Source organism: Phyllobates terribilis, unplaced genomic scaffold (assembly GCF_046119375.1).
Source record: "Phyllobates terribilis strain yellow unplaced genomic scaffold, ASM4611937v1 Scaffold_2__4_contigs__length_985480577, whole genome shotgun sequence".
NCBI classification, from domain to species: domain Eukaryota; kingdom Metazoa; phylum Chordata; class Amphibia; order Anura; family Dendrobatidae; genus Phyllobates; species Phyllobates terribilis.
In genome coordinates this window covers 41,764,936-41,909,114 of record NW_027362762.1, presented here as the reverse complement: position 1 = coordinate 41,909,114, position 144,179 = coordinate 41,764,936, and the positions used below count along the sequence as shown (strand labels likewise).

At 44.7% G+C, this 144,179-nt stretch overlaps 1 protein-coding gene across 3 annotated transcripts; it reads left to right on the top strand.

The window, feature by feature from the left end:
• Positions 1-28,335: 28,335 nt before the first annotated feature.
• On the top strand, positions 28,336-141,304 carry PLEKHB1 (pleckstrin homology domain containing B1). Of its 3 annotated transcripts, XM_073661274.1 has the most exons (8): positions 28,336-28,472; positions 40,544-40,665; positions 67,506-67,560; positions 67,642-67,794; positions 70,324-70,426; positions 131,540-131,579; positions 131,954-132,053; positions 133,966-141,304. In XM_073661274.1, the coding sequence occupies exons 2-8, from the start codon at positions 40,612-40,614 to the stop codon at positions 134,097-134,099; spliced, it is 639 nt and encodes a 212-aa protein (XP_073517375.1). In that variant the 5' UTR covers positions 28,336-28,472; positions 40,544-40,611; the 3' UTR covers positions 134,100-141,304. The 3 variants fall into 3 exon arrangements, with proteins under 3 accessions (XP_073517375.1, XP_073517378.1, XP_073517376.1); XM_073661277.1 differs by lacking the exon at positions 40,544-40,665; XM_073661275.1 differs by lacking the exons at positions 28,336-28,472; positions 40,544-40,665 and adding an exon at positions 61,808-62,003.
• Positions 141,305-144,179: the final 2,875 nt, after the last annotated feature.

Sequence of the window (144,179 nt, the reverse complement as noted above, 5' to 3'; positions counted from 1 at the left end):
TACTATAATACTGCTCCTATGTACAAGAATATAACTACTATAATACTGCTCCTATGTACAAGAATATAACTACTATAATACTGCCCCTATGTACAAGAATATAACTACTATAATACTGCCCCTATGTACAAGAATATAACTACTATAATACTGCCCCTATGTACAAGAATATAACTACTATAATACTGCCCCTATGTACAAGGATATAACTACTATAATACTGCCTCTATGTACAAGAATATAACTACTATAATACTGCCCCTATATAAAAGAATATAACTACTATAATACTGCTCCCTATGTACAAGAATATAACTACTATAATACTGCCCCCTATGTACAAGAATATAACTACTATAATACTGCTCCTATGTACAAGAATATAACTGCTATAATACTGCTCCCATGTACAAGAATATAACTGCTATGATACCGCCCCCTATGTACAAGAATATAACTACTATAACACTGCCACTATGTACAAGAATATAACTACTATAATACTGCCCCCTATGTACAAGAATATAACTACTATAATACTGCCCCCCTATGTACAAGAATATAACTACTATAATACTGCCCCTATGTACAAGAATATAACTACTATAATACTGCCCCAATATACAAGAATATAACTACTATAATACTGCCCCCTATGTACAAGAATATAACTACTATAATACTGCTCCTATGTACAAGAATATAACTACTATAATACTGCCACTATGTACAAGAATATAACTACTATAATACTGCCACTATGTACAAGAATATAACTACTATAATACTGCCCCTATATACAAGAATATAACTACTATAATACTGCCCCCCTATGTACAAGAATATAACTACTATAATACTGCCCCTATGTACAAGAAAATAACTAATATAATTCTGCTCCTATGTACAAGAATATAACTACTATAATACTGCTCCTATGTACAAGAAAATAACTAATATAATTCTGCCCCCTATGTACAAGAATATAACTACTATAATACTGCTCCTATGTACAAGAATATAACTACTATAATACTGCCACTATGTACAAGAATATAACTACTATAATACTGCTCCTATGTACAAGAATATAAATACTATAATACTGCTCCTATGTACAAGAATATAACTACTATAATGCTGCTCCTATGTACAAGAATATAACTACTATAATACTGCTCCTATGTACAAGAATATAATTACTATAATACTGCCCCTATGTACAAGAATATAACTACTATAATACTGCCACTATGTACAAGAATATAACTACTATAATACTGCCCCCTATGTACAAGAATATAACTACTATAATACTGCCCCCCTATGTACAAGAATATAACTACTATAATACTGCTCCTATGTACAAGAAATTAACTAATATAATTCTGCCCCCTATGTACAAGAATATAACTACTATAATACTGCTCCTATGTACAAGAATATAACTACTATAATACTGCCCCTATGTACAAGAATATAACTACTATAATACTGCTCCTATGTACAAGAATATAACTACTATAATACTGCTCCTATGTACAAGAATATAACTACTATAATACTGCCCCTATGTACAAGAATATAACTACTATAATACTGCCCCTATGTACAAGAATATAACTGCTATAATACTGCCACTATGTACAAGAATATAACTACTATAATACTGCTCATATGTACAAGAATATAACTACTATAATACTGCTCCCTATGTACAAGAATATAACTACTATAATACTGCTCCTATATACAAGAATATAACTACTATAATACTGCTCCTATATACAAGAATATAACTACTATAATACTGCCCCTATGTACAAGAATATAAGTACTATAATACTGCCCCCTATGTACAAGAATATAACTACTATAATACTGCTCCTATGTACAAGAATATAACTACTATAATACTGCTCCTATGTACAAGAATATAACTACTATAATACTGCCCTTATGTACAAGAATATAACTACTATAATACTGCTCCCTATGTACAAGAATATAACTACTATAATACTGCCCCCTATGTACAAGGATATAACTACTATAATACTGCTCCTATATACAAGAATATAACTACTATAATACTGCTCCTATGTACTAGAATATAACTACTATAATACTGCCCCTATGTACAAGAATATAACTACTATAATACTGCCCCCTATGTACAAGGATATAACTACTATAATACTGCCTCTATGTACAAGAATATAACTACTATAATACTGCCCCTATATACAAGAATATAACTACTATAATACTGCCCCCCTATGTGCAAGAATATAACTACTATAATACTGCCCCTATGTACAAGAATATAAGTACTATAATACTGCTCCTATGTACAAGAATATAACTACTATAATACTGCCCTTATGTACAAGAATATAACTACTATAATACTGCCCCCTATGTCCAAGAATATAACTACTATAATACTGATCCTATGTACAAGAATATAAGTACTATAATATTGCTCCTATGTACAAGAATATAAGTACTATAATACTGATCCTATGTACAAGAATATAACTACTATAATACTGCCCCTATGTACAAGAATATAAGTACTATAATACTGCTCCTATGTACAAGAATATAACTACTATAATACTGCCCCTATGTACAAGAATATAACTACTATAATACTGCCCCTATGTACAAGAATATAACTGCTATAATACTGCCACTATGTACAAGAATATAACTACTATAATACTGCTCATATGTACAAGAATATAACTACTATAATACTACTCCCTATGTACAAGAATATAACTACTATAATACTGCTCCTATATACAAGAATATAACTACTATAATACTGCTCCTATATACAAGAATATAACTACTATAATACTGCCCCTATGTACAAGAATATAAGTACTATAATACTGCCCCTATGTACAAGAATATAACTACTATAATACTGCTCCTATGTACAAGAATATAAATACTATAATACTGCTCCTATGTACAAGAATATAACTACTATAATGCTGCTCCTATGTACAAGAATATAACTACTATAATACTGCTCCTATGTACAAGAATATAAATACTATAATACTGCCCCTATGTACAAGAATATAACTACTATAATACTGCCACTATGTACAAGAATATAACTACTATAATACTACCCCTATGTACAAGAATATAACTACTATAATACTGCTCCTATGTACAAGAATATAACTACTATAATACTGCCCCTATGTACAAGAATATAACTACTATAATACTGCCCCTATGTACAAGAAAATAACTAATATAATTCTGCTCCTATGTACAAGAATATAACTACTATAATACTGCCCCCTAAGTACAAGAATATAACTACTATAATACTGCCCCAATATACAAGAATATAACTACTATAATACTGCCCCTATGTACAAGAATATAACTACTATAATACTGCTCCTATGTACAAGAATATAACTACTATAATACTGCTCCTATGTACAAGAATATAACTACTATAATACTGCCCCTATGTACAAGAATATAACTACTATAATACTGCCCCCTATGTACAAGGATATAACTACTATAATACTGCCTCTATGTACAAGAATATAACAACTATAATACTGCCCCTATATACAAGAATATAACTACTATAATACTGCCCCCCTATGTACAAGAATATAACTACTATAATACTGCCCCTATGTACAAGAATATAAGTACTATAATACTGCTCCTATGTACAAGAATATAACTAGTATAATACTGCCCCTATGTACAAGAATATAACTACTATAATACTGCTCCTATGTACAAGAATATAACTACTATAATACTGCCCCTATGTACAAGAATATAACTACTATAATACTGCCCCTATGTACAAGAAAATAACTAATATAATTCTGCTCCTATGTACAAGAATATAACTACTATAATACTGCCCCTATGTACAAGAATATAACTACTATAATACTGCCCCCTATGTACAAGATTATAACTAATATAATACTGCCCCCTATGTACAAGAATATAACTAATATAATACTGCCCCCTAAGTACAAGAATATAACTACTATAATACTGCCCCAATATACAAGAATATAACTACTATAATACTGCCCCTATGTACAAGAATATAACTACTATAATACTGCTCCTATGTACAAGAATATAACTACTATAATACTGCTCCTATGTACAAGAATATAACTACTATAATACTGCCCCTATGTACAAGAATATAACAACTATAATACTGCCCCTATGTACAAGAATATAACTACTATAATACTGCCCCTATGTACAAGAATATAACTACTATAATACTGCCCCTATGTACAAGGATATAACTACTATAATACTGCCTCTATGTACAAGAATATAACTACTATAATACTGCCCCTATATAAAAGAATATAACTACTATAATACTGCTCCCTATGTACAAGAATATAACTACTATAATACTGCCCCCTATGTACAAGAATATAACTACTATAATACTGCTTCTATGTACAAGAATATAACTGCTATAATACTGCTCCCATGTACAAGAATATAACTGCTATGATACCGCCCCCTATGTACAAGAATATAACTACTATAACACTGCCACTATGTACAAGAATATAACTACTATAATACTGCCCCCTATGTACAAGAATATAACTACTATAATACTGCCCCCCTATGTACAAGAATATAACTACTATAATACTGCCCCTATGTACAAGAATATAACTACTATAATACTGCCCCAATATACAAGAATATAACTACTATAATACTGCCCCCTATGTACAAGAATATAACTACTATAATACTGCTCCTATGTACAAGAATATAACTACTATAATACTGCCCCTATGTACAAGAATATAACTACTATAATACTGCCACTATGTACAAGAATATAACTACTATAATACTGCCCCTATATACAAGAATATAACTACTATAATACTGCCCCCCTATGTACAAGAATATAACTACTATAATACTGCCCCTATGTACAAGAAAATAACTAATATAATTCTGCTCCTATGTACAAGAATATAACTACTATAATACTGCTCCTATGTACAAGAAAATAACTAATATAATTCTGCCCCCTATGTACAAGAATATAACTACTATAATACTGCTCCTATGTACAAGAATATAACTACTATAATACTGCCACTATGTACAAGAATATAACTACTATAATACTGCTCCTATGTACAAGAATATAAATACTATAATACTGCTCCTATGTACAAGAATATAACTACTATAATGCTGCTCCTATGTACAAGAATATAACTACTATAATACTGCTCCTATGTACAAGAATATAATTACTATAATACTGCCCCTATGTACAAGAATATAACTACTATAATACTGCCACTATGTACAAGAATATAACTACTATAATACTGCCCCCTATGTAGAAGAATATAACTACTATAATACTGCCCCCCTATGTACAAGAATATAACTACTATAATACTGCTCCTATGTACAAGAAAATAACTAATATAATTCTGCCCCCTATGTACAAGAATATAACTACTATAATACTGCTCCTATGTACAAGAATATAACTACTATAATACTGTCCCTATGTACAAGAATATAACTACTATAATACTGCTCCTATGTACAAGAATATAACTACTATAATACTGCTCCTATGTACAAGAATATAACTACTATAATACTGCCCCTATGTACAAGAATATAACTACTATAATACTGCCCCTATGTACAAGAATATAACTGCTATAATACTGCCACTATGTACAAGAATATAACTACTATAATACTGCTCATATGTACAAGAATATAACTACTATAATACTGCTCCCTATGTACAAGAATATAACTACTATAATACTGCTCCTATATACAAGAATATAACTACTATAATACTGCTCCTATATACAAGAATATAACTACTATAATACTGCCCCTATGTACAAGAATATAAGTACTATAATACTGCCCCCTATGTACAAGAATATAACTACTATAATACTGCTCCTATGTACAAGAATATAACTACTATAATACTGCTCCTATGTACAAGAATATAACTACTATAATACTGCCCTTATGTACAAGAATATAACTACTATAATACTGCTCCCTATGTACAAGAATATAACTACTATAATACTGCCCCCTATGTACAAGGATATAACTACTATAATACTGCTCCTATATACAAGAATATAACTACTATAATACTGCTCCTATGTACTAGAATATAACTACTATAATACTGCCCCTATGTACAAGAATATAACTACTATAATACTGCCCCCTATGTACAAGGATATAACCACTATAATACTGAATCTATGTACAAGAATATAACTACTATAATACTGCCCCTATATACAAGAATATAACTACTATAATACTGCCCCCCTATGTGCAAGAATATAACTACTATAATACTGCCCCTATGTACAAGAATATAAGTACTATAATACTGCTCCTATGTACAAGAATATAACTACTATAATACTGCCCTTATGTACAAGAATATAACTACTATAATACTGCCCCCTATGTCCAAGAATATAACTACTATAATACTGATCCTATGTACAAGAATATAAGTACTATAATATTGCTCCTATGTACAAGAATATAAGTACTATAATACTGATCCTATGTACAAGAATATAACTACTATAATACTGCCCCTATGTACAAGAATATAAGTACTATAATACTGCTCCTATGTACAAGAATATAACTACTATAATACTGCCCCTATGTACAAGAATATAACTACTATAATACTGCCCCTATGTACAAGAATATAACTGCTATAATACTGCCACTATGTACAAGAATATAACTACTATAATACTGCTCATATGTACAAGAATATAACTACTATAATACTGCTCCCTATGTACAAGAATATAACTACTATAATACTGCTCCTATATACAAGAATATAACTACTATAATACTGCTCCTATATACAAGAATATAACTACTATAATACTGCCCCTATGTACAAGAATATAAGTACTATAATACTGCCCCTATGTACAAGAATATAACTACTATAATACTGCTCCTATGTACAAGAATATAAATACTATAATACTGCTCCTATGTACAAGAATATAACTACTATAATGCTGCTCCTATGTACAAGAATATAACTACTATAATACTGCTCCTATGTACAAGAATATAATTACTATAATACTGCCCCTATGTACAAGAATATAACTACTATAATACTGCCACTATGTACAAGAATATAACTACTATAATACTGCCCCCTATGTACAAGAATATAACTACTATAATACTGCCCCCCTATGTACAAGAATATAACTACTATAATACTGCTCCTATGTACAAGAAAATAACTAATATAATTCTGCCCCCTATGTACAAGAATATAACTACTATAATACTGCTCCTATGTACAAGAATATAACTACTATAATACTGCCCCTATGTACAAGAATATAACTACTATAATACTGCCACTATGTACAAGAATATAACTACTATAATACTGCTCCTATGTACAAGAATATAAATACTATAATACTGCTCCTATGTACAAGAATATAACTACTATAATGCTGCTCCTATGTACAAGAATATAACTACTATAATACTGCTCCTATGTACAAGAATATAATTACTATAATACTGCCCCTATGTACAAGAATATAACTACTATAATACTGCCACTATGTACAAGAATATAACTACTATAATACTGCCCCCTATGTACAAGAATATAACTACTATAATACTGCCCCCCTATGTACAAGAATATAACTACTATAATACTGCTCCTATGTACAAGAAAATAACTAATATAATTCTGCCCCCTATGTACAAGAATATAACTACTATAATACTGCTCCTATGTACAAGAATATAACTACTATAATACTGCCCCTATGTACAAGAATATAACTACTATAATACTGCTCCTATGTACAAGAATATAACTACTATAATACTGCTCCTATGTACAAGAATATAACTACTATAATACTGCCCCTATGTACAAGAATATAACTACTATAATACTGCCCCTATGTACAAGAATATAACTGCTATAATACTGCCACTATGTACAAGAATATAACTACTATAATACTGCTCATATGTACAAGAATATAACTACTATAATACTGCTCCCTATGTACAAGAATATAACTACTATAATACTGCTCCTATATACAAGAATATAACTACTATAATACTGCTCCTATATACAAGAATATAACTACTATAATACTGCCCCTATGTACAAGAATATAAGTACTATAATACTGCCCCCTATGTACAAGAATATAACTACTATAATACTGCTCCTATGTACAAGAATATAACTACTATAATACTGCTCCTATGTACAAGAATATAACTACTATAATACTGCCCTTATGTACAAGAATATAACTACTATAATACTGCTCCCTATGTACAAGAATATAACTACTATAATACTGCCCCCTATGTACAAGGATATAACTACTATAATACTGCTCCTATATACAAGAATATAACTACTATAATACTGCTCCTATGTACTAGAATATAACTACTATAATACTGCCCCTATGTACAAGAATATAACTACTATAATACTGCCCCCTATGTACAAGGATATAACTACTATAATACTGCCTCTATGTACAAGAATATAACTACTATAATACTGCCCCTATATACAAGAATATAACTACTATAATACTGCCCCCCTATGTGCAAGAATATAACTACTATAATACTGCCCCTATGTACAAGAATATAAGTACTATAATACTGCTCCTATGTACAAGAATATAACTACTATAATACTGCCCTTATGTACAAGAATATAACTACTATAATACTGCCCCCTATGTCCAAGAATAAAACTACTATAATACTGATCCTATGTACAAGAATATAAGTACTATAATATTGCTCCTATGTACAAGAATATAAGTACTATAATACTGATCCTATGTACAAGAATATAACTACTATAATACTGCCCCTATGTACAAGAATATAAGTACTATATTACTGCTCCTATGTACAAGAATATAACTACTATAATACTGCCCCTATGTACAAGAATATAACTACTATAATACTGCCCCTATGTACAAGAATATAACTGCTATAATACTGCCACTATGTACAAGAATATAACTACTATAATACTGCTCATATGTACAAGAATATAACTACTATAATACTGCTCCCTATGTACAAGAATATAACTACTATAATACTGCTCCTATATACAAGAATATAACTACTATAATACTGCTCCTATATACAAGAATATAACTACTATAATACTGCCCCTATGTACAAGAATATAAGTACTATAATACTGCCCCTATGTACAAGAATATAACTACTATAATACTGCTCCTATGTACAAGAATATAAATACTATAATACTGCTCCTATGTACAAGAATATAACTACTATAATGCTGCTCCTATGTACAAGAATATAACTACTATAATACTGCTCCTATGTACAAGAATATAATTACTATAATACTGCCCCTATGTACAAGAATATAACTACTATAATACTGCCACTATGTACAAGAATATAACTACTATAATACTGCCCCCTATGTACAAGAATATAACTACTATAATACTGCCCCCCTATGTACAAGAATATAACTACTATAATACTGCTCCTATGTACAAGAAAATAACTAATATAATTCTGCCCCCTATGTACAAGAATATAACTACTATAATACTGCTCCTATGTACAAGAATATAACTACTATAATACTGCCCCTATGTACAAGAATATAACTACTATAATACTGCTCCTATGTACAAGAATATAACTACTATAATACTGCTCCTATGTACAAGAATATAACTACTATAATACTGCCCCTATGTACAAGAATATAACTACTATAATACTGCCCCTATGTACAAGAATATAACTGCTATAATACTGCCACTATGTACAAGAATATAACTACTATAATACTGCTCATATGTACAAGAATATAACTACTATAATACTGCTCCCTATGTACAAGAATATAACTACTATAATACTGCTCCTATATACAAGAATATAACTACTATAATACTGCTCCTATATACAAGAATATAACTACTATAATACTGCCCCTATGTACAAGAATATAAGTACTATAATACTGCCCCCTATGTACAAGAATATAACTACTATAATACTGCTCCTATGTACAAGAATATAACTACTATAATACTGCTCCTATGTACAAGAATATAACTACTATAATACTGCCCTTATGTACAAGAATATAACTACTATAATACTGCTCCCTATGTACAAGAATATAACTACTATAATACTGCCCCCTATGTACAAGGATATAACTACTATAATACTGCTCCTATATACAAGAATATAACTACTATAATACTGCTCCTATGTACTAGAATATAACTACTATAATACTGCCCCTATGTACAAGAATATAACTACTATAATACTGCCCCCTATGTACAAGGATATAACTACTATAATACTGCCTCTATGTACAAGAATATAACTACTATAATACTGCCCCTATATACAAGAATATAACTACTATAATACTGCCCCCCTATGTGCAAGAATATAACTACTATAATACTGCCCCTATGTACAAGAATATAAGTACTATAATACTGCTCCTATGTACAAGAATATAACTACTATAATACTGCCCTTATGTACAAGAATATAACTACTATAATACTGCCCCCTATGTCCAAGAATATAACTACTATAATACTGATCCTATGTACAAGAATATAAGTACTATAATATTGCTCCTATGTACAAGAATATAAGTACTATAATACTGATCCTATGTACAAGAATATAACTACTATAATACTGCCCCTATGTACAAGAATATAAGTACTATAATACTGCTCCTATGTACAAGAATATAACTACTATAATACTGCCCCTATGTACAAGAATATAACTACTATAATACTGCCCCTATGTACAAGAATATAACTGCTATAATACTGCCACTATGTACAAGAATATAACTACTATAATACTGCTCATATGTACAAGAATATAACTACTATAATACTGCTCCCTATGTACAAGAATATAACTACTATAATACTGCTCCTATATACAAGAATATAACTACTATAATACTGCTCCTATATACAAGAATATAACTACTATAATACTGCCCCTATGTACAAGAATATAAGTACTATAATACTGCCCCTATGTACAAGAAAATAAGTACTATAATACTGCCCCCTATGTACAAGAATATAACTACTATAATACTGCTCCTATGTACAAGAATATAACTACTATAATACTGCTCCTATGTACAAGAATATAACTACTATAATACTGCCCCCTATGTACAAGGATATAACTACTATAATACTGCCTCTATGTACAAGAATATAACTACTATAATACTGCCCCTATATACAAGAATATAACTACTATAATACTGCCCCCTATGTACAAGAATATAACTACTATAATACTGCCCCTATGTACAAGAATATAAGTACTATAATACTGCTCCTATGTACAAGAATATAACTACTATAATACTGCCCCTATGTACAAGAATATAACTACTATAATACTGCTCCTATGTACAAGAATATAATTACTATAATACTGCCCCTATGTAGAAGAATATAACTACTATAATACTGCCCCTATGTACAAGAAAATAACTAATATAATTCTGCTCCTATGTACAAGAATATAACTACTATAATACTGTCCCCTAAGTACAAGAATATAACTACTATAATACTGCCCCAATATACAAGAATATAACTACTATAATACTGCCCCTATGTACAAGAATATAACTACTATAATACTGCTCCTATGTACAAGAATATAACTACTATAATACTGCTCCTATGTACAGGAATATAACTACTATAATACTGCCCCTATGTACAAGAATATAACTACTATAATACTGCCCCCTATGTACAAGGATATAACTACAATAATACTGCCTCTATGTACAAGAATATAACAACTATAATACTGCCCCTATATACAAGAATATAACTACTATAATACTGCCCCCCTATGTACAAGAATATAACTACTATAATACTGCCCCTATGTACAAGAATATAAGTACTATAATACTGCTCCTATGTACAAGAATATAACTAGTATAATACTGCCCCTATGTACAAGAATATAACTACTATAATACTGCTCCTATGTACAAGAATATAACTACTATAATACTGCCCCTATGTACAAGAATATAACTACTATAATACTGCCCCTATGTACAAGAAAATAACTAATATAATTCTGCTCCTATGTACAAGAATATAACTACTATGATACTGCCCCTATGTACAAGAATATAACTACTATAATACTTCCCCCTATGTACAAGAATATAACTAATATAATACTGCCCCCTATGTACAAGAATATAACTAATATAATACTGCCCCCTAAGTACAAGAATATAACTACTATAATACTGCCCCAATATACAAGAATATAACTACTATAATACTGCCCCTATGTACAAGAATATAACTACTATAATACTGCTCCTATGTACAAGAATATAACTACTATAATACTGCTCCTATGTACAAGAATATAACTACTATAATACTGCCCCTATGTACAAGAATATAACTACTATAATACTGCCCCTATGTACAAGAATATAACTACTATAATACTGCCCTTATGTACAAGAATATAACTACTATAATACTGCCCCCTATGTACAAGGATATAACTACTATAATACTGCCTCTATGTACAAGAATATAACTACTATAATACTGCCCCTATATACAAGAATATAACTACTATAATACTGCTCCCTATGTACAAGAATATAACTACTATAATACTGCCCCCTATGTACAAGAATATAACTACTATAATACTGCTCCTATGTACAAGAATATAACTGCTATAATACTGCTCCCATGTACAAGAATATAACTACTATAATACCGCCCCCTATGTACAAGAATATAACTACTATAACACTTCCACTATGTACAAGAATATAACTACTATAATACTGCCCCCTATGTACAAGAATATAACTACTATAACACTGCCCCCCTATGTACAAGAATATAACTACTATAATACTGCCCCTATGTACAAGAATATAACTACTATAATACTGCCCCAATAAACAAGAATATAACTACTATAATACTGCCCCCTATGTACAAGAATATAACTACTATAATACTGCTCCTATGTACAAGAATATAACTACTATAATACTGCCCCTATGTACAAGAATATAACTACTATAATACTGCCACTATGTACAAGAATATAACTACTATAATACTGCCCCCTATATACAAGAATATAACTACTATAATACTGCCCCCCTATGTACAAGAATATAACTACTATAATACTGCCCCTATGTACAAGAAAATAACTAATATAATTCTGCTCCTATGTACAAGAATATAACTACTATAATACTGCTCCTATGTACAAGAAAATAACTAATATAATTCTGCCCCCTATGTACAAGAATATAACTACTATAATACTGCTCCTATGTACAAGAATATAACTACTATAATACTGCCCCTATGTACAAGAATATAACTACTATAATACTGCTCCTATGTACAAGAATATAACTACTTTAATACTGCTCCTATGTACAAGAATATAACTACTATAATACTGCTCCTATGTACAAGAATATAACTACTATAATACTGCTCCTATGTACAAGAATATAATTACTATAATACTGCCCCTATGTACAAGAATATAACTACTATAGTACTGCCCCTATGTACAAGAAAATAACTAATATAATTCTGCTCCTATGTACAAGAATATAACTACTATAATACTGCCACTATGTACAAGAATATAACTACTATAATACTGCCCCCTATGTACAAGAATATAACTACTATAATACTGCCCCCCTATGTACAAGAATATAACTACTATAATACTGCTCCTATGTACAAGAATATAACTACTATAATACTGCCCCTATGTACAAGAATATAACTACTATAATACTGCCCCAATATACAAGAATATAACTACTATAATACTGCCCCCTATGTACGAGAATATAACTACTATAATACTGCCCCTATGTACAAGAATATAACTACTATAATACTGCCCCTATGTACAAGAATATAACTACTATAATACTGCCACTATGTGCAAGAATATAACTACTATAATACTGCCCCCTATGTACAAGAATATAACTACTATAATACTGCCCCCCTATGTACAAGAATATAACTACTATAATACTGCCCCTATGTACAAGAAAATAACTAATATAATTCTGCTCCTATGTACAAGAATATAACTACTATAATACTGCTCCTATGTACAAGAAAATAACTAATATAATTCTGCCCCCTATGTACAAGAATATAACTACTATAATACTGCTCCTATGTACAAGAATATAACTACTATAATACTGCCCCTATGTACAAGAATATAACTACTATAATACTGCTCCTATGTACAAGAATATAACTACTATAATACTGCTCCTATGTACAAGAATATAACTACTATAATACTGCTCCTATGTACAAGAATATAACTACTATAATACTGCTCCTATGTACAAGAATATAATTACTATAATACTGCCCCTATGTACAAGAATATAACTACTATAATACTGCCACTATGTACAAGAATATAACTACTATAATACTGCCCCCTATGTACAAGAATATAACTACTATAATACTGCCCCCCTATGTACAAGAATATAACTACTATAATACTGCCCCTATGTACAAGAAAATAACTAATATAATTCTGCTCCTATGTACAAGAATATAACTACTATAATACTGCCACTATGTACAAGAATATAACTACTATAATACTGCCTCCTATGTACAAGAAAATAACTAATATAATTCTGCTCCTATGTACAAGAATATAACTACTATAATACTGCCCCTATGTACAAGAATATAACTACTATAATACTGCCCCTATGTTCAAGAATATAACTAATATAATACTGCTCCTATGTACAAGAATATAACTACTATAATACTGCTCCTATGTACAAGAATATAATTACTATAATACTGCCCCTATGTACAAGAATATAACTACTATAATACTGCCACTATGTACAAGAATATAACTACTATAATACTGCCCCCTATGTACAAGAATATAACTACTATAATACTGCCCCCCTATGTACAAGAATATAACTACTATAATACTGCCCCTATGTACAAGAAAATAACTAATATAATTCTGCTCCTATGTACAAGAATATAACTACTATAATACTGCCACTATGTACAAGAATATAACTATTATAATACTGCCCCCTATGTACAAGAATATAACTACTATAATACTGCCCCCCTATGTACAAGAATATAACTACTATAATACTGCCCCTATGTACAAGAAAATAACTAATATAATTCTGCTCCTATGTACAAGAATATAACTACTATAATACTGCTCCTATGTACAAGAATATAACTACTATAATACTGCCCCTATGTACAAGAATATAACTACTATAATACTGCTCCTATGTACAAGAATATAACTACTATAATACTGCTCCTATGTACAAGAATATAACTACTATAATACTGCTCCTATGTACAAGAATATAACTACTATAATACTGCTCCTATGTACAAGAATATAATTACTATAATACTGCCCCTATGTACAAGAATATAACTACTATAATACTGCCACTATGTACAAGAATATAACTACTATAATACTGCCCCCTATGTACAAGAATATAACTACTATAATACTGCCCCCCTATGTACAGGAATATAACTACTATAATACTGCCCCTATGTACAAGAAAATAACTAATATAATTCTGCTCCTATGTACAAGAATATAACTACTATAATACTGCCACTATGTACAAGAATATAACTACTATAATACTGCCCCCTATGTACAAGAATATAACTACTATAATACTGCCCCCCTATGTACAAGAATATAACTGCTATAATACTGCCTCCTATGTACAAGAAAATAACTAATATAATTCTGCTCCTATGTACAAGAATATAACTACTATAATACTGCCCCCTAAGTACAAGAATATAACTACTATAATACTGCCCCAATATACAAGAATATAACTACTATAATACTGCTCCTATGTACAAGAATATAACTACTATAATACTGCACCTATGTACAAGAATATAACTACTATAATACTGCTCCTATGTACAAGAATATAACTGCTATAATACTGCCCTCTAGTTACAATAGTGTAAATACTCTATAGTAGCACATGCAGTTTGTACAGGTTTTTTTACTTTATAGAAACCTTTGTTGCTAACAAACCTTATTTGGAACAGTATGGAAAGATTCCTGTCCGCTCAGTCATGAAATGCACACATCCTTTTTTTTTTTTATAAAGAAGGTCTACAGCAGCTGAGATGTGCAATAGGATGTTCAGCAGCAGCTTAGGTCTGTATAATGTACTATGAGGTTCTGCAGCAGCTGAGGCATGCATTATGTTATACTTCTTATCTCTGTTTATTTCCGTGGCACAGACGTCAGAATGAAATCTTTATTAACCTCTTTATTACAGACTTTTGAACAGGACTTGATGCAATGTGTGAATGCTGCCTGTTAGAAATGTTGCGGCAGACATAATTCCCGGCCATTGTTCAGCCCTCGCTCGATGATCACACAGTTAATTGCACCTGGTTATCGGCTCCAGCATTTGAATTATCTTTTTGATTTACAGATGAAATAAAAGCACAGGCAGCGTCTCCTCGGGGACCAAGATGCCGTTAGTATTAAGCATCTGTTTTTTTAATGCCCTTTGCTTAGAGATGCAGAATGAGGCCCGCGTGTCCTGTAGCCGAGCGGATCTCATAATTCAGATGATCAGTCCAGCAGCCATTTAAGTGTCCCAGTGACTCCATTCATATGTAGGAAATTATCCAGTTACACATGTCCCTGACCGATGCCACACTTCTGTAACTAAGTATAAATTTATGTAGCATTTGCTTGTTATCAGTTAACGGAAACATTTTTATTTCCATCTTGACACTGCACCGCTCCTTTATTGCTACACAGTTTGCAAGGTGCACAAGCTCTAATACAAGGCAAGAGGGTCTCTATTTCACAAAAGCAAACAGAGATCTTAAAAATGGTGCAAAATTATAATACAGTATATGACGCGCCCCCTGGGCCTGTGCTGTGCAGGGGGATACCCAGAGCCGGATCGCTGGGGGTTGTAGTTCTCCGTGGCGGTGACCCGGTCCGTGCCCAGGGCGGTCAAACCAGTGGCAGTCTTAATGTAATAGCAAATGTCCGACTACGCCACCCATGGATTGCGGTCAGTGGGGACCGCCGCTGCGCTGCCGACCGCTGAGGCTGATGTTGTTTGCGCAGCCGAGTATGGGATAATTCCCCACGGGAGAAGTATTGCCTCAGGGCAGCTAATGGGGATGATGGGAGTGATGGTGTGAGTGTCCCAGTAGTAATGGTGCTGGTGCGGCGATGAAACACAGAGACGTGCGGTTGCAGTTTCCAAAGCTTTACTCACGGTTGTTATTCTGGTCACTTGTGCACATGAGGGACCGCCTGAGCCGTGCTGCGTTCACCAGGCAAGGGACTCGACCAACTCCCAGGCAATTCCAGAGCATGGCACAGGGCTCCCTTCCTTTCCTTTCTCTGGCCGTCCCCACCAGTGACCCACCTTTGTCCAGCTCCCTCGGGCCTTCTCTGGGCACGCTGATCTCTGCGTCCCTGACCCTATATGGTATGCCTTCCTGGTGGATGTAGTGAGGGGTCGCACCAAGATGTGGTAACAACCTCCGGTCTTTGGCTGAGGAATCTGTTGCCTCCACCAATTTGGGTTCCGGTACCCTGTTCTGCCAACCCTTCACCCTGTATCTCCTGGGTTCTTAGGGTTCCTTCTTCACTCGTGTCTCTGGGCCTTTCTCTGTGTTCCTGTTCCTTGCTTCCTTTCTTACTGTCCTTTCTGTTCCTCCTCCTTTCTCTCTCTCCCAGGCTCCAGCCTCCTGACAAGGCCTGCCTGCGGAGCAGAGCCCATGCAGAGGCTCTGCTTCCTGTCTTCTCCTCTCACTGCACTGAACACTGATCTAAGATGGTGCCCACCTTATATACCTCCTTCTGACACCCGAGCCCAGGTGACTAGCAACCAATGGGCTCCTACCTATGCCCAGAGACCCACCCCTATCTGCTCCTACACCACTGGGTTTTCCTCCCCCTCCCCACTCCAGCCAGGAACAGATGCTGTCGTGCCTGCACTTCTGTCTAGTGGGAGCACCGTTGAGCTGTCCCTCGGAAATGGGGTGTGTGTGGTGCATGCAGCCTACCGAGTCCTGGTCCACACTCCATCCTTACCCGGGAGTGGAATATCACACCTCTGGTCTGAGGTGCAATACCCCTGTAGCAGCCGAGCCCTCGGGGTGCTACATTCTCCCCTGGTAAATCACAGCACGTCCTCGGGCTGGAAAAGAGTAAAACAATTTAGAAACATACAAATTTTTAAAGTGCACTCGCATATAAGACATTAACTGAAAACTCATCCCTTTATGGGAGGTACTCTTTTCTTTTTAACGTTACTGGTACTCTTTTTCTTTTCTTTAACATTCTTCTGTCACTAGCTATGGTCAAAACTACCGGAACTCTTTTAGCATATAGAACATCACATAAAACATTTGTATTATTATTCTAGCAGCATATAAAACTTTTTCATTATAGAACACTCGCAAGGAAAACATTCTCAAAACACATTCTTGAATCCTGGCCGCGGTGCAACTTGCGACCAGGTAAAGGTGCAACAGTCCAGTTAATCCGTCTCGAGGTAGACGTTGCAGTTTTTATATAAAACAAGTAGGGGGCGCTTTAAGAAGCGCAACTATTTACAGGAGTGACCGCTCTCAGTCCTCGGCGAGTGGGGATAGGGGAATGGCTGCTCACAGTCCTCAGCCTGGTTAGGGATTAGGTGCACACAGGTAACAGTCCTTTAACTATTCCACACTAGTCCCAACGGGGACCACACTTCACTCAGCAACAGTTTCAGCAACAGTTCTCATACCCTGACGGGTAACTATATACAGTTCATTTTACCGTTTATTCAATAACGGTGTCCTCCTGATGCTCTTTCCTCGTACTCTGCAGACCCGTCCGGGCCCTCTTGGCACTCGGCCTTGCGACCAGGCTGGTGGTCGCTTGTTGGTCGCGCCCGGGGGTGGCACCGCCAAGGCAGGGGGCGCTGGTGAGGCAGCGGCGCCCGGGTGTGTTAGGCCTTGCGTCCCAGCCTGTGACGTCTCCTGCTTTACGGCACCTGGGTTCAGAGGGCACAGCGTGGGGCGGGGCATGACGGCACTGCTTGCAGCCTGAGGCCTAGCTGGCGGCGGTGGAGGCGTGGTCTCAGGTACGGTCCCCGGGGCCTCGGGTCCCGCAATGGAGGGTGGGGGCAGGCTGGTGGTCTCGGGGTGTGGGGTAGTGGCGTCCCCGTTACTTGCCTTGGCCTCCATGGCCTCCTCCGCGGCGTCGTCCGCAGCTGCTGGCCCCTCTTCTCCGCGCCCAGCGGCAAGCGCGCTGCCTGGTCCCTGCGGGGTCCTCTGCTGGCTGTCTTCGTGCTGCCGGGCCAACTCCTCTCTCCACCCGGCAAACACATCCCGCTGCGCCCGGACCATCCTCCTGTTCAGGTCTTCCAGCGCCGCACGCGCGCAGTCCGGGTCTCTAGGCAGCTGGGCCAGCAACTCTGTCAGGCTGCAGGGTGGCTCAGCTTGCAGCAGGCTGCGGGCCAGGGTGCTGGTGGAATTCTCTGCTCCCTCCATCTCCGGGTGCAGCAGGTCCAGACTGATCCAGGCCGCACCCAGCCCCTCAGTTTTCTTTCCTATCCGCCCCCATGGGGGTTGGTCTTGGGGGCATCTGCTGACAATCACCTTCAGGGGCAGCCCCCCCACGTTGATGGACATCCCCACTGCTGCATTCATGGCTGGTGGGGACGGGCTCCTTCTTTGGCGCCATTCTGGGACCAGGCCCACGATGGGAGGTGGCTTCCTGCTGTCCTTTGGTGCGCACATAATGGCGTCCGCTCTGCCAGGGCGGGAAAAACTGATGAAGATGGCGGGAAACGGTCCAAAATGGCGTCTGATGGCGGGAATCGGCTCCAGATGGCGGGAAACGACTCCGGACGGCGGGAAACTTCTGGAAATGGCGGGAGACTTCTTTTCAAGGTACATGCACAATCTTCTTCAGGCACGCAATACCCGTTTGTGGCGGGTTGGTCTCGATCCTGCCGACTACACCAAAGTTGACGCGCCCCCTGGGCCTGTGCTGTGCAGGGGGATACCCGGAGCCGGATCGCTGGGGGTTGTAGTTCTCCGTGGCGGTGACCCGGTCCGTGCCCAGGGCGGTCAAACCAGTGGCAGTCTTAATGTAATAGCAAATGTCCGACTACGCCACCCGTGGATTGCGGTCAGTGGGGACCGCCGCTGCGCTGCCGACCGCTGAGGCTGATGTTGTTTCCGCAGCCGAGTATGGGATAACTCCCCACGGGAGAAGTATTGCCTCAGGGCAGCTAATGGGGATGATGGGAGTGATGGTGTGAGTGTCCCAGTAGTAATGGTGCTGGTGCGGCGATGAAACACAGAGACATGCGGTTGCAGTTTCCAAAGCTTTACTCACGGTTGTTATTCTGGTCACTTGTGCACATGAGGGACCGCCTGAGCCGTGCTGCGTTCACCAGGCAAGGGACTCGACCAACTCCCAGGCAATTCCAGAGCGTGGCACAGGGCTCCCTTCCTTTCCTTTCTCTGGCCGTCCCCACCAGTGACCCACCTTTGTCCAGCTCCCTCGGGCCTTCTCTGGGCACGCTGATCTCTGCGTCCCTGACCCTATATGGTATGCCTTCCTGGTGGATGTAGTGAGGGGTCGCACCAAGATGTGGTAACAACCTCCGGTCTTTGGCTGAGGAATCTGTTGCCTCCACCAATTTGTGTTCCGGTACCCTGTTCTGCCAACCCTTCACCCTGTATCTCCTGGGTTCTTAGGGTTCCTTCTTCACTCGTGTCTCTGGGCCTTTCTCTGTGTTCCTGTTCCTTGCTTCCTTTCTTACTGTCCTTTCTGTTCCTCCTCCTTTCTCTCTCTCCCAGGCTCCAGCCTCCTGACAAGGCCTGCCTGCGGAGCAGAGCCCATGCAGAGGCTCTGCTTCCTGTCTTCTCCTCTCACTGCACTGAACACTGATCTAAGATGGTGCCCACCTTATATACCTCCTTCTGACACCCGAGCCCAGGTGACTAGCAACCAATGGGCTCCTACCTATGCCTAGAGACCCACCCCTATCTGCTCCTACACCACTGGGTTTTCCTCCCCCTCCCCACTCCAGCCAGGAACAGATGCTGTCGTGCCTGCACTTCTGTCTAGTGGGAGCACCGTTGAGCTGTCCCTCGGAAATGGGGTGTGTGTGGTGCATGCAGCCTACCGAGTCCTGGTCCACACTCCATCCTTACCCGGGAGTGGAATATCACACCTCTGGACTGAGGTGCAATACCCCTGTAGCAGCCGGGCCCTCGGGGTGCTACATATATAAAGCTCTTTATGCATGCTTATGCATACAGGTCAAGAGTTCATGCAATGGTTTTCCATGTTCTTATTGGAATGTGCACATTGTAAATTCAGACTAAAGGCAGCAAAAACCATGAAGGAATGAATATGGAAACAAGGAGTAAAGAAACACCTGTGAAACAAACCAGATAAGGATTACACCTTAGATTTCTTAGAGTACCCCACTTTTTCTCTGAGGACAGCTTTACATCTCCCGGCAGCTTCATCAAGTCATCACCAGAAATGGTACCTAACGAACAGGTCTCCTCATGAGAAGAGATAATTTGCGGAATCAATGGCCTTCAGGATGATTTAGTGACCATCAGGTGTTTTGTAGAGGCAGAGTTGGTACACAGCTATATACAGCACTAATCCACAACTGTTTTAAGCCAGAATTTGGTGAGAACCACTCAACTAAGTAAAGAGAAATGACAGTGCATCATTAGTTTAAGACATGAAGGTCAGCCAATCGGGAAAATTGCTAGAACCTTGCAGGTATCCTCAAGAGCAGTCATAAAAAATATCAATCACTATGATAAAACTGATTTTTAGGAAAGAAAAGAAGACAAAGAATTCCCTCTTCTGCAGAGGATAAGTTCATCAGAGTTACCAGCCTCAGAAACCGCAAATTGACTTAGTCTCAGATAGCTGTCTTCATAAATGATGCACAGGCTGCAAGAAGCAGGGCTTTATGGATGAATTGCTGCAAAGAAGCAACAAATGAAGATCGCAAGCAAGAAGAGATTTGTATTGGCCGAGTAACACAAGGACTGGACATTAGATCAGTGGAGATCTGTTCTATGGTCTGATGAGGCAAAATTAGAGATTTTTGGTAACTTCGCCCATGTCTTTGTGAGATGCAGAAAAGGTGAGCAGATGGTTTCTACATGTGTGGTGCCCACTGTGGAGCATGGAGGGGGAAGTGTGATGGTGCTTTACTGGTGAAAGATGAACTCCATTGCTGTGAGGATCGCTGTTTTTGGCCACCTAGTAATACTATTCTCTACTATGGTATCTCAGAAGATAGTTTAAATCAGACCTTCACCATACTGAAGTGGTCTTCAACCTATTGTTAAACTACAATTCCCAGTATGCTTTGACAGTTGTATAGTTTCAGAAGAGCCAAAAACTCACACTGATATCTAAAGTGTAGAAATTCCCACTGCAGTACAGAGTGTTTTGCTTTTTTGTTGAGTAAACATATTGCACTGATTCATAGTAATTACTGGTAGATACAAGGCTGCAGCCCCTGACACCTTGAGCGAGTGCCTTGCCTTAGGCATCATTTCACAACAAGCTGCCTAAAGTTCATGCAGAATTCATGATTTCCCTTAATGACACATGTCTGCCGCTATGATCAAACGCTATAGTGGAAGGCTGGGTATACGGAGGATTGTCTCTGTGGTACATGATGGGAATAGAAGGGAACGCGTCAATGTAATTGTTTAAGACACCAGCAACATAAGTGAATCAGAAAAAACAAGGTTTCAAAAACAAACTAGATACAGGGAGAAGAATCCGGACACAGGGAAAAGAATCCGGACACTGGGAGAAGGGACCAGAAACTGGGAGAAGAGTCCAGGCACAGGAAAGAGTCAGGACACAGGGAGAAGAGTCCGGGCACAGGAAAGAGTCCAGACACAGGGAGGAGAGTGCGATCTCCGGAAAGAGTTCAGACATTGGAAAGAGTATGGATATATGGAGAAGAGTCCAGAGACACAGCCACAAGAGTCCAGTCACAGGGAGAAGAGTCCGTGCACAGGAAAGAGTCCAGACACAGGGAGGAGAGTGCGAGCTCCGGAAATAGTTCAGACATTGGAAAGAGTATGGAAATATGGAGAAGAGTCCAGAGACACAACCACAAGAGTCCAGTCACAGGGAGAAGAGTCCGGGCACTGGAAAGAGTTCAGACACTGGGAGAAGAGTTGGAAATAGGGAGCAGACTCCAGAGGCACAGCCGCGAGAGTTCGGTCACAGGGAGAAGAGTCTGTGCACTGGAAAAAGTCTGGACACTGGCAGAAGAGTTTGAGCAGTGGAAAGAGTCGAGACACTGGAATGAGTATTGGTATAGGGAGAAGAGTCCAGAGGCACAGCCACAAGAATCTGGTCACCAGGAGAAGAGTCCGGGCACTGGAAAGAGTTCAGACACAGGGAAAAGTCCGGACATAAGGAGAAGAGTCCAGGAACATTAAGAAGAGTCCAGACACAGGGAAAAATGTCTAGGAACAGGGAGAAGAAAAAGGGCTCAGACAAAAGGATTAGAGTATTGGTAAAGGGAGAAGAGTCCACAGACACAGCCACAAGACTTCAGTCACAGGGAGAAGACTCGGTGCACTGGAATGAGTCTGTAGCGCGCAGGCGCCCCTGCATAGTGTCCCCATCTCCCTCCATGCAGGAACGTTGGCTTACTTACCGCCCTGGCCCTCGGCTTGTTCCCCGACGTGCTTTCTGTCCCGGCGACACACCTAGTGTGTGCGCTCCCCTGATCTTAAAGGGGCAGCCCGTGCAAATGGTAAATACCTCCATCTATCAGCTGGGAGGCATTTAGTTAAAGTATTCACCTGCAAGGTGTCTCCCAGACAATAGCTGGGAGGCATCTTGCATAAAAGGCACCCTCCGCAATAGGTAGGTGCCTGAGCAACCCCTATAATTAATGTTAGGTGGTTTGGTGTGTTCAACTGTATGCTGCCAAGTCCCTTATCCTTAGTCTGTTAAACTTATTCCCGTATCCTCTGTCCCGTTAGTCCAGTATAGTTTGTACTTGTTCCTGTGACTGCTTGGGCGGGGTCCGTATCCAGAAACTGCATCAGCCTGAACCTGACCCAGTGGCCGTCCTTTCTGCACAGTCTGAACTTGTCCCAAGTGGCCGTCGTGCCTGCAGTCTGAACTTGTCCCAAGTGACCGTCCTGCCCTATTTGAGAATCTGTAGTAACGTCCCTGACTCCTGGGGTCAGCTGCTACTGCCAGACGTGGCCATGGAGTGGCATCTGGCAGCTACTTGCCGCACAACTACCTGCCTCACAAGCCTGACCTCATGGCTAGAGGCTCCAGCGAAACACCAAGGTAGCTGCTTAGTTACGTCCCTCCGGGATAAGTCCGGTTCGTGCCACAGTGGGTTCTTGAACCATATGCACCACCTTCGAGCATATCAGTTTGCTCAGGCCATGGATCCCCCTGATCCCAAGATCCCTCTGGCCTCAGACCTGTATTAAGAAATCTCCTGTCAGCGTGATCAGCAAGAAAAAATGTTGTTATATTTAAGGACTGTAAATGCCTGGTTGGATGCTCTGACCACGGCCACTTCTTCTGCTCCAGCTCAAGTTGTCGCAGCTACGGGTGAGACTACCCTACTTGCATACCTATGCTCCAGGAGTTAAACTTCGCTTATCGGCTCCACGATGATTCAGCGGAGACCCTAAGCAGTGCTGTGGATTCTTGAACCAGTGCACTCTGCACTATAAACTTTTGACCCATCAGTTCCCGACTGATCGGGTTGAAGTGAGATTCCTGATGTCCCACCTTGCAGGAGAAGCATTAGCATGGATTAACCCTTTGTGGAAGAGAGGGGATCCTGTGACCATGGACCTACAGGCCTCCCTGGTGGCCTTCTGGAAGGTCTTCGATGAACCTGGTCGTGCTTCCTTCAATGCATCCTCCCTGCTCAGACTGCGTCAGGGAGAATTGTCTGTCAGTCAGTATGCCGTCCAGTACTGCACCTTGTCTTCCGAACTTGAATGGAATGACAAAGCTTTGGCAGCCGCCTTCTGGGAAGAATTATTCAGAAGGATCAAGGATGAGTTGGCAGGACATGACATCCCAACCTCGCTAGACAAATTAATTTCTCTGGCAGTCCGAATCGACCTCATGTTTCAAGAGTGGACCAAAGAAATCACGCGTGAAAGGAGACTGGAACGCCTGGCTCCGAAGACAGCTCTTTCCACGGCCTCTTGAAACAACCATCCTGGACGAACCCATGCAGGTCGATTGTGTTAAGCTGGCAGAGAGGCAGCCAGAAAGTGCTCGTGCCAAGGGAGTGTGCTTTGGCTGCGGTAGCGCAGAGCACTTTATTCGTGTCTGTCTTAAGAGATCTAAACTCCTAAACCTAGGGCCTGTGGGTGAAGCTTCTCTAGGTGAGAGAGGAGACTCTTCATCACTAACTTTGAACGTTTCGTGTCTTGTGGAGGAATCCGGTTCAATGGTCCGGTTCCTGTGACTGCTTTGGCAGTGTCCGTATCCTGAAACCGCATCAGCGGTACCTGTCTGCTATCCCGAGACCTTTTTGCACAGTCTGAATCTGTTCCAGTGGCCGTCCTGTCTACACAGTCTGAACTTGTCCCCAGTGGCCTTCCTGTCTGCACAGTCTGAACCTGTCCCAGTGGCCATCCTGCCCGCACAGTCTGAACTTGTCCCAAGTGGCCATCCTGCCCTGTTTGAAAATCTGTAGTCACATCCCTGGTCCCTGGGGTCAGCTGCTACTGCCGGACGCTGCCCTGGAGTGGCACCACGCGGCTACCTGCTGAACAAGTCTGACCTCACCACTAGAGGCTCCAGCAAACACCAATTTAGCTGCTTAGTTACGCCCCTCCAGGGTAGCTCCGGTCCGTGACACAGTGGGTCCACGAACCACGTGCGCCACCTTCGAGCGTAACAGAGTCCAGACATAGGGAGAAGAGTCCCGAGACAGGGAGAAAAGTTAGGGTACAAGGAGAAGAGTCTGGGTACAGGGAGAATAGTTCGGGCACTGAAAAGAGTCCAGGTGCAGGGAGAAGAGTCTGAGCTCAGGGAGAAGAGTCCAGGTATGGAAAGAGCCCAGCAAAGAAAAAAGTCCTGGCGCAGGAAAGAGTCCAGGTATAGTGAGAAGACTATAAAGGCATGCCATAAGAGTCCATTCATTGGTAGAAGAATCCAGACAAAGGGGGAAGAGTCCAGGTACAGCCAGAAGCATGTAGGCACAGGAGAAAGAGCCTAGGCACATGGAAAGGAGCCCAGTTAAAGGGAGAAGAGTCTAGGTAAGACCAGAAGAATCTAGGTACGAGAGTCCAGAGGCAAAGGGAGAAGAGTCCAGACACAACCAGAAGAGTCCAGGCACAGGGGCACGAGAACAGCCACAGCCAGAAGATTCCAAGCATAGGGAGTCTATGCACAGCCAGGAGTGTTCAGGTACAGGGGTCCAGAGGCACAAGAATGTCCAGGAGTACAGAATGATCCAGAGGCATAGGAGGAAAATATTTACAGGTAGAAGTGTGTAGGCATAAGGAAAGAGTTCAGGCACAGAGAGAAGAGTCCGGGTACAGAAAGATGAGTACAGCCATAGGGCCATAGGGGGAAGAGTACAGACAAAGATAAAAGAGTCCAGGTAAAGCGAGAAGACTCTAAGTACAACCAGAAGAGTCAAGGTACAAGAGTCCAGAAGTACAGAAAGAAGATTCCAGGGGCAAAGGAATACGTTTCCAGAGGAAAAGGGAAAAGAGCCAGTCCACAGGGAGAAGAGCCTATACTCAGGAACAAGAGTCCAGGCCCAGGAGCCAGGAAAAGACCATGCACATGGGATAAGAGTCCAGGCACATGGGATAAGAGTCCAGGCACATGGGGTAAGAGTCCAGGCACAATGAGAAGAGTCCAGGCACAGGGGAAAGGCCCAGGCACAGCTAAAAGAGTCCACGCACAGGGGAAAGAAACCAGGCACAGTCACAAAAGTCCAGGCACAGGGAGAAGAGTACAGGTACAGAAGTCCAGAGTCACAGAAAGAAAAGTTCAGAGGCACAGGCAAAATTACTCATAAGAACCGGAAGAACAGTCAGTTCACAGGGAAAAGAGTCCAGGCACAGGAGGATGTGTTCAAGCACAGGAGGAAGAGTCCAAGTACAGGAGAAAGAGTTTGAACCCAGGAGTAATAGTCTGAGCACAGGAAAATGAGCACATGCATAGGAGCAATAGTCCAAATACAGGAGGAAAAGTCAAGGCACAGGGAGAAGAGTCCAGAGGCACAAGGAGGAGAGTCCAGGGGCACAAGGACGAAGAAGAGTCCACCCAAAGGGGGGAAGAATCCAGGCACAATGGAAAGAGCCCAGGCACAGGGGGAAGAGTCCTTGCTCAGTGGGGAAATCCAGGGACAGTGGTAAGAGTCTCAACACAGGGAGAAGAGTCCCGGAACAGGGAGAAGGCTTTCGGCACAAGGTGAAGAATCTTGGCACAGGAAGAGAAGAGTCCCAGCACATGGAGAAGTTTCTAGGCACAGGGAGAAGAGTGCAAGCACAAGGAGAAAAATTAAGGCAAAGGAAGGAGAGTACAGGCACAAGAGGAAGGGTCAAAGCACAGGTAAAACAGTTTGAGCACAGGAAAAAGAGTCCATGCACAAGAGGCATAGTCCAAATACAAGAAGAGTCAAAGTGTAGGAGGCTGCTGGATGATGAAGACGTCAGGTCAAGAAGGGGGATTGTTAAGTGTTTTATATTTGTTATATGTTTATGTGGCTATGATAAAGTGTTTGCCGTGAAATCCATATGGCCGATTTATTGTATGCCGGTTCTCCTCTAGGCTTTGCCTAAGGCCGTCCCTGGGGTGCGGGAGGTTTGCCCAGAAGGGGGAACTATACAATAGATAGGGATTCAGCCGCACTACATTGCTTAGACACTAGAGAGTTAGGACAAGGGTTACATCATCAGCTGGGAGGAGTTACAGCATTAGAGCAGTTTTTATAGAAAAGCATTTCCTGGTTACAGACAGTCTAGTCTAGGAGGGGAGTGAGTAGTGAGGAACATTAGGCAGTGTACGCCTGCCATTAGGGGAGGTCTGTGTCAGGCCACCTTATTCCTGGGTTCAAGACCCAAGTGCACAGAACCCGGGTAAGTTCTGTTCCCATTCACATAGAGAGACGGAGTGTGGAGAATGACTGAGCAGATAGGAAAGCAGACTCCATCAGCAGTGAAGAAGTGTTTTACTGGTGCAAGTTATCAGAACAGAATGAGGACACATTTGAGGCAGAATCTGGACGCTGGCATTGTCCTAGGCTCATAGCCTGTTAAAGTTGCTCAAGGCTAGGCCTTTGTTTCCCTAGAGGGGAGTTTCTCAGCCGGGTCCCAGAATATGTAGAAGATGTTGAGTCTCAGGAAGGGACTAGAGCAAACACTGGAAACACACATTACCAAGGGTACTTCACTAACCAAAGAACTTGTCTTGATCTGTATACTGCAACTGTGTACGGAAGAATTGCACAGTAAAAGTGAGTCTGTTAACCCAGATCTACGATCTCCTGTCTTGCTTGAAGTCAGTGTCAGTCCAAGGGACGGTGTTACTGTGAGTACAGCAAATCCTCCAATGCAGCACACACTCCAGTCTCAGTCCTTAATAGTAGAGGGGGCATTGGGCGAAGAAAAGATAGTTCTGGCACATGCAATGCAAAAAAAGGAGAATGGACCACACCTCCAAAAAATCATACATTTGATATAATAATAATTTTTATTTATATAGCGCCAACATATTCCGCAGCACTTTACAATTAAGCGGGGACATGTACAAACAATAAATTCAATACAAGGTGAGACAGTTTAACAGTTACATCAGGAGTGAGGTCCCTGCTCGCAAGCTTACATTCTACAAGGAAATGGGGGGACACAATAGGTGGAAAGTGCTTGTTATTTCAGGTCTGGCAATTATAATAAGTCGGGATTATCATATAAAGCTGTATGATCCGGTCATGAGCCTGTATGTTAAAGTGCAATACTCAATTACCGAGTGCAGTTATCGAGTGCATGGAGGGTGTAGAAACAGATGAACAGTAGGGTGCAGATTCTGAATAGTATTTAGGAGGGAACAGGGGAAAGTTAGTTTACTGAGTAGTTGAGGTGGTAGGCTTGTTTAAAGAGATGGGTTTTTAAAGCGCGCTTGAAGACATCGGGGCTAGGCATCAATCGGATCGTCTGGGGTAGAGCATTCCAGAGAACTGCTGCAGCATGAGAGAAGTCTTGGAGACGGAGGTGTGAGGTTTGGATTATGGGGGATTTTAGCCTTAGGTCATTTGTGGAACGGAGGGCACGTGTAGGACGATAGACTGAGATGAGAGAGGAGATATAAGGTGGTGCAGAACTGTAGAGAGCTTTGTGGGTGAGAGCAATGAGTTTATATTGGACCCTGTAGTGAATGGGTAACCAGTGTAATGACTGGCACAAGGTGGAGGCATCGGTGAAGCGGCTCTCGGCAAAAATATATATAACTGAACATGAGGTTCTTATTTTAACATTCTGATCAGACTGTATGAAGCCCACTGCCACGTCACGGCAAACCTCGTAGTGGGTCCTAACGTTTCCTGCCTGAACGGGAGCGGAGCCGTGCGCCAACCACCACCACAGCGACAATGCGCCAACCACCACCACAGCGACAATGCACCAGCAGTGCGGACGGCCGGGTGCCTCACAGCACTCATGCTGCAAGACTTTGAGTCTGTGAGGCACCAGGCCGCCTGCCCTAACCTGCCCTCCTGTTCAGGCAGGAAAGTTAGGACCCACTAAGAGGTTCGCTGTGACGTGGCAGTGGGCTTCATAAAGTCTGATCAGAATGTTAAACTAAGAACCTCATGTTTAGTTTTATATATTTTTGCCGAGAGGCATTAGATCAACGTATGTTTTTGGAGGTGCTGTCCATTCTGTTTTTCAGCTTATAGTTCCGGCACACATTGTGATGGTAGCGGCCCCGTGTGCTCCCCTCTTCAAAGGCACAGGGAGAAGAGTCCAGGGGTACAGGGAGAAGAGTCCATTTGGTCTTTCCAAAGCTCTGTTTGGATGGCAGTTCTCACCCAATTTGAGTCTAGAGAGAGACCAGTCAGTCGAGCCGAGGAAGTACCTTTTAATAATTTGCACAGAACATAGTACTCCCTACAGGTCTCCTAATGGCAGATGCTGGCAATTAGCATGTTTTCAAGCAGAAAAATCCACATATAAAAAACACAAACTGTTTTTTTTTGCAGCAGAAACTGATCCAAAATCCAAGTAAAAAATCTGTGAACATAATCTAGGAGGAATCCACACTACAGCTATATGCAAATAACTGTTAGGCATTATCCCCGTTAGAGTGGAGTGTTAACTATAAAATACAGTGCTTATTTACTGTGCCTACGCTATAACTGTGATATACAATTAAGATGGTTTGTATTAAAGGTTCTTTGGTGAAAACAAGAATATTACCTATTCACAGAATTTTGTAATAACTTATTGATCTGTGGGGGTCCACACACTGAGACCCTCACCGATCGGAAGAATGCAAAGTGTTTATCCCCGACGGGACACTTTCATCCTTGTTTCAAAATAGAATGTCAAGTCAGATGTCTGACTGTCACTCCATTCATTCTCTGTGGGACTGCTAGAAAAAGCTTGACCCTGCACTCAGCAGCCACATAGCAAATGAATGGAGCAGCGGTCAAACATGCTGCACCCATAACGGGGATAAAAGTTCCACATTCTGCCCATTGGTGCAGGTCTCAGCAGTCAGATCCCCACCAAATAATAAGTTATCACTTATCTTGTGAATAGTTGATAACATGTTTTCACCGGAGAACTCTTTTAAGTGCATCTCTGCCACTGTGTAATAGGATGTCACAGAACAGGGAGGGGTTTAACTTTCAAGTATTTAGTTATTTAATCCCTACACAGTCCCACCCTCCACACACACACAGTATGATGTCCCCACAGCTCCACATACAGTATGATGCCCCCATTTAGCTTCCCACACAGAGAATGGTGCCCATGTCCCCCACACAATATTATGAGTCCTACACTATCCCTATACAGTATGATGGTAGTCACGAACATCGCCCCCTCGCTGCACACGTGCCTGTAAAGGTGGACTCTACTTCTCACACTTTGTCCACTGACCTATCTCTTAGTACCTAGTAGCGCCCCCTTTTGCGACTGTCACAGCTTGTAAATGCTTTTTGTAGCCATATAAGAGTCTTTCAATTCTTGTTTGAGGGATTTTCATCCATTCTTCCTTGTAAAATTCTTCCAGTCCTGTGAGATTCCTGGCTCCTCTTGCATGCACTGCTATTTTAAGGTCTAGCCACAGATTTTCAATGATGTTCAGATCAGGTGACTGTGAGGGCCATTGTAAAACCTTCAGCTTGCACCTTTTGAGGTTGTATATTGTGGATTTTGATGTGTGTTTAGGATCATTATCCATTTGTAGAAGCCATCCTCTTTTCATCTTCAGCTTTTTTACAGATGGTGTTATGTTTTCATCAAGAATTTATTGAAATTTCATTGAATCCATTCTTCCCTCTACCCGTGAAATGTTCCCTGTGCCATTGGCTGCAACACAACCCCAAAGCATTATTGATCTTCCCCCATGCTTAATGGTGGGTGAGATGTTCTTTTCCTGAAATTCTCTGCCCTTTTTTTTCCACACATACCTTTGATCATTGTGGCCAAAGAGTTCTATTTTAACCTCATTGAACCATAGGACTTGTTTTCAAAATGCTTCAGGCTTGTTTAGATGTTCTTTTGCAGACTTCTGACGCTGAATTTTATGGAGGGGATGCATCAGAGGTTTTCTTCTGATGACTTTTCCATGAAGGCCAGTGTTTCGGAACAGTAAAACAATGTACCACAATTCCAGAGTCTGCTAGGGTTCTGATTTGCCTCTCTAGCAATCCTACAAGCAGCTCCCACTGAAATCTTGCTTGGTCTTCCAGACCTTACCTTGACCTCCACTGTTCCTGTTAACTGACATTTCTTATTTACATTTCGAACTGAGGAAAGGGCAACTTGAAAATGCTTTGCTGTCTTCTCATAGCTTCTCTTGCTTTGTGGGCTTCCACCATTTTCATTGGCAGAGTGCTAGGCAGCTGCTTAGAAGAACACATGGCTGCAGTTTTTTGGCACAAGGTTAGAGGAGGCTGGATCTTTATAAAGCCTGGAAATTTGGCATCACATGGCTTTTCCTAACGATGATGGTGAACAAGCCATAACCCTAACAGGCTAATTAAGGTCTGAAACCTTGGTCAAAGTTATCTGAGCACAAAAATCTCCAAGAGTGCCCAAACTTTTGCATCAGCCCATTTTTATTTTTGTAATTTTTAGAATGTAAAAAATTACAATATTTATTTTTTTTGGCCTAATGTGTCATCTTTAACTTTAGGCCTTTTAGAGATGACTTAATTTTCAACTTGCTTAACTGTTCACATTAACAGTAATTTTGACCAGGGGTGTCCAAACTTTTACATGCCAGTGTACATCCATCCCAATATTATTACTGCCACTTCTGGAATTTTGATTTTCTGTCTCTGTACAGCATTTACTTAATTAATTTTATACTTTTATAGAATGGACTTGCATAGACGGGACAATACCAAATATGTCTATTTTTTATTTTCTTTATTTTTTTTTAATGGGAGAAAAGGGCAGTGTTATAATTTTTTTATATCATTTGTGCCCTAGTATGCCTTGTTATAAATGCAGCACCGGGGACGTCATATCTGTAGCGCATATGATTGCTGCAGCCAATCACTGAGTTCAGCACTGATGCTGGTTTAGTCATCATGAGGCATTCAGTTTAGTGGTTGGCTGCAGCGGTCAGACATGAAGTCACCTCTTTAAAATAAAAAAACAATACTGGAGCAGAAGCAGAAAGTCGGTGCTGGAGCAGGGAAGGTGAGTAACGCTGATTATATTATTTATAACACAAGCATGCAGATGGTGTCCGAAAGATTGAAAGCATAAACCCCATTAAAGAGTTAACTATGAAGACAGCTCCTATTAAAATACTAAGGTCTAAGACTGGAAAGCAACTCTGAGAAGAACGCTGAGGAGATGACCTGAGGGCAGAGAAGAACGCTGAGGAGATGGCCCGACAGCAGAGAAGAACACTGAGGAGCTGGCCTGAGAGCAGAGAATAACAGTGAGGAGATGGTCTGAGAGCAGAGAAGAATGCTGAGGAGATGGCCCGAGAGCAGAGAAGAACATTGATGAGATGGTCTGAGAGCAGAGAAGAATGCTGAGGAGATGGTCTGAGAGCAGAGAAGAATGCTGAGGAGCTGGCCTGAGAGCAGAGAAGAACATTGAGGAGATGGTCTGAGAGCAGAGAAGAATGCTGAGGAAATGGCCTGAGAGCAGAGAAGAACATTGATGAAATGGTCTGAGAGCAGAGAAGAATGCTGAGGAGATGGTCTGAGAGCAGAGAAGAACGCTGAGGAGCAGGTCTGAGAGCAGAGAAGAACGCTGAGGAGCTGGCCTGAGAGCAGAGAAGAACATTGAGGAGATGGTCTGAGAGCAGAGAAGAACACTGAGGAGATGGCCTGAGAGCAGAGAGGAGCACTGAGGAGATGGCCTGAGAGCAGAAAAGAATGCTGAGGAGCTGGCCTGAGAGCAGAAAAGAACGCTGAGGAGCTGGCCTGAGAGCAGAGAATAACATTGAAGAGATGGTCTGAGAGCAGAGAAGAACACTGATGAGCTGGCCTGAGAGCAGAGAGGAACGCTGAGGAGCTGGCCTGAGAGCAGAGAGGAACATTGAGGAGATGGTCTGTGAGCAGAGAAAAATGCTGAGGAGATGGTCTCAGAGCAGAGAAGAACGCTGAGGAGCTGGCCTGAGAGCAGAGAAGAACATTGAGGAGATGGTCTGAGAGCAGAGAAGAACACTGAGGAGATGGCCTGAGAGCAGAGAGGAACACTGAGGAGATGGCCTGAGAGCAGAAAAGAATGCTGAGGAGCTGGCCTGAGAGCAGAAAAGAACGCTGAGGAGCTGGCCTGAGAGCAGAGAATAACATTGAGGAGATGGTCTGAGAGCAGAGAAGAACACTGAGGAGCTGGCCTGAGAGCAGAGAGGAACGCTGAGGAGCTGGCCTGAGAGCAGAGAAGAACATTGAGGAGATGGTCTGTGAGCAGAGAAAAATGCTGAGGAGATGGTCTGAGAGCAGAGAAGAACGCTGAGGAGCTGGCCTGAGAGCAGAGAAGTACATTGAGGAGATGGTCTGAGAGCAGAGAAGAACACTGAGGAGATGGCCTGAGAGCAGAGAGGAACACTGAGGAGATGGCCTGAGAGCAGAAAAGAATGCTGAGGAGCTGGCCTGAGAGCAGAAAAGAACGCTGAGGAGCTGGCCTGAGAGCAGAGAATAACATTGAGGAGATGGTCTGAGAGCAGAGAAGAACACTGAGGAGCTGGCCTGAGAGCAGAGAGGAACGCTGAGGAGCTGGCCTGAGAGCAGAGAAGAACATTGAGGAGATGGTCTGTGAGCAGAGAAAAATGCTGAGGAGATGGTCTGAGAGCAGAGAAGAACGCTGAGGAGCTGGCCTGAGAGCAGAGAAGTACATTGAGGAGATGGTCTGAGAGCAGAGAAGAACACTGAGGAGATGGCTTGAGAGCAGAAAAGAATGCTGAGGAGATGGCCTGAAAGCAAAGAAGAACACTGAGGAGATGGTTTGAGACCGGAGAAGAACGCTGAGAAGATGGCCTGAGAGGAGAGAAGAACGCTGAGGAGATGGCCTGAGAGCAGAGAAGAACGCTGAGGAGATGGCCTGAGAGCAGAGAAGAACACGGAGGAGATGGCTTGAGAGCAGAAAAGAATGCTGAGGAGATGGTCTGAGAGCAAAGAAGAACACCGAGGAGATGGTTTGAGACCGGAGAAGAACGCTGAGGAGATGGCCTGAGAGCAGGGAAGAACGCTGAGGAGATGGCCTGAGTGCAGAGAAGAACGCTGAGGAGATGGCTTGAGAGCTGAAAGGGGCTCTAAGGAGACAGTTTGAGAGCACAGATGGACGCTGAAGAGATAGCCTTAGAGGAGAGAGGAGCACTGGGGCGAAGGCCTGAGAGCAGGAAGGAACACTGACGAGACTGTTTGAAAGTGGAGAGCAATGCTGAGGAGATGGTCTGAGAGCAGAGAGGAACGCTGAGGAAACAGTCTGAGAGCAGAGAGGAGCAATTAGGAGACAGCCCGAGGGCAAGGAGTAGACAGCCCAAGGGTAGAGAGGAGCATAGAAACAAAGGCCCAAGGCCAGTGAGGAGCACTCAGGAGACTGCCTGAGAGCAGAAAGGTATGCTGAGGAGATGGCCTGAGGGCAAAAACAAGCACTGAGGAGATGGCCTGAGAAGATATATGAATGCTGGGGAGATGGCCTGGGGCCAGAGAGGAGTGCTGAAGAGATAGCCTGAGAGCAAAGAGGAATGCTGAGGAGACAGCATGAGAGCAGAGAGGAGGGTTAGGGAGATGGCCTTAGGAAATAGAGGAAGTAACACTGAGTAGATGGCCTGATGGTAGAAAACAACACTGAAGAGATGACCTAAGGGCTGACAGGAACACAGAGGAGATGGTCTGAAAACAGAGAGTAACTCTGAAGATATAGCCAGAGAGCATAAAGGGCATAGAAAGGAGGGCTTAGAGGAGCCCTGAGGAGACAGGTCTGAGTGCAGAAAAGAGCGCCAAGGAAATTGTCTAAGGGCAGAGAGGAACGCTGAGGAGACAACCTGGGAGCAGAGAGGAAAGCTTAAGACATGACCTTAGGGCAGAGAGGAGCAATGAAGACACAGCCTGAGAGCAGACAGGAGCAATTAGAAGACAGCCCAAGGGAAGAGAGTAGACAACCTGGGGATAAAGAGGAGCATAGAGCCAACTGCATTGAGGAGCACGTAGGAGACATCCTGAGAGCAGAAACACAGTGGTGTACCTTGGCGGCAGGCAACGCAACTGCTATGGGGTCTGTGAGCCAGGGGGCCCGATGTCAGCACCCGCACTAGAACCCCCCTCCGCCCTTTAGCGCCCACACTCAGCCCGTCAGCGCCCGCATCAGGTTCCCCCTCCAGCCGTCAGCGTGAGCAATGATGGAGGAGTGAGTGTCAGAAGATAGGTTTTTAGATGTGGCTTTGAGATGTCGAAATCCCCTTTTATGCCAATGGATATGAGAGATGTCGTATGAGCGCCTGGAATATGCCATGAAATAGGTGGCAAGCCGAAGGGCTGAGCGTAAAAACAGAAGAGTAAGGAGAGCAAACGGATGCTCCCAAAATCATCCGAGGTCCGCAATATGCCTCCTCGTGCAGTGGGGATCTTATTAGATGTCTCACTAACCACAGGTGATGCAGTGGTCCGGATTACTGCTGCCTAACCTGTGCTTCAATTGTGCCTCTTTAGTGGTTACAGGTTTTGTTCTCAAAAACATAGGAATAAGCCGAAGCACCTGAACCCAAATGCAAATCCTGCACAATGTTCAGATGCAACTGCTATTTCTGCTCCCCCTATAGCTACATCCCTGTCCACACCACTCCTCAGTACATGATACTTATGCACCCCCTCATGCAGAAGAGCAGGCTCACCAGCCTTATATACTGAGGAATAAGGCTGTTGTTACTATTGCCCTCTAGTGGTCAGTGCTGGTAACTCAGTTACAATGACATCTCCCAGCCTGTTGCAAAGTGCATGCTTTCTTATCACAATTGCTCTGCAATGCATGCAGAAAATGGTAACCCGATATATTAAAAGATAGCCGCTGACTGTGATGTGTAATTCACATTGATAACATTCTGCTTCTTCTCCAGTGTTAAGTAGACGCTATTCCCTGATCTGTACTCGGAGGCAGCTTTAGGCCAAGACGAAACAACAGCAAAATATGGAATTCAAGGACCAAGCGAGGTTAAAACTAATTCCGACAGACAGCCTCAGGCACATCCAGATTCTGGCCGAGCCATTACGCCTCCTAGGGGAAGCATTTTATTAAGTGATTCCTCGGCACAGCATCTGGTCCAGCTGTGATGACAGAGGCAGCTCCTACAACAGAGGACGGTAATGTAGGATTTCTGCTCAGCAATAGGTTTTTAGATGTGGCTTTGAGATGTCGAAATCCCCTTTTATGCCAATGAATAAGACAGGTGTCGTACGAGCGCCTGGAACAGGCCATGAAATAGGTGAAATAAGCAAGACGAAGGGCTGAGCGTGAAAACAGGAGAGTAAACGGATGCTCCCGTAATCATCGGTACCGCTTCTTAGAAAAAGAGTCCACCTCTGCATCAGAGGCTCCATCGGGCTCTCAGAATCCATCATATATGCAGCATGCAATGCCACTTATCCCGGTAAAATAATGGTCTACACAAAGCAATGGATCCACTATGGGGGTCTATGGTGCGACATCGATTCCCGTCAAGTCATGGTCTTACATAAGTGTCATTTTTTTTTAGCAATGTGCCTCCAGCAGCATTGGGAACGTTGTGCACAAAGTGCGCTCCAAATTTTTTAAAAGCAAAACGCACCCCTTATTTGTAGATCATCACATTCCTGCATCAAGACATTAGGCTCCGAAAACATTCAGAGAGCGCTGTTTTCTGGAAAGCTTTCTACAGTGCAGGAGATTTACCAACATTTCTGGGATTTTCAGAAAGTTATTATTATTTATTATTATTATGGCGTCATGGCGCTTTACATGTGAAGTTCCCCCATTTTTTTTAGGGGGGGGGGGGGGACGTATCCTTGACATTTTGGGAAAGTTATAGATTATGCAGGTCCAATAATACGTCAATTTCATTTTTCTTTCTCTAAGGTGAAACAGAAAACCAGAAATGTAGATGTGAATGCAGCCTTATACCTTAACAGAGAGCTATAGAATTAAGAAATATAATATCTATCATTGCCCCTTCAAAATAAATGATCCCTCTTTAGGGCGCTTTAGATACAATGTCATTTATTTCTTTATCTTCTGTAAATATACAATTTCTGAAGTCAGAATTGTGCTGGTTGTTTTGCAGCTCCTCCTCCCCTCTCGCAGCATGCAGTCTCACAGACACACAGAGAGAAATTGCAGCTGAATCCTCCTACTCTCCCATCCTGACAATTTTAGCAGTCTCCTGCTTATTGTTTATAAACTTTTGGATAATTAAGGACATTTGTGGACATTTGGGAATATGGAACGTATGAGGAGCAGTGATCAAACTCCTCCGATTTCTACCTTATACGGTTTATCTCATGTTCTTTCTTTCGGCGCACCACTCCACTGGCTCATGGCTTCCAGATTGCCGTGGATCGGTTTGCTCCTGAAGATTGACAGTTCAGACCAGTGGCAATATCGCGCTCTAACTGTGCACTGCCCTGCGCTGCAAGCAGAGGTGGCTTTGCCTCTGCAGCAAGCGCTGCGCTCCTTGCCTAGGAGACCGGCCACCCCTGCAGATTATCAGCGGTGGCTACAAAGTTGTTTATTTTTACAAGTTCTTTACAGTTTTCCCCTTTTAACAAGATGAGACAACCCCTTTAATTCCATTGAAGTTACATTGCAATATACAGACCTCCACGGGATTAGATCTAAAGGTTCAGACGTCTGGTGCCGTGTCCCCCTAGATACTCAATGATGGTACCATTTAAAAGGACCACAGGGAATTACGGCTGAGCCTCCTTGTAGTACTTTTTTGAGCTCAGGAGGGTTCGTCTTCGCTTTGTTTGCTGGTGGGAATCACCAAGGACCACGCAAGATTGACATTTGGGAGCTGCATCATCTATTTGCTCCCCATCTCTGTTTCAGTGCCAGAACCCAACATCGCCTTCTGAGTTGGCAGCGTGGAAAGCCACAGTCGCCTGTGGAGATGCCACCCTGTACACAGAGACTGGCATGTGTTCTAATGCCCCGGAGAGATCTGATAAGACGGAGCTGGCACAGAACAGCCGCCTGCCATATTAACTGGATTACACAGCCTCTTATGACTGACTGCCTTTTATACGGATGTTTCAGCACAGCAGCACCGCAGAATTCCCCGTGGTTTAAGATCATGCAAATATATTTTTAATCCCCCCTCCATCATTGTCAGCAGCAGCTTCTTACAGATACCCACAGAGTCTGTAATCCTGAGAAAGAGCAACAACTTCCAAGTTTGTGCAGTCATCAGCAAGGGGCAAGATAGAAGGCAAGCTTAAGAAAAAAGAACATCATTTCGGGGCTCCACCCACTCATGGAGGCTCCTCCTTTTTTCCTATGTTTGACCAATCACTGATCATCTCTTCATGTACTGATTTCCTGCTGAGTTTGTGCTTTTACCCTAAAGCCAGTCTGAACTAACCAAGCTGCAGTATAAATCATGGGGAAAAAGAGAAGCAACACGACCCTCTCATAAGCTAGGATCAGTGGTGTACCACTAATAGAGGCAGACCATGCTGCCGCTATGGGGCCCGTGAGTTGGGGGAGCTGTGCCAGCGACAGCACCAGGCCCTCTCCCGCCCGGCATCACACTTTTAGCTGTATTTGTGTCCTGGCTCAGCTCCCTCTTCCATCATTCTCCCTTTGCATCTGAGTTCTGACGTTTCAGCGCAGCGTTGTGATGACGCCACTACTGTGCAGAGCTTCAGAACACACGCTGCAGAGTACGGAGCAGCGGGGGAACAGGGAGAGGTGAGTATTTATTTTTATAAATCAATGAGTACATTGTGAGGGCAATTATACTGTTTGGAGTGCTATGTGGAGGGCTAATATATTATTTGAAAGGCTACATGGGGGCCATTATACTCTGTGCAGGCCATTAAATAGTGTGGAGTGTTGTGTTGGGGCCATCAAACTGTGCAAAGGGGTGTGGGGCCCATTATACTGTATGGAGGGCCATTCTACTGTATAGAGGACTGTGTGGAGACCATCATATTGTGTGGGAGTACTGTGGGAGGCCTCAAACTGTGTGGGAGGACTGTGTTGGGCCATCCTACTGTGTGTGGGGGACTGTATGGGCCATCATACTGTGTTGGGGTCACAGTGGGGGTATCATACTTTGGGAGAGGGTACGGTAGGGTCATAGTACTGTGCAGGTTGAGGATACTGTAGAGGAATTTACTATGGGGTATCAAATTGTGTTTTGGGGGTACTTTTGTTGTCATCATACTTTATGAGAGCCATCAAAGCGGTATCTTACTACGTGGGAACACTAACGGGCTTCAATTGGAGCAATATTACTTTGTAATGATACTTTTATTTTTAAGGTACCGTGTCGGTATGTGCTGCAGAGGCAAGCTCTGGACGTGAAATCTCATCATGGTGTTTGTGCTACATGGAGAAAAAAGGGATAGGAGCAACTTTAATCAGAGAATATGCCATCTATAAGGTACCTAGATGTAAGGATTATTTGTAATCCTGCCTGTGTCTCATCAGCATTGTGGTTCCTGTATGGTCCGCAGTCTGATGATGATTGCTAACAACAACTCCCAGTGTATCCTTACCATTGTTAAGGACATACTGGAATATTGTAGTTGTACTAAGCTTGGTGCTGTATACATGTACTGATGGTGTTTCTTTCGCTGCATTCATGTACTGATGGTGTTTCTTTCGCTGCATTCATGTACTGATGGTGTTTCTGGCGCTGCAGTCATGTACTGAAAGTGTCTCGAGAGCTCAATTCATGCACTGACAGTGGTTCTGGAGCTGCACTCATGCACTGACCGTGGTTTTGGTGCTGCATTCATTTGCTGACAGTGAGTCTGACCTTGTACACATGTAGCAATCCATTTTGTGTTTCATGGCTAAGTTTAACCTTAAAAAGTGTCACAACTTAGAGATTTGAGATTATGAGGAGGATTTGCCCAGTTTCTGCTGCAAAAAAACCTCAGTTTAAGTTATCGTGTGTTTGCACTGATTTTTTTGGAGCAGAAACTCTACAAATCCTTCTCATATACACAAAATTTTGTTCCGGTAATGTATTAATGTACTGATGGTGGTTCTGGTAATGCATTCATGTAACTACCCCTTTTAAAAAAAAAAATTGCGGCCCTTGGTATCAGTTCAGTATAGCAATGTGGCCTTTGGACCAGAAAATGTTGTGCACCCCTGCTGTAAACGTTAAGAGTGCAAAAGCCTTCACCATAAAGTATGATGCCAACAAAAATGCCCCCAACACAGTATGATACCCTACAATGAATTCTTCCACAGTATACTCTACGTACACAATATGATGCTCCCACAGTATCCTCAAAACCGGAATGTCCCCATAGGCCCCCACCCAATTATGAGTCGCCCACATCCCTCCACACAGTATAATGAACCCACAATCTTCCAAACAGTATAATGGACCCAACACAGCTCCACACACAGCTTTATTACTCCCACGTACAGTTAATGGCCCCCAAAGCTCCGCACACTTTATGATAACCCAACAGTGTATCCCCTTCAATGTACTCACATGTAAAATTAAAAAAAGAAAACTCCTCACCTCTCCACGCTCTTCTGCTCCGGTCTCTGCAGTGTGTGTTCTGAAGCTCCATACAGTATGTGCAATATAATGACATCATCGCTCCTGCTGTGCTATGACATCAGAGCTCAAGGAGAATAATGGAGGAGGGGGCTGATGACACCCTGCTGCATCATTGTTTTCAACTAAATCTGCAACCAAAATACCATTTGAATAAAATGTAAAGTGCTGCGGAATATGTTGGCGCAATAGAAATAAAAATTATTATTATTGAAAGTGTTACGCCGGGTGGGAGAAGGGAAATGGTGGCATCAGCACCTCCCCAAATCACAGGCCCCATAGTGGCCCTATGGTCTGCGACTATTAGTTGTTTGCCTGAGGTCCAAAAGCGTGCATAGGTATTGTAATTATCCAGAATCTGGACATGTAATGACAGTATTGTGTGGGCATTGTATGACAGTAGTATTTAGGCATATAATGGCAGTATTGTGTGGACATTGTACAGTATTGCTCACCATTATTTGTACCCCTTCATTTTTTTTCATAGACTGTACAATTTATTCATAAATAAATGGAAATGTACCAAAGTTATATCCTCAGGATTTTTTAATTACAGGTCCAAAGTAATACAACAATAAAACATTGTTTTTCAACTTCCATGTTGCAATTTCAAAGAAGAAACAGAATAAACAGCATGTGCAGCAATAGAGGCCCCCCTAATTAATAATTGGTTGCCCCCCTAATTAATATTTGGTTGCCCACCCTTTGGCATTGCTGGCAGCCTCCAGACGTTTCTTGTAGCCATCTATAAGCTTCTTGCTCTTCTCAGCTGGAGTTTTCTCCCATCTTCCTTTGCAGTTTGTTCGAGCTCTTGAATGTTTGCAGGGATCTTTTACCCAATGGCAGATTTCAGCTCACCACAATGATTCAATGGGATTGAGGTCAGGGCTCATTGCCGTCCATTTTAAAATAGTAAATTTTTTCTTTTTCAACCATTCCTGTGTACTTTTGGACGTGTGCTTTGGGTCATTGTCTTGCTGGAGGACCCATGATCTTCAACTCAAACCAAATTTTCTAACACTGGGTAGGACATTTAGCTCTAAAATCTCTTGATAATTGTTTGATTTCATGATTTCTGTGATACAGTCAAGGACTCCAATGTCAGACGCAGCAAAGCAACCCCACAGCATTATGGATACTCCACCATACTTAACTGTTGGTAAGGTGTTCTTTTCCTTATAAGCTTCATTGCGCTGTCTTTAAACAAACTGTTGCTTGGGATTGCCCAAAAGCTTTATTTTTGTTTCATCTGTCCACAGAACATTTTCCCAGAAGGATTGTTGTTTGTCAAGGTACTCTTTGGCAAAGATCAGTCGTTTCTTTTTATGTCTTTTCTTCAGCAATGGTTTCTTCCTTGGTCTTCAACCATGAAGCTCTACTTGAAGTAGTATGCGGCATATGGTACTTGTTGAAACCATGACCCCAGACTGTTCCAGGTCTTTGGATGTTTGACGTGGTTTTTTTCCACCATTCGCACCAACCTCCGAAGACATCTCTTGTCAATTTTCCTCTTTCCCCCACGTCCAGGGAGGTTCTTGATGGTTCCATGCTTGGAAAACTTCTTAATAATATTGCGCACTGTTGAAACTGGGACACCAAGGTCTTAGGAGATGGCCTTATATCCTTTGGAAGTCTTGTGTTTCCTAATAATCGCAGTTATGATGTCCTCAGACAGCTCCTTTGTCTTCACCATTGTGACAAAGGAACAGGGCCTACCATGTGGCTTTTTAAAACACTGAAGTCATCATTCATTGGCCAATTCATGTCACATGGGCACCGACAATTAATCACAGGTGAATCTCTTTTGTGATTTACCACAGGCAAGTCAAAATGTGTTTCCATACTAAATTAATGTAAAGGGTGGCAATTCCAGTGTCACAGCAGCTTTAGGTTTTTCTGTTTTTCCCTCCCATTGTTTTTTTGTTTTAAATTATTGTTTATCATTTGATCTTTTGTATTTATCACAAGTCTCTATACAAAAAAACTGTTTCACTTGATTCATTTTTTTTCAGGAGATATTCCACATTATGTACTTGTGACAAGGTCAATGACAGAGTGATGGACGGGAGATATGTTTCATTGAGGCTATTAGCTTCAGTGATGTGAAACTGGGAAGTCTTCTCCAGCATGTTATGTGCTGAGAGGGTTAAACTGCCATTTTAGAAGGGCTTTCTTTTTTTGTGAAAAAGCAGACCCCTGTGGTTGCCATGTCTCAATTGCTATGAGCGCCACCCAGTGGTCAGCGCTCATAGCAGGTGAGCATTTCTCCTGCATACAAGCGATCAGCTCGTTGCCTGAATGCAGTAGAAGCAATCAGACAACTGCTGCTTCTAGTCTCCTATGGACACTATAGAAGCAAGCAGTAAGTGTAAAAAAAATGTTTTTAAAAATATTAAAAAAATACAAAAAATATAAAAATTTAAATCACCCCCCTTTCGCCCCATTCAAAATAAAATAATTAAAAAAAAAAAACACATACACATATTTGGTATCGCCGAGTTCAGAATCGCACGATCTACCAATATAGAAATATAATTAATCCGATCGGTAAATGGTGTAACGAGAAAAAAATTCTAAACGCCAGAATTATGTTTCTTTGGTTGCCGCAACATTGCAATAAAATTCAATAACTGACGATCAAAACATCGGATCTACCCCAAAACAGTATGAATAAAAACGTCAGCTCGGCGCGCAAAAAATAAGCCCTCACCCAGCCCCAGATCCCGAAAAATGGAGACGCCACAGGTCTCGGAAAATGGCGCCATTTTTTTTTTTTTTTAGCAAACTTTGGATTTTTTTTTCACTGCTTAAATAAAAAAGAACCTATACATGTTTGGAGTCTACAAACTCGTAATGACCTGGAGAATAAGAATGGCAGGTCAGTCTTAGCATTCAGTGAACATGGTAGAAAAAAGGACCCAAAAAACAACTGTGGAATTGCATTTTTTTTGCAATTTCACCGAACTTGGAATTTTTTTTCCGTTTTCCAGCACACGATATGGTAAAACCAGTGATGTCGTTCAAAAGTACAACTCGTCCCGCAAAAAATAAGCCCTCACATGGCCATATTGACCAAAAACTAAAAACGCTATGGCTCTGGGAAAAAGGGGAGCAAAAAATGAAAAAAACGCAAAAACAGAAAAACCCAAGGTCGTTAAGGGGTTAGTAAACCAACAAGAAATTTAAAGAGACAGTGTTCAGTGTCTACCTCCTTGTGCAGCCAAGTGAGCCGATCTACCACAGTACTTAAACTTCATGGGAGCCAATAACGATGAGCAGGACTGTATGACAGTAGTATTTTGACATGTAATAGTATAATATGGGCATTGTGTTACAGTAGTAATTGGACATGTAATGGCAGTATTGTGTGGACGTTGTATTTATTGTAAACGGCATTTAAGTAATTTAGTGTATTTGTTTCTGTGTTTTTTTATTTGTGCAGCTTTTGAACTTTCCTTGGCATTTATGATCTACATCCCTGTAATACACTTTCATAGGGGGCTTCTTTTTGCGCCCCCTTCTAGGTGTTGAGCTTGATCAGCTTCTGTTTTTTCTTTAGACTTCCTGCGCATTATTACTATCATTATATTATTGTGGTTTTTATGTGTTTTCTTATCTTGATAAAACAAATATAGAAAGAATGTAAAAACACTGCTCAAAAAAATAAAGGGAACAGTGAAATCCCCCCTCCTATATCTGAATGAATGAAATCTTCTCATTGAATACTTTGTTCTGTAGAAAGCTGAATGTGCTGACAACAAAATCACACAAAAATCATCAATGGAAATCACATTTATTAACCAATGGAGGCCTGGATTTGGAGTCACCGCCAAAATTAAAGTGGAAAAACACATTACAGGCTGATCCAACTTTGATGTAATGTCCTTAAAACAAGTCACAATGAGGCTGAGTATTGTGTGTGGCCTCCACGTGCCCGTATGACCTCCCTACAATGCCTGGGCATGCTCCTGATGAGGCTGAGTATTGTGTGTGGCCTCCACGTGCCCGTATGACCTCCCTACAATGCCTGGGCATGCTCCTGATGAGGCTGAGTATTGTGTGTGGCCTCCACGTGCCTGTATGACCTCCCTACAACGCCTGGGCATGCTCCTGATGAGGCTGAGTATTGTGTGTGGCCTCCACGTGCCTGTATGACCTCCCTACAACGCCTGGGCATGCTCCTGATGAGGCTGAGTATTGTGTGTGGCCTCCACGTGCCTGTATGACCTCCCTACAACGCCTGGGCATGCTCCTGATGAGGCTGAGTATTGTGTGTGGCCTCCACGTGCCTGTATGACCTCCCTACAACGCCTGGGCATGCTCCTGATGAGGCTGAGTATTGTGTGTGGCCTCCACGTGCCTGTATGACCTCCCTACAACGCCTGGGCATGCTCCTGATGAGGCTGAGTATTGTGTGTGGCCTCCACGTGCCTGTATGACCTCCCTACAACGCCTGGGCATGCTCCTGATGAGGCTGAGTATTGTGTGTGGCCTCCACGTGCCTGTATGACCTCCCTACAACGCCTGGGCATGCTCCTGATGAGGCTGAGTATTGTGTGTGGCCTCCACGTGCCTGTATGACCTCCCTACAACGCCTGGGCATGCTCCTGATGAGGCTGAGTATTGTGTGTGGCCTCCACGTGCCTGTATGACCTCCCTACAACGCCTGGGCATGCTCCTGATGAGGCTGAGTATTGTGTGTGGCCTCCACGTGCCTGTATGACCTCCCTACAACGCCTGGGCATGCTCCTGATGAGGCTGAGTATTGTGTGTGGCCTCCACGTGCCTGTATGACCTCCCTACAACGCCTGGGCATGCTCCTGATGAGGCTGAGTATTGTGTGTGGCCTCCACGTGCCTGTATGACCTCCCTACAACGCCTGGGCATGCTCCTGATGAGGCTGAGTATTGTGTGTGGCCTCCACGTGCCTGAATGACCTCCCTACAACGCCTGGGCATGCTCCTGATGAGGCTGAGTATTGTGTGTGGCCTCCACGTGCCTGTATGACCTCCCTACAACGCCTGGGCATGCTGCTGATGAGGCTGAGTATTGTGTGTGGCCTCCACATGCCTGTATGACCTCCCTACAACGCCTGGGCATGCTCCTGATGAGGCTGAGTATTGTGTGTGGCCTCCACGTGCCTGTATGACCTCCCTACAACGCCTGGGCATGCTCCTGATGAGGCTGAGTATTGTGTGTGGCCTCCACGTGCCTGTATGACCTCCCTACAACGCCTGGGCATGCTCCTGATGAGGGTGAGTATTGTGTGTGGCCTCCACGTGCCTGTATGACCTCCCTACAACGCCTGGGCATGCTCCTGATGAGGCTGAGTATTGTGTGTGGCCTCCACGTGCCTGTATGACCTCCCTACAACGCCTGGGCATGCTCCTGATGAGGCTGAGTATTGTGTGTGGCCTCCACGTGCCTGTATGACCTCCCTACAACGCCTGGGCATGCTCCTGATGAGGCTGAGTATTGTGTGTGGCCTCCACGTGCCTGTATGACCTCCCTACAACGACTGGGCATGCTCCTGATGAGGCTGAGTATTGTGTGTGGCCTCCACCTGTCTGTATGAGCTCCCTACAACGCCTGGGCACGCTCCTGATGAGGCTGAGTATTGTGTGTGGCCTCCACGTGCCTGTATGACCTCCCTACAACGCCTGGGCATGCTCCTGATGAGGCTGAGTATTGTGTGTGGCCTCCACGTGCCCGTATGAGCTCCCTACAACGCCTGGGCACGCTCTTGATGAGGCTGAGTATTGTGTGTGGCCTCCACGTGCCCGTATGACCTCCCTACAACGCCTGGGCATGCTCCTGATGAGGCTGAGTATTGTGTGTGGCCTCCACGTGCCTGTATGACCTCCCTACAACGCCTGGGCATGCTCCTGATGAGGCTGAGTATTGTGTGTGGCCTCCACGTGCCCGTATGAGCTCCCTACAACGCCTGGGCACGCTCTTGATGAGGCTGAGTATTGTGTGTGGCCTCCACGTGCCCGTATGACCTCCCTACAACGCCTGGGCATGCTCCTGATGAGGCTGAGTATTGTGTGTGGCCTCCACGTGCCTGTATGACCTCCCTACAACGCCTGGGCATGCTCCTGATGAGGCTGAGTATTGTGTGTGGCCTCCACGTGCCTGTATGACCTCCCTACAACGCCTGGGCATGCTCCTGATGAGGCTGAGTATTGTGTGTGGCCTCCACGTGCCTGTATGACCTCCCTACAACGCCTGGGCATGCTCCTGATGAGGCTGAGTATTGTGTGTGGCCTCCACGTGCCTGTATGACCTCCCTACAACGCCTGGGCATGCTCCTGATGAGGCTGAGTATTGTGTGTGGCCTCCACGTGCCTGTATGACCTCCCTACAACGCCTGGGCATGCTCCTGATGAGGCTGAGTATTGTGTGTGGCCTCCACGTGCCTGTATGACCTCCCTACAACGCCTGGGCATGCTCCTGATGAGGCTGAGTATTGTGTGTGGCCTCCACGTGCCTGTATGACCTCCCTACAACGCCTGGGCATGCTCCTGATGAGGCTGAGTATTGTGTGTGGCCTCCACGTGCCTGTATGACCTCCCTACAACGCCTGGGCATGCTCCTGATGAGGCTGAGTATTGTGTGTGGCCTCCACGTGCCTGTATGACCTCCCTACAACGCCTGGGCATGCTCCTGATGAGGCTGAGTATTGTGTGTGGCCTCCACGTGCCTGTATGACCTCCCTACAACGCCTGGGCATGCTCCTGATGAGGCTGAGTATTGTGTGTGGCCTCCACGTGCCTGTATGACCTCCCTACAACGCCTGGGCATGCTCCTGATGAGGCTGAGTATTGTGTGTGGCCTCCACGTGCCTGAATGACCTCCCTACAACGCCTGGGCATGCTCCTGATGAGGCTGAGTATTGTGTGTGGCCTCCACGTGCCTGTATGACCTCCCTACAACGCCTGGGCATGCTGCTGATGAGGCTGAGTATTGTGTATGGCCTCCACATGCCTGTATGACCTCCCTACAACGCCTGGGCATGCTCCTGATGAGGCTGAGTATTGTGTGTGGCCTCCACGTGCCTGTATGACCTCCCTACAACGCCTGGGCATGCTCCTGATGAGGCTGAGTATTGTGTGTGGCCTCCACGTGCCTGTATGACCTCCCTACAACGCCTGGGCATGCTCCTGATGAGGGTGAGTATTGTGTGTGGCCTCCACGTGCCTGTATGACCTCCCTACAACGCCTGGGCATGCTCCTGATGAGGCTGAGTATTGTGTGTGGCCTCCACGTGCCTGTATGACCTCCCTACAACGCCTGGGCATGCTCCTGATGAGGCTGAGTATTGTGTGTGGCCTCCACGTGCCTGTATGACCTCCCTACAACGCCTGGGCATGCTCCTGATGAGGCTGAGTATTGTGTGTGGCCTCCACGTGCCTGTATGACCTCCCTACAACGACTGGGCATGCTCCTGATGAGGCTGAGTATTGTGTGTGGCCTCCACCTGTCTGTATGAGCTCCCTACAACGCCTGGGCACGCTCCTGATGAGGCTGAGTATTGTGTGTGGCCTCCACGTGCCTGTATGACCTCCCTACAACGCCTGGGCATGCTCCTGATGAGGCTCAGTATTGTGTGTGGCCTCCACGTGCCTGTATGACCTCCCTACAACACCTGGGCATGCTCCTGATGAGGCTGAGTATTGTGTGTGGCCTCCACATGCCTGTATGACCTCCCTACAACGCCTGGGCATGCTCCTGATGAGGCTCAGTATTGTGTGTGGCCTCCACGTGCCTGTATGACCTCCCTACAACGCCTGGACATGCTCCTGATGAGGCTGAGTATTGTGTGTGGTCTCCACGTGCCTGTATGACCTCCCTACAACGCCTGGGCATGCTCCTGATGAGGTTGCGGATGGTCTCCTGTGGGATCTCCTCCCAGACCTGGACTAAAGCATCCGCCAACTCCTGGACAGTGTGTGGTGCAACGTGACGTTGGTGGATGGAGCGAGACATGATGTCCCAGATGTGCTCAATCGGATTCAGGTCTGGGGAACGGGCGGCCAGTCCATAGCTTCAATGCCTTCATCTTGCAGGAACTGCTGACACACTCCAGCCACATGAGGTCTGTTATTGTCCTGCATTAGGAGGAACCCAGGGCCAACCCACCAGCATATGGTCTCACAAGGGGTCTGAGGATCTCATCTCGGTACCTAATGGCAGTCAGGCTACCTCTGGCAAGCACATGGAGGGCTGTGCGGCCCTCCAAAGAAATGCCACCCCACACCATTACTGACCCACTGCCAAACCGGTCATGCTGAAGGATGTTGCAGGCAGCAGATCGCTCTCCACGGCGTCTCCAGACTCCGTCACGTCTGTCACATGTGCTCAGTGTGAACCTGCTTTCATCTGTGAAGAGCACAGGGCGCCAGTGGCGACTTTGCCAATCCTGGTGTTCTGTGGCAAATGCCAAGCGTCCTGCACGGTGTTGGGCTGTGAGCACAACCCCCATCTGTGGACGTCAGGCCCTCATACCACCCTCATGGAGTCGGTGTCTAACCGTTTGTGCAGACACATGCACATTTGTGGCCTGCTGGAGGTCATTTTGCAGGGCTCTGGCAGTGCTCCTGTAAGCCGAGTACCGAGGGGGTTCTCAGGATACGACAAAGTCACAGACAAGGAAGATGACCCAGACAATTTATCCCCAGAAAATACGTTTTTACTGCATCAAGAGGGAGCTACATTAAACTACACCCACAACGTATACAAATCCAAACACTCAACCTAGAGTTGGGACTATTATGCTGTACGGCAGGGCAGCCCACGATATGTACTGCAGAATATAAAAACTATTAATACTCGAACCAGGAACAATTTCCGTGAATACGAGGCCTGGGCTGCCCGCGGTGCAACACAGCAGTTTACAATCTTATAACTTCTAAATATCCCGGCTTCCTGAAGCGCTTAGTGTACACATTCACGTTTTAACAGCAGCTGCTCCAACAGGACTTTGGATCAGGGACTTTTACGATAGCAATGTTCATAGCTGCCTTTCAAGCACCTTACTATGTAAAACAAGTCTGTCCGTAAGGTTCAAAGGTACTCAATTATATAGCACGTGAGGTACGGCCACACCGCACTAGATACTCAGGAGTCCAGCATAAAATAAAAAATAAAAGTCTAAATATCAACAAGATCCCGGGCTCCGTTAGTGGGGAAAGTTCTGGCCTGCGCAAAAACACCGTCTAACTAACTGACTAGCTATATAGAGGCCTCTGATCTGACTTTGGTATAGCGCCAAAAAAATGTAGTTGCGTGCACGGTTACCCTCTATAATGATGCCGAGGGCCCTGAATCTCTTACAGACCCGGGTCTGACTCGTCAAGTGCTAGCCGGCAGCTGAGGGGGCTTCCTTCCCAAACAGGGGTATATCCATCCAGACGACCGTCACTCCTCACGTGGTCCTCCGGCTGTACTCGCCCACCTTTGCCATCTGCGGTCCTTTTCCATCCGACAAAATGGCGGCGCCGTCTCCTCTCTCTCCTCCTGCACTGTGCACTCCAACTGATTAACTGACAAAAAAAAAAAAGGTTGCAGAGAGTAGTAAGGAAACAGCGACCTCCTGTGGTCACGTGACGCCATTGCAGCTTATACATATCATACATCTATATAATTGTCTTATCCCGTCTGTCTGTCTGTCTTTCTGTCCTGGAAATCCCGCGTCGCTCATTGGTCCGGCAGCGGCCAATCAGCGCCGCAGGATTTCTGAAAAAAGATGGCGGCCGTTAGCGGCTCATTTGGCGGACGGAGGTCAGTGGCGATGCAGCGGGGAGATGAGCGGCGCTAGCAGCACAACTACCCCTACCGGCGCCGCTGACCTCCATGCGGCTAACATCGGAAGATCAGCGGCTTGGCCCGCTGATCTCCCGACAGCAAGTGTGAACGGAGGACCGGGGAGCGGCGCCGCCGGTCGGGATGCTTCTGCTGCGAGTAGCCGCTCATCTCCCGGCTTCTCGCAGCAGAAGGAGCCGCACAGGCAGCGCCGCTCCCCGGTCCTCGCTAATACGGAGCCGCACAAGCAGCGCCGCTCCCGGGCCCACACTAATACGACGCTGATTGTTTGCGGTGGCCGGCCGCGACCAATCAGAGAGATGGGCGGCAAATTTAAACGCCGCTGTGCTGCTTGGTCGCGGTGGCCGGCCGTGACCAATGATCGAGATGGGCAGCAAATTTAAACGCCGCTTTGCTGATTAATCGCGGCCGGCCACCGCGACTAATCAGCGAGATGGGTGGCAAATTTAAACGGCGCTCTGCTGATTGGTCGCGGCCGCCAGCCGCGACCAATCAGCGAGATTGGCGCCAAACTTAAACAACGCTCTGCTGATTGGTCGCGGCCGCCGGCGACCGCTACCAATCAGCGAGATTGGCGCCAAATTTAAACAACACTCTGCTGATTGGTCGCTGACGGCAGACGCGACCAATCAGCGAGATTGGCGCCAAATTTAAACAACGCTCTGCTGATTGGTTGCGGTGGCCGGCCGCGACCAATCAGCGATTTTGGTGCCAATTTGAAACACCGCTCTGCTGATTGGTCGCGGTCGCCGGCCGCGACCAATCAGCAATATTGGCGCCAAATTTAAACACCGCTCTGCTGATTGGTCGCGGTCGCTGGCCGTGACCAATCAGCAGTATTGGCGCCAGATTTAAACCTCGTTCTGCTGATTAGTCGCAACCACCGGCCGTGACCAATCATCAATATTGGCGCCAAATTTAAACACCGCTTCGCTGATTGGTCGTGGTGGCCGGCCACGACCAATCAGCGATATTGGCGCCATATTTAAACACCGCTCTGCTCATTGGTCGCGGTTACCGGTCACGAATAACCAGCATTATTGGCGACAAATTTAAACACCGCTCTGCTGATTAGTCGCGGCCGTGACCAATCACCATTATTAGCGCCAAATTTAAATAACGCTCTGCTGATTGGTCGCGACCGCCGGCCACAACCAATCAGCATTATTTCCGCCAAATTTAAACCCCGCTCTGCTGATTGGTCGCGTTCGCTGGCCGCGACCAATCAGCATTATTAGCGCCAAATTTAAACCCCGCTCTGCTGATTAGTCGCGACCGCCGGCCGTGACCAATCTGCGATATAGGTGCCAAATTTTAACACCGCTTTGCTAATTGGTCGCGGTTGCCGGCCTCGACCAATCAGCGATTTTGGCGCCAAATTTAAATACCGCTCTGCTGATTGCGCCCGGTCGGCCGCATACCTATTCTAGAATACCCGATGCATTAGAATCGGGCCACCATCTAGTTAGCATATATAAATGGATGAGCTGATATCTGCAGGAAACAAGGTTTATATTCATGTGAACACTGGTGGGTCAGCATATATCTCCATCCCTGAAGCGCAGGACTGCTGTCCCACCATCCTACATGCCACCCCACTAGTGATTGACGTCCTCGGAATCCCCCCCCCATACAAACTCATCGTGTCCATAGCGCTATGGAGGCACCCCGGCGTTGAACCTGCTCGTTCTACGCAATATCGTAGGCTCAGTGGCGTCATACACAGGCACCGGGTGAGGGGCTGTTGACTGTATAACCTCCTCCGGGGATGGCAAACATGTCGTGGCCGGGACCCCACTCGGGATCAAAACGGGGGTATCCCACCACTCATCCTCTAATAACGGTTCCTCAGCATTTGTGTCCGGAGTATGCACTTCCTTTACAGCCACGGGCTCTTCAAAAGTGCAACATCTCAGCATGTTACGGTGAAGGTTCCTTGAGGGCTCCCCTGTCCCCATCAGTTCCACTTCATAAACTGGAATAGACGGATCAACCCTCCTCTTCATTGTGTATGGGACCGCCTCCCATCGCCCATCCAGTTTCCCCGATGGCCGTTTGGCTTTTACCATAACCCGATCACCTGGGGCATACTCATCCCACCGTACGGGCCGTGGGTTGGGATGCACCACTCGTCTCAAACGCTCCCCCACAACCCTATGTACCGCCCTCAGAACCCAGACGTGTTTTCTCCTCTGGTCGGGGCCAGACCTTAATTCTCACCCACTCTCTTACTTTTTGAATGTCTCGGCACTCACCCTGAACTCTCTCCTAATCCGTAAGTGTTTTCCCCGGCATCATCGTCATCCCGGACGCCACCCCACTTGAATGGGTCACGTTCCGCAACAGGGGCAACAGACCGAGATTCGGGGTTTCAGTGTCTTCTAACTCTTCATCGACACTCTGAGTTGCTAGCCCTACAGGAACCCGAGAGAGGACGTCTGCATTGCAGTTCTCTCTCCCTGACCGGAATCGAATGCGATACTGGTACTTGGAGAGTCGGGCCAGCCATCTCTGTTCGAGGGCCCCTAGTTTAGCATTTTCCAAGTGTGCTAATGGGTTATTGTCTGTCATTACGGTCACCTCAGCACCTGTCAAGTACTCAGCGAACCGTTCTGTCATGGCCCACACCAACACCAATAGTTCCAATTTGAAGGAACTATAGTTATCAGGGTTACTTTCCGAATCCCTCAAAGCTCTGCTGCCATAAGCAATCACCCTTTCGCGACCGTCTTGTACCTGAGACAGCACAGCTCCCAGACCATGCAAACTTCCATCAGTGTACAACAAAAATGGGGCATCAAATCGTGCATAGGCTAAGACCGGAGCACTGGTCAAGGCCTTCTTCACAGCCGCAAATGCTTCTTGTTGTCGGTGTCCCCATTCGATGGGCTGAGTTTTAGGTCCTGCTTTGACGCCTCTCAGCAACTCGTTTATCGGGCCGACCAGATGGGCAAACTTGGGTACAAATCTTCGATAATACCCGGCCAGTCCAAGGAAGGCTCGCACCTCCCGTAGCGTGTTTGGACGAGGCCAGTTCAGAACTGCCTCTACTTTGCTCGTGGCAGGCTGTACCCCTTCTGAAGTGATTACATGTCCTAGGTACTCTATCCGACGTCGGAATAATTGGCACTTTTTAGGCCTGATCTTAAGGCCATGGTTCCGTAGTCGTTCTAGGACCTGTCGCAGCTTTTGAAGGTGATCCTCGAAGGAGGTTCCAAACACTACCACGTCGTCTAAGTATATACCGACTCGAAGTTGAGATTGCCCAAACAGTGCTCCATCAAGCGCTGAAAGGTGCCTGGTGCGTTAGACAGGCCAAAAGGCAGCCGATTAAACTCAAAGAGTCCCATAGGTAGGATGGAAGCTGTCTTTGCTTTGTCTTTCTCAGCGACCGGCACCTGCCAATATCCACTGGCCAAATCAAGAGTTGAGAAAAATTTTGCATGACTCAGGGCGGACAATGATTCTTCAATCCGTGGAAGGCGGTATGCATCCTGGACGGTCTGTGCATTCAAATTTTGATAATCCACGCAAAACCAGAGAGACCCGTCCTTCTTCCGCACCAAGACCACTGGGGTTGCCCAGGGACTTTGACTTTCTCGAATCACCCGATTCTCCAGCATACTTGCCACCATGTCCTTCACCTCCTGATATATTTTAGGTGGTATCTGCCGGTATCGTTCCCTGACTCGCATGGCATCACCGGTGGGGATCTCATGCTCAATGGCGGAGGCACACCCAAAGTCTTCGTCATGTCGTGAGAACGCCTCCTGGAATTCCCAAAGAGTGTCTTCCAGGAGTTTCTGTTGCCCCAGGGTTAGGGTACGCCAGTCCACTCCCATTCGACTCATAATCACGGAACCATTCCAATCCGCCGTCGGGAGCTCCTTCTGTCGAACTTTTATGGCAAAGGTCCAAGCGCATTTCCTGTCAGGCCGCAGCATGAAATCTTCCCGTCGCTTGACCTTCCTGTTGAGTACCTATACTTCAGCCAATAGTGTCCTCCTAGGAATAATTATCTCAGTGTCTAGGACATTAATGCAGCGTATGGGTACGCAGTCATCTTTTACAGTAGCGAGGGTTCGAGCCACCAGTGGTCGGGTAGGCGTGTCTACTCGGTTGGCAGGCTCAATCAGGACTTCCATCCCATTCAACCGTTGTCCAGTCCCCACGGGTAGCATCAATAACTTCTCCTGTCGTGGTGGAATCTTTACCGGTCCTCCAGGGGGCACTCTCACCTGTCCAACAGGCCAACCACTCCTGATGTTCTTCTGCAGCTTACAGCTCTGCAACTTTCTGAGTCGGCCGGTGCGTAGTGGCCTGCTGCCAATAGTTAGGACCTTCTTTGGAATATAGACAATGATCCAAGTCTCTCAACACATTCATTCCCAGCGTTACATCTAATCCCATCCGGGGCATGTGATTCACCAGCACGATCCCCTTCTTACCGATGTTCTGTCCAAACAGATGGACCCGCATCCAGACTATCCCTCGCACATTCATCTCGCAATTGTTAGCGGCCATCAGTCTAATGATACTCCCATCTTCTGGCTTCATCATGTGTCCAAAGTTTCTCTGGAAGAATTCCAGAGGCATAATGGTACATTCTGACCCGGTATCAACTAGGCAGCGCACACGTCGGCCTTCTAACTCCGCTTCCATTATGGGGCTACTGGCATACAGGTCATGTTCCTCACGCACTGGGCTCGGCATTTGGTAGACCGCCACAGGTTGCCGATCTACTGCGGCGGGCTGAAGTTTAACGCTGATTCAGGTCTCATAAGGCTATGGCACTCTCGAACCGTGTGGCCATACTGTCTGCAGTACCAGCATTGACGTCCACGGCGGCGCTGGGCCTCTGTAGTGCCGTACCCCCTCGCGACTCCTTTCTCTTGCCGAACCTGTTGTAGGGGTTCGAGGTTGCGATGCTATGGGTGGTGCTTGGGGTGGTCGAGCCCTCACTTCGGCTATCCCTAGGCGGAGTTCTGGCATTTGTTCCTGCAGGGTCGTGGTCAAGGCCCGGAGAGCCTCCCTCATGGCCACTGTTTCTCCTGATTCCACTTGAGGTTCTGCGATTTGGGCACTGCTCACTGATTTGTTTACCACCGGGTTGATTTCTTTTTCTCTTTCCAGAGCGGCCACTTAGCTATCATCAAATGTCATAACTGGATTGCTCCGAGTTATCTCTCTGAGCTTGCCACGCAAAGACTCACTACTAATACCTGCAATAAACTGATCTCTCAGGAGTTGGTCTAACTCCTGAGATGCACCCAGGCCTGTGGCGTCCTTCCTCCGAATCTCCTGTACCGCGTCTTGGAGAGCGTTTGCATACCGCATCAGTGTCTCCTCCTCGCCCTGCGGCCTGTTGAAGAAACTACTCCTCAGCTGGGTCACCTGTATAAAGGACCCATCAACCCTCTCCAGTATCGCGAATATCTTCTCCACAGTGTCTCTCTCAGGCTCAGAGCGCACCATCAGCGTCCGCCTAGCATCCCCCTCCAGTGCGCTCAGGGCCACCTCTGCCTGCGCTTCTGGTGCCAGATTACACAACTTAACCACGCTTCGGACCCTCTCTTTCCAATCCTGTAGGTCTATATTACTACCGTCAAACTTAGCCATGCGGTGAATTAACGCCCCCGCGGGTAGATACTCTACACGAGCAGGAGGGGGGGGAACAGGTCGCTCGAACACCATCGGGGCCACCTGGCCCGATATCGCTGAAAGGTCCAGGGCTGGGGCCTGTGCTGGTGCAGTTGGCGTGGAGGCACCATCTCCCGCCGCGTCCCCGTTCATAACGATCGTCGTATCCTGCCGACTACGCCAAATTGTAAGCCGAGTACCGAGGGGGTTCTCAGGATACGACAAAGTCACAGACAAGGAAGATGACCCAGACAATTTATCCCCAGAAAATACGTTTTTACTGCATCAAGAGGGAGCTACATTAAACTACACCCACAACGTATACAAATCCAAACACTCAACCTAGAGTTGGGACTATTATGCTGTACGGCAGGGCAGCCCACGATATGTACTGCAGAATATAAAAACTATTAATACTCGAACCAGGAACAATTTCCGTGAATACGAGGCCTGGGCTGCCCGCGGTGCAACACAGCAGTTTACAATCTTATAACTTCTAAATATCCCGGCTTCCTGAAGCGCTTAGTGTACACATTCACGTTTTAACAGCAGCTGCTCCAACAGGACTTTGGATCAGGGACTTTTACGATAGCAATGTTCATAGCTGCCTTTCAAGCACCTTACTATGTAAAACAAGTCTGTCCGTAAGGTTCAAAGGTACTCAATTATATAGCACGTGAGGTACGGCCACACCGCACTAGATACTCAGGAGTCCAGCATAAAATAAAAAATAAAAGTCTAAATATCAACAAGATCCCGGGCTCCGTTAGTGGGGAAAGTTCTGGTCTGCGCAAAAACACCGTCTAACTAACTGACTAGCTATATAGAGGCCTCTGATCTAACTTTGGTTTATGCGCCAAAAAAATGTAGTTGCGTGCACGGTTACCCTCTATAATGATGCCGAGGGCCCTGAATCTCTTACAGACCCGGGTCTGACTCGTCAGGTGCTAGCAGGCAGCTGAGGGGGCTTCCTTCCCAAACAGGGGTATATCCATCCAGACGACCGTCACTCCTCACGTGGTCCTCCGGCTGTACTCGCCCACCTTTGCCATCTGCAGTCCTTTTCCATCCGACAAAATGGTGGCGCCGTCTCCTCTCTCTCCTCCTGCACTGTGCACTCCAACTGACTAACTGACAAAAAAAAAAAACGTTGCAGAGAGTAGTAAGGAAACAGCGACCTCCTGTGGTCACATGACGCCATTGCAGCTTATACATATCATACATTAGCATATGTGAATGGATGAGCTGATATCTGCAGGAAACAAGGTTTATATTCATGTGAACACTGGTGGGTCAGCATATATCTCCAGCCCTGAAGCGCCGGACTGCTGTCCCACCATCCTACACTCCTCCTGTTCCTCCTTGCGCAAAGGAGGAGGTAATGGTCCTGCTGCTGGGTTGTTGCCCTCCTATGGCTCCCTCCACGTCTCCTGGTAGCGCCTCCAGCCTCTGGACACTGTGCTGACAGACACAGCAAACCTTCTTGCCACAGCTCGCACTGATGTGCCATCCTGGATGAGCTGCACTACCTGAGCAACTTCTGTGGGTTGTATTGTAGACACCGCCTCATGCTACTGTACCTCTAGGGGTGAGAGCAATGGCAAAATGCAAAAGTGACCAAAACAACAGCCAAAAAGGATGAGAACAGAGAAATGGTCTGTGGTCACCACCTGCAGAACCGCTCCTTTATAGGGGGTATCTTGCTAATTGCCGATCATTTCTACCAGTTGTCTGTTCCATTTGCTCAACAGCAGGAGACATTGATACACAATCAGTGTTGCTTCATAACTGGACAGGTGGATTTCACAGAAGTGTGATTGACTTGGAGTTACATTGTGTTTAAGTGTTCCCTTTATTTTTTTGAGCAGTATATAATGACATAAACAGCGTCAGGTGTCGGCTGCCCCAGGTTCTCATAGACAGAGATTACACAACGCTGCAATGTGGATGATACCGGGATAAAGCTCCGGATCTGCAGCCGTCTATTAATATCCAACCATTACTGCACCAATGATTGGCTCTAAGACACACTGTAATCTCTGCTGTACTGGACCATATCTCACACCTAAGTCCCAAATGTACATCAGCAGAATAGTGAGTGCAGCTCTGGAGTATAATACAGGATGTAACTCAGGATCAGTACAGGGTCAGTAATGTAATGTATGTACACAGTGACTGCACCAGCAGAATAGTGAGTGCAGCTCTGGAGTATAATACAGGATGTAACTCAGGATCAGTAATGTAATGTATGTACACAGTGACTGCACCAGCAGAATAGTGAGTGCAGCTCTTGAGTATAATACAAGATGTAACTCAGGATCAGTACAGGATCAGTAATGTAATGTATGTACACAGTGACTGCACCAGCAGAATAGTGAGTGCAGCTCTGGAGTATAATACAGGATGTAACTCAGGATCAGCAATGTAATGTATGTACACAGTGACTGCATCAGCAGAATAGTAAGTGCAGCTCTGGAGTATAATACAGGATGTAACTCAGGATCAGCAATGTAATGTATGTACACAGTGACTGCATCAGCAGAATAGTGAGTGCAGCTCTGGAGTATAATACAGGATGTAACTCAGGATCAGCAATGTAATGTATGTACACAGTGACTGCATCAGCAGAATAGTGAGTGCAGCTCTGGAGCATAATACAGGATGTAACTCAGGATCAGTAATGTAATGTATGTACACAGTGACTGCACCAGCAGAATAACGAGTGCAGCTCTGGAGTATAATACATAATGCAACTCAGGATCAGTAATGTAATGTATGTACACAGTGACTGCACCAGCAGAATAACGAGTGCAGCTCTGGAGTATAATACATAATGCAACTCAGGATCAGTAATGTAATGTATGTACACAGTGACTGCACCAGCAGAATAGTGAGTGCAGCTCTGGAGTATAATACAGGATGTAACTCAGGATCAGCAATGTAATGTATGTACACAGTGACTGCATCAGCAGAATAGTGAGTGCAGCTCTGGAGTATAATACAGGATGTAACTCAGGATCAGTAATGTAATGTATGTACACAGTGACTGCACCAGCAGAATAACGAGTGCAGCTCTGGAGTATAATACAGGATGTAACTCAGGATCAGTAATGTAATGTATGTACACAGTGACTGCACCAGCAGAATAGTGAGTGCAGCTCTGGGGTATAATACAGGATGTAACTCAGGATCAGTAATGTAATGTATGTACACAGTGACTGCACCAGCAGAATAGTGAGTGCAGCTCTGGAGTATAATACAGGATGTAACTCAGGATCAGTAATGTAATGTATGTACACAGTGACTGCACCAGCAGAATAGTGAGTGCAGCTCTGGAGTATAATACAGGCTGTAACTCAGGATCAGTAATGTAATGTATGTACACAGTGACTGCACCAGCAGAATAGTGAGTGCAGCTCTAGGGTATAATACAGGATGTAACTCAGGATCAGTAATGTAACGTATGTACACAGTGACTGCACCAGCAGAATAGTGAGTGCAGCTCTGGAGTATAATACAGGATGTAACTCAGGATCAGTAATGTAATGTATGTACACAGTGACTGCACCAGCAGAATATTGAGTGCAGCTCTGGAGTATAATACAGGATGTAACTCAGGATCAGTAATGTAATGTATGTACACAGTGACTGCACCAGCAGAATAGTGAGTGCAGCTCTGGAGTATAATACATTAGGTAACTCAGGATCAGTAATGTAATGTATGTACACAGTGACTGCACCAGCAGAATAGTGAGTGCAGCTCTGGAGTATAATACAGGATGTAACTCAGGATCAGTAATGTAATGTATGTACACAGTGACTGCACCAGCAGAATAGTGAGTGCAGCTCTGGAGTATAATACAGGATGTAACTCAGGATCAGTACAGGATCAGTAATGTAATGTATGTACACAGTGGCTGCACCAGCAGAATAGTGAGTGCAGCTCTGGAGTATAATACAGGAGGTAACTCAGGATCGGTAATGTAATGTATGTACACAGTGACTGCACCAGCAGAATAGTGAGTGCAGCTCTGGAGTATAATACAGAAGGTAACTCAGGATCGGTAATGTAATGTATGTACACAGTGACTGCACCAGCAGAATAGTGAGTGCAGCTCTGGAGTATAATACAGAAGGTAACTCAGGATCGGTAATGTAATGTATGTACACAGTGACTGCACCAGCAGAATAGTGAGCGTAGCTCCGGAGTTCTATTTTCTAATTCTGTACAATCCTTACTATACATGTAGTGACCGGTACACTGTACATTTTGTGTTATTTTAGCTCCAGCGTCACGCTTAATCCCCATCAGCCGTTCCTTCCCTACTACCTGTAACATATAAGCTTTTTATAAATGAGTCTAGAAGGGCATTCTGGTATTTTTAGTCCCACTGCAGTTATATATCCAGCTCTGGGCTAATCCCCGGCGCTCCGTCTCCCATCACTCACAGATTACACACGGAATAAGAGGATCAGATCTGTTCTCAGTTTACACAACAAGTATCACTGGACGCTGCCTCTTCTCGAACAGACCAGAACGGTTTCCCTCTGGATGATGGGAGTGGTAGTCCAGAGGCTGGAACACAACATGTCCATCGGATTATCTGTTTCAAGGTGTAGACTATAACTCCCATCATGCACCACTTAATCCTACCTGAAGCCTTTAGTATTTAAAAATCCCAGATACGTCATAGAGAGCAAAGACAGAGAAGAGAAGAGGCTGCGGAGCACAGGTAGGGGCTGCCCATGGGGCTGTGGGTGCAGGGGGCCCTATGATAGGGGTCCTTAAAGGGACACTACAGTTGCAGAGGATTTCTGATCTATTTGCAATGTAGGTGAATACAATTTATTGTTCTCTGTTATCAGTCACTCTAGGCTGCTTTTTTTTATCAACTATCTCCATTGCCTGTTGAAACAATTGCATCAATCACTCCGGCACTGTTATAAGAGGCTGAATTAGGGATCACCGTCCCTTTAAATACATTTTTTAGCACAAAGTATAATACATGAATCTGAAGTTAGAGGGAGAACAACAAGTCTCAGCATAGTCTGGTAAGAAGTTGAGTAAAGATTTCCCCAGAAACTTTATAAACTTTGTATTTCGATTCCTCACCATTTCCAAGAGCTCTGCTTGCTGGAAGTGAACAGGAACATTTACATCAAGAAGCTAAAATCCTGTACAGAAGTAATGTTTGTCACTGCTGAGGGTCCGTCACAGTTGTATCCAGACAGACAACCTTCTTTCTGTTGACTCCGGGCTGATACATTTTACCTGCACTGATACATTGTAACAGATCATCAGATTGTGATCGCTCTTTGATCACTTGTTGTTTTTGACTGTCACACGCTATTCCGGCTGTTCTGCATCATGTGAGAGAGAAGTAAATAAAACTATAAGCTGAAGATTCCGGTTCTCCCGGGTTCATTTTTTGACGTCTTTTATCTTCCGTCTAATCCTATTTTTTTAAGTTGAGATCATTAGTGACCTTCTGGATCAGCGATGCAAAAACTGCACCTTTTTTTTTATTAATTTGATTTTATTAAAGCCCAATTATCTTTTATAGATGTTTTCCTCGCCTGCACATTGCTGGCTGCAGAATGACTTTACTGAGATTCCATCAGCGAGCTCATTCTGATACAGTTTATATCTCATTTTCCTTCTTTTGAGCTCCTTTCAGCTGATTTAGGTCCATAAAGTTCAGCTCCACTTGGATGTGGACATAAATCGGCAAGGAAGAGCTCAGAAAAAGACAGATAAGTACCCCGAATCCTCAATATTGGCAAAGTGGGCGCTGGAAGTAAGGTGCACTAAATTGGTGATCAGTCACACGAAATATTTATCAGACTTTGATTTCTCTTTTGTTCATTTATTTTTACATTGTGAATTGATAAAAAATAAACTGTTACCTGCTCTGTTTATGAAAGCTTCTTACATAACGCCATTTTTCCCAAACCTCCTTTCATCTCCTATCAGAGTAATGGATGTATAGGTTTAGGGGACCTGTTATTTCAGAAAATGCACATGTACATTAGCAGCAATAGACTCTGACCCCATCTATTGTTTACAAGCATCTAATGAGGGTGTGCAAACGTCATTGTAGAGGAGGAGGTGAGCTGTGACATCTCCTATTGTGACTGGTGGATCCTGTGTTATCCACTGTATATAGAGGTGTTATCAGTCATTGTACAGGAGGGGGAGGAGGTGAGCTGTGACATATCCTATTGTGAATGGTGGATCCTGTGTTATCTACTGTACATAGAGGTGTTATCAGTCATTGTACAGGAGGAGGAGGAGGTGAGCTGTAATATCCCCTATTGTGAATGGTGGATCCTGTGTTATCTACTGTATATAGAGGTGTTATCAGTCATTGTACAGGAGGAGGAGGAGGTGAGCTGTGACATCACCTATTGTGACTGGTGGATCCTGTGTTATCTACTGTATATAGAGGTGTTATCAGTCATTGTACATGAGGAGGAGGTGAGCTGTGACATCACCTATTGTGAATGGTGGATCCTGTGTTATCTACTGTATATAGAGGTGTTATCAGTCATTGTACAGGAGGAGGAGGTGAGCTGTGACATCACCTATTGTGAATGGTGGATCCTGTGTTATCTACTGTATATAGAGGTGTTATCAGTCATTGTACAGGAGGAGGAGGTGAGCTGTGACATCACCTATTGTGAATGGTGGATCCTGTGTTATCTACTGTATATAGAGGTGTTATCAGTCATTGTACAGGAGGAGGAGGTGAGCTGTGATATCACCTATTGTGAATGGTGAATCCTGTGTAAACTACTATATATAGAGGTGTTATCAGTCATTGTACAGGAGGAGGAGGTCGTGAGCTGTGACATCACCTATTGTGAATAGTGGATCCTGTGTTATCTACTGTATATAGAGGTGTTATCAGTCATTATACAGGAGGGGGAGGAGGTGAGCTGTGACATCACCTATTGTGAATGGTGGATCCCGTGTTATCAACTGTATATAGAGGTGTTATCAGTCACTGTACAGGAGGAGGGAGCAGTGACATCACATATTGTGAATGGTGGATCCTGTGTTATCTACTGTATATAGAGGTGTTATCAGTCATTGTACAGATGGAGGAGGAGGTGAGCTGTGACATCACCTATTGTGAATGGTGGATCCCGTGTTATCTGCTGTATATAGAAGTGTTATCAGTCATTGTACAGGAGGAGGAGGTGAGCTGTGACATCACCTATTGTGAATGGTGGATCCCGTGTTATCTGCTGTATATAGAGGTGTTATCAGTCATTGTACAGATGGAGGAGGAGGTGAGCTGTGACATCACCTATTGTGAATGGTGGATCCTGTGTTATCTACTGTATATAGAAGTGTTATCAGTTACTGTACAGGGGGAGGAGGTGAGCTGTGATATCACCTATTGTGACTGGTGGATCCTGTGTTATCTACTGTATATAGAGGTGTTATCAGCAATTGACCAGGAGGAGGAGGAGGTGAGCTGTATCATTTCCAATTATGATTTAGCTTTTTGTATGTTTTTGTGTTATATGAAAAGAAATGACATTTCAGTTTTTTTTTTTATTCTTTTTTAAATACATGTAACACAAAAACTTGATTTATACAGTGGGTGATGTTCTGCTGACATCTTCCCATTACAGTGATCTTCTACCTTGGAGACAATGAAACAATTATATTGGGGGGAGTTGCACTCTGAGCGATTCCCCTGCACAGGTTTGGTATTGACGTCGCTCCCGATACAAGCAGCAGAGCTACTGACAATAACTGACTGCAGGTGTATGCAGAGTACAGACTACAGCACGAGAGGATATGGAGAAAAGTAAATCATTGTGGCAGAAAAGTATCACTGCGGTACTGAAAAATTATATCAAACCCCTGAATACATTCAGCCCCCGGACCAGACCCCTAAAAATAATTCAGACCCCAGAACAGATAATGACATCCAAGAAAAAAATCCCAACAATCTGCTTTATTTAATAACGCGGCCTCATCATCGCGGATAATACAATTACATTTCTCATTATAAATCCTCGGTAGGAGACACGACCGAGCAGCGTTTGGCGCTGACCCCCGTCCGGCCGCCCGCCGTGTAAGTGAATTAACCCTCCTGCAGATTCAATATCAGACACATCATTTTCTGCAAGTGACATAATTAGCGGCTTGTAAATCGTCTTCTTATCTTCTACTGCAGCCGACCACACGTCGTTATATACCATCCCCATCACAAGAGCCATATTAACACTTTCCCTCCGCAGGACGTAATCATATGTGACAGGTGAGACGGCTCCACACAAGGCAGGTGTCGGCTGTATTATGCAGCCTGCACCTGCCTCTAACAGCAGCGATCAGAGCCAGCTCCGATCGCTGCTGTTTATCCACCTGAAGAGAAACTATATATATATATATATATATATATATATATATATATATATATATATATATATATAATCAGGTTTTAGTGCTAAATGTATATATATATTTTTTCTTTTGCAATTTTTTATTTTTCCATAATACAACTTTTATTAAAAATAAAAAATAGAAATTTAATTCATCGTCCTGTTTCAGGAAAATTACACGTACATTAGCAGCAATGAACAGACTCTGTTCCTATCTGTTGTATTGAAGCATCTCATGCGCGTGTGCAGGGGAAGCTGTGATCAGTGGGTCCTGTGTTTTTAGCCATGTATGGAGGTGATATCTGTCATTGTAATCCTGTCTCTGATGATAAGGAGTCTGCTGAAAACGCTTCTTGAAAGGACAGAAAGTAGGAGTGTAAAAAAAAAAGCCCCAGTGGTCAGTGTGAAAATTGCAAGATTACTAATTTGATTTTAATAAACTAAAAAGAGGCGACCGGAGGGTCCCACATGGCAACCCCAAACAACATATCCAAGGGGCCAGAGGACTTCATTGTCCCGACCTGATCTCCCCAAATGTATCCATGGTCTCTTTGATGGTTAATGGAGCACATCCGTATCTTTCCAGTCGGGGCCATATACTCTTAGGCCGGAATCATGTAGAATCCAAATCTGTGTCTCTTTGGATAAAGCCATGCTACCAAGCTGATGGTCTGAGGAGAGTCTGATCTCTGATTCTCCTTGTAAAGTCTTTTTCAATTCTCTGTTTCAAAATGTCTCTGCTACAGAGGGATATGTTCCTTAAATAGTTCACATTTGTTTTCTCAAGTACACCTCAACAGGGCTCCGGTCTCATTGTTTGAGCCTTTAATCAACCCACACAGCCGGCATAGCAGGGGGGATCTTTAAATCAACATCTAGCTGGCTTTAGTATAATACGCAATTAGCATAGTAACAAACATCAATGTTTCAGAACCATGAGAAGACAACAATCAGGGTTGCACAAATACTGGTCTGTCCTTCTTGACAAGCCATAGAAACACACATACATTCAAAAGTCAACACAAACACAATAGGGTATTTCTCTTGGCTTAACAAATCTAGACGTCTGGCTGATTAAGATTAGAAGCTGTATCGTCACATAATATAAATAAAATAATATTAATAATAAATATATATATATATATATATATAAATATATAAAAATAAACAACAAAATAATATAAATAAAATACATAAAAATACAATTAAAAAACATAGAAAAAAAAGCAAATTTGGCCATAAGACTCTAATGTACGAAAATGGAAAATTATGTAATTCATAAGGTAAATGCTGTAAAAAAAAATAAATGCCAAAACTATCTTTTTTTGATTGTCCCCCCCCCAAAAAAAAAATGTAATAAAGGTATACAAAACTCCATCTTAACCCAAATGGTAACAATAAAAAATGATAGCTCGGCATACAAAAAAATCAAGCAATCATACAGATCTTGGATGAAAAAGTAAAAAAGTTACGGGTCTAAGAGCATGGCGACACAAACAATTTTTGGGGGGCAAAGTTGAGAATGTTTTAAGCCACTTAACAAAATAAAAATAAACTGTAAAGTTTGGTTTTGCCGTAATCGTACTGACCTGGAGAATCATTATCACCGTACAGTGAACACCGTAAGAATGGCAGATTTAACATTTTATCAGCGGCACACTTTTCTTAATAAAGCTCAGTCACATTCACTTCTATGGGATGAAGTTGTTGTGAGTTGTAATACCAGGCATGGCCACTACTAAAATTGTAGCACTGTTTCTGGTAAAAAATAAAACTGAAGTGGAGTTTCTGTGGCCCTTTAAACAGCTGATCAATTGTTTTGATGTCTGCTGCAGGGTAAACTGCAGGTGGAGATGGCTTTGGTGAAGAGCGGGTGGCTCTGGAGGCAAAGTAAGTGGAGGCTCTTAGGGTAGGAATATTTTTCCTTGTCCTCGGAGGCCGCACGTCAATATTTCCAACATTTGTCACCAGGTTCAGTTTTGCGCCGATGGAAGAAGCACTGGTTTGACCTCTGGTTGGACAGTAGACTCATCTATTACCCTGATGAGAGTCGCCGAAGCGTGGAGGCGCGCATCCTACTGAAACACAACTGCGTGAATGTCAGGTCCGGGCAAGAGTGTGGAGGTGAGCCCAGGTTATACCGGCACGGTCTGTATAATTATATATAGGAGATACCCAGGTTATACCAGCATGGTCTGTATAATTATATACAGGAGATACCCAGGTTATACCAGCATGGTCTGTATAATTATATACAGGAGATACCCAGGTTATACCAGCATGGTCTGTATAATTATATACAGGAGATACCCAGGTTATACCAGCATGGTCTGTATAATTATATACAGGAGATACCCAGGTTATACCAGCATGGTCTGTATAATTATATACAGGAGATACCCAGGCTATACCAGCGGTACATATATAATTATATACAGGAGATACCCGGGTTATACCAGCGGTACATATATAATTATATACAGGAGATACCCAGGTTATACCAGCATGGTCTGTATAATTATATACAGGAGATACCCAGGTTATACCAGCTGTACATATATAATTATATACAGGAGATGTCCAGGTTATACCAGCTGTACATATATAATTATATACAGGAGATGCCCAGGTTATACCAGCTGTACGTATATAATTATATACAGGAGATGTCCAGGTTATACCAGCTGTACGTATATAATTATATACAGGAGATGCCCAGGTTATACCAGCTGTACATATATAATTATATACAGGAGATGCCCAGGTTATACCAGCTGTACATATATAATTATATACAGGAGATGCCCAGGTTATACTAGCTGTACATATATAATTATATACAGGAGATGCCCATGTTATACCAGCTGTACATATATAATTATATACAGGAGATGCCCAGGTTATACCAGCTGTACATATATAATTATATACAGGAGATGCCCAGGTTATACCAGCTGTACATATATAATTATATACAGGAGATGCCCATGTTATACCAGCTGTACATATATAATTATATACAGGAGATGCCCAGGTTATACCAGCTGTACATATATAATTATATACAGGAGATGCCCAGGTTATACCAGCTGTACATATATAATTATATACAGGAGATGCCCATGTTATACCAGCTGTACATATATAATTATATACAGGAGATGCCCAGGTTATACCAGCTGTACATATATAATTATATACAGGAGATGCCCAGGTTATACCAGCTGTACATATATAATTATATACAGGAGATGCCCATGTTATACCAGCTGTACATATATAATTATATACAGGAGATGCCCAGGTTATACCGGCTGTGCATATATAATTATATACAGGAGATGCCCAGGTTATACCGGCTGTGCATATATAATTATATACAGGAGATGCCCAGGTTATACCGGCTGTGCATATATAAGTATATACAGGAGATGCCCAGGTTATACCGGCTGTGCATATATAAGTATATACAGGAGATGCCCAGGTTATACCGGTTGTGCATATATAATTATATACAGGAGATGCCCAGGTTATACCGGCTGTACATATATAATTATATACAGGAGATGCCCAGGTTATACCGGCTGTACATATATAATTATATACAGGAGATGCCCAGGTTATACCGGCTGTACATATATAATTATATACAGGAGATGCCCAGGTTATACCAGCTGTACATATATAATTATATACAGGAGATGCCCAGGTTATACCAGCTGTACATATATAATTATATACAGGAGATGCCCAGGTTATACCAGCTGTGCATATATAAGTATATACAGGAGATGCCCAGGTTATACCGGTTGTACATATATAATTATATACAGGAGATGCCCAGGTTATACCAGCTGTGCATATATAAGTATATACAGGAGATGCCCAGGTTATACCGGCTGTACATATATAATTATATACAGGAGATGCCCAGGTTATACCGGCTGTACATATATAATTATATACAGGAGATGCCCAGGTTATACCAGCTGTACATATATAATTATATACAGGAGATGCCCAGGTTATACCAGCTGTACATATATAATTATATACAGGAGATGCCCAGGTTATACCAGCTGTGCATATATAAGTATATACAGGAGATGCCCAGGTTATACCGGTTGTACATATATAATTATATACAGGAGATGCCCAGGTTATACCGGCTGTACATATATAATTATATACAGGAGATGCCCAGGTTATACCGGCTGTACATATATAATTATATACAGGAGATGCCCAGGTTATACCAGCTGTACATATATAATTATATACAGGAGATGCCCAGGTTATACCAGCTGTACATATATAATTATATACAGGAGATGCCCAGGTTATACCGGCTGTACATATATAATTATATACAGGAGATGCCCAGGTTATACCAGCTGTACATATATAATTATATACAGGAGATGCCCATGTTATACCAGCTGTACATATATAATTATATACAGGAGATGCCCAGGTTATACCAGCTGTACATATATAATTATATACAGGAGATGCCCAGGTTATACCAGCTGTACATATATAATTATATACAGGAGATAATATAATATACCGTATAGCATGACATTGCTTGTATCTTGTAAGATTTCTCTTCTATCAGGGCTGTAATATATTAATGTCTTCTCTTCCCTGCAGATATTTCTCCTCCGGATGGAAGTAACCAGGAATCATTACTAACAATAGATATGAGGGATCACTCCAGGCTGCTGCTGTGCGCAGAGAGCAAGGACGACGCTGTGTGAGTATCTGAGGCCAGATAGAGGGCAACATCCTTGTAGGCAGATAACATGAGTTCTCTTAATGCTTTTTTCTTTGATACAGTTTCCTTCCATTCATTACCATGTGATTGTTGAAGGATTTTTTTTTGTACTGATAAAGATTATAATAAAATGTTTTCATGTCCTAAGTTACATCCTCTATTATACCTCAGAGCTGCACTCACTATTCTGCTGGTGCAGTCACTGTGTACATACATTACATTACTGATCCTGAGTTACATCCTGTATTACACTCCAGAGCTGCACTCACTATTCTGCTGGTGCAGTCACTGTGTACATACATTACATTACTGATCCTGAGTTACATTCTGTATTATACCCCAGAGCTGCACTCACTATTCTGCTGGTGCAGTCACTGTGTACATACCTGTATTATACTCCAGAGCTGCGCTCACTATTCTGCTGGTGCAGTCACTGTGTACCTACATTACATTACTGATCCTGTACTGATCCTGAGTTACATCCTGTATTATACTCCAGAGCAGCACTCACTATTCTGCTGGTGGAGTCACTGTGTACATACATTACATTACTGATCCTGAGTTACCTCCTGTATTATACTCCAGAGCTGCACTCACTATTCTGCTGGTGCAGTCACTGTGTACATACATTACATTACTGATCCTGAGTTACATCCTGTATTATACTCCAGAGCTGCACTCACTATTCTGCTGGTGCAGTCACTGTGTACATACATTACATTACTGATCCTGTACTGATCCTGAGTTACATCCTGTATTATACTCCAGAGCAGCACTCACTATTCTGCTGGTGGAGTCACTGTGTACATACATTACATTACTGATCCTGAGTTACCTCCTGTATTATACTCCAGAGCTGCACTCACTATTCTGCTGGTGCAGTCACTGTGTACATACATTACATTACTGATCCTGAGTTACATCCTGTATTATACTCCAGAGCTGCACTCACTATTCTCCTTGTGCAGTCACTGTGTACATACATTACATTACTGATCCTGAGTTACATCCTGTATTATGCCCCAGAGCTGCACTCACTATTCTGCTGGTGCAATCACTGTGTACATACATTACATTACTGATCCTGAGTTACATCCTGTATTATACTCCAGAGCTGCACTCACTATTCTGCTGGTGCAGTCACTGTGTACATACATTACATTACTGATCCTGAGTTACATCCTGTATTATACCCCAGAGCTGCACTCACTATTCTTCTGGTGCAGTCACTGTGTACATACATTACATTACTGATCCTGAGTTACATCCTGTATTATACTCCAGAGCTGCACTCACTATTCTGCGGGTGCAGTCACTGTGTACATACATTACATTACTGATCCTGAGTTCCATCCTGTATTATACTCCAGAGCTGCACTCACTATTCTGCTGGTGCAGTCACTGTGTACATACATTACATTACTGATCCTGAGTTACATCCTGTATTATACCCCAGAGCTGCACTCACTATTCTGCTGGTGCAATCACTGTGTACATACATTACATTACTGATCCTGAGTTACATCCTGTATTATACTCCAGAGCTGCACTCACTATTCTGCGGGTGCAGTCACTGTGTACATACATTACATTACTGATCCTGAGTTCCATCCTGTATTATACTCCAGAGCTGCACTCACTATTCTGCTGGTGCAGTCACTGTGTACATACATTACATTACTGATCCTGAGTTACATCCTGTATTATACTCCAGAGCTGCACTCACTATTCTGCTGGTGCAGTCACTGTGTACATACATTACATTACTGATCCTGAGTTACCTCCTGTATTATACTCCAGAGCTGCACTCACTATTCTGCTGGTGCAGTCACTGTGTACATACATTACATTACTGATCCTGAGTTACCTCCTGTATGATACTCCAGAGCTGCACTCACTATTCTGCTGGTGCAGTCACTGTGTACATACATTACATTACTGATCCTGAGTTACATCCTGTATTATACTCCAGAGCTGCACTCACTATTCTGCTGGTGCAGTCACTGTGTACATACATTACATTACTGATCCTGAGTTACATCCTGTAGATCTTTTATTATAAAAATGAAAAACATAACAATAATAATAACAGAAACATAAGAAAATTAATAACCAGAAAATAAACAATGTAATGAACTGGTCCAGCCGCTCTCTCTCTCCTCACACACATATTATACATATATACACAATAATAACTACCTGCACCATGACATCTGGTCCGGTTACCAAACAAAAAATAACAATATAATAAACAATAACCAACAAATTATATACCAACTAATATATACATTCTTTTTTTTTTTTTTTAAATAAATAAAATAAATGCTAACTATACAAATATATACAAGACAAAACAAAACCCCCCACACTCGAGCCCACCAGTCCCTCCCCGGCACTGACCTGAGAGCTGGTCCTGCGTCTCATGCCTCAGTCCATGTCCAATGTCCATAGGACAGATCAGGCAGTGCCAGTTTTCACCCAAATAACCAGTGTCCCACAAGATGAACCCACCTCCCCCCTTTTCCCTCCACCCAACCTAACACCTACACCCAAACCCATATATACAATATATACAGAAACAAACAATACAATAACCACAACTGACAAAGCCCAAGTTCGGCGCCTGCAGCCCTACATCACTGTCTACTGATCAATAAAACAAAAATCTATGGTGTCAGCAGCAGCCCCCCACCAGGAGAGGAGATGACCAGACTAGGGCACGCTAAAAGAAAAGCCCCTCCAGAGGAGAGCGGCCCTCCGTGTACCCAGTCTCTCATACTCCAGAGAACGCACCTTCACCAGGTCACCGAGTATGGTCCTAAACACATCGTCCACTGGGAGGATTTTCCGCTGCGTCGATACTAAGCACCGTGCATTCCACGTGTGATACCTGACCACTGCGCTAACTAGAAATAAGGTGCAGCGGTCCCGACCACCCAGGTCCCCGAATGCTCCATAGGCCCATTCCGCATAAGAGAGACCGGCCAGCCGGGGCCAGCCAATGGAGGCGCCCACCCTGTTGTACACCTCTGTGTTAAAGGGACAACGAAGCAGGAAGTGGTCCATGCTTTCAAGCATGGTACCACAATGCTCCCGAGGACAGTTCCTGTCCTCAGAGCTCCTACACTTCAGATTGTCCCTCACACACAGTTTCCCATGGAAGCAGCGCCAAGCCAAGTCCCAAACCTTCGAGGGGATCCTGATAGAATTCAAAAGATGCAGACCCACCCCAAGATCCCGACTTGGGCAATCCCTGAGCGCTAGAGGCCTCTGAAAATGGGTCAACAGAACCCTTTTGTCAAGGAGCTTCCTTGGCAGAGTCCTGACCTCCCACATTCCCAGACCCCACCGGCGAATTACCTTCAGAACCAGGGTAGGGTAAGCCGGGAGATGTCCATGAAGTGCGTCAATCCTTCACTTGCCCTCCTGTCTCCCATTCCTGGAAGAAAGGCTGAAACCATCCCTTACAGGAGAATACCCACGGAGGAGCCCTCTCTTTCCAGAGGTTTGCAATATTGATCTTAATGAAGGTATTCACAAGGAATACCACAGGGTTGACCATACCCAACCCTCCTAGTCTCCTCGTACGGTAAGTAACCTCCCTCTTGACCAGGTTCAGTCTATTCCCCCATAACAGTTGAAAGAACAAACTGTAGACCCGAGTCCAGAGAGGCTCTGGCAAGATGCACACACTGCCCAGATAGATCAGCAAAGGGAGCAGGTAAGTTTTGATCAGGTTTACCCTTTCCCTTAGGGTCAAAGACCAACCCTTCCATTGGTTCACCTTCTGAGTGGCGATCTCTAGCCTGCTGTCCCAATTTTGTTTGGGGTAATCCCCCTGGCCAAATTCGATGCCAAGAACTTTTGCAGAGACTTTGGGTCCTGGAAGGGTGTCCGGGAGATCAAAACCAGGATCTCCTCCTCCCAGCCAGAGACTCTCACACTTATCCCGGTTGATCTTAGACCCGGATGCCTCCGAGTAGCGATTTACCTCTGACATCAGCCATTCTGCCTCCCCATCAGAGGAAACAAAAACGGTGACGTCATCGGCATACGCCACCACTCTCAGAGTGGCTTCCGGTGCTGCCCGGTCCATCCCGATCCCAGTTAACGGTCCACGCTCCACCCTCCTAAGAAGTGGGTCAATCGAAAACGCGTACAGTAGCGGGCTCAAGGGACAACCCTGGCGAACACCACACCCAACCTCAAAAGAGCTGCCAATCCAACCGATCACAAGCGGGAAACTCTCTGCCCCAGTGTACAAGGTCTTAAGCCAATCAACGAACCCCCCCCGGCAGGCCATACCTCAGAAGGACAGACCAGAGGTACTCATGATTAACCCGATCAAACGCTTTTGCCTGGTCCATTGACAGCATGTACCCCTTCCAGTGGCCAGCCCTACCCTGCTCCACCGCCTCTCGGACACAGAGTACAGCACTAATTGTACTGCGGCCCGGAACAGAGCAATGCTGGGCCCCCGAAAGGAGCTGGGGTGCAAATTTCACCAGTCGATTAAACAGCACCTTTGCCAAAACCTTCCTGTCTGCATTGAGAAGCGCTATGGGACGCCAATTCTCAATGCAAGATGGGTCCTTACCCTTTGACAAGATGATCAGGGCAGACCTCCTCATTGACTTTGGCAGAGTGCCCGAGGAAAGACACTCATTGAATACCTCAGTCAAGAGGGGAACCAAGGCGTCCTTAAAGGTCTTATAGAATTCAGATGTTAAGCCATCCGGACCGGGAGATTTCTTCAGGGCAAGCCCTTCAATCGCCAACTTAACTTCCTCTTCCCTGATCATCTCTGTAAAAACGCCAAGAGAGGGGTCTACCCCTGGTTCGGGGACGGCTTCAGCCAGAAAAGCCGACATCTCATCCCAATCCAGATCCCTCTTCCCCAAGAGGTGCGAGTAGAAGGATCTGACGACCTCCAGGATCCCCGATCTGGATCTTTTCAGGGACCCCGCAGTGTCAACCAGTCCTGTAACAACTTTACTATTCACTGACATCTTGCAGTTTCTGTAAGGGTCGGGCGAGCGGTACTTCCCGTAATCCCTCTCAAAAACTAAAGATGCGTGTCTATCATACTGACACCTCATTAGCAAAGATTTCACTCTGGAGATCTCCTCGTGGCTACCTCCAGTTGAGACAAGATGCTCGAGTTTCCTCCTCAGGCCCTGATACAGGCGATACCTGTCCAGGCTCCTGAGGCTCGAGAGCTGGCGGAAGAATCTCGCCACCCTTTTCTTGAACATCTCCCACCACTCTGACTTACTACTACAAAGATCCAGTAAGGGTACCTGGCTCTGAAGAAAATCCTCAAAGGACTGTCTTATCTCCGCTTCTTCCAAGAGAGACGAATTGAGCCTCCAAAAGCCTCTTCCCATCCGGGGGGTCTCTGTAACATTCAGGGAAAACAAAATCATACAGTGATCGGAGAACTCCACCTCAACAACAGATACTGCTGAAGAGACGGCTTCCTCCTTTAAATAAAACCTGTCTATCCTGGACCTGCAGTTACCTCTATGATAGGTGAACCCCTCGTGGCCTGCTGTGTGCCGGATGTGGACATCCACCAGGCGAGCCTCACTAGCTATACTATTAAGGGCGACGCTATCATAAGTCAGCTTGTCTCTGGAACCTCCTGTATCCCGGGGCCTCGTGACAGTGTTGAAGTCCCCTCCAAAGACGACCTGCCGACTCGTAAAAAGGTAGGGCTTGATCCTCGTAAAGTGACACTTCCGGTCCCACTTAGATTGGGGACCATAAATGTTAATGAGCCGAAGCTCCTGTCCCTTCATGAGGACATCTAATATCAGGCACCTCCCCATTTCTAACTCAATAACCCGTCGGCATTCTACTGGTGCGGTAAAAAGGACCGCCACTCCGCTATACGGCTCGGCCGCAAGAGACCAATAGGAGGGCCCGAGTCTCCACTCCCTCTTAGCTATAAACACCTCTGCCATATTTGGTAGCCTGGTCTCTTGCAAAAAGAAAATGTCAGCTTCGACCCGGCTGAGAAAATCAAAGGCCGCAAATCTAGCCATATTTGACTTAATGCTGGCGACATTAATGGACGCCAGCATCAACGGAGTGGGTACCGCCATCATTGGTGATTGAGTTAGATGGCTTTCTTCTTCCCACTCCCCTTACCCTCTGCCTCAGAGGAGGAATCCTTCCCCCTCTTTAATGACACAGAGGTGTCCATTCCCACATTTTTCCTTCTTTTCTCGTCCTTGTCTCCGGAATCTGGGCCAGTCCCTCCCCCAAGGACCCTGCATCCCCAGGAGAAGGAGACTCAGCGCCCCCTGTAAGCTCCGCTGAAGCCGGAACCTCACCCTCGGCCTCCTCCTCTGAGGAAGAGATGTTATCAAGGGCTTGGAACCGGTTAGAAAGACCAACCAGAGGGGAGTCAGTTTTACCTTCCTTAGGTACCTTGGTCAGAGCGGGAGAAGATGTTTTATCTCCCTTCTTTTTCTTCTTTTTGGTGCCGAGCTTACGCTTGTTCTCTAGCCACCGCTTATTATCCTCATCCATACTTTCATAATGGGAGGATTCTGAGGCAGAGGCAGTTTCCTCCCTGTGGATCCTCCTGACCTCCTCATCAAACTCATCATCCCTCGGGGCCTCAGCAGCAAGACTGGCATCCAGGACAGGGGCTGCCCCGGTAGTCTGGGGCTCGCCCCGCTCCCTCTCCTGTCTGCGCTTGTCTAGACGCCTCAGCTGGGCAGGCGTCTTTTTATTGCTTTTCTTCCCTGGCCCCTCGGCTCCCCCACCCCTGCTAGTCCCCTCTCCAGCAGAATCGGCCTCACGGCTTACTCCCACCGGGGTCTCGACTGCATTAGCGAAGGAGCGAGGACAACGGCTGAATGGGTGACCTAACTCACCACACAGGTGGCACCTAATCTCCACACAAGAGGCGGCAAAATGGCCGACACCCCCACACAACGCGCATTTCTGCACGGTGCAGTTTGCACTGAAGTGTGTGGGGTCGCCGCACCTGTGACAGAGCTTCGGTTGCCCCTGGTAGAAGACCAGGATACGATCCCTACCCAGGAAGGCAGACGATGGAATGTGGGCAACCGTACCACCTGAACGCTTAAGTTTTACCATAAACGTCCAGGCCCCTGACCAGATACCAAACTCGTCGCGGTTTTTCTTTGGCATCTCCACCACCTCTCCATACCGACCAAGCCACGTCATGATGTCATAGCAAGAAAGCGACTCGTTACGAGTCATCACGGTCACTTTCTTGATTTGGTTTTGGCAAGACACTGCCTGAACGGCAAAGTCTCGCCAGCCGGGCTCATTTTTTGCCAGCTCATAATTCGCCCAGAAGAGCTCAAGCCCCTCCGGCCGAACAAAGCTGATATCAAACTCAGGCGTGGAATAGGGATGTATCAAGGCGTAGATGTCAATCGCCTTGAAGCCCATCCTCAGCAGGAGCTCCACAACTTTAGACCTTGGAGGACATGCATCACTGCCCCTCCACCGAAGACGGACCACATTCCTACGCACACTGCCTGGCCCGGCTGTTGGGAGGGACCACACTGTATCCCCCCCTTTTTGCTCTCGGAAGGCCCCGAGGCCATGCCTCTCTATCCAGAAGGATAGATCAACCTCTCGACTCTCTACCATTAGTGACCTCTACCCCTTCTTTAGAGCCTCCAGAAGGCGCCGTTGCAACATGCCGTCCCCAAAGCCCGGAGACAAGGAGGATGCCCTATTTGCCCCGGAGGTGACAATGGCATAACTCTGGACAGGTGTTGCCACCCCCGGGGGGGCAACCGGACCAGTGACCACATCAGCCCGAACAGCAACACCATTATTCACCTCCATCTCACCCTCCACCAAACCAGCAACCACACCACTAGACAATGAATTAGCGTCATTCACCCCCACCACCACATTCATTCCTGCTGGACCAGTAACAATGGCGGATGACATTTTGACCTCCGCATCAGGCACAAGGGGCTCAGTCACCTCCATAGAACTGGAGGCGACCTCACCCCCGGTCTTATGTGTGCCCTCCACATCATCAGTCGGTAATTTCTGTTTGGCATTCGGTATAATGCGCCGCTGATCTTTAGATGCTGTTAGGCGCCGCTGATCTTTAGCATCAGGATCTTCCGGACCAGCGACGCCAACACAAAATAGCACTTTCGTGGGAGGACCGGAACGCTCAGCCCCGACAGCCCCCTCACACTGCCGCCGCTTCTCAACTAAGTGATCAGCGGCAACAGCATTCAGAGGTGCCGAGGCTACCGGAGCTGCCCCCGACACCGGGCTGCTCCCCCCTCCCACTGAGGAGCGCACCACAGCATCGTGGCCTGATGGAACGCCCGCCGCCGGGCCGCCCTCACTGTCCAGCCTCTCGGCTGATGCACCTCCTGCTGCGTCCCCGCTACTACAAGCAGAGACGGAGCTCTGCGCCTCACTACCACGCTCTGTAATCTCCCCGCGCCTTTGCACCGGATCCACAGCAGAACCCGGGCTGGGCTGGGCAACGGGGCTTATTCAGCGAGCTGAGCCTGCCGCCGACTCAGGGGGTACAGGGAGGGGGGCATATACGTATCTTACCACCTCCTGCAGCTTTGGCTTGGTCTTCTTTGCCTTTTTGTGGCCCCCAGGTGCCTCTTCTGGTAGATCGTCACCAAGATGGAAGTTTTGGAGGCACACTGGGGACTCCAGGAGCTTAATCTCCGCCATTAGCGCCCCTCCCTGGCCGCTGCTGTCACTGTCCTCCCCAGAGCCGGCAGAACTGCGACCGGATGTCACTGTCACCTGTCCTGCAGGGAGCTCGCTGCACGTGGCCTGCGGGTGACTTTGCAGGCTGCCAGGTGGGGCTTCCTGCTGGTCATCATCACTCTCATCATCCACCTGGCTCTCAGGCTGCAGCCCCATCTGCCTTTGCTCTCTGGTATCAGCCATTTCTCTAAAGCGGTCTTCATTTATTAGTTTTTCTTTGAAATGACCACTCTGCTCCCTGATGTCAGCTTTCCTCAGTTCCAGCAGGTGAATCTCGCTGGTCAGTCGCTTTACCTCGGCCTGGAGTTTAGCCTTGCTCTGTTTGGAGGCCCCCGCAGCTTTGGCGCTTGTGCAGCGCAGCTCCTCCCGGAGCCTCCTGATGAGCTTACTGGCATCTTCATACTCACGGAGGCGGATCATGACCCGGGAGGCATAGGTGGACACAGACTCCGGGGTCCCTGCAGCGCCCAACCCCCCTCAGGGAGGTCGGCCTCACCTCCGTGAGCACTCCGCTTTCCTCCGGAAGGAGCACCATCATGCACGCCGCTGTCAGGCTTTACCTCCATGCTGGAAGCCTTGCGGCTTCTAGGGGTCTCCACAATCCCGGGAGGAGTAGGAGCCACATTGCTGCGACTCCTGGTGCAGCGTCTCACCCCCTAGTCCTCTGATGTGCAGGCCGGTTGCTGGTTTCTTCTGACCCCCGCCTGCCTGGTTCGGGAAGCAGAAGCCTGGGGCTTGGCTCCTTCACTCATCCCAGAAACCAGCTCTCCCTCCGGGAAAGAGAGAGAGCAGGTTCCCAGGTGGAGAGGTGTTGGTTCTCAGAGATCAGGAGCTCACAGCAGAATCTGCAGCCACCACACCCGTAATCACCACACTGACTAGCAGCTGATCAGAGCTGCACCCAGTATGCTGTTGGTGCAGTCACTGTGTACATACATTACATTACTGATCCTGAGTTACATCCTGTATTATCCTCCAGAGCTGCACTCACTATTCTGCTGGTGCAGTCACTGTGCACATACATTACATTAGTGATCCTGAGTTACATCCTGTATTATCCTCCAGAGCTGCACTCACTATTCTGCTGGTGCAGTCACTGTGCACATACATTACATAAGTGATCCTGAGTTACCTCCTGTATTATACTCCAGAGCTGCGCTCACTGTTCTGCTTGTGCAGTCACTGTTTACATACATTACATTACTGATCCTGAGTTACATCCTGTATTATACCCCAGAGCTGTACTCACTATTCTGCTGGTGCAGTCACTGTGTACATACATTACATTACTGATCCTGAGTTACATCCTGTATTATACTCCAGAGCTGCACTCACTATTCTGCTGGTGCAGTCACTGTGTACATACATTACATTACTGATCCTGAGTTACATCCTGTATTATACCCCAGAGCTGCACTCACTATTCTGCTGGCGCAGTCACTGTGTACATACATTACATTACTGATCCTGTACTGATCCTGAGTTACATCCTGTATTATACTCCAGAGCTGCACTCACTGTTCTGCTGGTGCAGTCACTGTGTACATACATTACATTACTGATCCTGAGTTACATCCTGTGTTATACTCCCGAGCTGCACTCACTATTCTGCTGGTGCAGTCACTGTGTACATAGATTACATTACTGATCCTGAGTTACATCCTGTATTATACCCCAGAGCTGCGCTCACTATTCTGCTTGTGCAGTCACTGTGTACATACATTACATTACCGATCCTGAGTTACATCCTGTATTATACCCCAGAGCTGCACTCACTATTCTGCTGGTGCAGTCACTGTGTACATACATTACATTACTGATCCTGAGTTACCTCCTGTATTATACTCCAGTGCTGCACTCACTATTCTGCTGGTGGAGTCACTGTGTACATACATTACATTACTGATCCTGAGTTACATCCTGTATTATACTCCAGTGCTGCACTCACTATTCTGCTGGTGCAGTCACTGTGTACATACATTACATTACTGATCCTGAGTTACATCCTGCATTATACTCCAGAGCTGCACTCACTATTCTGCTGGTGCAGTCACTGTGTACGTACATTACATTATTGATCCTGAGTTACCTCCTGTATTATACTCCAGAGCTGCACTCACTATTCTGCTGGTGCAGTCACTGTGTACATACATTACATTACTGATCCTGAGTTACATCCTGTATTATACTCCAGAGCTGCACTCACTATTCTGCTGGTGCAGTCACTGTGTACATACATTACATTACTGATCCTGAGTTACCTCCTGTGTTATACTCCAGAGCTGCACTCACTATTCTGCTGGTGCAGTCACTGTGTACATACATTACATTACTGATCCTGAGTTACATCCTGTATTATACTCCAGAGCTGCACTCACTATTCTGCTGGTGCAGTCACTGTGTACATACATTACATTACTGATCCTGAGTTACATCCTGTATTATACTCCAGAGCTGCACTCACTATTCAGCTGGTGCAGTCACTGAGTACATACATTACATTACTGATCCTGAGTTACATTCTGTATTATACTCCAGAGCTGCACTCACTATTCTCCTGGTGCAGTCACTGTGTACATACATTACATTACTGATCCTGAGTTACATCCTGTATTATACCCCAGAGCTGCGCTCACTATTCTGCTTGTGCAGTCACTGTGTACATACATTACATTACTGATCCTGAGTTACATCCTGTATTATACCCCAGAGCTGCACTCACTATTCTGCTGGTGAAGTCACTGTGTGCATACATTACATTACTGATCCTGAGTTACATCCTGTATTATATTCCAGAGCCGCACTCACTATTCTGCTGGTGGAGTCACTGTGTACATACATTACATTACTGATCCTGAGTTACATCCTGTATTATACTCCAGTACTGCACTCACTATTCTGCTGGTGCAGTCACTGTGTACATACATTACATTACTGATCCTGAGTTACATCCTGCATTATACTCCAGAGCTGCACTCACTATTCTGCTGGTGCAGTCACTGTGTACGTACATTACATTATTGATCCTGAGTTACCTCCTGTATTATACTCCAGAGCTGCACTCACTATTCTGCTGGTGCAGTCACTGTGTACATACATTACATTACTGATCCTGAGTTACATCCTGTATTATACTCCAGAGCTGCACTCACTATTCTGCTTGTGCAGTCACTGTGTACATACATTACATTACTGATCCTGAGTTACCTCCTGTGTTATACTCCAGAGCTGCACTCACTATTCTGCTGGTGCAGTCACTGTGTACCTACATTACATTACTGATCCTGAGTTACATCCTGTATTATACTCCAGAGCTGCACTCACTATTCTGCTGGTGCAGTCACTGTGTACATATATTACATTACTGATCCTGAGTTACATCCTGTATTATACTCCAGAGCTGCACTCACTATTCTGCTGGTGCAGTCACTGTGTACATACATTACATTACTGATCCTGAGTTACATCCTGTATTATACTCCAGAGCTGCACTCACTATTCTGCTGGTGCAGTCACTGTGTACATACATTACATTACTGATCCTGAGTTACATCCTGTATTATACCCCAGAGCTGCACTCACTATTCTGCTGGTGCAGTCACTGTGTACATACATTACATTACTGATCCTGAGTTACATCTTGTATTATACTCCAGAGCTGCACTCACTATTCTGCTGGTGCAGTCACTGTGTACATACATTACATTACTGATCCTGAGTTACATCCTGTATTATACTCCAGAGCTGCACTCACTATTCTGCTGGTGCAGTCACTGTGTACATACATTACATTACTAATCCTGAGTTACATCCTGTATTATACTCCAGAGCTGCACTCACTATTCTGCTGGTGGAGTCACTGTGTACATACATTACATTACTGATCCTGAGTTATCTCCTGTATTATACTCCAGAGCTGCACTCACTATTCTGCTGGTGCAGTCACTGTGTACATACATTACATTACTGATCCTGAGTTACATCCTGTATTATACTCCAGAGCTGCGCTCACTATTCTGCTGGTGCAGTCATTGTGTACATACATTACATTACTGATCCTGAGTTACATCCTGTATTATACTCCAGAGCTGCACTCACTATTCTGCTGGTGGAGTCACTGTGTACATACATTACATTACTGATCCTGAGTTATCTCCTGTATTATACTCCAGAGCTGCACTCACTATTCTGCTGGTGCAGTCACTGTGTACATACATTACATTACTGATCCTGAGTTACATCCTGTATTATACTCCAGAGCTGCACTCACTATTCTGCTGGTGGAGTCACTGTGTACATACATTACATTACTGATCCTGAGTTATCTCCTGTATTATACTCCAGAGCTGCACTCACTATTCTGCTGGTGCAGTCACTGTGTACATACATTACATTACTGATCCTGAGTTACATCCTGTATTATACTCCAGAGCTGCACTCACTATTCTGCTGGTGCAGTCACTGTGTACATACATTACATTACTGATCCTGAGTTATCTCCTGTATTATACTCCAGAGCTGCACTCACTATTCTGCTGGTGCAGTCACTGTGTACATACATTACATTACTGATCCTGAGTTATCTCCTGTATTATACTCCAGAGCTGCACTCACTATTCTGCTGGTGCAGTCACTGTGTACATACATTACATTACTGATCCTGAGTTACCTCCTGTAGATCTTTTATTATAAAAATGAAAAACATAACAATAATAATAACAGAAACATAAGAAAATTAATAACCAGAAAATAAACAATGTAATGAACTGGTCCAGCCGCTCCCTCTCTCCTCACACACATATTATACATATATACACAATAATAACTACCTGCACCATGACATCTGGTCCGGTTACCAAACAAATAATAACAATATAATAAACAATAACCGACAAATTATATACAAACTAATATATACATTCTTTTTTTTTTTTTTTTTAATAATTAAAATAAAATAAAATAAATACTAACTATACAAATATATACAAGACAAAACAAAACCCCCCACACTGGAGCCCACCAGTCCCTCCCCGGCACTGACCTGAGAGCTGGTCCTGCGCCTCATGCCTCAGTCCATGTCCAACGTCCATAGGACAGATCAGGCAGTGCCAGTTATTCACCCAAATAACCAGTGTCCCACAAGATGAACCCACCTCCCCCCTTTTCCCTCCACCCAACCTAACACCTACACCCAAACCCATATATACAATATATACAGAAACAAACAATACAATAACCACAACTGACAAAGCCCAAGTTCGGCGCCTGCAGCCCTACATCACTGTCTACTGATCAAAAACAAAAATCTATGGTGTCAGCAGCAGCCCACCACCAGGAGAGGAGATGACCAGACTAGGGCACGCTAAAAGAAAAGCCCCTCCAGAGGAGAGTGGCCCTCCGTGTACCCAGTCTCTCATACTCCAGAGAGCGCACCTTCACCAGGTCACCGAGTATGGTCCTAAACACATCGTCCACTGGGAGGATTTTCCGCTGCGTCGATACTAAGCACCGTGCGTTCCACGTGTGATACCTAACCACTGCGCTAACTAGAAATAAGGTGCAGCGGTCCCGACCACCCAGGTCCCCGAATGCTCCATAGGCCCATTCCGCATAAGAGAGACCGGCCAGCCGGGGCCAGCCAATGGAGGCGCCCACCCTGTTGTACACCTCTGTGTTAAAGGGACAACGAAGCAGGAAGTGGTCCATGCTTTCAAGCATGGTACCACAATGCTCCCGAAGACAGTTCCTGTCCTCAGAGTTCCTACACTTCAGATTGTCCTTCACACACAGTTTCCCATGGAAGCAGCGCCAAGCCAAGTCCCAAACTTTCGAGGGGATCCTGATAGAATTCAAAAGATGCAGACCCACCCCAAGATCCCGACTTGGGCAATCCCTGAGCGCCAGAGGCCTCTGAAAATGGGTCAACAGAACCCTTTTGTCAAGGAGCTTCCTTGGCAGAGTCCTGACCTCCCACATTCCCAGACCCCACCGGCGAATTACCTTCAGAACCACGGTAGCGTAAGCCGGGAGATGTCCATGCGGTGTGCGGAGATCCTTCACTTGCCCTCCTGTCACCCATTCCTGGAAGAAAGGCTGAAACCATCCCCTACAGGAGAATACCCACGGAGGAGCCCTCTCTTTCCAGAGGTTTGCAATATTGATCTTAATGAAGGTATTCACAAGGAATACCACAGGGTTGACCATACCCAACCCTCCTAGTCTCCTCGTACGTTAAGTAACCTCCCTCTTGACCAGGTTCAGTCTATTCCCCCATAACAGTTGGAAGAACAAACTGTAGACCCGAGTCCAGAGAGGCTCTGGCAAGATGCACACACCGCCCAGATAGATCAGCAAAGGGAGCAGGTAAGTTTTGATCAGGTTTACCCTTTCCCTTAGGGTCAAAGACCAACCCTTCCATTGGTTCACCTTCTGAGTGGCGATCTCTAGCCTGCTGTCCCAATTTTGTTTGGGGTAATCCCCCTGGCCAAATTCGATGCCAAGAACTTTTGCAGAGACTTTGGGTTCTGGAAGGGTGTCCGAGAGATCAAAACCAGGATCTCCTCCTTATCCCGGTTGATCTTAGACCCGGATGCCTCCGAGTAGCGATTTACCTCTGACATCAGCCATTCTGCCTCCCCATCAGAGGAAACAAAAACGGTGATGTCATCGGCATACGCCACCACTCTCAGAGTGGCTTCCGGTGCTGCCCGGTCCATCCCGATCCCAGCCAACGGTCCACGCTCCACCCTCCTAAGTGGGTCAATCGCAAACACGTACAGTAGCGGGCTCAAGGGACAACCCTGGCGAACACCACACCCAACCTCAAAAGAGCTGCCAATCCAACCGTTCACAAGCGGGAAACTCTCTGCCTCAGCGTACAAGGTCTTAAGCCAATCAACAAAGCCCCCCGGCAGGCCATACCTCAGAAGGACAGACCAGAGGTACTCATGATTAACCCGATCAAACGCTTTTGCCTGGTCCAATGACAGCATGTACCCCTTCAAGTGGCCAGCCCTACCCTGCTCCACCGCCTCTCGGACACAGAGTACAGCACTAATTGTACTGCGGCCCGGAACCGAGCAATGCTGGGCCCCCGAAAGGAGCTGGGGTGCAAATTTCACCAGCCGATTAAACAGCACCTTTGCCAAAACCTTCCTGTCTGCATTGAGAAGCGCTATGGGACGCCAATTCTCAATGCAAGATGGGTCCTTACCCTTTGACAAGATGATCAGGGCAGACCTCCTCATTGACTTTGGCAGAGTGCCCGAGGAAAGACACTCATTGAATACCTCAGTCAAGAGGGGAACCAAGGCGTCCTTAAAGGTCTTATAGAATTCAGATGTTAAGCCATCTGGACCGGGAGATTTCTTTAGGGCAAGCCCTTCAATCGCCAACTTAACTTCCTCTTCCCTGATCATCTCTGTCAAAACGCCAAGAGAGGGGTCTACCCCTGGTTCGGGGACGGCTTCAGCCAGAAAAGCCGACATCTCATCCCAATCCAGATCCCTCTTCCCCAAGAGGTGCGAGTAGAAGGATCTGACGACCTCCAGGATCCCTGATCTGGATCTTTTCAGGGACCCCGCAGTGTCAACCAGTCCTGTAACAACTTTACTATTCACTGACATCTTGCAGTTTCTGTAAGGGTCGGGCGAGCGGTACTTCCCGTAATCCCTCTCAAAAACCAAAGATGCGTGTCTATCATACTGACACCTCATTAGCAAAGATTTCACTCTGGAGATCTCCTCGCGGCTACCTCCAGTTGAGACAAGATGCTCGAGTTTCCTCCTCAGGCCCTGATACAGGCAATACCTGTCCAGGCTCCTGAGGCTCGAGAGCTGGCGAAAGAATCTCGCCACCCTTTTCTTGAACATCTCCCACCACTCTGACTTACTGTAATGCACACGCCCGGGCTGAGCGGCGTGTGCGTGTGATTCCACTGGACCGTGCCGGAGAGTGAATGCCTGGAGGGGCGTAACTAGGTATTCACCCGATCCGACCAGGGTCGCACGACGGCATACGACGCCAGTGCACCAAGGAGGAACCGAGCAGAGGGACCAGGTGCTACTCCAGGACAGACCCCGGACGCGGCTGTTGACCCACGCAGGGGAATACAGGAACAGACAGGTTAGGCTGGCACACAGACTGGTGGGTATAGGCAGGCACGACTGGTATGCAGGCAGGCGGGTATGCAGGCAGGGGGGTACAGGCAAGCACGGCTAGAGTGCAGACAGGGAGGCACTAGCAGGTTGGAACACAGGCGGGATAGGACCCAGTACACACTGGGACTCAGGAACAGAACCACAGATGTGGCGGACAAACACAGCAGAGTGAGGCCGCCCAGAGAGGTGAGCGAGAGCAGGGCAAGACGAGACCGCCTAGAGCGGTGAGCAAGAGTAGAGAAGGACGAGACCACCTGGAGCGGTGAGCAAGAGTAGAGCAGGACAAGGCCGCCTGGAGCGGTGAGCAAGAGTAGAGCAGGACAAGGCTGCCTGGAGCGGTGAGCAAGGAGTCAGAGCAGAGCGAGACTGCCGGGGCAGTGAGCAAAGGAGTCAGAGCAGAGCGAGACTGCCGGAGCAGTGAGCAAAGGGTCAGAGCGGAGCGAAACTGCCGGAGCAGTGAGCAAAGGGTCAGAGCGGAGCGAGACTGCCGGAGCAGTGAGCAAAGGGTCAGAGCGGAGCGAGATTGCCGGAGCAGTGAGCAAAGGGTCAGAGCGGAGCGAGACTGCCAGAGCAGTGAGCAAAGGGTCAGAGCGGAGCGAGACTGCCAGAGCAGTGAGCAAAGGGTCAGAGCGGAGCGAGACTGCCGGAGCAGTGAGCAAAGGGTCAGAGTGGAGCGAGACTGCCGGAGCAGTGAGTAAAGGGTCAGAGCGGAGCGAGACTGCCGGAGCAGTGAGCAAAGGGTCAGAGCAGAACGAGACTGCCGGAGCAGTGAGCAAAGGGTCAGAGCGGAGCGAGACTGCCGGAGCAGTGAGCAAAGGGTCAGAGCGGAGCAAGACTGCCGGAGCAGTGAGCAAAGGGTCAGAGCGGAGCAAGACTGCCGGAGCAGTGAGCAAAGGGTCAGAGCAGGCCAGAACCGCCGGAGCGGTGAGCAAAGGCAGAGCAGGCTAGAACCGCCGGAGCGGTGAGCAAGGCAGAGCAGGCTAGAACCGCCGGAGCGGTGAGCAAGGCAGAGCAGGCTAGAACCGCCAGAGCGGTGAGCAAGGCAGAGCAGGCTAGAACCGCCGGAGCGGTGAGCAAGGCAGAGCAGGCTAGAACCGCCGGAGCGGTGAGCAAGGCAGAGCAGGCTAGAACCGCCGGAGCGGTGAGCAAGGCAGAGCAGGCTAGAACCGCCGGAGCGGTGAGCAAGGCAGAGCAGGCTAGAAACGCCGGAGCGGTGAGCAAGGCAAAGCAGGGGGGACAGGGCTCTGTACACACGGAACAGGCAGGAAGGGAAAGGCAGAGCCAGATACCCACAGGGTACTTGCAGTGAAGTAGCGAGTGGACCACAAACTCACAAACGGAAGTACAGTGACAACGAGCAGGAGTTAGGTACGAGTTCAGACTCTGCAGAAAAAGGAAAGGTACGGACATAGAGAAACAGGCTAGAAGAGTATACAGACAAGAACAGACACAGTAGCAAGATACAGGAGCGGATCTAGGTATGCAGCCCCTAGAAGGCGGAAGGAACAGGCTAGGAGCATGTTCAGACAGGACAGACAAGATACAGGAGCGGGTCTAGGTATGCGGCCCCCTAGAAGGCGGAACGAACAGGCTAGGAGCGTGTTCAGACAGGCCTGGAAATACAGCCTCCAGGAAAGGCAGGCAAGCAAACACAGAAAGGGACCTGGCACATTCAGAGTGAAAGAGCACACTGAATGAAACACAATGCTCAGGCCGGGATTCATTGGAGCAGCTGGGTTAAATACCAGGTGACAGACAGCAATAGGCTGAGGACGCACAAGGGGTGTGCCCGCAGCAGGTACAAGAAACAGGAAGTGATCGGGCGCCGCCCTTAAGAAGCAGAAGCAGAGGCAAGCAGACAGCATGGAGGGAAGCCAGGCTAGCTGACAGGACTGGAGATCAAGTGCGCGCTCTTGCACAGTGGGAGATGGACCACTATGCAAGGACGCCGCCAGGTATGTTACACTTACTACTACAAAGATCCAGTAAGGGTACCTGGCTCTGAAGAAAATCCTCAAAGGACTGTCTTATCTCCGCTTCTTCCAAGAGAGACGAATTGAGCCTCCAAAAGCCTCTTCCCATCCGGGGGGTCTCTAAAATTCAGGGAAAACAAAATCAAACAGTGATCGGAGAACTCCACCTAAACAACAGTTACTGCTGAAGAGACGGCTTCCTCCTTTAAATAAAACCTGTCTATCCTGGACCTACAGTTACCTCTATGATAGGTGAACCCCTCGTGGCCTGGGGTGTGCCGGATGTGGACATCCACCAGGCGAGCCTCACTAGCTATACTATTAAGGGCGACGCTATCATAAGTCAGCTTGTCTCTGGAACCTCCTCTATCCCGGGGCCTCGTGACAGTGTTGAAGTCCCCTCCAAAGACGACCTGCCGACTCGTAAAAAGGTAGGGCTTGATCCTCGTAAAGAGACACTTCCGGTCCCATTTAGATTGGGGACCATAGATGTTAATGAGCCGAAGCTCCTGTCCCTTCATGAGGACATCTAATATCAGGCACCTCCCCATTTCTAACTCAATAACCCGTCGGCATTCTACCGGTGCGGTAAAAAGGACCGCCACTCCGCTATACGGCTCGGCCGCAAGAGACCAATAGGAGGGCCCGAGTCTCCACTCCCTCTTAGCTATAAACACCTCTGCCATATTTGGTAGCCTGGTCTCTTGCAAAAAGAAAATGTCAGCTTCAACCCGGCTGAGAAAATCAAAGGCCGCAAATCTAGCCATATTTGACTTAATGCTGGCGACATTAATGGACGCCAGCATCAACGGAGTGGGTACCGCCATCATTGGTGATTGAGTTAGACGGCTTTCCTCTTCCCACTCCCCTTATCCTCTGCCTCAGAGGAGGAATCCTTCCCCCTCTTTAATGACACAGAGGTGTCCATTCCAGCATTTTTCCTTCTTTTCTCGTCCTCGTCTCCGGACTCTGGGCCAGTCCCTCCCCCCAAGGACCTTGCATCCCCAGGAGAAGGAGACTCGGCGCCCCCTGTAAGCTCCGCCGAAGCCGGAACCTCACCCTCGGCCTCCTCCTCTGAGGAAGAGATGTTATCAAGGGCTTGGAACCGGTTAGAAAGACCAACCAGAGGGGAGTCAGTTTTACCTTCCTTAGGTACCTTGGTCAGAGCGGGAGAAGATGTTTTATCTCCGTTCTTTCTCTTCTTTTTGGTGCCGAGCTTACGCTTGTTCTCTAGCCACCGCTTATTATCCTCATCCATACTTTCATAATGGGAGGATTCTGAAGCAGAGGCAGTTTCCTCCCTGTGGATCCTCCTGACCTCCTCATCCAACTCATCATCCCTCGGGGCCTCAGCAGCAAGACTGGCATCCAGGACAGGGGCTGCTCCGGTAGTCTGGGGCTCGCCCCGCTCCCTCTCCTGTCTGCGCTTGTCTAGACGCCTCAGCTGGGCAGGTGTCTTTTTATTGCTTTTCTTCCTTGGCCCCTCAGCTCCCCCACCCCTGCTAGTCCCCTCTCCAGCAGAATCGGCCTCACGGCTTTCTCCCACCGGGGTCTCGACTGCATTAGCGAAGGAGCGAGGACAACGGCTGAATGGGTGACCCAACTCACCACACAGGTGGCACCTAATCTCCACACAAGAGGCAGCAAGATGGCCGACACCCCCACACAACGCGCATTTCTGCACAGTGCAGTTTGCACTGAAGTGTGTGGGGTCGCCGCACCTGTGACAGAGCTTCGGTTGCCCCTGGTAGAAGACCAGGATACGATCCCTACCCAGGCAGGCAGACGATGGAATGTGGGCAACCGTACCACCTGAACGCCTAAGTTTTACCATAAACGTCCAGGCCCCTGACCAGATACCAAACTCGTTGTGGTTTTTCTTTGGCATCTCCACCACCTCTCCATACCGACCAAGCCACGTCATGATGTCATAGCAAGAAAGCGACTCGTTACGAGTCATCACGGTCACTTTCTTGATCTGGTTTTGGCGAGACACTGCCTGAACTGCAAAGTCTCGCCAGCCAGGCTCATTTTTTGCCAACTCATAATTTGCCCAGAAGAGCTCAAGCCCCTCCGGCCGAACAAAGCTGACATCAAACTCAGGCGTGGAATAGGGATGTATCAAGGCGTAGATGTCAATCGCCTTGAAGCCCATCCTCAGCAGGAGCTCCACAACTTTAGACCTTGGAGGACATGCATCACTGCCCCTCCACTGAAGACGGACCACATTCCTACGCACACTGCCTGGCCCGGCTGTTGGGAGGGACCACACTGTATCCCCCCCTTTTTGCTCTCGGAAGGCCCCGAAGCCATGCCTCTCTATCCAGAAGGATAGATCAACCTCTCGACCCTCTACCATTAGTGATCTCTCCCCCTTCTTTAGAGCCTCCAGAAGGCGCCGTTGCAACATGCCGTCCCCAAAGCCCGGAGACGAGGAGGATGCCCTATTTGCCCCGGAGGTGACACTGGCATAACTCTGGACAGGTGTTGCCACCCCCGGGGGGGGTAACCGGACCAGTGACCACATCAGCCCCAACAGCATCACCATTACCCACCTCCATCTCACCCTCCACCAAACCAGCAACCACACCACTAGACAATGAATTAGCCTCATTCACCCCCACCACCACATTCATTCCTGCTGGACCAGTAACAATGGCGGATGACATTTTGACCTCCGCATCAGGCACAAGGGGCTCATTCACCTCCATGGAACTGGAGGCGACCTCACCCCCGGTCTTATGTGTACCCTCCACATCATCGGTCGGTAATTTCCGCTGTGTGGCATTCGGTATAATGTGCCGCTGATCTTTAGCTGCTGTTAGGCGCCGCTGATCTTTAGCATCAGGATCTTCCGGACCAGCGACGCCAACACAAAATAGCACTTTCGTGGGAGGACCAGAACACTCAGCCCCGACAGCCCCCTCACACTGCCGCCGCTTCTCAACTAAGTGATCAGCGGCAACAGCATTCAGAGGCGCCGAGGCTACCGGAGCGGCCCCCGACACCGGGCTGCTCCCCCCTCCCACTGAGGAGCTCACCACAGCATCGTGGCCTGACGGAACACCCGCCGCCGGGCCGCCCTCACTGTCCAGCCTCTCGGCTGATGCACCTCCTGCTGGGTCCCCGCTACTACAAGCAGAGACGGAGCTCTGCGCCTCACTACCACGCTCTGTAATCTCCCCGCGCCTTTGCACCGGATCCACAGCAGAACCCGGGCTGGGCTGGGCAACGGGGCTTATACAGCGAGCTGAGCCTGCCCGCGACTCAGGGGGTACAGGGAGGGGGGCATATACTTATCTTACCGCTTCCTGCAGCTTTGGCTTGGTCTTCTTAGCCTTTTTGTGGCCCTCAGGTGCCTCTTCTGGTAGATCGTCACCAAGATGGAAGTTTTGGAGGCACACTGGGGACTCCAGGAGCTTAATCTCCGCCATTAGCGCCCCTCCCTGGCCGCTGCTGTCACTGTCCCCCCCAGAGCCGGCAGAACTGCGACCGGATGTCACTGTCGCCTGTCCTGCAGGGAGCTCGCTGCATGTGGCCCGCGGGTGACTTTGCAGGCTGCCAGGTGGGGCTTCCTGCTGGTCATCATCACTCTCATCATCCACCTGGCTCTCAGGCTGCAGCCCCATCTGCCTTTGCTCTCTGGTATCAGCCATTTCTCTGAAGCGGTCTTCATTTATAAGTTTTTCTTTGAATGGACCACTCTGCTCCCTGATGGTGGCTTTTCTAAGTTCCAGGAGATGAATTTCACTGGTCAGTCTCTTTACCTCGGCTTGGAGTTTAGCCTTCCTTGGTTTGGAGGCCCCTGCAGCTTTTGCGCTTGTGCAGCGCAGCTCCTCCCGAAGTCTCCTGACCAGTTTACTGGCATCTTCATACTCACGGAGGTGGATCATGACCCGGGAGGCATAGGTGGACACAGACTCCCGGGGTCCCTGCAGCGCCCAACCCCCCTCAGGGAGGTCGGCCTCACCTCCGTGAGCACTCAGCTTTCCTCCGGAAGGAGCGCCATCATGCACGCCGCTGTCAGGCTTTTCCTCCATGCTGGAAGCCTTGCGGCTTCTAGGGGTCTCCACAATCCCGGGGGGAGTAGGAGCCACATTGCTGCGACTCCTGGTGGAGCGTCTCACCCCCGAGTCCTCTGATGTGCAGGCCGGTTGCTGGTTTCTTCTGCCCCCCGCCGGCCTGGTTCGGGAAGCAGAAGCCTGGGGCTTGGCTCCTTCACTCATCCCAGAAACCCGCTCCCTCCCTGGGTAAGAGAGAGCAGGTCCCCAGGTGGAGAGGTGTTGGTTCTCAGAGAGATCAGGAGCTCACAGCAGGATCTGCAGCCACCACACCCGCAATCACCACACTGACTAGCAGCTGATCAGAGCTGCACCCAGTATACTGCTGGTGGAGTCACTGTGTACATACATTACATAACTGATCCTGAGTTACATCCTGTATTATACTCTAGAGCTGCACTCACTATTCTGCTGGTGCAGTCACTGTGTACATACATTACATTACTGATCCTGAGTTACATCCTGTATTATAATCCAGAGCTGCACTCACTATTCTGCTGGTGCAGTCACTGTGTACATACATTACATTACTTATCCTGAGTTACATCCTGTATTATTCTCCAGAGCTGCACTCACTATTCTGCTGGTGCCGTCACTGTGTACATACATTACATTACTGATCCTGAGTTACATTCTGTATTATACTCCAGAGCTGCACTCATTATTCTGCTGGTGCAGTCACTGTGTACATACATTACATTACTGATCCTGAGTTACATCCTGTATTATACCCCAGAGCTGCACTCACTATTCTGCTGGTGGAGTCACTGTGTACATACATTACATTACTGATCCTGAGTTACATTCGGTATCATACTGCAGAGCTGCACTCACTATTCTGCTGGTGCAGTCACTGTGTACATACAGTACATTACTGATCCGGAGTTACATTCTGTATTATACTCCAGAGCTGCACTCACTATTCTGCTTGTGCAGTCACTGTGTACATACATTACATTACTGATCCTGAGTTACATTCTGTATTATACTCCAGAGCTGCACTCACTATTCTGCTGGTGCAGTCACTGTGTACATACAGTACATTACTGATCCTGAGTTACATTCTGTTTTATACTCCAGAGCTGCACTCACTATTCTGCTGGTGCAGTCACTGTGTACATACATTACATTACTGGTCCTGAGTTACATCCTGTATTATACTCCAGAGCTGCACTCACTATTCTGCTGGTGCAGTCACTGTGTACATACATTACATTACTGATCCTGAGTTACATTCTGTATTATACTCCAGAGCTACACTCACTATTCTGCTGGTGCAGACACTGTATACATACATTACATTACTGATCCTGAGTTACATCCTGTATTATACTCCAGAGCTGTACTCACTATTCTGCTTGTGCAGTCACTGTGTACATACATTACATTACTGATCCTGAGTTACATTCTGTATTATACTCCAGAGCTGCACTCACTATTCTGCTGGTGTAGTCACTGTGTACATACAGTACATTACTGATCCTGAGTTACATTCTGTTTTATACTCCAGAGCTGCACTCACTATTCTGCTGGTGCAGTCACTGTGTACATACATTACATTACTGATCCTGAGATGCATTCTGTATTATACTCCAGAGCTGCACTCACTATTCTGCTGGTACAGTCACTGTGTACATACATTACATTACTGATCCTGAGTTACATCCTGTATTATACTCCAGAGCTGCACTCACTATTCTGCTGGTGCAGTCCCTGTGTACATACATTACATTACTGATCCTGAGTTACCTCCTGTATTATACTCCAGAGCTGCACTCACTATTCTGCTGGTGCAGTCACTGTGTACATACATTACATTACTGATCCTGAGTTACATCCTGTATTATACTCCAGAGCTGCACTCACTATTCTGCTGGTGCAGTCACTGTGTACATACATTACATTACTGATCCTGAGTTACATCCTGTATTATACCCCAGAGCTGCACTCACTATTCTGCTGGTGCAGTCACTGTGTACATACATTACTGATCCTGAGTTACATCCTGTATTATACTCCAGAGCTGCACTCACTATTCTGCTGGTACAGTCACTGTGTACATACATTACATTACTGATCCTGAGTTACATCCTGTATTATACTCCAGAGCTGCACTCACTATTCTGCTGGTGCAGTCACTGTGTACATACATTACATTACTGATCCTGAGTTACATCCTGTATTATACTCCAGAGCTGCACTCACTATTCTGCTGGTGCAGTCACTGTGTACATACATTACATTACTGATCCTGAGTTACATCCTGTATTATACCCCAGAGCTGCACTCACTATTCTGCTGGTGCAGTCACTGTGTACATACATTACATTACTGATCCTGAGTTACATCCTGTATTATACCCCAGAGCTGCACTCACTATTCTGCTGGTGCAGTCACTGTGTACATACATTACTGATCCTGAGTTACATCCTGTATTATACTCCAGAGCTGCACTCACTATTCTGCTGGTACAGTCACTGTGTACATACATTACATTACTGATCCTGAGTTACATCCTGTATTATACTCCAGAGCTGCACTCACTATTCTGCTGGTGCAGTCACTGTGTACATACATTACATTACTGATCCTGAGTTACATCCTGTATTATACTCCAGATCTGCACTCACTATTCTGCTGGTGCAGTCACTGTGTACATACATCACATTACTGATCCTGAGTTACATCCTGTATTATACTCCAGAGCTGCACTCACTATTCTGCTGGTGCAGTCACTGTGTACATACATTACATTACTGATCCTGAGTTACATCCTGTATTATGCTCCAGAGCTGCACTCACTATTCTGCTGGTACAGTCACTGTGTACATACATTACATTACTGATCCTGAGTTACATCCTGTATTATACTCCAGATCTGCACTCACTATTCTGCTGGTGCAGTCACTGTGTACATACATCACATTACTGATCCTGAGTTACATCCTGTATTATACTCCAGAGCTGCACTCACTATTCTGCTGGTGCAGTCACTGTGTACGTACATTACATTACTGATCCTGAGTTACATCCTGTATTATACTCCAGAGCTGCACTCACTATTCTGCTGGTGCAGTCACTGTGTACATACATTACATTACTGATCCTGAGTTACATCCTGTATTTATCTCCAGAGCTGCACTCACTATTCTGCTGGTGCAGTCACTGTGTACATACATTACATTACTGATCCCAAGTTACATCCTGTATTATACTCCAGAGCTGCACTCACTATTCTGCTGGTGCAGTCACTGTGTACATTACATTACATTACTGATCCTGAGTTACATCCTGTATTATACTTCAGAGCTGCACTCACTATTCTGCTGGTGCAGTCACTGTGTACATACATTACATTACTGATCCTGAGTTACATCCTGTATTATACTCCAGAGCTGCACTCACTATTCTGCTGGTGCAGTCACTCTGTACATACATTACATTACTGATCCTGAGTTACATCCTGTATTATACTCCAGAGCTGCACTCACTATTCTGCTGGTGCTGTCACTGTGTACATTACATTACATTACTGATCCTGAGTTACATCCTGTATTATACTCCGGAGCTGCACTCACTGTTCTGCTGGTGCAGTCACTGTGTACATACATTACATTACTGATCCTGAGTTACATCCTGTATTATACTCCAGAGCTGCACTCACTATTCTGCTGGTGCAGTCACAGTGTACATTACATTACATTACTGATCCTGAGTTACATCCTGTATTATACTCCAGAGCTGCACTCACTATTCTGCTGGTGGAGTCACTGTGTACATACATTACATTACTGATCCTGAGTTACATCCTGTATTATACTCCGGAGCGGCACTCACTCTTCTGCTGGTGCGGTCACTGTGTACATACATGACATTACTGATCCTGAGTTACATCTTGTATTATACTCCAGAGCTGCACTCACTATTCTGCTGGTGCAGTCACTGTGTACATACATTACATTACTGATCCTGAGTTACATCCTGTATTATACTCCAGAGCTGCACTCACTATTCTGCTCGTGCAGTCACTGTGTACATACATTACATTACTGATCCTGAGTTACATCCTGTATTATACTCCAGAGCTGCACTCACTATTCTGCTGGTGCAGTCACTGTGTACATACATTACATTACTGATCCTGTTGTGATCCTGAGTTACATCCTGTATTATACTCCAGAGCTGCACTCACTATTCTGCTGGTGCAGTCACTGTGTACATAAATTACATTACTGATCCTGAGTTACATCCTGTATTATACTCCAGAGCTGCACTCACTCTTCTGCTGGTGCAGTCACTGTGTACATACATTACATTACTGATCCTGAGTTACATCCTGTATTATACTCCGGAGCTGCACTCACTATTCTGCTGGTGGAGTCACTGTGTACATACATTACATTACTGATCCTGAGTTACATCCTGTATTATACTCCAGAGCTGCACTCACTATTCTGCTGGTGTAGTCACTGTGTACATTACATTACATTACTGATCCTGAGTTACATCCTGTATTATACTTCAGAGCTGCACTCACTATTCTGCTGGTGCAGTCACTGTGTACATACATTACATTACTGATCCTGAGTTACATCCTGTATTATACTCCAGAGCTGCACTCACTATTCTGCTGGTGCAGTCACTGTGTACATACATTACATTAGTGATCCTAAGTTACATCCTGTGTTATACCCCAGAGCTGCACTCACTATTCTGCTGGTGCAGTCACTCTGTACATACATTACATTACTGATCCTGAGTTACATCCTGTATTATACTCCAGAGCTGCACTCACTATTCTGCTGGTGCAGTCACTGTGTACATTACATTACATTACTGATCCTGAGTTACATCCTGTATTATACTCCGGAGCTGCACTCACTGTTCTGCTGGTGCAGTCACTGTGTACATACATTACATTACTGATCCTGAGTTACATCCTGTATTATACTCCAGAGCTGCACTCACTATTCTGCTGGTGCAGTCACAGTGTACATTACATTACATTACTGATCCTGAGTTACATCCTGTATTATACTCCAGAGCTGCACTCACTATTCTGCTGGTGGAGTCACTGTGTACATACATTACATTACTGATCCTGAGTACATCCTGTATTATACTCCGGAGCGGCACTCACTCTTCTGCTGGTGCGGTCACTGTGTACATACATTACATTACTGATCCTGAGTTACATCTTGTATTATACTCCAGAGCTGCACTCACTATTCTGCTGGTGCAGTCACTGTGTACATATATTACATTACTGATCCTGAGTTACATCCTGTATTATACTCCAGAGCTGCACTCACTATTCTGCTCGTGCAGTCACTGTGTACATACATTACATTACTGATCCTGAGTTACATACTGTATTATACTCCAGAGCTGCACTCACTATTCTGCTGGTGCAGTCACTGTGTACATACATTACATTACTGATCCTGTTCTGATCCTGAGTTACATCCTGTATTATACTCCAGAGCTGCACTCACTATTCTGCTGGTGCAGTCACTGTGTACATACATTACATTACTGATCCTGAGTTACATCCTGTATTATACTCCAGAGCTGCACTCACTATTCTGCTGGTGCAGTCACTGTGTACATACATTACATTACTGATCCCGAGTTACATCCTGTATTATACTCCAGAGCTGCACTCACTCTTCTGCTGGTGCAGTCACTGTGTACATACATTACTTTACTGATCCTGAGTTACATCCTGTATTATACTCCGGAGCTGCACTCACTGTTCTGCTGGTGGAGTCACTGTGTACATACATTACATTACTGATCCTGAGTTACATCCTGTATTATACTCCAGAGCTGCACTCACTATTCTGCTGGTGCAGTCACTGTGTACATTACATTACATTACTGATCCTGAGTTACATCCTGTATTATACTCCAGAGCTGCACTCACTATTCTGCTGGTGCAGTCACTGTGTACATACATTACATTACTGATCCTGAGTTACAGCCTGTATTATACTCCAGAGCTGCACTCACTATTCTGCTGGTGCAGTCACTGTGTACATTACATTACATTACTGATCCTGAGTTACATCCTGTATTATACTCCGGAGCTGCACTCACTATTCTGCTGGTGCAGTCACTGTGTACATTACATTACATTACTGATCCTGAGTTACATCCTGTATTATACTCCAGAGCTGCACTCACTATTCTGCTGGTGCAGTCACTGTGTACATTACATTACATTACTGATCCTGAGTTACATCCTGTATTATACTCCAGAGCTGCACTCACTATTCTGCTGGTGGAGTCACTGTGTACATACATTACATTACTGATCCTGAGTTACATCCTGTATTATACTCAGGAGCTGCACTCACTCTTCTGCTGGTGCGGTCACTGTGTACATACATTACATTACTGATCCTGAGTTACATCTTGTATTATACTCCAGAGCTGCACTCACTAGTCTGCTGGTACAGTCACTGTGTACATACATTACATTACTGATCCTGAGTTACATCCTGTATTATACTCCACAGCTGCACTCACTATTCTGCTCGTGCAGTCACTGTGTACATACATTACATTACTGATCCTGAGTTACATCCTGTATTATACTCCAGAGCTGCACTCACTATTCTGCTGGTGCAGTCACTGTGTACATACATTACATTACTGATCCTGAGTTACATCCTGTATTATACCCCAGAGCTGCACTCACTATTCTGCTGGTGCAGTCACTGTGTACATAGATTACATTACTGATCCTGTACTGATCCTGAGTTACATCCTGTATTATACTCCAGAGCTGCACTCACTATTCTGCTGGTGCAGTCACTGTGTACATACATTACATTACTGATCCTGAGTTACATCCTGTATTATACTCCAGAGCTGCACTCACTATTCTGCTCGTGCAGTCACTGTGTGCATACATTACATTACTGATCCTGAGTTACATCCTGTATTACACTCCAGAGCTGCACTCACTATTCTGCTGGTGCAGTCACTGTGTACATATATTACATTACTGATCCTGAGTTACATCCTGTATTATACTCCAGAGCTGCACTCACTATTCTGCTGGTGCAGTCACTGTGTACATACATTACATCCTGTATTATACTCCAGAGCTGCACTCACTATTCTGCTGGTGCAGTCACTGTGTACATACATTACATTACTGATCCTGAGTTACATCCTGTATTATACTCCAGAGCTGCGCTCACTATTCTGCTGGTGCAGTCACTGTGTACATACATTACATTACTGATCCTTAGTTACATCCTGTATTATACTCCAGATCTGCGCTCACTATTCTGCTGGTGCAGTCACTGTGTAGATACATTACATTACTGATCCTGAGTTACATCCTGTATTATACTCCAGAGCTGCGCTCACTATTCTGCTGGTGCAGTCACTGTGTACATACATTACATTACTGATCCTGAGTTACATTCTGTATTATACTCCAGAGCTGCACTCACTATTCTGCTGGTGCAGTCACTGTGTACATACATTACATTACTGATCCTGAGTTACATCCTGTATTATACTCCAGAGCTGCGCTCACTATTCTGCTGGTGCAGTCACTGTGTACATACATTACATTACTGATCCTGAGTTACACCCTGTATTATACCCCAGAGCTGCACTCACTATTCTGCTGGTGGAGTCACTGTGTACATACATTACATTACTGATCCTGAGTTACATTCTGTATTATACTCCAGAGCTGCACTCACTATTCTGCTGGTGCAGTCACTGTGTACATACAGTACATTACTGATCCTGAGCTACATTCTGTATTATACTCCAGAGCTGCACTCACTATTCTGCTTGTGCAGTCACTGTGTACATACATTACATTACTGATCCTGAGTTACATTCTGTATTATACTCCAGAGCTGCACTCACTATTCTGCTGGTGCAGTCACTGTGTACATACAGTACATTACTGATCCTGAGTTACATTCTGTTTTATACTCCAGAGCTGCACTCACTATTCTGCTGGTGCAGTCACTGTGTACATACATTACATTACTGATCCTGAGATGCATTCTGTATTATACTCCAGAGCTGCACTCACTATTCTGCTGGTGCAGTCACTATGTACATACATTACATTACTGATCCTGTACTGATCCTGAGTTACATCCTGTATTATACTCCAGAGCTGCACTCACTATTCTGCTGGTACAGTCACTGTGTACATACATTACATTACTGATCCTGAGTTACATCCTGTATTATACTCCAGAGCTGCACTCACTATTCTGCTGGTGCAGTCCCTGTGTACATACATTACATTACTGATCCTGAGTTACCTCCTGTATTATACTCCAGAGCTGCACTCACTAATCTGCTGGTGCAGTCACTGTGTACATACATTACATTACTGATCCTGAGTTACATCCTGTATTATACTCCAGAGCTGCACTCACTATTCTGCTGGTGCAGTCACTGTGTACATACATTACATTACTGATCCTGAGTTACATCCTGTATTATACCCCAGAGCTGCACTCACTATTCTGCTGGTGCAGTCACTGTGTACATACATTACTGATCCTGAGTTACATCCTGTATTATACTCCAGAGCTGCACTCACTATTCTGCTGGTACAGTCACTGTGTACATACATTACATTACTGATCCTAAGTTACATCCTGTATTATACTCCAGAGCTGCACTCACTATTCTGCTGGTGCAGTCACTGTGTACGTACATTACATTACTGATCCTGAGTTACATCCTGTATTATACTCCACTCACTATTCTGCTGGTGCAGTCACTGTGTACATACATTACATTACTGATCCTGAGTTACATCCTGTATTTATCTCCAGAGCTGCACTCACTATTCTGCTGGTGGAGTCACTGTGTACATACATTACATTACTGATCCTGAGTTACCTCCTGTATTATACTCCAGAGCTGCACTCACTAATCTGCTGGTGCAGTCACTGTGTACATACATTACATTACTGATCCTGAGTTACATCCTGTATTATACTCCAGAGCTGCACTCACTATTCTGCTGGTGCAGTCACTGTGTACATACATTACATTACTGATCCTGAGTTACATCCTGTATTATACCCCAGAGCTGCACTCACTATTCTGCTGGTGCAGTCACTGTGTACATACATTACTGATCCTGAGTTACATCCTGTATTATACTCCAGAGCTGCACTCACTATTCTGCTGGTACAGTCACTGTGTACATACATTACATTACTGATCCTAAGTTACATCCTGTATTATACTCCAGAGCTGCACTCACTATTCTGCTGGTGCAGTCACTGTGTACATACATTACATTACTGATCCTGAGTTACATCCTGTATTATACTCCAGATCTGCACTCACTATTCTGCTGGTGGAGTCACTGTGTACATACATTACATTACTGATCCTGAGTTACATCCTGTATTATACCCCAGAGCTGCACTCACTATTCTGCTGGTGCAGTCACTGTGTACATACATTACTGATCCTGAGTTACATCCTGTATTATACTCCAGATCTGCACTCACTATTCTGCTGGTGCAGTCACTGTGTACATACATTACATTACTGATCCTGAGTTACATCCTGTATTATACCCCAGAGCTGCACTCACTATTCTGCTGGTGCAGTCACTGTGTACATACATCACATTACTGATCCTGAGTTACATCCTGTATTATACTCCAGAGCTGCACTCACTATTCTGCTGGTGCAGTCACTGTGTACGTACATTACATTACTGATCCTGAGTTACATCCTGTATTATACTCCACTCACTATTCTGCTGGTGCAGTCACTGTGTACATACATTACATTACTGATCCTGAGTTACATCCTGTATTTATCTCCAGAGCTGCACTCACTATTCTGCTGGTGGAGTCACTGTGTACATACATTACATTACTGATCCTGAGTTACATCCTGTATTATACTCCAGAGCTGCACTCACTATTCTGCTGGTGGAGTCACTGTGTACATACATTACATTACTGATCCTGAGTTACATCCTGTATTATACTCCAGAGCTGCACTCACTATTCTGCTGGTGCAGACACTGTGTACATTACATTACATTACTGATCCTGAGTTACATCCTGTATTATACTTCAGAGCTGCACTCACTATTCTGCTGGTGCAGTCACTGTGTACATACATTACATTACTGATCCTGAGTTACATCCTGTATTATACTCCAGAGCTGCACTCACTATTCTGCTGGTGCAGTCACTGTGTACATACATTACATTACTGATCCTAAGTTACATCCTGTGTTATACCCCAGAGCTGCACTCACTATTCTGCTGGTGCAGTCACTGTGTACATACATTACATTACTGATCCTGTTCTGATCCTGAGTTACATCCTGTATTATACTCCAGAGCTGCACTCACTATTCTGCTGGTGCAGACACTGTGTACATTACATTACATTACTGATCCTGAGTTACATCCTGTATTATACTTCAGAGCTGCACTCACTATTCTGTTGGCGCAGTCACTGTGTACATACATTACATTACTGATCCTGAGTTACATCCTGTATTATACTCCAGAGCTGCACTCACTATTCTGCTCGTGCAGTCACTGTGTACATACATTACATTACTGATCCTGAGTTACATACTGTATTATACTCCAGAGCTGCACTCACTATTCTGCTGGTGCAGTCACTGTGTACATACATTACATTACTGATCCTGTTCTGATCCTGAGTTACATCCTGTATTATACTCCAGAGCTGCACTCACTATTCTGCTGGTGCAGTCACTGTGTACATACATTACATTACTGATCCTGAGTTACATCCTGTATTATACTCCAGAGCTGCACTCACTATTCTGCTGGTGCAGTCACTGTGTACATACATTACATTACTGATCCCGAGTTACATCCTGTATTATACTCCAGAGCTGCACTCACTCTTCTGCTGGTGCAGTCACTGTGTACATACATTACCTTACTGATCCTGAGTTACATCCTGTATTATACTCCGGAGCTGCACTCACTGTTCTGCTGGTGGAGTCACTGTGTACATACATTACATTACTGATCCTGAGTTACATCCTGTATTATACTCCAGAGCTGCACTCACTATTCTGCTGGTGCAGTCTCTGTGTACATTACATTACATTACTGATCCTGAGTTACATCCTGTATTATACTCCAGAGCTGCACTCACTATTCTGCTGGTGCAGTCACTGTGTACATACATTACATTACTGATCCTGAGTTACAGCCTGTATTATACTCCAGAGCTGCACTCACTATTCTGCTGGTGCAGTCACTGTGTACATTACATTACATTACTGATCCTGAGTTACATCCTGTATTATACTCCGGAGCTGCCCTCACTATTCTGCTGGTGCAGTCACTGTGTACATTACATTACATTACTGATCCTGAGTTACATCCTGTATTATACTCCAGAGCTGCACTCACTATTCTGCTGGTGCAGTCACTGTGTACATTACATTACATTACTGATCCTGAGTTACATCCTGTATTATACTCCGGAGCTGCACTCACTCTTCTGCTGGTGCGGTCACTGTGTACATACATTACATTACTGATCCTGAGTTACATCTTGTATTATACTCCAGAGCTGCACTCACTATTCTGCTGGTACAGTCACTGTGTACATACATTACATTACTGATCCTGAGTTACATCCTGTATTATACTCCACAGCTGCACTCACTATTCTGCTCGTGCAGTCACTGTGTACATACATTACATTACTGATCCTGAGTTACATCCTGTATTATACTCCAGAGCTGCACTCACTATTCTGCTGGTGCAGTCACTGTGTACATACATTACATTACTGATCCTGAGTTACATCCTGTATTATACCCCAGAGCTGCACTCACTATTCTGCTGGTGCAGTCACTGTGTACATACATTACATTACTGATCCTGTACTGATCCTGAGTTACATCCTGTATTATACTCCAGAGCTGCACTCACTATTCTGCTGGTGCAGTCACTGTGTACATACATTACATTACTGATCCTGAGTTACATCCTGTATTATACTCCAGAGCTGCACTCACTATTCTGCTCGTGCAGTCACTGTGTGCATACATTACATTACTGATCCTGAGTTACATCCTGTATTATACTCCAGAGCTGCACTCACTATTCTGCTGGTGCAGTCACTGTGTACATACATTACATCCTGTATTACACTCCAGAGCTGCACTCACTATTCTGCTGGTGCAGTCACTGTGTACATACATTACATTACTGATCCTGAGTTACATCCTGTATTATACTCCAGAGCTGCACTCACTATTCTGCTGGTGCAGTCACTGTGTACATACATTACATCCTGTATTATACTCCAGAGCTGCACTCACTATTCTGCTGGTGCAGTCACTGTGTACATACATTACATTACTGATCCTGAGTTACATCCTGTATTATACTCCAGAGCTGCGCTCACTATTCTGCTGGTGCAGTCACTGTGTACATACATTACATTACTGATCCTTAGTTACATCCTGTATTATACTCCAGATCTGCGCTCACTATTCTGCTGGTGCAGTCACTGTGTAGATACATTACATTACTGATCCTGAGTTACATCCTGTATTATACTCCAGAGCTGCGCTCACTATTCTGCTGGTGCAGTCACTGTGTACATACATTACATTACTGATCCTGAGTTACATTCTGTATTATACTCCAGAGCTGCACTCACTATTCTGCTGGTGCAGTCACTGTGTACATACATTACATTACTGATCCTGAGTTACATCCTGTATTATACTCCAGAGCTGCGCTCACTATTCTGCTGGTGCAGTCACTGTGTACATACATTACATTACTGATCCTGAGTTACACCCTGTATTATACCCCAGAGCTGCACTCACTATTCTGCTGGTGGAGTCACTGTGTACATACATTACATTACTGATCCTGAGTTACATTCTGTATTATACTCCAGAGCTGCACTCACTATTCTGCTGGTGCAGTCACTGTGTACATACAGTACATTACTGATCCTGAGTTACATTCTGTATTATACTCCAGAGCTGCACTCACTATTCTGCTTGTGCAGTCACTGTGTACATACATTACATTACTGATCCTGAGTTACATTCTGTATTATACTCCAGAGCTGCACTCACTATTCTGCTGGTGCAGTCACTGTGTACATACAGTACATTACTGATCCTGAGTTACATTCTGTTTTATACTCCAGAGCTGCACTCACTATTCTGCTGGTGCAGTCACTGTGTACATACATTACATTACTGATCCTGAGATGCATTCTGTATTATACTCCAGAGCTGCACTCACTATTCTGCTGGTGCAGTCACTATGTACATACATTACATTACTGATCCTGTACTGATCCTGAGTTACATCCTGTATTATACTCCAGAGCTGCACTCACTATTCTGCTGGTACAGTCACTGTGTACATACATTACATTACTGATCCTGAGTTACATCCTGTATTATACTCCAGAGCTGCACTCACTATTCTGCTGGTGCAGTCCCTGTGTACATACATTACATTACTGATCCTGAGTTACCTCCTGTATTATACTCCAGAGCTGCACTCACTAATCTGCTGGTGCAGTCACTGTGTACATACATTACATTACTGATCCTGAGTTACATCCTGTATTATACTCCAGAGCTGCACTCACTATTCTGCTGGTGCAGTCACTGTGTACATACATTACATTACTGATCCTGAGTTACATCCTGTATTATACCCCAGAGCTGCACTCACTATTCTGCTGGTGCAGTCACTGTGTACATACATTACTGATCCTGAGTTACATCCTGTATTATACTCCAGAGCTGCACTCACTATTCTGCTGGTGCAGTCACTGTGTACATACATTACATTACTGATCCTATGTTACATCCTGTATTATACTCCAGAGCTGCACTCACTATTCTGCTGGTGCAGTCACTGTGTACATACATTACATTACTGATCCTGAGTTACATCCTGTATTATACTCCAGATCTGCACTCACTATTCTGCTGGTGGAGTCACTGTGTACATACATTACATTACTGATCCTGAGTTACATCCTGTATTATTCCCCAGAGCTGCACTCACTATTCTGCTGGTGCAGTCACTGTGTACATACATTACATTACTGATCCTGAGTTACATCCTGTATTATACCCCAGAGCTGCACTCACTATTCTGCTGGTGCAGTCACTGTGTACATACATTACTGATCCTGAGTTACATCCTGTATTATACTCCAGATCTGCACTCACTATTCTGCTGGTGCAGTCACTGTGTACATACATTACATTACTGATCCTGAGTTACATCCTGTATTATACCCCAGAGCTGCACTCACTATTCTGCTGGTGCAGTCACTGTGTACATACATTACATTACTGATCCTGAGTTACATCCTGTATTATACTCCAGAGCTGCACTCACTATTCTGCTGGTGCAGTCACTATGTACATACATTACATTACTGATCCTGAGTTACATCCTGTATTTATCTCCAGAGCTGCACTCACTATTCTGCTGGTGCAGTCACTGTGTACATACATTACATTACTGATCCTGAGTTACATCCTGTATTATACTCCGGAGCTGCACTCACTATTCTGCTGGTGGAGTCACTGTGTACATACATTACATTACTGGTCCTAAGTTACATCCTGTATTATACTCCAGAGCTGCACTCACTATTCTGCTGGTGCAGACACTGTGTACATTACATTACATTACTGATCCTGAGTTACATCCTGTATTATACTTCAGAGCTGCACTCACTATTCTGCTGGTGCAGTCACTGTGTACATACATTACATTACTGATCCTGAGTTACATCCTGTATTATACTCCAGAGCTGCACTCACTATTCTGCTGGTGCAGACACTGTGTACATTACATTACATTACTGATCCTGAGTTACATCCTGTATTATACTTCAGAGCTGCACTCACTATTCTGCTGGTGCAGTCACTGTGTACATACATTACATTACTGATCCTAAGTTACATCCTGTGTTATACCCCAGAGCTGCACTCACTATTCTGCTGGTGCAGTCACTCTGTACATACATTACATTACTGATCCTGAGTTACATCCTGTATTATACTCCAGAGCTGCACTCACTATTCTGCTGGTGCAGTCACTGTGTACATTACATTACATTACTGATCCTGAGTTACATCCTGTATTATACTCCGGAGCTGCACTCACTGTTCTGCTGGTGCAGTCACTGTGTACATACATTACATTACTGATCCTGAGTTACATCCTGTATTATACTCCAGAGCTGCACTCACTATTCTGCTGGTGCAGTCACTGTGTACATTACATTACATTACTGATCCTGAGTTACATCCTGTATTATACTCCGGAGCTGCACTCACTATTCTGCTGGTGGAGTCACTGTGTACATACATTACATTACTGATCCTGAGTTACATCCTGTATTATACTCCAGAGCTGCACTCACTATTCTGCTGGTGCAGTCACTGTGTACATACATTACATTACTGATCCTAAGTTACATCCTGTGTTATACCCCAGAGCTGCACTCACTATTCTGCTGGTGCAGTCACTGTGTACATACATTACATTACTGATCCTGAGTTACATCCTGTATTATACTCCAGAGCTGCACTCACTATTCTGCTCGTGCAGTCACTGTGTACATACATTACCTTACTGATCCTGAGTTACATCCTGTATTATACTCCAGAGCTGCACTCACTATTCTGCTGGTGCAGTCACTGTGTACATACATTACATTACTGATCCTGTACTGATCCTGAGTTACATCCTGTATTATACTCCAGAGCTGCACTCACTATTCTGCTGGTGCAGTCACTGTGTACATACATTACATTACTGATCCTGAGTTACATCCTGTATTATACTCCAGAGCTGCACTCACTATTCTGCTGGTGCAGTCACTGTGTATATACAGTACATTACTGATCCTGAGTTACATCCTGTATTATACTCCAGAGCTGCACTCACTATTCTGCTGGTGGAGTCACTGTGTACATACATTACATTACTGATCCTGAGTTACATCCTGTATTATACTCCGGAGCGGCACTCACTCTTCTGCTGGTGCGGTCACTGTGTACATACATTACATTACTGATCCTGAGTTACATCTTGTATTATACTCCAGAGCTACACTCACTATTCTGCTGGTGCAGTCACTGTGTACATACATTACATTACTGATCCTGAGTTACATCCTGTATTATACTCCGGAGCTGCACTCACTGTTCTGCTGGTGCAGTCACTGTGTACATACATTACATTACTGATCCTGAGTTACATCCTGTATTATACTCCAGAGCTGCACTCACTATTCTGCTGGTGCAGTCACTGTGTACATTACATTACATTACTGATCCTGAGTTACATCCTGTATTATACTCCAGAGCTGCACTCACTATTCTGCTGGTGGAGTCACTGTGTACATACATTACATTACTGATCCTGAGTTACATCCTGTAATATACTCCGGAGCTGCACTCACTCTTCTGCTGGTGCGGTCACTGTGTACATACATTACATTACTGATCCTGAGTTACATCTTGTATTATACTCCAGAGCTGCACTCACTATTCTGCTGGTGCAGTCACTGTGTACATACATTACATTACTGATCCTGAGTTACATCCTGTATTATACTCCAGAGCTGCACTCACTATTCTGCTCGTGCAGTCACTGTGTACATACATTACATTACTGATCCTGAGTTACATCCTGTATTATACTCCAGAGCTGCACTCACTATTCTGCTGGTGCAGTCACTGTGTACATATATTACATTACTGATCCTGAGTTACATCCTGTATTATACCCCAGAGCTGCACTCACTATTCTGCTGGTGCAGTCACTGTGTACATACATTACATTACTGATCCTGAGTTACATCCTGTATTATACTCCAGAGCTGCACTCACTATTCTGCTCGTGCAGTCACTGTGTGCATACATTACATTACTGATCCTGAGTTACATCCTGTATTATACTCCAGAGCTGCACTCACTATTCTGCTGGTGCAGTCACTGTGTACATACATTACATCCTGTATTATACTCCAGAGCTGCACTCACTATTCTGCTGGTGCAGTCACTGTGTACATACATTACATTACTGATCCTGAGTTACATCCTGTATTATACTCCAGAGCTGCACTCACTATTCTGCTGGTGCAGTCACTGTGTACATACATTACATTACTGATCCTGAGTTACATCCTGTATTATACTCCAGAGCTGCACTCACTATTCTGCTGGTGCAGTCACTGTGTACATTACATTACATTACTGATCCTGAGTTACATCCTGTATTATACTCCGGAGCTGCACTCACTGTTCTGCTGGTGCAGTCACTGTGTACATACATTACATTACTGATCCTGAGTTACATCCTGTATTATACTCCAGAGCTGCACTCACTATTCTGCTGGTGCAGTCACTGTGTACATTACATTACATTACTGATCCTGAGTTACATCCTGTATTATACTCCAGAGCTGCACTCACTATTCTGCTGGTGGAGTCACTGTGTACATACATTACATTACTGATCCTGAGTTACATCCTGTATTATACTCCGGAGCTGCACTCACTCTTCTGCTGGTGCTGTCACTGTGTAAATACATTACATTACTGATCCTGAGTTACATCTTGTATTATACTCCAGAGCTGCACTCACTATTCTGCTCGTGCAGTCACTGTGTACATACATTACATTACTGATCCTGAGTTACATCCTGTATTATACTCCAGAGCTGCACTCACTATTCTGCTGGTGCAGTCACTGTGTACATACATTACATTACTGATCCTGAGTTACATCCTGTATTATACCCCAGAGCTGCACTCACTATTCTGCTGGTGCAGTCACTGTGTACATACATTACATTACTGATCCTGTACTGATCCTGAGTTACATCCTGTATTATACTCCAGATCTGCACTCACTATTCTGCTGGTGCAGTCACTGTGTACATACATTACATTACTGATCCTGAGTTACATCCTGTATTATACTCCAGAGCTGTACTCACTATTCTGCTCGTGCAGTCACTGTGTGCATACATTACATTACTGATCCTGTACTGATCCTGAGTTACATCCTGTATTATACTCCAGAGCTGCACTCACTATTCTGCTGGTGCAGTCACTGTGTACATACATTACATCCTGTATTATACTCCAGAGCTGCACTCACTATTCTGCTGGTGAAGTCACTGTGTACATACATTACATTACTGATCCTGAGTTACATCCTGTATTATACTCCAGAGCTGCACTCACTATTCTGCTGGTGCAGTCACTGTGTACATACATTACATTACTGATCCTGAGTTACATCCTGTATTATACTCCAGAGCTGCACTCACTATTCTGCTGGTGCAGTCACTGTGTACATACATTACATTACTGATCCTGAGTTACATCCTGTATTGTACTCCAGAGCTGCACTCACTATTCTGCTGGTGCAGTCACTGTGTACATACATTACATTACTGATCCTGAGTCACAGCCTGTATTATACTCCAGAGCTGCACTCACTATTCTGCTGGTGCAGTCACTGTGTACATTACATTACATTACTGATCCTGAGTTACATCCTGTATTATACTCCGGAGCTGCACTCACTGTTCTGCTGGTGCAGTCACTGTGTACATACATTACATTACTGATCCTGAGTTACATCCTGTATTATACTCCAGAGCTGCACTCACTATTCTGCTGGTGCAGTCACTGTGTACATTACATTACATTACTGATCCTGAGTTACATCCTGTATTATACTCCAGAGCTGCACTCACTCTTCTGCTGGTGGAGTCACTGTGTACATACATTACATTACTGATCCTGAGTTACATCCTGTATTATACTCCGGAGCTGCACTCACTCTTCTGCTGGTGCTGTCACTGTGTACATACATTACATTACTGATCCTGAGTTATATCTTGTATTATACTCCAGAGCTGCACTCACTATTCTGCTGGTGCAGTCACTGTGTACATACATTACATTACTGATCCTGTACTGATCCTGAGTTACATCCTGTATTATACCCCAGAGCTGCACTCACTATTCTGCTCGTGCAGTCACTGTGTACATACATTACATTACTGATCCTGAGTTACATCCTGTATTATACTCCAGATCTGCACTCACTATTCTGCTGGTGCAGTCACTGTGTACATACATTACATTACTGATCCTGAGTTACATCCTGTATTATACTCCAGAGCTGCACTCACTATTCTGCTCGTGCAGTCACTGTGTGCATACATTACATTACTGATCCTGAGTTACATCCTGTATTATACTCCAGAGCTGCACTCACTATTCTGCTGGTGCAGTCACTGTGTACATACATTACATCCTGTATTATACTCCAGAGCTGCACTCACTATTCTGCTGGTGCAGTCACTGTGTACATACATTACATTACTGATCCTGAGTTACATCCTGTATTATACTCCAGAGCTGCACTCACTATTCTGCTGGTGCAGTCACTGTGTACATACATTACATTACTGATCCTGAGTTACATCCTGTATTATACTCCAGATCTGCACTCACTATTCTGCTGGTCCAGTCACTGTGTACATACATTACATTACTGATCCTGAGTTACATCCTGTATTATACTCCAGAGCTGCACTCACTATTCTGCTCGTGCAGTCACTGTGTACATACATTACATTACTGATCCTGAGTTACATCCTGTATTATACTCCAGAGCTGCACTCACTATTCTGCTGGTGCAGTCACTGTGTACATACATTACATCCTGTATTATACTCCAGAGCTGCACTCACTATTCTGCTGGTGCAGTCACTGTGTACATACATTACATTACTGATCCTGAGTTACATCCTGTATTATACTCCAGAGCTGCACTCACTATTCTGCTGGTGCAGTCACTGTGTACATACATTACATTACTGATCCTGAGTTACATCCTGTATTATACTCCAGAGCTGCACTCACTATTCTGCTGGTGCAGTCACTGTGTACATACATTACATTACTGATCCTGAGTTACATCCTGTATTATACTCCAGAGCTGCACTCACTATTCTGCTGGTGCAGTCACTGTGTACATACATTACATTACTGATCCTGAGTTACATCCTGTATTATACTCCAGAGCTGCACTCACTATTCTGCTGGTGCAGTCACTGTGTACATACATTACAACCTGTATTATACTCCAGAGCTGCACTCACTATTCTGCTGGTGCAGTCACTGTGTACATACATTACATTACTGATCCTGAGTTACATCCTGTATTATACTCCAGAGCTGCGCTCACTATTCTGCTGGTGCAGTCACTGTGTACATACATTACATTACTGATCCTTAGTTACATCCTGTATTATACTCCAGAGCTGCGCTCACTATTCTGCTGGTGCAGTCACTGTGTACATACATTACATCCTGTATTATACTCCAGAGCTGCACTCACTATTCTGCTGGTGCAGTCACTGTGTACATACATTACATTACTGATCCTGAGTTACATCCTGTATTATACTCCAGAGCTGCGCTCACTATTCTGCTGGTGCAGTCACTGTGTACATACATTACATTACTGATCCTGAGTTACATCCTGTATTATACTCCAGAGCTGCGCTCACTATTCTGCTGGTGCAGTCACTGTGTACATACATTACATTACTGATCCTGATTTACATCCTCTACTATACTCCAGAGCTGCGCTCACTATTCTGCTGGTGCAGTCACTGTGTACATACATTACATTACTGATCCTGAGTTACATCCTGTATTATACCCCAGAGCTGCACTCACTATTCTGCTGGTGCAGTCACTGTGTACATACATTACATTAATGATCCTGTACTGATCCTGAGTTACATCCTGTATTATACTCCAGAGCTGCACTCACTATTCTGCTGGTGCAGTCACTGTGTACATACATTACATTACTGATCCTGAGTTACATCCTGTATTATACTTCAGAGCTGCACTCACTATTCTGCTCGTGCAGTCACTGTGTGCATACATTACATTACTGATCCTGAGTTACATCCTGTATTATACTCCAGAGCTGCACTCACTATTCTGCTGTTGCAGTCACTGTGTACATACATTACATCCTGTATTATACTCCAGAGCTGCACTCACTATTCTGCTGGTGCAGTCACTGTGTACATACATTACATTACTGATCCTGAGTTACATCCTGTATTATACTCCAGAGCTGCACTCACTATTCTGCTGGTGCAGTCACTGTGTACATTCATTACATTACTGATCCTGAGTTACATCCTGTATTATACTCCAGAGCTGCACTCACTATTCTGCTGGTGCAGTAACTGTGTACATACATTACATCCTGTATTATACTCCAGAGCTGCACTCACTATTCTGCTGGTGCAGTCACTGTGTACATACATTACATTACTGATCCTGAGTTACATCCTGTATTATACTCCAGAGCTGCACTCACTATTCTGCTGGTGCAGTCACTGTGTACATACATTACATTACTGATCCTGAGTTACATCCTGTATTATACTCCAGAGCTGCGCTCACTATTCTGCTGGTGCAGTCACTGTGTACATACATTACATCCTGTATTATACTCCAGAGCTGCACTCACTATTCTGCTGGTGCAGTCACTGTGTACATACATTACATTACTGATCCTGAGTTACATCCTGTATTATACTCCAGAGCTGCGCTCACTATTCTGCTGGTGCAGTCACTTTGTACATACATTACATTACTGATCCTGAGTTACATCCTGTATTATACTCCAGAGCTGCGCTCACTATTCTGCTTGTGCAGTCACTGTGTACATACGTTACATTACTGATCCTGAGTTACATTCTGTATTATGCTCCAGAGCTGCACTCACTATTCTGCTGGTGCAGTCACTGTGTACATACATTACATTACTGATCCTGAGTTACATCCTGTATTATACTCCAGAGCTGCGCTCACTATTCTGCTGGTGCAGTCACTGTGTACATACATTACATTACTGATCCTGAGTTACATCCTGTATTATACTCCAGAGCTGCGCTCACTATTCTGCTGGTGCAGTCACTGTGTACATACATTACATTACTGATCCTGAGTTACATTCTGTGTTATACTCCAGAGCTGCACTCACTATTCTGCTGGTGCAGTCACTGTGTACATACATTACATTACTGATCCTGAGTTACCTCCTGTATTATACTCCAGAGCTGCACTCACTATTCTGCTGGTGCAGTCACTGTGTACATACATTACATTACTGATCCTGAGTTACATTCTGTGTTATACTCTAGAGCTGCACTCACTATTCTGCTGGTGCAGTCACTCTGTACATACATTACATTACTGATCCTGAGTTACCTCCTGTATTATACTCCAGAGCTGCACTCACTATTCTGCTGGTGCAGTCACTGTGTACATACATTAGATTACTGATCCTGAGTTACCTCCTGTATTATACTCCAGAGCTACACTCACTATTCTGCTGGTGCAGTCACTCTGTACATACAGTACATTACTGATCCTGAGTTACATCCTGTATTATACTCCAGAGCTGCACTCACTATTCTGCTGGTGCAGTCACTCTGTACATACAGTACATTACTGAACCTGAGTTACATCCTGTATTATACTCCAGAGCTGCACTCACTATTCTGCTGGTGCAGTCACTGTGTACATACATTACATTACTGATCCTGAGTTACATCTTGTATTATACTCCAGAGCTGCACTCACTATTCTGCTGGTGCAGTCACTGTGTACATACATTACATTACTGATCCTGAGTTACATCCTGTATTATACTCCAGAGCTGCACTCACTATTCTGCTGGTGCAGTCACTGTGTACATACATTACATTACTGATCCTGAGTTACATCCTGTATTATACTCCAGAGCTGCACTCACTATTCTGCTGGTGCAGTCACTGTGTACATACATTACATTACTGATCCTGAGCTACATCCTGTATTTTACTCCAGAGCTGCACTCACTATTCAGCTGGTGCAGTCACTGTATACATACATTACATTACTGATCCTTAGTTACATCCTGTATTATACTCCAGAGCTGCACTCACTATTCTGCTGGTGCAGTCACTGTGTACATACATTACATTACTGATCCTTAGTTACATCCTGTATTTTACTCCAGAGCTGCACTCACTATTCTGCTGGTGCAGTCACTGTATACATACATTACATTACTGATCCTGAGTTACATTCTGTGTTATACTCTAGAGCTGCACTCACTATTCTGCTGGTGCAGTCACTGTGTACATACATTACATTACTGATCCTGAGTTACTTCCTGTATTATCCTCCAGAGCTGCACTCACTATTCTGCTGGTGCAGTCACTGTGTACATACATTACATTACTGATCCTGAGTTACTTCCTGTATTATCTTCCAGAGCTGCACTCACTATTCTGCTGGTGCAGTCACTCTGTACATACATTACATTACTGATCCTGAGTTACCTCCTGTATTATACTCCAGAGCTGCACTCACTATTCTGCTGGTGCAGTCACTGTGTACATACATTACATTACTGATCCTGAGTTACCTCCTGTATTATACTCCAGAGCTGCACTCACTATTCTGCTGGTGCAGTCACTGTGTACATACAGTACATTACTGATCCTGAGTTACATCCTGTATTATACTCCAGAGCTGCACTCACTATTCTGCTGGTGCAGTCACTGTGTACATACATTACATTACTGATCCTGAGTTACATCTTGTATTATACTCCAGAGCTGCACTCACTATTCTGCTGGTGCAGTCACTGTGTACATACATTACATTACTGATCCTGAGTTACATCCTGTATTATACTCCAGAGCTGCACTCACTATTCTGCTGGTGCAGTCACTGTGTACATACATTACATTACTGATCCTGAGCTACATCCTGTATTTTACTCCAGAGCTGCACTCACTATTCAGCTGGTGCAGTCACTGTATACATACATTACATTACTGATCCTTAGTTACATCCTGTATTATACTCCAGAGCTGCACTCACTATTCTGCTGGTGCAGTCACTGTGTACATACATTACATTACTGATCCTGAGTTACATCCTGTATTATACTCCAGAGCTGCACTCACTATTCTGCTGGTGCAGTCACTGTATACATACATTACATTACTGATCCTGAGTTACATCCTGTATTATACCCCAGAGCTGCAGTCACTGTGTACATACATTACATTACTGATCCTGAGTTACATCCTGTATTATACTCCAGAGCTGCACTCACTATTCTGCTGGTGCAGTCACTGTGTACTTACATTACATTACTGATCCTGAGTTGCATCCTGTATTATACTCCAGAGCTGCACTCACTATTCTGCTGGTGCAGTCACTGTGTACATACATTACATTACTGATCCTGAGTTACATCCTGTATTATACTCCAGAGCTGCACTCACTATTCTGCTGGTGCAGTCACTGTGTACATACATTACATTACTGATCCTGAGTTACATCCTGTATTATACCCCAGAGCTGCACTCACTATTCTGCTGGTGCAGTCACTGTGTACATACATTACTGATCCTGAGTTACATCCTGTATTATACTCCAGAGCTGCACTCACTATTCTGCTGGTGCAGTCACTGTGTACATACATTCCATTACTGATCCTGAGTTACATCCTGTATTATACTCCAGAGCTGCACTCACTATTCTGCTGGTGCAGTCACTGTGTACATACATTACATTGCTGATCCTGAGTTACCTCCTGTATTATACTCCAGAGCTGCACTCACTATTCTGCTGGTGGAGTCACTGTGTACATACATTACATTACTGATCCTGAGTTACATCCTGTATTATACTCCAGAGCTGCACTCACTATTCTGCTGGTGCAGTCACTGTGTACATACATTACATTACTGATCCTGAGTTGCATCCTGTATTATACTCCAGAGCTGCACTCACTATTCTGCTGGTGCAGTCACTGTGTACATACATTACATTACTGATCCTGAGTTACATCCTGTATTATACTCCAGAGCTGCACTCACTATTCTGCTGGTGCAGTCACTGTGTACATACATTACATTGCTGATCCTGAGTTACCTCCTGTATTATACTCCAGAGCTGCACTCACTATTCTGCTGGTGGAGTCACAGTGTACATACATTACATTACTGATCCTGAGTTACATCCTGTATTATACTCCAGAGCTGCACTCACTATTCTGTTGGTGCAGTCACTGTGTACATACATTACATTACTGATCCTGAGTTGCATCCTGTATTATACTCCAGAGCTGCACTCACTATTCTGCTGGTGCAGTCACTGTGTACATACATTACATTACTGATCCTGAGTTACATCCTGTATTATACTCCAGAGCTGCACTCACTATTCTGCTGGTGCAGTCACTGTGTACTTACATTACATTACTGATCCTGAGTTGCATCCTGTATTATACTCCAGAGCTGCACTCACTATTCTGCTGGTGCAGTCACTGTGTACATACATTACATTACTGATCCTGAGTTACATCCTGTATTATACTCCAGAGCTGCACTCACTATTCTGCTGGTGCAGTCACTGTGTACATACATTACATTACTGATCCTGAGTTACATCCTGTATTATACCCCAGAGCTGCACTCACTATTCTGCTGGTGCAGTCACTGTGTACATACATTACTGATCCTGAGTTACATCCTGTATTATACTCCAGAGCTGCACTCACTATTCTGCTGGTGCAGTCACTGTGTACATACATTACATTACTGATCCTGAGTTACATCCTGTATTATACTCCAGAGCTGCACTCACTATTCTGCTGGTGCAGTCACTGTGTACATACATTACATTACTGATCCTGAGTTACATCCTGTATTATACTCCAGAGCTGCACTCACTATTCTGCTGGTGCAGTCACTGTGTACATACATTCCATTACTGATCCTGAGTTACATCCTGTATTATACTCCAGAGCTGCACTCACTATTCTGCTGGTGCAGTCACTGTGTACATACATTACATTACTGATCCTGAGTTACACCCTATATTATACTCCAGAGCTGCACTCACTATTCTGCTGGTGCAGTCACTGTGTACATACATTCCATTACTGATCCTGAGTTACATCCTGTATTATACTCCAGAGCTGCACTCACTATTCTGCTGGTGCAGTCACTGTGTACATACATTACTGATCCTGAGTTACATCCTGTATTATACTCCAGAGCTGCACTCACTATTCTGCTGGTGCAGTCACTGTGTACATACATTACATTACTGATCCTGAGTTACATCCTGTATTATACTCCAGAGCTGCACTCACTATTCTGCTGGTGCAGTCACTGTGTACATACATTCCATTACTGATCCTGAGTTACATCCTGTATTATACTCCAGAGCTGCACTCACTATTCTGCTGGTGCAGTCACTGTGTACATACATTCCATTACTGATCCTGAGTTACATCCTGTATTATACTCCAGAGCTGCACTCACTATTCTGCTGGTGCAGTCACTGTGTACATACATTACATTACTGATCCTGAGTTACATCCTGTATTATACTCCAGAGCTGCACTCACTATTCTGCTGGTGCAGTCACTGTGTACATACATTCCATTACTGATCCTGAGTTACATCCTGTATTATACTCCAGAGCTGCACTCACTATTCTGCTGGTGCAGTCACTGTGTACATACATTCCATTACTGATCCTGAGTTACATCCTGTATTATACTCCAGAGCTGCACTCACTATTCTGCTGGTGCAGTCACTGTGTACACACATTACATTACTGATCCTGAGTTATATCCTGTATTATACTCCAGAGCAGCACTCACTATTCTGCTGGTGCAGTCACTGTGTACATACATTACATTACTGATCCTGAGTTACCTCCTGTAGATCTTTTTATTATAAAAATGAAAAACATAACAATAATTTCAAGCAGAAAATAATATAAACTGGTCCAGCCTCTCACACACATATTATACTTTAATACTCACAGGCTTTTTCCTTTAAAAGTTCATCTGGGTTTATTGCTTCATAAACCCAGAAGCCAAACAGAAAAGTAAACAGCCTTTAGATCAGGCAAACAAAGTAAAATGTCCTTAGCAGGTCTCTGCTCAGCCAGGCTTGTGTGGCACACAGGCAGGGTAGCGTCCAGTATCCTGGCTCGGTCTGGAGACAAACATACACTGGAGGCCTTCTCCCACCAAACACACAGACCATGTGCCAAACAACAGCCTCCATAATATAGGCTGTTAACCACACCCAGAGGTGAGGTATGTGGGTAGCTAGACCCGCCCAACTCTCTAAGCTACCCGTAACCTGGCTCCCAGGTGCACCAAACAAACCTCTCAGTGCTTACGTGCACTAGAGAAACACTCCGGGTTACATTACAGAGGCCAGCCATCTCTGTGACACATACCTCCCACCTACTATGCGACCACTAGCCACCTTACAATGTATACAGAATAATAACTATTTACACTTCTGGTCCGGTTAACAAAGAAAACAATAACCACAAACAATAAATAAAATAAACAATAGCTGGCAAAAATATATACAAACTTTTTTTTTTTTTAATATAAAATAAAAGCTAACTATATAAATATATACAAGACTAAACTAACCACCCCATACTCAAGCCCACCATTCCCAACCCCGGCACTGACCTGAGAGCTGGTCCTGCGTCTCATGCCTCAGTCCATGTCCAACGTCCATAGGCCAGATCAGGCAGTGCCAGTTTTTCACCCAAATAACCAGTGTCCCGAAGTCCCACAAGATGAACCCACCTCCCCCCTTTTCCCACCACCCAACCTAACACCTACAGCCAAACCCATATATACAATATATACAGAAACAAACAATACAATAACCACAACTGACAAAGCCCAAGTTCGGCGCCTGCAGCCCTACATCACTGTCTACTGATCAATAAAACAAAAATCTATGGTGTCAGCAGCAGTCCACCACCAGGAGAGGAGACGACCAGACTAGGGCACACTAAAAGAAAAGCCCCTCCAGAGGAGAGCGGCCCTCCGTGTACCCAGTCTCTCATACTCCAGAGAACGCACCTTCACCAGGTCACCGAGTATGGTCCTAAACACATCGTCCACTGGGAGGATTTTCCGCTGCGTCGATACTAAGCACCGTGCGTTCCACGTGTGATACCTAACCACTGCGCTAACTAGAAATAAGGTGCAGCGGTCCCGACCACCCAGGTCCCCGAATGCTCCATAGGCCCATTCCGCATAAAAGAGACCGGCCAGCCGGGGCCAGCCAATGGAGGCGCCCACCCTGTTGTACACCTCTGTGCTAAAGGGACAACGAAGCAGGAAGTGGTCCATGCTTTCAAGCATGGTACCACAATGCTCCCGAGGACAGTTCCTGTCCTCAGAGCTCCTACACTTCAGATTGTCCCTCACACACAGTTTCCCATGGAAGCAGCGCCAAGCCAAGTCCCAAACCTTTGAGGGGATCCTGATAGAATTCAAAAGATGCAGACCCACCCCAAGATCCCGACTTGGGCAATCCCTGAGCGCCAGAGGCCTCTGAAAATGGGTCAACAGAACCCTTTTGTCAAGGAGCTTCCTTGGCAGAGTCCTGACCTCCCACATTCCCAGACCCCACCAGCGAATTACCTTCAGAACCACGGTAGCGTAAGCCGGGAGATGTCCATGCGGTGTGCGGAGATCCTTCACTTGCCCTCCTGGAAGAAACCATCCCTTACAGGAGAATACCCACGGAGGAGCCTTCTCTTTCCAGAGGTTTGCAATATTGATCTTAATGAAGGTATTCACAAGGAATACCACAGGGTTGACCATACCCAACCCTCCTAGTCTCCTCGTACGGTAAGTAACCTCCCTCTTGACCAGGTTCAGTCTATTCCCCCATAACAGTTGGAAGAACAAACTGTAGACCCGAGTCCAGAGAGGCTCTGGCAAGATGCACACACTGCCCAGATAGATCAGCAAAGGGAGCAGGTAAGTTTTGATCAGGTTTACCCTTTCCCTTAGGGCCAAAGACCAACCCTTCCATTGGTTCACCTTCTGAGTGGCGATCTCTAGCCTGCTGTTCCAATTTTGTTTGGGGTAATCCCCCTGGCCAAATTCGATGCCAAGATATTATGCAGAGACTTTGGGTCCTGGAAGGGTGTCCGGGAGATCAAAACCAGGATCTCCTCCTCCCAGCCAGAGACTCTCACACTTATCCCGGTTGATCTTAGACCCAGATGCCTCCGAGTAGCGATTTACCTCTGACATCAGCCATTCTGCCTCCCCATCAGAGGAAACAAAAACGGTGACGTCATCGGCATACGCCACCACTCTCAGAGTGGCTTCCGGTGCTGCCCGGTCCATCCCGATCCCAGCTAACGGTCCACGCTCCACCCTCCTAAGAAGTGGGTCAATCGCAAACACGTACAGCAGCGGGCTCAAGGGACAACCCTGGCGAACACCACACCCAACCTCAAAAGAGCTGCCAATCCAACCGTTCACAAGCGGGAAACTCTCTGCCCTAGAATACAAGGTCTTAAGCCAATCAACAAAGCCCCCCGGCAGGCCATAACTCAGAAGGACAGACCAGAGGTACTCATGATTAACCCGATCAAACGCTTTCGCCTGGTCCAATGACAGCATGTACCCCTTCCAGTGGCCAGCCCTACCCTGCTCCACCGCCTCTCGGACACAGAGTACAGCACTAATTGTACTGCGGCCCGGAACAGAGCAATGCTGGGCCCCCGAAAGGAGTCGGGGTGCAAATATCACCAGCCGATTAAGGGTATGTGCACACAATGTCTCACCGCCTGCGGCCCCGACGCTACGGAGGAGCCACAGACGGATATGCAAATGAGCGCCGCCTTTTTTTTTCACCTCCGGACTTTCCCCATAGAGATTAGGTCTATGGGGAAAGCCCTCATTCAGACCCGCTGGAGAAATTGACATGCTGCTTTCTGGAAAGACGCGCCGCATGTCAGTTTCCGCGGGTGAGCTGCAGACGCATAGTGGGCATGGTATTTCTATAAATCCCATCCACTATGCTGTTTGACAAGATGATCAGGGCAGACCTCCTCATTGACTTTGGCAGAGTACCCGAGTAAAGACACTCATTGAATACCTCAGTCAAGATGGGAACCAAGGCGTCCTTAAAGGTCTTATAGAATTCAGATGTTAAGCCATCCGGACCGGGAGATTTCTTTACAGCAAGCCCTTCAATGAAGGGGTCTCCTATGATGCAGAGGGATAGATATCTTCTCCTACATCAAATGATTTGACAATGTGCAGTCACTGTACAAGCAGGAAATATTAGAAGATTTCAGCTCTGGAGGTTGCAGGATTTTTATTGTAGCTCTGGACGGTTCACCGTTTAGTTGCAGTAATTCTTGTATGTGCAGTAATGCTCCGCACCTCCTCTCTATTAACCTACTTACACAGTGAGCTCTGCAGTGTGGCGCCATATGGAGGGTTCATCCAGGTTAGAGTTCTCCCTGGGGTATTTGATAGCGTGGTTTCTGCCAGCAGCTGAGATTCGCTATAATCTGAGCCAGCTGTCAGAATTTACCAATAATCCCATTCTCCTGTGGACCCCGGTTGGAGATTGACAGACACCCCTTCAGTGCCCATTATTATTACAGGCTTCACTACAATGTATCACCAGGGATCAGCACAGTGTGTGCGGCGCTGCGTGTTCATCTAGACATTCTCCACTGCTTCTGTGTTCACATGATAACACTTCCTGTCTGTGCTTGGTCAGCCCTGTGATTGGGGCATGGTGTGGAGGCAGGGCCAGCGTCAGCACCCGAGCAAGTGCCGGGGCCCTGAGCAAGCGGGGGGGCCCACTTGCGGTTGGGCACCCCTCCGCGCTATGGGTGGAGGAGAGCGGTGCCAGTGCCTGCCCTTCTTCCCCGCTTGTTCAGGGCCCCGGTAGCCGGATACTTACCTCTCCCCGTGCCTCCGCAGAGCCGCTGTCATCCTGCTGTGCGCTGCCTGTGACGTTTTTCCACCGCGCCCTCCCCTGAGCTGTCACAGGCAGCGCAGAGTGGGAAGACACCGGCGACGCTGGAGCCCGGACCCGAGCAGCGGCAACAGGTGAGGTGAGTATTTGATTTTTTTTTAATGTATGGAGGCATGGGGCATTATAGGGGGGGTGACATCCTGCATGGGCATTATAGGGGGGGGTGACATCCTGCCTGGGCCATTATATGGGGGGAGTGATATCCTGCATGGGGCATTATGTGGGGGGGGGACATCCTGCATGGGCATTATATGGGGGGAAAGGGACATCCTGCATGGGGCATTATATGGGGGGGAGAGGTGACATCCTGCATGGTGCATTATATGGGGGGGAGAGGTGACATCCTGCATGGTGCATTATATGGGGGGGAGAGGTGACATCCTGCATATGGCATTATATGGGGGGGGGCATCCTGCATGGGGCATTATATGGGGGGAGAGGTGACATCCTGCATGGGGCATTATATGGGGGGAGAGGTGACATCCTGCATGGGGCTTTACATGGGGGAGAGGTGACATTCTGCATGGGACATTATATGGGGGGTAAAGGAACATCCTGCATGGGGCATTATATGGGGGGAGTGATATCCTGCATGGGGCATTATGTGGGGGGGGAGGGACATCCTGCATGGGGCATTATATGGGGGGAAAGGGACATCCTGCATGGGGCATTATATGGGGGGGGGGAGGTGACATCCTGCATGGTGCATTATATGGGGGGGAGAGGTGACATCCTGCATATGGCATTATATGGGGGGGGGGACATCCTGCATGGGGCATTATATGGGGGGAGAGGTGACATCCTGCATGGGGCATTATATGGGGGGAGAGGTGACATCCTGCATGGGGCTTTACATGGGGGAGAGGTGACATTCTGCATGGGACATTATATGGGGGGTAAAGGAACATCCTGCATGGGGCATTATATGGGGGGGAAAGGAACATCCTGCATGGGGCATTATATGGGGGGGAAGGAACATCCTGCATGGGGCATTATATGGGGGGGAGGGACATCCTGCATGGAGCATTATGTGGGGGGAAAGTGACATCATGCATGGGCCATTATATGGGGGGAAAGGGACATCCTGCATGGGGCATTATATGGGGGTGAAGGGAAATCCTGCATGGGGCATTATATGGGGGGAGAGGTGACATCCTGCATGGGGCATTATATGGGGGGGAGAGGTGACATCCTGCATGGGGCATTGTATGGGGGGAGAGGTGACATCCTGCATGGAGCATTATATGGGGGAAAAGTGACATCCTGCATGGGCCATTATATGGGGGGGGAAAGGGACATCCTGCATGGGGCATTATATGGAGGTGAAGGGACATCCTGTATGGGGCATTATATGGGGGGAGAGGTGACATCCTGCATGGGGCATTTTAAGGGGGGAGAGGTGACATCCTGCATGGGGCATTGTATGGGGGTGGGACATCCTGCATGGGGCATTATATGGGGGGAAAGGGACATCCTGCATGGGGCATTATATGGAGGGGAAAGGTGACATCCTGCATGGGGCATTATATGGGGGAGAGAGGTGACATCTTGCATGGGGCATTATATGGGGGGACGTGACATCCTGCATATGGCATTATATGGGGGGGGGGTATCCTGCATGGGGCATTATATGGGGGGAGAGGTGACATCCTGCATGGGGCATTATATGGGGGGAGAGGTGACATCCTGCATGGGGCTTTACATGGGGGAGAGGTGACATTCTGCATGGGACATTATATGGGGGGTAAAGGAACATCCTGCATGGGGCATTATATGGGGGGAGTGATATCCTGCATGGGGCATTATGTGGGGGGGGAGGGACATCCTGCATGGGGCATTATATGGGGGGAAAGGGACATCCTGCATGGGGCATTATATGGGGGGGGGGGAGGTGACATCCTGCATGGTGCATTATATGGGGGGGAGAGGTGACATCCTGCATATGGCATTATATGGGGGGGGGGACATCCTGCATGGGGCATTATATGGGGGGAGAGGTGACATCCTGCATGGGGCATTATATGGGGGGAGAGGTGACATCCTGCATGGGGCTTTACATGGGGGAGAGGTGACATTCTGCATCGGACATTATATGGGGGGTAAAGGAACATCCTGCATGGGGCATTATATGGGGGGGAAAGGAACATCCTGCATGGGGCATTATATGGGGGGGAAGGAACATCCTGCATGGGGCATTATATGGGGGGGAGGGACATCCTGCATGGAGCATTATGTGGGGGGAAAGTGACATCATGCATGGGCCATTATATGGGGGGAAAGGGACATCATGCATGGGGCATTATATGGGGGTGAAGGGAAATCCTGCATGGGGCATTATATGGGGGGAGAGGTGACATCCTGCATGGGGCATTATATGGGGGGGAGAGGTGACATCCTGCATGGGGCATTGTATGGGGGGAGAGGTGACATCCTGCATGGAGCATTATATGGGGGAAAAGTGACATCCTGCATGGGCCATTATATGGGGGGGAAAGGGACATCCTGCATGGGGCATTATATGGAGGTGAAGGGACATCCTGTATGGGGCATTATATGGGGGGAGAGGTGACATCCTGCATGGGGCATTTTAAGGGGGGAGAGGTGACATCCTGCATGGGGCATTGTATGGGGGTGGGACATCCTGCATGGGGCATTATATGGGGGGAAAGGGACATCCTGCATGGGGCATTATATGGAGGGGAAAGGTGACATCCTGCATGGGGCATTATATGGGGGAGAGAGGTGACATCTTGCATGGGGCATTATATGGGGGGACGTGACATCCTGCATATGGCATTATATGGGGGGGGACATCCTGCATGGGGCATTATATGGGGGGAGAGGTGACATCCTGCATGGGGCATTATATGGGGGGAGAGGTGACATCCTGCATGGGGCTTTACATGGGGGAGAGGTGACATCCTGCATGGGACATTATATCGGGGGGAAAGGAACATCCTGCATGGGGCATTTTATGGGGGGAAAGGAACATCCTGCATGGGGCATTATATGGGGGGACATCCTGCATGGAGCAGTATATGGGGGGAAAATGACATCATGCATGGGCCATTATATGGGGGAAAGGGACATCCTGCATGGGGCATTATATGGGGGAGAGGTGACATCCTGCATGGGGCATTATATGGGGGAGAGGTGACATCCTGCATGGAGCATTATATGGGGGGAGAGGTGACATCCTGCATGGAGCATTATATGGGGGGAATGTGACATCCTGCATGGGCCATTATATGGGGGGGAAAGGGACATCCTGCATGGGGCATTATATGGGAGTGAAGGGACATCCTTCATGGGGCATTATATGGGGGGAGAGGTGACATCCTGCATGGGGCATTATATGGGGGGAGAGGTGACATCCTGCATGGGGCATTGTATAGGGGGGAAGGGACATCCTGCATGGGGCATTATATGGGGGTGAAGGGAAATCCTGCATGGGGCATTATATGGGGGAGAGGTGACATCCTGCATGGGGCATTGTATGGGGGGAGAGGTGACATCCTGCATGGGGCATTGTATGGGGGGAGAGGTGACATCCTGCATGGGCATTATATGGGGGGAGTGGTGACATCCTGCATGGGGCATTACATGGGGGAATGGTGACATCCTGCATGGAGCATTATATGGGGGGAAAGTGACATCCTGCATGGGCCATTATATGGGGGGGAAAGGGACATCCTGCATGGGCATTGTATGGGGGGAGAGGTGACATCCTGCATGGGGTATTATATGGGGGGAAGGGACATCCTGCATAGGGCATTATATGAGGGTGAAGGGACATCCTGCATGGGGCATTATATGGGGGGATGACATCCTGCATGGGGCATTATATGAGGGGGTGACATCCTGCATGGGGCATTATATGGGGGGGAAGTGACATCCTGCATGGGGCATTATATGGGGGGGAAGTGACATCCTGCATGGGGCATTATATGGGGGGAGAGGTGACATCCTGCATGGGGCATTATATGGGGGGAAGTGACATCCTACATGGGGCATTATATGGGGGGCGGGAGTGATATCCTGCATGGGGCATTATATGGGGTAATAGGTGACACCCTGCATGGGGCATTATATGGGGGTAAAGGGACATCCTGCATGGGGCATTATATGGGGGGTGACATCCTTCTGGGGTTATTATATGCGGGGAGAGGTGACATCCTGCATGGGGCATTATATGGGGGGGGAAGTGGCATCCTGCATGGGGCACTATATGGGGGAGACGTGACATCCTGCATGGGGCATTATATGGGGGGAGAGGTGACATCCTGCATTGGGCATTATATGGTGGGGGAAGGGACATCCTGCATGGGGCATTATATGGGGGGGGGAAGGGACATCTTGCATGGGGCATTATATGAGGGTGAAGGGACATCCTGCATGGAGAATTATATGGGGGTAAGTGACATCCTGCATGGAGCATTATATGGGGGTGAAGGGACATCCTGCATGGGGCATAATATGGGGGGAGAGGTGACATCCTGCATTGGGCATTATATGGTGGGGGAAGGGACATCCTGCATGGGGCATTATATGGGGGGGGAAGGGACATCTTGCATGGGGCATTATATGAGGGTGAAGGGACATCCTGCATGGAGAATTATATGGGGGTAAGTGACATCCTGCATGGGGCCTTATATGGGGGAGAAGGGACATCCTGCATGGGGCATTATATGGAGGGGAAAGGGACATCCTGCATAGGGCATTATATGGGGGGGAGAAGTGACATCCTGCTTGGGGCATTATATGGGGGGTGACATCCTGCATGGGGCTTTATAAGGGGGGAACAGCCTGCATAGGGCATTATGTGGTGGGAACAGCCTGCATGGTGCATTATTTGGGGGCCAGTATCCTCTATGGAACGTTATAAGGGGGCCAGTATCCTGTACAGAGCGTTATATGGGGGCCAGTATCCTGTATGGAGCGTTTATGGGGGGCCAGTATTCTGTATGGAGCATTATATGGGGGCCAGTATTCCGTATGGAGTGTTATATGGGGGCCAGTATTCTGTATGGAGCATTTTATGGGGGCCAGTATGCGGTGAAATCTTCGGCATTGTACTATATATATATATATATATATATATATATATATATATATATATCTGCGGTATCTGTGCATCATGAATCGTGGTATGTGTTAAAGTGGCCCACTGAGACTCTTTCGCCCGGGGGCCCAGAAAAACCTGGAGCCGGCCCTGTGTGGAGGCCAGGAGCACATGCAGGATTTGGGGGCTGGAGTTCACTAGCTAATTCAGATACAAGGTCCTCAAAACAAGGAACAAAACTTACAACTCGTGCTTTATGGGTATTTTACTTTTTTCTGGATCAATAGTGAAAATAAAGTTATTGGTGGTGATTCATTAAGACTGGCGGGCAGGACCACGCCCCCTCCCACCCATGTTACACCCATATTGTGTTAACATCTCAGTGAATCCGCCCCCAAATATTTACCCATATCCCTTCCCTTCATTGTTCTGTCATACTGTACACATGTAGTATCACTGTACTGTACACATAAAATAGTGTCACTGTAACGTGTGCAATGCCCCCAGAAGAAGCTTGTGGTAAAGGTGAAACGCGCGTCGGGGTGAGAGGGGACGCTGTCTTCATCCATGCTGATTTACTCTGCCCTGGGTCTAACTTGCTACACAGGTAATGTGCACTATCTATGGGATAGACTCCATGTATTATTGACATCTATTCAATGGTCTGGGCTTTATAGTATCTAATATGCCCACTAGTGGTACTATTTAATACCTCAATTTGCTTTCGCTACAGTCATATTATCCCATGTACATTTCACTGTATGGTCTTATATATTCACTATTGTGTTGTGGGCCTGGAATGTCAGTCTAATACTGCTCAGTTTGGAATTCTATTCATGTTGTGAATTATGCTCTGCTGCTTGGAATATTTCTTACAATTGCTGTAGTGGTTTATATTAGGATATACCTTTTAAACTGCTAAATAGTCAAGAGGGAAGTCACTTGACATTTATCACTTGCTTTCTATCCCTCTTTTTGTTTCTCTGGATGTATAGCAGTAATATATCTTTCTGTTGGATGGAGAAGGTGTCCCCCCCTACTGGGCACTCTGTGATTTTAAATTATTTTAATGTTTTTCAATAAAGATTGATTATTTTACTCCATGGTTCTCTTCACTCAACCGAATTTATGTTAGTCGAAGTATTTGTATATGATGTTGATTTGAAGTGACTTCAATTTATTATATGGACACCATTTGCTAATTCATACTGTACACATATAGTATCACTATACACAAATAATACTACCATATTGGACACATAAATAGTGCTCTCAGTCTGTACACATTAATAGTACTGCCACAATGTACACATATATAGTACATTACAACATAAACGTAAATAGTACCTCCATAATGTACACTTCAATATTATCACTATTCTGCACACATAAATAGTACCGCTATACTGTACAATTACGTAGTATCACGGTACTTTACACATAATCAGTGATGCCATACAGTACACATAAATAGTGTCACTGTACTGTATGTATAAATAGTGCTGTCATACTGTACAAAAGTAATATCACTGTAATATGTACACAAATAATACAGTATTGCACACACATAATGCTGTCATACTGTACACACGTGGTATCACTATACTGTACACAAATAATACTACCATATTGTGCACATAAATAGTGCTCTCAATCTGTACACATTAATAGTACTGCCACAATGTACACATATATAGTACCACTACAACTTAAACCTAAATCGTATCACATAAATAGTGATGCCATACTGTACTAAAATAAATCATACTATCATACTATACATAAATATGGTACCACTATGCCTCAAAGACAAATTGTACTGTCATAATGTACACACAAATAGTATCACTATACTGAAGAAAAAAAAACAGTATCACTACCATATCGAGACATAAATAGTGCCGTAATATACATATAAATAGTTCTGTCATGCACATAAACAGTATCGCTATACTGCATACTACTATATTAGGCATTTTAAGGTATATTTTTTTCTATTGCGACGCTTTCTGCGCTGCTGAAGGACTGAGGCCTTTCTTTTTGAAGTATGTCTGACTTCTATATTCTTCTTTTTTTTCAAGTGCTTGGAAATTTGCATTACTGGATGCGAGATTCCAACCGGTAAGAGCATTTTCTGAACTTACTACAGCGTTGTATTCATCGTAAACATTCCCATAGAGGTCTCAAGAGAGGCCTAAAAACGAGTCTGTGCAGCCTGCGGAGGCAGTCTACTGCACATCTAATTATGTAAAATGCAGAACTCCCTGCCACCTCTGTATAGACTTTGAGCTGAATGCAAAACTTTTCTCCACCTTCAGCCACCACTAGAGGGAGCTCACTGCACACATTAAGTTGGTAATAACACTGTATGCAGTGAGCTCCCTCTAGTGGTGGCTGCCAGGAGACAGAAGTTACTCATTTCTCTGCATGTCCATATTTCTAGCCTGTTATGATGTAAAATGTATGGCTGTGATATGTGTCCTGCTCTCCCCCAGATGTACGTATATAATCCATATGATGATAACTACCAGACCGTTCCAGTAAACTCTCATCAGGCTGTGTATGTCAATCACAACTACTATGGCCCTGGCTACGGTAAGTCTCACAGACGCACGTGGGTCCGGGAGTCTGATTCTGATCCATCTGTCATTTCTTGAGCCGAATCCTGAATAATCAAAATTGCTGTTTTCTGGAAACAGTCAGCAAGCAGGTTACCATTAATCACTTTAATCACCTTAATCTCCTTTTATCCCATTATTTCTTCAAAAATGTAAGTTCAACAACTTTACAAACAGTCTTCCTTAGATTTTTTTTATTCATTGTTTTGTGTATACAGCTAGTCTGCAGACTCATCCTGCCAGTTGCACTCCAAACTATCTGTCCCCTACGTCCTTCCTTATTGTCAAGGGATCCCAGCCCAGGATGTCACGCAGATCCACCCGCTGTGATCTCTGCTGCCCCCTATCATCCGAACAATTACGTGATTGACAGGCGACTAATGGAGCAGGCCGCAGGCTGTTTCCACTAATAGGCCGGTTATCGGGAAACTAACAGTGAGCGTATGGTATAAACACCTCTGAGTCCAACGCATGGAATATGTGTACATATCCCTGGTACGGTCACTGCTAACTCCACGATGACCTAAGACTACTCGCTGCCACCATCAGTCGTTTTTTTATACCGGCTGACTGGACACCTGATTTCTGGTAGCATATGGCTTCGGGGTGCAGTTTACAAAATAAAGGAAACAGAACACACCTCCCCTTGATTACCTCACGTGGGCCAGGTTGTGGGATGTTCTCAGCCCTTCAGGATTTTATGAAATTCCCAAAATATGAAATATCTTCCCTCCTGACGAAGGAGAAGTTCGAGCTCACCACCATATTTTTTATAGGGATTTTACCTTTCCATAGGTAGTAAACATGGCATGGCTGGTGTCAGCGATCTTGTTATATTCTTCCCCGATTAGCACTGATGCTGAAAATATATATCCCATCACTATCGGATCCATACATACATCGATATTCCTAACTTTTCACCGGTGCCTCTGTGTCTAGTGTAAATGTATAACATTCCCCCTTAAGGGAGCAAAAGTGTCATTTCAAGGATGTCAGGATGTATTTCCTGTGGACAAAAGAGACTTCTTCTACTACTCTATCTATGTGTGAACACATGTCCCTATTGTTATCCAACCCTCTGAGAAGATCCAATTACCTGTCCATTCTATAAATTTCAGTCTTTCACACAAAAAAACATCCTCTTTCAGTCACCTGGGCTTCAAAGGGACTTCCTGTATTTTCCTACACGTAATTTCCTACTTCCTTATGACCCTTGTACAAGTCTATTTCTAAGGGGCTCAGAGTGTCAGCTCTTGTTCCTACTGCAAATCCGTGTGACAGAGGAGGAGGGAGGGGAGTGATTGCCCCCTCACTAGGGGCTTTAGGAATCTTAATATTTTCTATGACACTTATAATTTGGCAGATAAGTGAGAAGTAGGTGGTCAGACTAAACTGGAAGCAAATAGGTCTGCATGGGAGCTGAATACACAAAACGGTAGGGGATTTTTAATACAGTGTACTTGCAAAGTGAATGCATTTTTTGGGGAATGCACTGAAGCAATTGATAAAATGAAGGTGGAGATAGGTTGGAATTAAAAACTATTGTTCTGCAGGTGGTGTGAACTCAAGATCCATCAACAGCAGCTTGCTGACAGTTTCCAAAGAGCTTAAAATAAAATAAATAAATAAATACATAAATAAATGTAAATTTCCTGCGGTCTTCTGGATGAGTATTTTTTTTAGTAGAGTTATGCTGCCATCTACTGGCCATAATACAATATTACATTCACGGTTTACAGTGACGTAACACATACAAACATTATCTACACTGATACATTGTAACAAAGTGTCAGCTGGGTGAGCAGGACCAGGAAGGGGCAGAGTTTTAATTTCTTAATTTTTTTTGCCTCTCAATCGTCACATGTTGGTAACTTTATTTCTTATCCCAGGTCCCGGGGTGCCACATGTTATCATCAGAGACGGACGCAGCACTTTCGGGCAACACATGGCGTTGGGCTTGCTGTCTGGAGCCCTCGCCACCACTGCCCTCAATTCCCTCATCTGGATGCCTTGCTGGTTTTAGAGTTCCGGCTAGAAGAGGAGCCATGGCAGGTCATGGGAGCCCAGTACATAATGCCGTCATATAGTGTGTCCCACCATCACTGTCCGCATTCAGTAACTCTTTATTATTCAGTCATTTATTTCCTGTTCGATATGATCCACTTTAGATTCTAAATCTTCGGTGATTAAATAGTTTTAAGCAGCACGATGTTGGGGGAAAAAATGATCACTGCAGCTTTAAGGGGAATTTAAAGGGACAGTATTTAATTTTGAAATAAAAGAAACTGCTGTCACGTATGTAAGACGCTAAAGCCTGAGGATTCTAGCCGGTGCTATAAATATAAATGTCCACTGGGGGCAGTGTTACTTCCAAACTGCTGCTTATGCACTATTTAAAACTTGACTGCAGACAGGATCTTATCATGTATCTCTGTATACAGGGAGCTCCCCCTAGTGGTGGCTGCAGACAGGATCTTCTCATGTATCTCTGTATACAGGGAGCTCCCCCTAGTGGTGGCTGCAGACAGGATCTTCTCATGTATCTCTGTATACAGGGAGCTCCCTCTAGTGGTGGCTGCAGACAGAATCTTATCATGTGTTTCTGTATACAGTGTATACAGGGAGCTCCCTCTAGTGGTGGCTGCAGACAGAATCTTATCATGTACAGGACAGACCAAAAGTTTGGACACACCTTCTCAGGGATAGCTAATACTAGAGAAGAGAGAGAGAAGATTCAAAAAGACCTAAATAAACTGGAGCAGTGGGCAGCAACCAACAGAATGGTTTTTAACAGGGAAAAATGCAAAGTACTACATCTGGGCAATAAAAATGAAAAAAGCATATACAGAATGGGAGGAATAGAGCTAAGCAACAGTACATGTGAAAAAGACTTAGGTATACTAATAGATCATAGACTGAACATGAGTCAACAGTGTGATGCAGCAGCAAAAAAGGCAAATACAATTCTGGGATGTATTAACAGAAGCATACAGTCTAGATCACGTGAAGTCATTATCGGTCTTTACTCCTCTTTGGTCAGACCTCATCTGGAATACTGTGTACAGTTTTGGGCACCACATTTTAAAAAAGACATAGACAAACTGGAGCAAGTTCAGAGAAGAGCGACCAGAATGGTGACTGGTCTGCAAACCATGTCCTATGAGGAACGGTTGCAGGATTTGGGAATGTTTAGCTTGCAAAAAAGAAGACTGAGAGGAGACTTAATAGCTGTCTACAAATATGTCAAGGGCTGTCACATTGTAGAAGGATCATCTTTATTCTCATTTGCACAAGGAAAGACTAGAAGCAATGGGATGAAACTAAATGGGAGGAGACACAGATTAGCTATTAGAAAAAACTTTTTGACAGTTAGGGTGATTAATGAGTGGAACAGACGGCCACGAGAGGTGGTGAGTTCCCCTTCAATGGACGTCTTCACACAGAGGCTGGACAGACATCTGTCTGAGATGATCTAGTGAATCCTGCTTTGAGCAGGGGGTTGGACCAGATGACCCAGGAGGTCCCTTCCAACTCTACCATTCTATGATTCTATTCTATGATTTAAAGATTTTTCTGTATTTTCATGACTATGAAAATTGTACATTCACACTGAAGGCATCAAAACTATGAATTAACACATGTGGAATTATATACTTAACAAAAAAGTGTGAAACAACTGAAAATATGTCTTATATTCTAGGTTCTTCAAAGTAGCCACCTTTTGCTTTGATGACTGCTTTGCACACTCTTGCCATTCTCTTGATGAGCTCCAAGAGGTAGTCACCGGAAATGGTTTTCACTTCACAGGTGTGCCCTGTCAGGTTTAATAAGTGGGATTTCTTGCCTTATAAATGGGGTTGGGACCATCAGTTGTGTTGTGCAGAAGTCTGGTGGATACACAGCTGATAGTCCTACTGAATAGACTGTTAGAATTTGTATTATGGCAAGAAAAAAGCAGCTAAGTAAAGAAAAACGAGTGGCCATCATTACTTTAAGAAATGAAGGTCAGTCAGTCCGAAAAATTGGGAAAACTTTGAAAGTGTCCCCAAGTGCAGTTGCAAAACCCATCAAGCGCTACAAAGAAACTGGCTTACATGAGGACCGCCCCAGGAAAGGAAGACCAAGAGTCACCTCTGCTTCTGAGGATAAGTTTATCCGAGTCACCAGCCTCAGAAATCGCAGGTTAACAGCAGCTCAGATTAGAGACCAGGTCAATGCCACACAGAGTTCTAGCAGCAGACACATCTCTACAACAACTATTAAGAGGAGACTTTGTGCAGCAGGCCTTCATGGTAAAATAGCTGCTAGGAAACCACTGCTAAGGACAGACAACAAGCAGAAGAGACTTGTTTGGGCTAAAGAACACAAGGAATGGACATTAGACCAGTGGAAATCTGTGCTTTGGTCTGATGAGTCCAAATTTGAGATCTTTGGTTCCAACCACCGTGTCTTTGTGCGACGCAGAAAAGGTGAACGGATGGACTCTACATGCCTGGTTCCCACCGTGAAGCATGGAGGAGGAGGTGTGATGGTGTGGGGGGCTTTGCTGGTGACACTGTTGGGGATTTATTCAAAATTGAAGGCATACTGAACCAGCATGGCTACCACAGCATCTTCCAGCGGCATGCTATTCCATCCGGTTTGCGTTTAGTTGGACCATCATTTATTTTTCAACAGGACAATGACCCCAAACACACCTCCAGACTGTGTAAGGGCTATTTGACCAATGAGGAGAGTGATAGGGGGCTACGCCAGATGACCTGGCCTCCACAGTCACCAGACCTGAACCCAATCGAGATGGTTTGGGGTGAGCTGGACCGCAGAGTGAAGGCAAAAGGGCCAACAAGTGCTAAGCATCTCTGGGAACTCCTTCAAGATTGTTGGAAGACCATTTCCGGTGACGACCTCTTGAAGCTCATCAAGAGAATGCCAAGAGTGTGCAAAGCAGTCATCAAAGCAAAAGGTGGCAGAAAAATCTTTACATGAGAAGGTGTGTCTAAACTTTTGGTCTGTACTGTATCTCTGTATACAGGGAGCTCCCCCTAGTGGTGGCTGCAGACAGAATCTTATCATGTATCTCTGTATACTGGGAGCTCCCCCTAGTGGTGGCTGCAGACAGGATTTTATCATGTATCTCTGTATACAGGACGCTCCCCCTAGTGGTGGTTGCAGACAGAATCTTATCATATATCTCTGTATACAGGGAGCTCCCCCTAGTGGTGGCTGCAGACAGGATCTTATGTATATCTGTATACAGGGAGCTCCCCCTAGTGGTGGCTGCAGACAGGATCTTATCATGTATCTCTTTATACAGGGAGCTCCCCCTAGTGGTGGCTGCAGACAGGATCTTATCATGTATCTCTGTATACAGAGAGCTCCCCCTAGTGGTGGCTGCAGACAGAATCTTATCATGTATCTCTTTATACAGGGAGCTCCCCCTAGTGGTGGCTGCAGACAGAATCTTATCATGTATCTCTGTATACAGAGAGCTCCCCCTCGTGGTGGCTGCAGACAGGATCTTATCACATATTTCTGTATACAGGGAGCTCCCCCTAGTGGTGGCTGCAGACAGAATTTAATCACGTATTTCTGTATACAGAGAGCTCCCTATTAAATATACTTATTTTTTTATATTTATTTATTCAGGACTTCTTACCTTGTGTGATTCTTCAAAGAACATGTCACCATAAATCTTATGAAAAAAAATGTAGAGGTTTATTGCAGCGGGACATGAGTCCACCAAAAAGAATAATTGCAGCAAAACATAAAATAATTTGAGTAGTTACAATGAGATTGTCCATAATCAGCTTATTAGTTGAGATTCATTCATGAGGGTCCATCTTTTCCTGGGATCCTGAATGGTAGTTTTCATCTGTCTGTGTCGAGCACGTGGGTGAGGCCTACATGTCAGATGCTCAGTGTGCAGACCCTCCATCTGATGTCAGTGGAAAGTGGAAAGACCCCCCCTGTGTCTCACGTGGGTTATATATGTCCCACATAGCACCTGTTTTTCATATATGGCACTAACCTCTACCCTGAGCTAAGTGTAAAGAAATAACCTAAATGTCATGTCAGCAAAAACCTAAGAGGCCGATACAATCTATCCGGCACAGAATTGAGAAACCATAATTAATATTTAACAATTCCCCCTTTTGAGGGTGACAGACATCAATTGGAACCCTCAAATTAGATAAGATCCTCATTAGGATAACAGGATCTTCTTCTTCTTCTTTGACAATATAATTTAATGTTCATAATATTAATAAAATTAATAATAATAATAATAATAATAATAATATTATATTTGATTATTCAATACATATTCAATAGCATAATGATGTGAATTCATGTTATGGTAAGCCGTGACTAATATTCATATAAAATTCATCCCTAAATCGAAATCGAAGCAACACAGGGTCCCATCATCATCATCATCTGCTGTTATCTGGTCTTCATCCCGTCTTCATCCCGTCTTCTTCTTCACATTCACAGCATTGTTACCTTCTGGGACTTCCGGTTATCGGCTTTTTTCTTCTTGTAACTTCTTCTTGGAATTTCTTAAATTTAGAACTATGAAAATTCTTTATTAAGATAGAATTCCTAATTGTGGTATTTTGATTGAAGACTTCATTCCCTAATCTAATACCAAATCTGGCAAAATCCTAACCTAATATCACAGCGTACCATAGCAATCAGTAATATCCATCTAATTATTTTCAAAATCTTAATATAAATGATGTTCGGAATGATAAAACAATAATAGATAATAATTCATTATTAACCAAGTCCTTCATGTGATATAACAATTTTTATATCATAGGTGTAATTACTTTTTCAACCCATAGGTGTCAGTGTGTTTTGATGTAACAAGTGTTTAGATCTTTATTACTCAAACTTTATTAATTGGATATATTGATTAAACCAATAATACCAAAAGATCATGAACTAAAATAAATGAATATGTGAATGAATGAATCGTTGAATTTACTCAGAAAATTGAAACAGTTTTCTTCTCATAGTGGAACCATACCATCATCATATTTAATGAAGCAATATTCTTGTACTAGACATTACTTTATTAAATATTGATCTGTTTTCTCAACTGAGATGTTGAAATAAAATTAAAAAAAATGAGAATTAAAATAAAAAATTAAAAATAAAGTAAGAATAAAAATTTAAGAATTAAAAAATAAAAATAAGAATAAAAATTAAATAAAAATAAGAAGAAGGCCTTTAAAAGTTAATGACGAATGCAGAGTAGTTATGTTCTCAGTAACACATACCCTTATACAGGGCCGGCTCCAGGTTTTCGTGGGCCCCGGGCAAAAGAGTCTCAGTGGCCCCTTTAGCACATACCACGATTCATGATGCACAGATACGGCGGAGAAATATAGGTATACAACACAAGGCCCAGGCTGCCCCCTCATCCTTCACATACGCAGACATGCACATACACAATACGCAGACACGCACACACACAGTACGCAGACATGCACACACTGTACGCAGACATGCACACACTGTACGCAGACATGCACACACTGTACGCAGACATGCACATACACACAGTATGCAGACATGCACACACTACGCAGACATGCACACACAGTACGCAGACATGCACACACTACGCAGACATGCACACACACAGTACGCAGACATGCACACACAGTACGCAGACATGCACACACACAGTACGCAGACATGCACACACACAGTACGCAGACATGCACACAGTACACAGACATGCACACACACAGCACACAGACATGCACACACAGTACGCAAACATGCACACAGTACGCAGATATGCACACACACAGTAGGCAGACATGCACACACACAGTACGCAGACATGCACACACACAGTACGCAGACATGCACATGCACATAGTACGCAGACATACAGTCACAGTACGCAGACATGCACACAGTACGCAGACATGCACACACAGTACGCAAGCATGCACACACTGTACGCAGACATGCACACACTGTACGCAGACATGCACACACACAGTACGCAGATATGCACATGCACACAGTACACAGATATACACTCAGTTTTTTGACATGCACACATACAAACATACACACAGAGTACACAGACATGCGCACACAGAGGATGTAGACATTCACACACAGTACGCAGATATGCACACACACAGTACGCAGATATGCACACATACAGACATACACAGAGTACGCAGACATGCACACACACAGTACGCAGACATGCACACACACACAGTACGCAGACATGCACACACACACAGTACGCAGACATGCACACACACAGTACGCAGACATGCACACACACAGTACGCAGACATGCACACACACAGTACGCAGACATGCACACACACACAGAGTACGCAGACATGCACACACACACAGTACGCAGACATGCACACACACACAGTACGCAGACATGCACACACACCGTACGCAGACATGCACACAGTACGCAGACATGCACACACACAGTACGCAGACATGCACACACACACAGTACGCAGACATGCACACACACACAGTACGCAGACATGCACACACACACAGTACGCAGACATGCACACACATACAGTACGCAGACATGCACACACACACACAGTACGCAGACATGCACACACACACAGTACGCAGACATGCACACACACAGTACGCAGACATGCACACAGTACGCAGACATGCACACACACAGTACGCAGACATGCACACACACACAGTACGCAGACATGCACACACACACAGTACGCAGACATGCAAACACACACAGTACGCAGACATGCACACACCCACAGTACGCCGACATGCACACACACAGTACGCAGACATGCACACAGTACGCAGACATGCACACACACACAGTACGCAGACATGCACACACACAGTACGCAGACATGCACACACACACAGTACGCAGACATGCACACACACACAGTACGCAGACATGCACACACACACAGTACGCAGACACGCACGCACACACACAGTACACAGACATGCACACACACAGTAGGCAGACATGCACACACACAGTAGGCAGACATGCACACACACAGTACGCAGACATGCACACACACAGTACGCAGACATGCACACACACAGTGCGCAGACACGCACACACACAGTAAGCAGACATGCACACACACAGTACGCAGACATGCACATGCACATAGTATGCAGACATGCACACACACAGTATGCAGATATGCACACACACAGTATGCAGACATGCACACACACAGTACGCAGACATGCACACACACAGTACGCAGGCATGCACACACACAGTACGCAGGCATGCACACACATGCACATGGTATACAGATATGCACACATACAATAAGCACACACGCTCATACACAAACATATACACAGATACATACACATACAGGCATACAAACATATTTGAACACAAATTCTGAAAAACACATATAAAACAGACATAAATATATGCACACAGATATTCACATCTCAAACACATTAGAAATATTTTTAATATGGGGATTAAGGAAGCCGGCAACAAACCTCTCTCACCTGCCCGCGACCTGTGTCCCATCCAGCTCCTCTGGCATGTGTCTCTGCAGGGCCGCCGGCTTGTGTCTGATGACCATCACAAAAATGGCCCTTGCCCATCAGAGGGGCCCACTCTGATGGTCCACGGCCTGGTACTTGCCCGGGTACGCCGGGTGCTGTCACCGGCGCTGCCCTTATTTCCATTATCTGGATGATTTAATGTTTGTCGTAACCTTGTTTTACCAAAATTATCAAATTATGCAACTTTGCATGTAATACCGTTCTCTAGTGTAACAAATGACTCATTATTATAATACTTCATTTTATTATACCCTATAGTTATACCATTGTACCTTATTAATATGTCTTCTTTATTAAAATGTGTGAAGAATAGGTATTAATCAATGTGATTATGTAATCAGGATCAAAAACACATTTTTCCCCCTTAATGCCCAAAAATATTATTTAATCATTCATATATCAGAGCCAAAATTAAAAATAATTATTTTATAAATATTCTGTATAAATTTCATATCAATTTGTATCATATGTTTGTCTGAAGATGTGTGTGTACCCATCAAGGAAACCATTAAAAAAAATAAAATTGCATAGTATAAAATTATAATTTGGAAAAATTATTCTAAATATAAATTTCCTTTCTAAATCATTTTGATGTGTGGTTGCACTTATTCATAATTATTAACTAACTCAAGAAATAATAATTATTAAAGAAATATAGAGATATACAGTACAGACCAAAAGTTTGGACACACCTTCTCATTTAAAGATTTTTCTGTATTTTCATGACTATGAAAATTGTACATTCACACTGAAGGCATCAAAACTATGAATTACCACATGTGGAATTATATACTTAACAAAAAAGTGTGAAACAACTGAAAATATGTCTTATACTCTAGGTTCTTCAAAGTAGCCACCTTTTGCTTTGATGACTGCTTTGCACACTCTTGGCATTCTCTTGATGAGCTTCAAGAGGTAGTCACCGGAAATGGTCTTCCAACAATCTTGAAGGAGTTCCCAGAGATGCTTAGCACTTGTTGGCCCTTTTGCCTTCACTCTGCGGTCCAGCTCACCCCAAACCATCTCGATTGGGTTCAGGTCTGGTGACAGTGGAGGCCAGGTCATCTGGCGTAGCACCCCATCACTCTCCTTCTTGGTCAAATAGCCCTTACACAGCCTGGAGGTGTTTGGGGTCATTGTCCCGTTGAAAAATAAATGATGGTCCAACTAAGCGCAAACCGGATGGGATAGCATGCCGCTGCAAGATGCTGTGGTAGCCATGCTGGTTCAGTATACCTTCAATTTTGAATAAATCCCCAACAGTGTCACCAGCAAAGCCCCCCCACACCATCACACCTCCTCCTCCATGCTTCACGGTGGGAACCAGGCATGTAGAGTCCATCCGTTCACCTTTTCTGCGTCGCACAAAGACACGGTGGTTGGAACCAAAGATCTCAAATTTGGACTCATCAGACCAAAGCACAGATTTCCACTGGTCTAATGTCCATTCCTTGTGTTCTTTAGCCCAAACAAGTCTCTTCTGCTTGTTGCCTGTCCTTAGCAGTGGTTTCCTAGCAGCTATTTTACCATGAAGGCCTGCTGCACAAAGTCTCCTCTTAACAGTTGTTGTAGAGATGTGTCTGCTGCTAGAACTCTGTGTGGCATTGACCTGGTCTCTAATCTGAGCTGCTGTTAACCTGCGATTTCTGAGGCTGGTGACTCGGATAAACTTATCCTCAGAAGCAGAGGTGACTCTTGGTCTTCCTTTCCTGGGGCGGTCCTCATGTGAGCCAGTTTCTTTGTAGCACTTGATGGTTTTTGCAACTGCACTTGGGGACTCTTTCAAAGTTTGCCCAATTTTTTGGCCTGACTGACCTTTGTTTCTTAAAGTAATGATGGCCACTCGTTTTTCTTTACTTAACTGCTTTTTTCTTGCCATAATACAAATTCTAACAGTCTATTCAGTAGGACTATCAGCTGTGTATCCACCAGACTTCTGCACAACGCAACTGATGGTCCCAACCCCATTTATAAGGCAAGAAATCCCACTTATTAAACCTGACAGGGCACACCTGTGAAGTGAAAACCATTTCCGGTGACTACCTCTTGAAGCTCATCAAGAGAATGCCAAGAGTGTGCAAAGCAGTCATCAAAGCAAAAGGTGGCTACTGTGAAGAACCTAGAATATAAGACATATTTTCAGTTGTTTCACACTTTTTTGTTAAGTATATAATTCCACATGTGGTAATTCATAGTTTTGATGCCTTCAGTGTGAATGTACAATTTTCAAAGTCCTGAAAATACAGAAAAATCTTTAAATGAGAAGGTGTGTCCAAACTTTTGGTCTGTACTGTACATATTGAAGATACTACTTTCATTATGTATCTTAATATTCTCATAATTAAACTTATTTGTATTACTTCACTCGGACTGTCACAGAATTATGTTCAAACCATATATTCCACATACAAAAGTATGAATTTATGAGAGTTTGATACTGACTTCTGATAAGATTTTACCCTTTCTGATTTTACAAAATTAGCTCGATTTATTGGTAGGG

Bases quoted from the DNA above. Each gene is read 5' to 3' on its own strand.
- PLEKHB1 (XM_073661274.1), top strand. From the start codon at position 40,612: ATGGAGAAAAAAGGGATAGGAGCAACTTTAATCAGAGAATATGCCATC. The intron at 40,666-67,505 runs GTACCTAGATGT...TGTCTGCTGCAG, and splicing joins GAGAATATGCCATCTATAAG to GGTAAACTGCAGGTGGAGAT. The intron at 67,561-67,641 runs GTAAGTGGAGGC...ATTTGTCACCAG, and splicing joins CGGGTGGCTCTGGAGGCAAA to GTTCAGTTTTGCGCCGATGG.